The following is a 144,179-nucleotide window of genomic DNA, read 5'->3' on the forward strand; positions in this document are numbered from 1 at the left end:
TGGTTGGGATTCTCTCTCCCTCTCTCTCTCTCAAAATAAACAAACATTTTTTAAAGAAGTGCATGTAAACACTGGTGTGAGCTAAGGTCTGGAGCCTTAGTTAGTAATATTATATGAATGTCAATTTCCTGGTTTTGGTAATATCATGGTTATGCAAGATGTTATCCTGGGGAAACTGGGCAAAGGGTGGATAGGAACTCTCTATACTACTTTTGAAACTTCTTGTGTATCTTAAATTATTTCAAAGTAAAAAAAATAAATAAATAACAATGTGAAAGCCAAACAAAAAAGCAATTCAACTTCGGTCGATTCCAGATGAGATGCTCTAGAAGGGCAGCAATCCAGTCCACCTAATTTGTCATTTGGGACCATGCTTGGCTCACCCAGTTCTACAATGGTCTTCCTGGCTCCACCATTTACTAGCTGTGTGACTTGGGGAAGTCATTATCTGTGCACCAGCTTCCTCATCAGCAGAAGAGAAATTCTAACAGCTCCTGCATCATAAGATGCAGGTTAGGATTAGAGTGAATAATACCAAGTGCTTTGGATACTTTATAGGAGGAGGAGTTGTTTCATGAAGGGACATATGCATTCTGGACTCCCAATATGTGATGTATGCAAAGCAGTCACATGACTGGGCCTCGTGTCTTATGATGGTTAGCCAATATTTAAACAATATCAACTCCTTGCTTGCATAATAATGTCTACAATACCTACATTTTCCTTTTGGAAAACTTTCTCTTTACAAACTATCTCTCTCCCGAGAGATTTGGAATGTATGGAACTGTAACTGTCTGCCCTTTCTTTTAGCGCAATTTTCTTTAAAATTAGAAGGAAGACTTCCACTAAAGGATTTTGTGATATTTTTTCCTTGATTCATATTTCATTTCTAACTCTCCTAATACCCTCTTTGTATTTCTATCATTTCATTTAGATACATTTGATTATAATTTGATTTGATTATAATGTCCATGTCTGTTTCCTTTCTGAGATGTGAGCTTGAGGTCAGGGTCTGCATGCTTTCATTTACTCAACATAGAGTAACTGAGCGCCTACCATGTTCCAGGCATTGTTCTAGATGCTGAGGATACAGCGATGAACAGACAAATGCCCTGGTGTCGACGGTCGTTACTGGCTTGTATAGAATTCTTTGTATTCTTGGCTCTTGGCTTAGTGCCTCACCCATAGTAGGTGCTCACGTGTTTCGTTTCATGGATGGATGAATGGAGTGACAAAATGAATATTTCTGTTGATGGGTACCCTGTGTTTAAACAAAAGGGGCCAAAACCTAGCATGAAATTGTTCTAACTTCTAAAGAGAATGAGACACAATTGTCACAGGACTTTTGGAAACGAGCTACCTGTGTCCCTCTTCTGCCTCCTTCATGGGATTTCTAGTTTGGCATCTTGCTATGGACAAAGCACTAGGTGAGTGAAAACAAGACAATGCCAGAGCAGAACAGAAGCGCCTCCTTTGGAGAGATGAACAACTATCAAAAGGCTCTCAAGAAATCTTTGACCTTTTTCCTCCTGAAGATCTTAATTACGAGTGATTCCTGTATTGAGAAATATAAAAAAGATGGGCCAGAAAATAGCTGCTATGTTCCACCTCTCTGAATTTCTCAGTTTGAAGTCCCTCCCTCTAAATTTTGCATTAATTAAGTTTGTTGGGAGCCACGTCCGGGAAAAGAATCTAAAATCACAGAGGTTGGGGTTGGCGGTGGGCAGAACGAGACCCTGTCTCCCTTTTGCAGGTTTTACAAAAACGCCCCTCACAGAACTATTACTAACATTTTAAGCCTGGTTCATTACCTTGGTCTTCACGGGTGTACATTCCCTGGATGCCTTAGAAATATCCTAAAAGTAGTTTTTATTTATAATTTTTCAAATTCCACACACAATACACACACATGGTGCAAAACTCAAAAGTCTCCAAAGAACAAACCGTGGAAAGAACGTGTCCTTCCTTTCCTCTTCCTGTCCCCTGGATAGCTCGTTCCTTTCCCCAGACGTATCCATTGCCATATTTTTTATATCCTTGTGAGGTACTTTACAAAAAGCTGTTATTTTGGAAATAGTGAGGCTCTGGCATCCAACACGCTTCACATATTCGGCGACTTGAAGTCAAATAGCATAAAAACTGTTTTAGATTTCTAATGCAAGTAACTCTTGGTCAAATCGCTAACTTCATTTTCCACCTGCTTTCAAGAAAAGAAGCCAAAGAAGTATCTCGGAATAGTGGACGAGTACTGGCAGGGACTAAGGTAACTGGGGTCTGCCATGAAGTAGCAGAAATGAGCCTAGCTTCCCACCTGAAAACCGCAAGATTTCTAGACAATGTCCAAGTTTCCTTACAAAGGTAAGGGCCACAAGTCTGCTAAACAAGAGACTGATCACATCTCCTTTTCTCAAATCGAAGTGTAAGATAGGTACCCGATACATCTACAGGACCGTACATCGAAACTGACACTCCCATAGCCCAGGTGCGACCCACAGTCTGAGATTCTATGACATAGTCAGTGCAGTTATGACTCATCAGATCTTACTTTATTTTTTGAAAATTGGCAAACCTTCAATCAAATAGATATAGAAACATAAATCAGAACAACACCACATCCCAAATATTCTTGATTAATCATACCTTATACATTATGCTCAAAGTCATGAAGAACTGGTCAGTTGCATCAAGTAATTGTTCAGCAGTGCAATTAAGCCTTAAGATGTTGCCCATCCTTGCTACGGAGCATATCAGTTCTTGACAGTTACATGTAGTTTTACAGGACGGTTATGGGTTCTAAAGCAAGCCTGCAGAGTTGAGTGGGACGATTTATAGCAAACTCACAATTGCAGATTTCCGAGTTCGCTCCCTGTAAGATTTATCCATCAGATCTGGGGTGAGGATTGAGAAGCACTCTCTCTTCACAAACTCTTAAATCAGTGGCTGCCCAAGCTGACTGACTACACATTGGCATCTCTTGGGGAGCTTTAAAAATGCTGATTCCTGGGTTCCAGGCCCTTAGATTCTGACATCACCGATATGGAGGTTGGCCTGGGCACTGGATTTCCCAGAGCCGCCCTGCTGATTTCGATGTGCCGCCAGGATCAAGAACCACCGCTGTAGATCTTGACCAGGACTGCCTGATTCTGGAAATCTCTTTGGATCATCGGAAATCGTTTACTTCTCTCATTTGGAAATGGTGTCATCTTCTCCCACATCAGCACTACTCTTTGCATGAAAACGAGGCCCAGTTGCAGGCTACCCAGTGTCGATCTAGAGACCAGCAGCATCCACATCACCTAGGTACCTATCCCCTCACCAACTGAAACAGAATCTGCATTTTAACAAGATCCCCAAGTGTTTCATGTGCTCATTAAAGTTTAAGGAGCACAACAAAGTGGCCTCCAAGGATGCATTCTAACAACCTCCTGGGTGCGGTGACAGCCCACAGTGGCAAGGATCTCAAGCACTGAGCCCAAGACTTTTCAGAAAAAAAAAATATGGGAGACACTTGTTCTGTACTTCACGGCAAACCTTTAGAACAGACTGCTCATTCCCAGGTGATTATTTACATGAAAAGTTGATAACCCAGTGAAGCACATCCAACTTTTTCCCAGAGTAGGAGATATTTTCTCCTTGGAAAAGCAGCCAGATCTAATTGTTTAAGAGCTCTTCTGCATTTCACCTAAATTGGCTTAGAGGAAACAGTATTACTCTCTAAAGAAAAATAAATTGTCTCTTCCTTAGCCCTGCAAATAGCTGAAGATAGTCTTTCCCCTACCCAGATGATCTTCGCAGTCAACTTTAGATTTCTCAACAAATGCTCCTGTTTCTGTTTCCTACTCTTCTGGTTATCCCTCCAACCCCGCACTGGAACCTAGTTTAGCACAGCCCTCAAAGTAAGCTAGTTCACACCAGAGAAAACCTCCAAAGTGAGCCACATAATATATAAATCAGATTGTCATCAACTCTGACCAGAACATTATATATATTTTTTAATAATGCAGCTTGGGGTTACTTTTGGGGGTAGGTGGAAAGCTATGTATTATATTAACTCAGTATTAAGCTTCTGTTTAACCCTAACTTCCATGTCCCTTCCCCTTGTATCATCAAAAGATGCTGCCCCCTTCTTACACTTCCACAATTATTCATTGAACTTAAGTATAAGGCTTTCTTTATAAGCCACATACATTTCACCACTGTGATCTCTGTATCCACGGCTTCAGCCTGACAAAATATTTCTGGTTATCAGTCCTGAATAAACCCTTTTGGATTCAGATTCAAGTCTGATCTCTACCACTCTGTTGTAGAGCCTTAAGCAAGTTCCTTAGCCTTTATAAGCCTATTCTTCATCTATAAAATGGGTACAATAATAGTACCTATCTTAAAAGGTGGTTATGAGGTTTCAATGAGATATTGTAAAAGTCACCTTGTAAAGTACAAAGCTGTAAAGGTTAAGAAAATAATGATCTCCAGGCTAGAAGTAACTTACAAACTTAATAACTATAACACTGATTTGTTTTCAAGCCCCACAAAAAATAAGTCGCAGTCTCCAAATCCTCTGAAAAACCCATCTGTCTCCTTCCCTCCCATCACCGACCTATCCTAGTTTGTTTCCCTTTTGAAGAGTTTCTGTCTTCTGTTCACAAAAGAGGAAGGGAAACCTGGCCTGAGAACCATAAAACCAAATACCAGAATTGTTCTCTAGAAACCAGCCACATGGGAGTGGATGAAAGCAGAAGACCCCTTCAATGTCCCTGACATGGGTGTCAAAGTGTCCAGACAGGGCACCCACTTCCAGTTTCTCACCGAAAGAGGAACTCAAAATTGCTGATGTCCTGGCCACTGGAATTCTATAGAGCCAGGGTTCCCAAGCTAAGGAGATATGATAGCACATAATAAAAAAATAATATATATAATATGATGTAATACATCCATCATCATGAGACTTTGCCCTATTGCCAAGAAAGCCCCTTGAAGTTACTCAGGGGCAATGACGTTTCACACAGAAGCCTGTGAACTTGTACAGACCCCCTCCACACCCCCGCCCCCCACGAGTGGTAAAATTCCTAGATGGAAATGAGTAAGAATACACTCCAGGACCTATGTCATCATTTATACCTCTCCACCTCCAAATCCTCTTTTCTTAAAATAGAGACAAAATAGGAGCCTAAGATTTACCCCCAAAAGACTAGGGAATGCTTGGTCATCTCTAACACTTGGTCATCCTTCTCTCTGAAGTTCCAAATACTCTTCCAGACACAAAGCTTTGCGAATCTGCATGATTCACAGGTCAGAAATGCAGAGATTTTTAGAATACACACATTTTTTTCCAAGAGGCTAACCAAAGAGTTGTAATTTGAGCACATGTACAAGGCAAGTAGTAAATACACTCAAACTACTCAAGTAACAAACACCTAATATTTATTAATAAATTAGTACACTTGAAGGCATTTTTTCTGCTATCAGTCCCTCCCCATGACCCACAAACCCCGCCCACACAAAGGGAGTCCACGCCACCTTTGCATTAGAGTCTGGCAACTGAGCGTTATTAGAGAGCATGTTTATAAACGGGAGCAGAGTTGCAAATATATCAGACAAGAGCTCTTACAGCTGCAGCCACTTTTAATTAAAGTGATTGAATGACAAAGGACACCCACCAAGACCAAGGCCTCGAGGGCAGACTGGACCTACCGACTACGTGTGTGTGTATAAAAAAACAAGACATCTTTTAAAGCAAAACTGAGCAAATCCCCTATGGAAAAAGGTGCCACGGGCACTCAGTTGTGACTTTCCAAAGTGCAGCAATACGTTCCAGAATAGCTCAATTCCTAAAAGATGAAGTTCAAGTTCTTTGGTGGCCCAGGTGTCAAGCCACTTAAATAGCAAGGTCTGATGGCTTGAGGATTTCATGTCTCCAGCCCAGAGCATCATTAGCATAAGAGGGGCACAAGTAATCAGGCATTCTACACGGTGCCCAAGTGAAAATCATACAATCAGCAACAGTGTGGTCAAGTTTCAGCCATGAATATGAACTATACAACAAGGCATATTAAAACGATAACTCAAAATCTATTGCATTACAGTAACGCAACGGGGTATTACACTTCTTTAACCCTTAAGAAAATTTGTAAATTACAAATAATAATAAAAAAAAAGTTACAATTAAAAAATAAAAAGCTGATGTGGATGTTGAGACATGAAGACTGCGTATAGAATTCACAAGATGCCATTACACTTTTAAGAAGTTCAGAGCCTCACAATCCAGTGTGCAGGAAAAGCCACACTGCATTTGTGGTACATTAAATGAATTTAAAGTGCACAGAACAATTTTGAAAACACATAAGAAGTCGAAACAGAAAATATGGAACCTAGAAAACTTTAGTGGTGGGTATTTTTCAACAGTTACACCTTGAGTAAGGCTTATAAACTAACTTCCTAGAAGGGTTAAAAAAAGAAAGAAAGAACTCAAACACTGGCCATATACTCTGTTACACACACACACACACGCACGTGTGTGTGCGCATGCACACACACGCAACTAGAAAAACAGAAACAAAACAAACAAAAAACCACCCTGCCACTACATTGAGTAATTTCCAGAGTGCAGTATCCCTCATGGTCTACAATAGATCGGGAAGATGGCTATACACAGAGTCCAAGAGGGTCTGGCTGGCTTCCTGACTCTTGACTCCAATAATCTCAAATAGCCGGTCCAGCTTGTCCTCAGCCTGAGGAATCTCTTCAATCACCCGCAGCTCCTCAGGATTCAGAATGTGGAGCATGTCGTCAAAAATAGGCTGTAAGTCACAGGGGTCCAGGCGTACCTGCCGCAACACCGTGTCCTTCTTTTCTGCAGGGAGGACAGGGAAGGTAAGGGGCAGTCAAGGGACTGGACTGGGGAAACAGAACAGCGCTAGGAGGGGCAGTTCCCCTCTCCCAGGCCGTCCCCACCCCCACCCCAAGGTGTGTGAGTGAACCCCTGGCACATTTTAAACGATACAATAGTTTTTACTTGCATTGCACTTAAGATAATAAGATCTGCCTAACAGAGAGCAGACAAGGAACCACTTGCATGGGTTGTTGACTGTCCTTAGCGTGACTTTTGTCTAGACCTAAAAGACTTCGGGATTCTTCTATAACTCAGCAGAATGCTGAAATACTTAGAGACACTTAAGGAAACAAAACAAAAAAACCACTTTTCCATCTGCAATGTGTTTACTAAACAAAGATCAGTCCGCCCTTTTCCCCTCGAAAATTCCAAGTCCATGTAATCTGCTTATCTGACTTTCAAATTACATTGCCACATTTCAAAACTAAACTACAAGGGCAAAAGCACACAAATAAGAAAATACTGCTTCTTGGATCACACCTTACAATGAGACAAGGGACTGTAACGTATTTATTACTCCTCTAAAAAGCTTTCTCTAAAATATAATATGTAGCATAAAATACAAACTAAAATATAAATCTTTCCTATAAATATAAAATAGATAAATGTAAATAGGTAAGGTATATAAGAGAGAACATATTTTATAAACATAAACTACAACATAACATGAAATATAACCCTTTCTTTAAAATCTAACTGGAATTAGCCAAACGGGGAAATTTCGAACAAAAACCCATTACAGATATAGTGTGCCTGCTAATTCCCTAGACTGCCATGAAATATCCGAAAGTGGGAAATTATTTACCAAAAATACCAATCCTCAATGTTTAAAACCTTGTTCTCTGCAATGATTCTGAAGAGAGTGCATTTTAATTTGAGTCACTGAAACTTACACTTCTGACCCCCAAGATAGGTTAGACTCTAAATCCTTGGATTCTGCAAACCCGGTCTGGTAAATAATTTTCAAAAAAACCTGCCAGACAACATTTTATCGGACCTTCCCCGAAACACCTTCGATAGCATCATGAGGATAAAGGGCGACCAATGCAGGCTCTCGGCCAGATCAAAAGAGCTGTAAAGACTTCCTGGGGGGGTCCCCGCTGTCTGATGCCTCAGTTCCTCTGGGGCCAGCCTCACCTTGGGGTCTGTTATAGGTTTTCCTGGGCAGATCACTCCCATGAGGCAACTACCTGGCTGTGGGGCTGGCCAGGGAAACCCCGGGGGGCTCCTCTGGGGGAGGCTTAAACAATGAATATGCCCTGCTGCCGTTCTGCCAACGTCTGTACCTTTGGTAATAAAGGAGCCCGTCCTGCTCAGAGCCGAGGAGCCGCTGGATGTGGAGTCACAGCGAAGAAGAGGCTCCGACTCATCCACGAAGAAGCCCTTGTTCTTGTCCAGCGGGGAAGGCTCCACCGTCAGCAGGGTGGAATTCTCAAGTTTCGTGTTGGGGCTGGGGATGGGGCTCGGGCTAAGTGGGCTGGGGCTCATCGGGAGGGCCAGTTTGTCAGTTTCCAGCTGTGAGGGGAAACAAACAAATAAAAATGTTTCTTATTATACACTTCAAAAATTGTAGAGGAAAACAATGAAATCAAAACACCCTCTCAGATGCTATTTTTGTTCCATTTACTATTTTATAGATGAATTCTGCCATTCTGACAGTCTGTAACTTACATTATTGCTAGACACACATACACACACACTTTTTAAACCTTAGGCGCTGGCTAAGCGTTAAGCATTAAAAATTAGGAAGCATGTGCACGAAGCTGTTACCTCACAGGAACGGAATTGGACAAGGGAATGAACAGGAAGATCTCCAACTTAGAAAAACATTGATTGAGCCGGTGTAGGTCTTAGATAACATCTAGTACCTTCCCCTCTGTATGAGCTGAATTATGTCCCCCAAAATTCATGTTGAAGTTGTAACTTCCTGTACCTCAGAATATGACTGTATTTGAAGATGGGGCCAACTAAGTAAGTTTAAAAAGAGGTGATTAAGGTATAATTGGGTTCTAATCCAATATGACTGGTATCCTCAGAAGAAGCCTTTAGAAGAGGCACACAGCAGAAAGACCATGTAAGACACAGGGTGATGGTTACCGTCTTCTACAAGTCGAGAAGCCTGAGGACACCTCAAACTTCTAGCCTCCAGAACTGTGACAAGATAAGCGTCTGCTGTTTAAGCTTCCAGTCTGCGATACTTTATTACGGTAGCCCTAGCAAACGAACACATCTTTTTTTTACAAGTAAGGAAACTGAGGTCTAGAGAAATGACATGACTTTCTTAATTATGGGCTCCCAAAGAGTAAGGGGCAGAGCTAAGACTCATTCCCATTTCAAAGCAGCTCAGGAGAACACCAGAGGCCAAAGCAGCTGGAAGAGAGTGAGGACCACCCCACTGGAGCCAGTATAGAGCTCCCAAGGACTTAATGGAGACAGTGAAGCTTGCATTCTGGAGGGGAGGGTCAGAAAGACAAAAACAAGGAAGCAAACAAACAAGATGGTTTCACATGGAGATGGTGAGCTTCATGCCCATTGGCTGGTATGCAGAGAATGGATTTTGGGGGGCGCGGGGGAGGGCGGGCAAGAAACAAGAGAGCCCAGTTAGGATGCTGCTACAGTGGCCGGGTCAGGTAAAAGCATGGTTTGTACCTAGGTGTGCAGTGAGGAAATGATAGGCGATATCACCCCGTTTTACAGATGAAATGACCAAGGTCCAGAGAGGGCACACAGCCCTTGGGAGGAGGCCGGTGCTCAACTCGGGTCTGCTTAATACCTCTACTTAGCTTCTCATTTGACACTCTGCTTTAGAACTCTGGCAGGCATTTGTGGCATCTCTTAGTTCATTGACTTGAATCTTTTTATTGGCTCTTCTGGCATGGATGAAAATCTGGGGGCCAGGTGGCCAGATCGCACAGGGCAGGGTTCAGGGAGTGCTAATCACCACTTATTAGAACCCTCATGACTTCACTCAGACACGACAAGCAAAACATTGTCCAGTTCCTCAATCAGGAAGACACTGACCCTCATTTCAAAGTATTGTGCTCAAGGGCTGTAAAACGCACAAGGCAAACACAGCTGCTTCTTTTACAACCTGTAAGGCCTGAGGAATTCTCGCAACTGACTGGAGATTCCAAAGACCACCGATTACTGCACCTGCCCACTGTTCCAACAGCATTTTTCCTCCGCACGACCACCCACACCCTGCTTCTGCTTCCCAGTACAAGCTGAAGACTTGCATAACGCATTCCCAGCTGCCCCCTTTCTGATCCACAGACAAAATTTTATGTTTCTGCTTTTACACTTTTAATTCAATAGGCCTTGGCATGTGCCCCTCCTCTCTGAAATGCACATGGCCATTCATGCCAATACACATTTTTTATTCACTCAATTAGACAAAGAGCACTTGTCTACACTCTGGTTCTCAGGGACCACATTACACTGGACGACATGGTCAGTCAATATAGTGCACTGTTCTTGCTTAAAAAAAGAAATTCCTGCCCACAAATCACATGCCAACAGACTAAGGAGTCCACCCACCTATTTCCTGAACTTAGCTCAAAACTTTAAATATTTTATTTTTCCCCCACTTTTGCCAAAGGATTCTATCAGTGGAAATTAAGTACGTGATTTCCAACACAATTCAGTGAAACAGAATGCTGCAGTGATGCTCTCTTATAATTAACGATGAGTCCAGCGAATAAGAAAATGTCCCTAAGAGTGGTTTTAGCGTCATCACCGTAGGGCTAACAATCACAGCCAAAGCCAGAGCTCATGTGACAATCATCTTTCTAGAAAATCTATTCAGCTACTAAATATAGGTATCTCTCCCTTTATGCAGGATACACAGCAGCTGGTTGATTTCCAGATTTCTCTAAAATTATCTGCACTTTTCCTATAAGGAAAAAAAAAACCCTGCTCATAGAAAGTTAACTTCTTTCCTCCCTTTATCTTACTATTTACAGTATCCATCAACACTGGGTTACAACACAGCAACTCAAGCATTGTATTACCTACGATACCTATTAGATAGCTCTAAATGGAAATTAAGTCATTGGGGGTCACCTGGGTGGTTTAGTCAGTTAAGCATCTGACTTCAGCTCAGATCATAATCTAGCGGTTCATGAGTTTGAGCCCCACATCAGGCTCTGTGCTGACAGCTCGGAGCCTGGAGCGTGCTTCAGATTCTGTGTCTCCCTCTCTCTCTTCCCCTCCCCTGCTCGTACTCACTCTCTCAAAAATAAATAAAACACTTAAAAATTTTTAAAAAAGAAAATTAAGTCATCGGGGTATGTGGAATAAATTAATTCTTTATTAATTCAGAAAGTTCATGTTCATTGTTGAGTTGATAGCAAATAAAGAATACTTATTAATAAGATTTAGATACTAAAAGACAAACACTCTAAACAAGAAAGCCAGAAAAGGGTCCTCTTGTTAAATCTTTAAGCATACACTTATCCAAATATTCACAAAATAGATTATGAGGGACTTAATTTTTTCCTTATGCATCTTTGGGCCTTCCAACTTTACAGGGACATATCAACTTTTATAACTATAAAAACAATACAAGTTATTTTTAAAAGAAGTTACCACAATGGGGCGCCTGGGTGGCTCAGTTGGTTAAGCAACCGATTTTGGCTCAGGTCATGATCTCACGGTGTGTGGGTTCAAGCCCCACATTGCGCTCTGTGCTAACAGCTCAGAGCCTGGAGTCTGCTTTGGATTCTGCGTCTCCCTCTCTCTCTGCCCCTCCCCCATTTTCTCTCCCTCCCTCTCTCTCTCTCTCTCTCTCTCTCTCAAAAATAAATAAAATACTGGGGTGCCTGGGTGGCTCAGTCGGTCAAGCATCCAACTTAGGCTCAGGTCATGATCTCGCAGTTCATGAGTTCGAGCCCCACATCAGGCTCTGTGCTGACAGCTCGGAGCCTGGAGCCTGCTTCAGATTCTGTGTCTCCCTCTCTCTCTGCCCCTTCCCCGCTCATGCTCTGTCTCTCTCTGTCTCTCAAAAATGAATAAACGTTAAAAAATTTTTTTTCAAATAAATAAAATATTTTTTAAAAATTTTAATAGGGGCGCCTGAGTGGCGCAGTCGGTTGGGCGTCCGACTTCAGCCAGGTCACGATCTCGCGGTCCGTGAGTTCGAGCCCCGCGTCAGGCTCTGGGCTGATGGCTCGGAGCCTGGAGCCTGTTTCCGATTCTGTGTCTCCCTCTCTCTCTGCCCCTCCCCCGTTCATGCTCTGTCTCTCTCTGTCCCAAAAATAAATAAAAACGTTGGGAAAAAAAATTTTTTTTAAAAATTTAATAAATAAAATAGAAGCAGTCACCACTGATAAGTATATTTTCTATTTGCTAACTTGGAAATATTATGGCTACAGTAGCTCTTATTTATTTATATTGGTAGCCGAGGAACAGGATCACCTTGGAAGATCACCTACTTGGCTGAGCACCTCGCTATACTTCCGTTAAGTGTCCACAGGCACAAAAGGGTAACATTACCCTCCAATTCACTGCAGTGAGGTAGACACTCGACTTAAAAGAAAGGCCTCTGGAGAAATCTGGCCAATGAAGGCAATACATCCACCAGATATTTGAAGTCCTTTTGCAGAAACTTTAAAAATACAATTCTTTTTGCCTTACAGCCAGGAGACAAATCATGCTAACTTAGAAGACTTACTTGAGAAATGAGGTAGAGACGGTAAGACACACGGAAGGGGGAGGCAGCAGGGATAATGAGGGGAGAGCTCCCCAAGCAGCCAAAACCAGAACGGTTCTATTGTGCGAACTTCAAGAGCGTGCAATTTACTTTCGCCAAATGAGCCCCAAATGTCCTCCTGATGAGTTTCTATGCAAGTACAATTAGTCCTGCCAGATACTGTATTTATTAGTCCCAAGTGATAGGGGAAGGGAGATAGATAAATGATTCACCTACTCAACAGCTGAGTCACACCTAAAGGTCCACTGCTGACCTGACTGCTTTTCTTTCTGATTAGCAGAACCACTGAGTACAAGGTACCATCCAAATGGATGAGGGAACCAACGTATTGATTGAAATTGGTGGGCTTGACCATCCCAGGGCTGTAGAGGTTTATAGCAGTCCTTGTAAGAACAGTGATTTAACTTGTATTTGGGCTACACCGGGGTGAGCCATTCATTTCCAGCTGTGTCTTTGCGACCCTCCACTCCTACGGCATCCAAATGAGCACCCACTCTGGGTGCTCAGCTCAACTACAACCTGAAACTGAAGCTCAGAAGTAATTCTTCGGTTTTAGCATCAAACCCCAAATCGCTTTCCTTGTTGACTAGCCTTGGGGATGGCGTGGCCAGGGATGGTAAAGGAAAATCCTTCCAAGCCTCAGTCATGGCAAGAGTGGTTTATAAATGAAATAAGGTTCCAAGACTACTCCCAAATATAGTCTGCAAACAGGAATCGGCCAGAGAACGCCAGCCCCAGAGGCTGTCTTTCCAGCATGCATTTCATGTGCCCCACAGTCAACTCCTCAACATCAAAATCATTAACATCCTGGAAATTCCACTGAAAGAGAGGAAAGGAAATCGACTTCCAACTAGCTGTGTGGTCTTGGAGAAATCACTTCCCTCCTTAGACCTATTTCCTCATTTTTGAACAAAAAAGATTAGACTAGGTCACCTCTGTTGAAATTATGTCTTATTTATTGTTTGCCACACTATGGCTATTTCCTTCTCTCCCCTCAACCCACCCACCCCCAACTCCCTTTCTCCTTCCAAGTTACCCCTAACTGGTTCACTCAACGAAAGTTTACCACTGAGTTATTTTCAATTACTACCCAATTATAATCTCCCTGTGGTTGCACAATCTGTTTTCATAAAACGAATTCACAACTTTGATGCATCAATGACCCCCTGAAATGAAGCACTAATTACCCAGCCTAGATGCTCCTTGCCAATCTGCTAAAATGGTTCAACTTAACCCCTTGGCTCCTGGCACTAGCCAGTTGGGATTCCACAAGATTTCATATCCCACCGATATGCCCGACAGCCTCAAGAAGAGAACTCCTTACAATCAAAAGCTACCCTTTCAGCTGAACTTTCCCTCCAGGCCTCCTCCAACACTTAGAAAGATGGGAGAATCCTATGTCACATTTGCGACGTTTTCCATCACTTTAATAATGGTGTTTAAAAGCCCATTTGCTAAATTCAATGAAAACTAATTGCTATTCCATCTGAGTTGACCAGCTTGTCACTCAGATCCAGCAAACAACAGGGACTTTAAGAAATAAACCATTACCGGTACTGTGCTTAAATGATTCAGTGTGAAATACACATATTCCATTTGCTGTGAAGGTAGCTCTTAGGGGCTTCATTTTACAAATGAAAAAACTGAGGCTCTAAGAGGTTTGACTACCCTGCCCAAGGTCACGGAGCCAGGATTCAAGATCAGGTCTGTCCAGTTGCAAAGCGACCCTCTTTGCTAAGCCATGTCACTTCTCTGTCTGGACCCACTACGTTTACAGAAAAATGACAAACCCCGTAACCTCAGTATGAGCAACGGCATGACCACAAGGAGGTGCCCTGGCTGCTGAGCCAGAAGGAAGAAGCAAAAGGCGGGGTCTGCAAGGATCTGTAACTCAGTGGCAGAGCTTAGACTCTGGCTGGATGACGGCCCTGAGATAAAGATGAGAGAGAGATTCTGTAAATATCAGACACCTCAACGGTGGACCAATGACTTGCATTTGTATTTGAAAATACTTCCAGTCTGACAGACCAGGGACTGTTTAAAAAAAAAACAAAACACACACACACGTAATTTCCACTAAAGTTTTATCTCAAAGGAATTACAGTCACAAATAAATACATAACTAAAATTATTTGAGGATTATGATATTATCTCAAGCTTGTTCCCCCTGCTCTCCCAGCTGCTCGTGTAATCAAAATCAAATTAGATTTCATGACGTCCTATAGGTCTGGTAGATATGTAAGCCGGGGCTCTGATAAAAGCAAGTGCTATCTTCCCTGCCCGTATAAGCATCTAGATATCTGAATCTTATGCAGTCCCTTTGTTTAGAGAACAGGAATCCAGATGATAAGGAAACCTTTGTCATCTAAATCTATGTGGTTCCAGGATTTCATATATAAATAAGGTTCAGACAATGATGGTTACCAGCTGTCTCTCAAAAAACTTACCTGAATCTATTCAATTCCTAAGTTCAGATACTGAAGAAAACCTGAGAAATACAACGATTTCTCTCTTTAATAAATGAAATACGGTGGTGATCCCAACAACGGAAAAGAGAAAAAATGGATGGGAGACAATGGCTTTATTCTTCTGAGTGTGAGTTCTTATTAAATTCACTCAGAGTAAAAGGTGTTGGCAGGAATAATCCAAATTTACACCTAGTAAAATTATAAAAATTTTTTTCACAAACAAAAAGAAAAAAAAGGAAATGGGAAGATGCTGATTCCTCAGCCTTTAAAAGAAGCGTTATCAGTTGTTAAGAAATTTGGAGGGAAGTCTTAGAAATGGGAATATGACCCGGAAATATACATTCACGTATATAGATAAAGCAAAGACGTTAAAATGTGAGTTAACTGTTAAATCTAGGTGGTTAAGCTTATGGGTATTTGTTGTACTGTGTTTTCAACTTCTCTGTTTCATAAGCCTTATTTTCTTAATTGGAAAAATAAATTTTAAACAAAGGCTAAGAGCCAAGTAACTATAGGACAAAAATTCCCCAAACTTTTCCTAAGCTTCTGATTCTTTAGTCTGTTGTCATTCCGTCTTTCTTCTCTTGCCCAGCCCCTGTCCCAGGAAAGGGAGACAAGAGGGGGCTTCCGTTGCATAAGCAGGGAAGAAGGCTAACACTTAAATCTAAATCATCAGTTGGCAAGTGGGCATTGCTGGCCTCATGCTGTCTAGATCCCCCTAGGGCCACCGGAGGTCATGGGATGGAAGCAGGAACAGGAGTGCGATGCCAAGAAGCCCTGCTCGTCTTCCCTGGGAAGCCCGATGTCAGCCCACAGCAGTAGCAGAGCTCAGTGGACGCAGAGGTGTGCACTGTCCCCGAGAGCTGGGGACTAATAGCAGGACCTACAGTACTCATCCTCGGGAGGCTCATAGGATTAACTTGGCCCAAGAATGGCAAAGCCACCGGGAAATTCTTTTAAAAGACACCTCACACCCACCCTAGATCTGTCCAAGCATAGCATCATGAAAGTATTTTGTATCGACTGCAACCTCAGTTAAGGCTATATTGAAGCTGCATCCCAGGTTAGCTGGCCATAGTGTGTTTCTCCCTTAACTACGCCAAGCCCAAGTCAAGGCAGTTGCTACAGTCTTGTGTGTATGTGTCATTTCTAAGAGTTAATTTCAAAAGGGAATCCCAAAGGCTACAAATCCACCCACATTTAAGTGAAGGTGGCTAATCCCTGCCCTAAGCAAGAGAACTGTTCCTTTGCTGAATGCAGAGGGGAAAAGCCACAGGAAGCCACAAGTAGTGCTGTATGAAGCTGCCAGAGCTGGGAAGAACCAGCTGGCTCTGGAAGGAGAAGGAAGGGAGGGTGAGCCCCGCCCAGCTGCTGGCGCTGTGTCTGCAAGCTGTCCAGCCTGCTGACATCAACGGTAACATTGCAGCCCTGAGCTGACTCACTGACTAGCTTTCTCGAAAAAGGAAGCGACGAACAGAGAGAGTAAGTGGGTTCTCTTGGTTCCAAGCTGGAGCCCACTCATATCCAAACATACTGCTGAGCCTTACAAGAGCTCGGCCCCGTGGACACATGAGGAGGTCACGCTGCCGGGAATGACGTGGGTTTCCCTACATTTCACTCACTGAGAACCCATGAGGAAGCCTTTCCCACAAAAAAGTCTTTGACCAATTCTAACCATGAGAAGGAGGTGCATGAATCTGACAAAGCTTGCCTTAAGGCATTGTGGAAGACAGAAAGTAATTTCACAGGAAACTCATGATCTTGAGCTAAGAAGGCTCAAGCTCATCTCAGTGATTCAACTGTTTTGAACTTGCTAAGTTTGATTAAATTAGTATTATTTAATAAAATCATTAGTTGGATGCATGCCATTAGAATTGGAATATACCTGGTACATAATTCCAAAAGGAGCTACTGTGAAAAATACTTCTCCCTTATTAATCTCTGACTCACAGTTCTCATCTACTCGGTTCCCCTGCGGGTGGTGATTCTTACCCATTCCTCGCGTGTTCTTCCTCCCAGTCGATACTTACACCAATAAAGAGGTATTATATAGTCTCTACCCTTCCCCACCTCTTCTTTAGTTGTTACTAGTTTTCTTATTTTACTTTTTTTTTTTAACACAATACTCGCTCCTTTCGACAAATGCATGCTGTTCCACTGTCCGGGCGTTCCACAACTTCTACAACCAGTTCTCTGTTGAAGGTCATTTATGCTGCCTCCACTCCTTTATTACAGATGACGTTACAAGGAATACTTTACTTGGGACATTCTACACACATGGCAGAGGCACGTAGGACTATTCGTAGGACATAGTCCTGGAGGTACCAGGTCAATCATCAACTCCCATATACTTTGGTAGATAATACCAGATGGCTCTCCATAAGGGTTGGGCTCACGTACACACACATTGGCAACAGACAATATCCCTTTTTCTCTATACTCTCACAACACAAAAAATGGCGTCACACCTTCTCCTCCTTACCAATCTAAGAAGTTAAAATTGCATCTCTGTGCAGGTTTTCATTTTAATTTTTCTTGTTCCGAGCAAGGCTAAAAAACCTGTATACCTTTAGGAACCCTCACGATTTCCTTTTCTGTGAACTGTCTTGTTCACAGACTGCCCAATTTTCTTTTGGGTCCTTGGTCTCTTCATTAATTTGTAAAAGCTCTTGATTTTTTTTAAGGTTGTTAACCCTACGTTGCAAACAACTTCTCCCAGCTATTATTCTTTTGATTTACCTATGATGTTTTCTGGCTTACCCATTTATTGTTAAGTAGTTGAATCTTACTTGTGTGACTTCAGTGTTTTCTATCCTTCTCAAAAGAGACTGACCTACTGTTGGGATAATAAGAACAAAGAAAAATTTCCCCATGTTTTTTTCTAGTACTTTTTTGGTGACAAGTCATGTTCATGGTTGTTCACTGCAGACTGTCCCCTGACAAAGTCCAACTGTGGGTAAATCAAAAGTTTCTCTGTGTAAAAAAAAAAAAAAAATTAATGGGAAAGTCAGGAGTGAAAGCTACCTCTCCCAAAGAATATGAAGAATTAAGCATTGAAAGTGTTGAACTGAAATTAACTGGTATACAATAAAACCTACTGCTGGCCATGATGCAATTCCTCACCAGCACGTGTACCTGTGATTGGTACATGTGTTATAACAGAACAAGAGATAGTCTCATAAACATAAAATGGAGAAACTGGGCCCGAATTGGAAGCTACTAAGCTTTATCAAGATATGAGTTTTGGCCTTAAAAATAAATTAAAAATATGATATCCAGCACTGGTAATTGATGGAGAAAATAAGCTTCTTTTCACTATATTGATTCTGATTTCATTTCAGTGGATTCTTTGAGAAAGCCAGTGAAGGTGTGGATTAAGCAACGGAAAATGTCATCAACTAATAGACTGCCTTTTCTGAACATGGAGACACCGTGTCTCAGGAAACAAATAAAAGCCCACTTCAAGTCTACAGAATATCCTTTAACGTGGGGCTCAAATACCTACCCCTCCTGTAAAACTGTCAGCAACTTGAGGGAGGATTCCCAGGTTTCGTGTTTTATGTGTGTCTTATACGTAAATGTTTCCATCTAGTATCTCCAGTGTTGGACACAGGGCTCAAAACATAATGGGCATTCCATTAATGTTTACTAAATAAGTTGTTTAGGTTAATCCATCTAACCTCAAAAGCAATTTTAAAAAGGAAAAGAAAAAGCATGTGCAAATACATGCATTGGGAGAGAAAATGTATCAATCTCAAGATCCCCAAGAAACTCCTTATAAACTATACACCTCAAGCTCAACTACCATATTGGATTAATCCTACGATATGTATTTTTTCACATTTTAACATCTCTCAAATAGGGATAAATCTTACAACTATAATTGGCAGTGTTTTATTTTATTTTTTTTTTGAATTTTTTTTTTCAACGTTTATTTATTTATTTTTGGGACAGAGAGAGACAGAGCATGAACAGGGGAGGGGCAGAGAGAGAGGGAGACACAGAATCTGAAACAGGCTCCAGGCTCTGAGCCATCAGCCCAGAGCCCGACGCGGGGCTCGAACTCACGGACCGCGAGATCGTGACCTGGCTGAAGTCGGACGCTTAACCGACTGCGCCACCCAGGCGCCCCTAATTGGCAGTGTTTTAATTGCTACCTTGGTAGTATATACAATAATGGTGCATCTTACAATGGACACGGCCTTGAACTAAATACAAAATGATGTCTTAATTCTCATACCTACCTATACCCTGCAGAACGATGAAGCTTGCTAGATAATCACAGATGTAAAGCACCCACACAGCATTTGGGACACAACAGATACTCAGCAAATGCTGGCTCCCTTTCTCCTAATGTGCATTTATTGAAAGTAGAGTGGTATCATTCACTCTTGAGTTAAAAACGGAAGAAGGCAGAATTTAATTTCAACGTAGAGGATAGTAGCAAAACTGTATTGAGCCCCCACTCAATGGAAAGTGCAGGACTGGGTATTTACACTCCTGATCTCTAGTATACACACTCTGGTTCCAATCTTCCCCAGATCCTTAGAAGACAGCCATGAATTCACGAAGCTGAAAGTCAATTTGTTGGATCCGCCAATTAGTTCTATTAGTTCCTAAAGATGCAAAGTTCGAACTTCAGCACTTCCATGAAGTGGGGCATTGGAAACTTATTTATGTACCTTTAATATTGTGCAACAGTGAAAGCTTTCTGAACAGCTTGCAACAGAGCAAAACAAAACAAGGTTCTCAGTAAAACAAGTGTCCTTTGCAGAGTCAAAAGCTTGAGAAGCCCTAAGTGTGATTAGGTAGGGCTTCCTCAGCAGAAACCAGACAGAAAATCTCGGGGAAGAGGACCAAAATCCAGTCTTGAAAGAAACTACAGTCTGTTTTTTTAAGAGTGCCTTTTTTGGGGGGCACCTGGGTGGCTCAGTCAGTTAAGCGTCCGACTCTTGATTTCAGCTCAGGTCATGATCTTGCAGTTGGTGGGTTCGAGCCCCATGTCAAGCTCTGTGCTGACTTCGCAGAGCCTGTTTGGGATTCTGTCTCCCTCTCTCTCTGCCCCTCCCCTGCTCATTCTGTCTCTCAAAATAAATAAACATTAAAAAAAAAAAAGAGTACCTTTTTTTCCTTATTTATTTTGAGAGAGAAAGAGACAGTGTGAGTGGGGGAGGGGCAGAAAGAGAGAGAAAGGGAATCCCAAGCAGGTTTCACACTGTCAGTGCGGGGCCCAACGTGGGGCTCAAACCCACGAACGATGAGATCATGACCTGAGCCAAAATCAAGAGTCAGATGCTTAACTGACGAAGCCACCCAGGCGCCCCTAAAAATGACTTTCTCAAATGGACAAATATACGTCTGCTATTGTTTTCTGTATTTTGGGGTAGGTCAGTACCCCTGCCTTCTGCTACAACCTTATAATTTCCTGTGTACCCTTCTGTTATAACATTTGCTTATCACACTGAATTGCACATTATTTGCACAAGAGTCTCCCTCTCGGTGACCGAGCTGCTGAAAGGCCTAGAGACCACCTTTCTTCTTTACAGAGTACCAGACACACAGCTGGTGCTCCACAAAAGGTTGTTGACCAACTGAATGAAACCCTGGAATGTGATAATAAGTAGAATGGCCTGAAATGCCATTAAAAACCTAAAAGCTTATTCACAGAGCTTGCTTCTTTATACATGATGGCCACCCTAAACACAAGCACCACGAAATGTACCTAAGCCTATCGTGTGGCAACAATCCTTTTATAAAGTCCCCTTGTCACCACACAGGGGAGTTCCCCAGAGCCCACAGTCACACCCTGCAAATTAAGTGACTTGACCTTAAATGACCCTCTATGCTGTGGTAACACGGCCGGCCGAGGGCAGGCGCGAGATACAGGCTGAGTTCAGCTAGCGTCTTAGGGCCTTGGGATAATAATCCCTATCTTCTCAGAGATGACCAACTGGTAAATTAAAGACGAAGACAAATCTGAATGGCCAAAAAGCCAACAGTTGAACATACAGCTGGTATTCGCCTTGACTCGCCCTCACTATGTTAAGTGTCTGAAAAGAGCTGGTCTCAGTCAGACCTTAGGTAAGGACAGCTGCACCCTGCAGCTGGTTAACAACAACAAAAAAATCAGCAACTGTAGTTCCCTCCACCACAGAAACAGTGGCAAAATCAGAATGCCCAGTGCTGTCCCCAATGCAGAGACTGTCCCAGTTGATTATACAAAGCAAAGCCATCCAGTGTCCAAACAGCGTCGACTATAGTTGGGGGCTGGTGGGGGGAGGACTCTGCCTCTGGGACGTAGGTCTCCTGCATGGTTTCTGGAAGGGATAGAGAATGTCTAACAAAGAGTCATTCTATTACCCAGCCGTCCACAACAACAGCATGGGTTCAAGTCCACTAGTTACAGCATAGTTTTGATCGGTCTTATCTAATGGAAGGCGGGCAGGAGGGGTAAGGTACCCAACTCCCTTGCTGGATTAGCACCAGTTCTTTACATCTGAGGATCGCTGGTCAAAGCAGACAGCTGAAGTAACACTTTATATTATTTTCAATTGTTGCAGGTCTTCTTAATATTATCATTCTGTAAAAGGTGCATAAAATCCCTTTTTCTATCCTTTATCAAACTGAGACGATAAAGGAATACTGAAATTCCAATCACAATTACTGTCGAACCCAGCCAGTAAGCATTGCTTTACTATGCCATTTTCTTACATCCCGCAGTTTAAATAATCAGTAACTCATTCAATTTTGATAACCACTCGATCTTCCATTTTAAGTAGAAAAATCTGGGCCCTTGGGTGGCTCAGTCTGTTAAGCATCCGACTTCGGCTCAGGTCACGATCTCATGGTTCATGGGTTTGAGCCCCGTGTCGGGCTCTGTGCTAACAACTCAGAGCCTGGAGCCTGCTTTGGATTCTGTGTGTGTGTGCGTGTGTGTGTGTGTGCGCGCGCGCGCGTGCGCGTGCGCACGCTCAAGTGCACGCACCCCTCCCCCACTCATGCTCTGTCTCTTAAAAGCAAATAAAAGTTAAAAAAGAAAAAAGAAAAATCTGAGAGGGGATGACAGAGAGAGAAGTTGAAGGGAGGGGAGGGGTGAGGAGGGGTGAGAGTAAATCTAGAGATTCAGTTGCTCAATTTTGTTTCCCTTTTTCTGACAGCCACTGAGAAAGCAGACCGTTATCTTCACACATACCATCACCTTTGTTTCTTCGCTAGAGAAAACATCCCCAGCCTAGGAACATTCACTCAGGCAGCAAGGAATAAATATTTACCATTAGTGGAATTTCCAGTTCTTGGGCACTGAACCCAGATGGCAACCTGATGCTCAACCGCCCACTTTAACCAGTGTTGGAATGGGAAGTACCTCCCCACCCGACACTAAGTGGATGGATTTAAAGGATCCATTATGTGTATGAGTTGGAGCTACTTAGGAACACTTTTTCCATCTCTCTTGCCTCTAGAGCCCGGGGAATAATGGCAGCCATGCACAGTAAACATTCACCAAGTGCTTACTGTGGGGGCACACTCACCTAGCTCCCACAACACCTCATAGGACAGGCACTAATGGCGCTCCCATTTCCTCAGGAACAAACTGAGGCAGAGAGGCCACGGTTCCCCGCGACATGCTGCCAGGGCAGGAACTTCACCTGGCACACATCTCCACACTGAGGCTCCGATCTGGAGCCTTACCGGCTGATTAGCTGTATATCCAGCAACCCCTCCTCCCACCCTTGTGGATTTATTCCCTCACACTCCCTAAGTATATAGAAGTTTCTCCCATTCAACCGTAAGCTTCCTTGACCGCACTGACTCTGTCTTAGACCGGTCTTTGCATTTGCCCCAAATGTCCGGTATAATACTGCACATCTAGTCTGTTAGGTAATAGAGATTTGAACACAAAATCACATCATCTCCTTTGCTCTTTAGCAGAGGAAACTTACATACAGACATGATAGCACTGGAAAGAAACAACGGTCCCACTAAATTCTCTTTTCCAGCTATCCTTCAAAACCAAAGGGCAACTAATGCAATTTATTTATTGAGTTGGCATTTTCCAGACACAGAAAAACAGAATTTATTGCCGGAAACCTACCCCAAGTATTCTTGGGGCCAAAGAAAAATGATCTCAGGTAGAAGCAGAAGCTGCAGAAAGGAACAAGGAACAACAGAAAAGATCAAGATGCAGGTGTTATCCATGGGAATCCTGACGTGAAAAATCGTAATAATTGTGCCTTTTGGGGGCTAAGAAATGTGTGGTGTTAAAATTCAAGACAATAAAAAAACATAATGCAAGAGAAGGATAAACAGAATTAAGGTCTCCTAAGGCCGTTGTGCTGTTTAGAAATAGTAAGAAGTACGCACTTACGAAACATCTCTCATAATTTAAGTTGTGATCTCTACGGCAACCATTAAAAGTACAGTAAAACATGTGTAACTAACAAGCTAAAAAAGGAAGAGAAGTCGAATCATAAAAAATACTTGATTAATCCCAAAGAAGGCAAGAAAGAGGGGGAGAAAAAGAGACAAGACAAATACAAAACAATCAGATGGTTAGATTTAAACCCAAATAGATGAGTAATTACATTAGAAATGTAACCACACTAGAATTCTCTAATTAAATGACAAAAAGCTGTCGGACTAAATTTTTTGAAACCTTAAATATATGCTACTTACATAAGACTTTCTTTAAATAATGCCACAGGGGGGGGAAAAATCAAAGTAAAAGGTTGGGAAAAAAGAGATAACATACAATTTGGAATGCTGTATTGGGGTTTTTAAATAGCTTTGGCAAAGTCCCAATAACTTCCAACTACGGCCCCACTGCTGTTTCTACCAAACGCTGATGCCCTGGAAGGGAAAAATAGATCTGATTCTAGAAGGCTTTAGATGTTGAACTCCAAGAAGAGAGTACTGAAAAACAACTCACACCTTAGATAAAGAAAGAGTCAGGTAGCTGAATGGATTAATAAACTGGTACAACTAAACACTGGAGTATTATTCCGGGCTAAAAACAAATGAGCTATCGAGTCATGGAAAGACACGATGGAATCTTAACTGTATATTACTAAGTCAAAGAAGCCAATCTGAGAAGGCTACATACTGCATGATTCCAACTATATAACATTCTAGAAAAGGAAAAACCATGGAGACAGTAAAAAAAAAAAAAAAAAAGTGGTTGCCAGGGTGGGTGGGGTAGGAGAGAGAGATAAACAGGCACAGCATAGAGGATTTTAGGGGCAGTCTAAATCCTCCACATGATGGTATTGTATCATTATACACTTGTCCAAACCTGTAGAATAGACACTTAGTGAACCCTAAGGTAAACTATGGACTTTGGCTGATTATTGTATGTCAATGTAGGTTCCTCCTTGGTAAAAAATGTGCCATTCTGGTGAGTGATATTGACAACGGGAGAGGCTATGTATATGTCGGAGGAGAAGGTATGTGAGAAATCTCTGTACCTCCCTCTTGATTTTCTTTTAAACCTACAACTGCTCTTAAACACTTAAGTCTTAAAAAAAAAAAAAAAAAAAGAACACGCCAAAAAGTGAATTTTATTATGTAATTTTTTTAGTACAAAAAAAAAAATTTTTTTACGTCAGACTCTGGATGTGTTTAACTAAAACATGGCTTAATAGGCCACCATGGTTAATAATGGCCCAGCTGTCCTTGCCAGAGGTAACTAAAAGGTACACCAGGCTAATCCTTTGAGTGGAAGCTAATGTGGGTGCTCTCGGGTTCATGAATAGGAAAAACTATTAACCGTTTTTCAACATACGCACGCATAGTCATTTTTACACATTAAGCTTCCATTAACTCCTAGGGCAAAGTCTCAAGTCCCCAGCAGTTACCACAATACAGCGAGAATACAAATCCATCATAAAGCGGGAAGAATAAGTCTCAATTATGCCCCCTGCACTCTGTGTCTTGTTTGACTCAACTAATCTCAGAGATAAGCTGCAGACAATTACATACTGTGTGATTAATAAAAGCTGGCAGCCAGAAATCCATGCTCATTGGCTCTTAAAATGAGAGTCAGAGCTGGGTCCACAGGGTTGCTAGACAATGATGGCCATTATGAAAACACGGAACAAGAAGCTTCATATTGGCTTCTCAGGCTCCATCATCACACATAGGCTACCCCAGAACTACAGAGAAAGCGACGATGCGTGATGCCACTGTTCCTTAAAAAATAAATAACAAAATAGATATTAGAATCTTGTTGGATATAGAGGAGACAGAAGAAAAGCGCTCAAGGGTACAAGAGTCTGGCACTTTGGGACTCAGTATTTTGTTTTGTTTTCGGATTCACTGACTCAGTGATTTTTGTTACGAATCACTCTCCTTGGTACGCAAACACGGTCGCCTCCACAGAAACTTTGGGGCCTACCTCTCCCAACACCTGTGACAGTGCCTGGAATAAAGTAGGTGCTCAAGAAACATTTATGGACCTCAACGGAATCATCAGAGAAACATCCAAAGGTCATTTTTTATAGTCAACACCCTACCACCATCACCGGCACCCCCCAAAAGAGAATTACCCTGAAGATTAGGACTGAGTTTTCTAAGTGATTGCTGAGTATGCACAGAGAAATGAGACAGACTTGCAGAAATCAAAAAGCGAAATAAGTCTCGGCGATTTTTTTGGCAAACCTGACCCAACATCACAAACCTCAAGTCAGTCCTTGTAAACATTTACAAGGAAGACTGTCACACAGATATGGTCACACTGTCTACTCTCCCTAAACTGAAACAGGATGGGCCTCCCTCTCTCAATTCAGCAGTCAAACAAAGCCCTACCTACCCTATTGCTTGTGCCCTTTCAGCTCCGTCATTTAAAAAATATTTTAATGGGGAACCTGAGACCAGAGAGGTTTAGTAATTTGTCCCAGATCACACAGTGGGTAAATTGAGGATCCAGAATTTGGACTCTACACAGACTGATTCCAGAACATACTTTCTTCAAATCTATACCCGCGACACATCTTTCAATTGTATGATTGGGGGTGAAGAGTGGGTATCACTTGATTTATGAAATCAGTATGTGAGGGTAACTTGAATATAAATAAGTCACATTTGGGGTGCCTGGGTGGCTCAGTAGGTTGAGCGTTCAACTTCGGCTCAGGTCATGATCTCACACTCGTGAGTTCAAGCCCCGCGTCAGGTTCTGTACTGACAGCTCGGAGCCTGGAGCTGCTTCAGACTCTGTGTCTCCCTCTCTCTCTGCCTCTCCCCCACTTGCACTCTCTCTCTCTCTCTCTCTCTCTCTCTCTCAAAATAAGTAAATATAATTTTAAAAACTTAAATAAGTCACATTCTATTTGCCATTTAAATAAATAAACTTTAAATCACAAAAGTAATGTGTTTTCATTACAGAAAAAAATAAACAAGAAAATTCACTTCTCGCTGTACCACCTGGATTGAATGACATAACATTAATGCTTTCTCATTTCCCTATGTTTATATTTTCCTACGCTTGCATTTTTTTTTCTAATAAGACACCTTCTTTTCCCTTAAAAATTCATCATGATCATCTTTCTACTTTACCAAAGATTCCACTCCACCAAATGCTAACATTGCATCGATCACAATTTACGTTTCTTGTAGGGATGATCGAAAAAACCTAGCGGCTTATTCTCCAACATCTAAATCCTCAAGTCGCCTGCCTGCCCTGCCAGCTCTTTCCCTGAGTCAATATTCCAAGGAAGCCCATTCATGTTTGCCTCTCAACTCCCTTACTCGAACGGCAGTCATTTCGTCCAACTAGAGATTAAACATCTTCCTTTCCTTTCCCCCAGATCCAGCTAACTCGAAGCCAGCTTTAGTTGTGAGCCATACTTTTGGCATCATTCTCAGGAAGTCACAAGACACTACTGCGTGCCTTTGAATGTTTACCACTGCATCTGTTCATAATATTTTTTCTGGGGGCACCTGGCTGGCTCAGTCAGTTAAGCATCTGACTTGATTTCAGCTCAGGTCATGATCTCATGGTCGGTTCATGGCTTCGAGTCCTGTACTGCCTCTGTGTGACAGCACAGAGCCTGCTTCGGATATTCCCTCTCTCTCCCTCTCTCTCCCCCTCCTCTGCTCACTCGCACTCTCTCTCTCAAAATAAACAAATAAATGACAATAAATAAATATATACTTTTCCTGAAATTCCACATTTCAAAGAAGCCAAAAATATACCAGGAGTTTTAAAGACCACCTTCAGTACCAATTAGCACCTATAAATTTTATCCACTCGCTTAGATAAAAGAGCTACCTCTTGACTGCTTACTTCAATAGTGAAGAAAGACTACACTGTTAGTACAAAAAAATAAAAGCACTTGGACCTCTTGGATATATAAAATTGAGTCCCTTGATACACAAAATTTGGTACAGAACAGTAGTGAGTTAGAGTTGATGGGGGAAAAAACTCTCTCCGGCTCTTTAGGTAATGAGTTTGGAGCACTGGAAAGTAACATCGACAGAATGGCCTTTTAAATTTTAAGTGGGTTTTATCAGGTCTCGGTGGCAACATTTTCTTTACTTTGGGAATACATTCAGAAACTTTAATCGAAGTTTGTGAGAAACAGAAGTCAATACTCAAGTTTGTACTTAATTCACGGCCTTTCAGGGAAGCGTATTATGATTAAGGGAAAGGCTGAGTAAAATCAGGTATGTTATCATCATAACTACCATTTGTAGAACATCTTCAACATACCAGGACTTCCATATACTTTATTTCTAATCTCAATTAGCCCTATAAGGCCGGCTTACAAATGAGAAAATGGAAGTAGAGAAAGGGGAAGTAACTTGCCCTTGGTCACCCAGATAATAAGTGTCACAGCCAGGATTCAAATCCAGCGCTGCCTGGCTCCAAAGCCAGAACTCAGTGACCAGTGACTATAAATAAGTCACACTCCTGGGTCCCCTCTGTTCCCGTCTGATGTACAGATTGAACAAGCACAAGAAGAAGGCTTGATCAATCTTGTTACCTACTGCTGTCAGCATCACGTGCAACCTCAGAAGGTAAGATTGAGTCCTCCTAAACTACATCACAAAAAATATCCTGGGGGAGGGTTGGGAAAGGGGAGAATAGGGGGAGAAAAAAAAAAAAAGTCCTCCTTCTTGGATTTGTTCAGGTGTGTTATGCAAAATGAGACCGTACATGGGATAACGAGATCTGGCTGCATAGTCTGAAGACAGAACATACTCCAAACACGATGATTCTCAACTCTGCACCCCCAAATTAACACCATTTGGAGAGCTTTTTAAAATACTGATTTCTGGGGCGCCTGGGTAGCTCAGTCGGTTAAGCATCCAACTTCAGCTCAGGTCATGATCTCATGGCTTGTGAGTTTAAGCCCTGCGTCAGCTCTGTGCTGATGGCTCAGAGCCCGGAGCCTGCTTCGGATTCTGTCTCCCTCTCTCTCTGCCCCTCCGCCACTCACGCACTCTCTCTCTCTCTCTCTCTCAAAAAAAAAAAAAAAAAAAAAAAAAAAAAAAAAAAAAAAAAAAATTAAAAAACAAATTTTTTTTTAAATACTGATCTGTGGTGCTCCACCTACAGATTCTGATCTGACTGGTCTACAGTGCAATCCAAGTACCAGAAATTTTTTTAAAGTTCTCTAGATGATCATAACGGACAACCACCGAGAACCACACTGTCCCAGAAGGGGAGTGTGTGTGATCCAAACACCCAATATCTGTATTTTTCCTTATTATATACACCTGGTAAAATCTGAACACAGGGACCCACAGGTTAGTTGGAAAGACCAACAACCCAGGGACATTACCTGGGCCGTATCTTCCATCAGTCCCCGAATCTTCTCCACGACATCGTTGCGCCGGTGCTGGCGCAGGGCACTGATGAGCTGGGCGAGGCTGGCCTCAGGCCCCCGGATGGTCCAGTGCTGCAGAGCTGCGTAGGCCCGCTCGTGGTCGGCCGTGTACCCGTTCGAGAAAGCGGCCACCTCCCGCTCACTGGCATTGCACAGAAACTGATAGATATCCTTCCACTGGCTTCCCACTTGGGCTGCTACGAGCTTCAGGATGTCAATCCCTAAACCAGAGAGAAAATAAAATGAAAAAACAGACACAGGCACACGAGGAAAGGTCTTTCTTTATATATGGCGACTGTTTTAATGACCTAAAAGAAGCATGCTCTCCCCTTGTAATAACATCCAAGGGAGTGGACTACCTTCTATAAGCACTTAACATACACAACCCCTCCTGGGGACTAGTCAGGTACGCTCCTATAAATTTCACTTCCTGAATATGGAACCAGAAGAAGGCACAATCCTGGAAGTACAATAAATAGCCCCCAAAACGATGTTTTGAAAGCCAAATCCAAACAAAAGAACCAGGGACTCCTTTGTTACTGCTAAAAACAAGTGCATCCACAGCTCCTGAGTGGCTCAGCTGCTTACGCGTCTGACTCTTGATTTCAGCTCAGGTCATCACGATCTTGCATGGGTTTTTGGGTTTGAGCCCCACATCAGGCTCCGTATTGAGAGTGCCAAGCCTGCCTGAGATTCTCTCTCTCCCCCTCCACCGCACACCCTTTCTCTCTCTCTCAAAATAAATAAATAAAACTTAAAAAAAAAAAAAAAAAAAAAAGTGTAACCAGAGGCCCCCGGACTAAAAAAGTGGTGAAATTAAGAAATTAAGAAATTCATGAGATTAAGAAAAAAGTAAGCCATGGATTAAAAGCGCAGTGGGCTTTATCCAGCACCATCTGGGTAGAGTGTTCAGATTCTGGAAATAATGTCCTTTATGTCAACTGACGGTATGCCCAGCCATTCCAGCCCAATGGAGGCACTCCTTAAGAACCTCTGGCTCCTTGTGCTCTAATCCTATGCTCAGCAAGCAATTTTTTCATCTATTATTCAGTCTCCAAAGCTGACTTGCACAGTTAAAAGGGAGACAACAACCAAAGTGAGACTATAATAACAATAGCTATTATCTCCCCGGTTTTATGTCTCAGACACTAGCTCTTGGAACATCTTTATAAAGCGTTAACATTCCAACCACACGGATAAGACCACAGTACCTAGAAAAGTTAGACAATCTGCCCAACAGCACAAAGGCAGCTGGGTCGGAACTGAACCTGACTCACTGGATCACATATTATACGGTCACTCTGGCGGATCGGTCACTTGTAAACTCCGTCAGTGTGGGTCTACGGGACCCAGATCTGATGAACGCAGGGTGAAATGCTGAGTCAAATCCCAGCAGCTGCAAGCTCGAGGTGAGTGCCTGACATTGACCCTCTGTGAGGTGTGGCTCTCCCTTAGCAATACGCTTTGGTGTCTTCCTGTACACAGCACCTTCTCTCGGCATTTACACGTTGGCTTTGCCCAAATTGGTACACGGCATTACAGAGAACCTCACAGTTGGGGACCTGGCAGACAGTTTACCACAACAGGGGGTGAGCCCTCTCAGCCAGTACCATGTCTTCGAATGAGGCCGTGCTCCCATGCCCAGATACCGGAGGTATTATGTTAACTGTTATGTCTTTAAAACACTAACTACTCAAAAAAAAAAAAAAAAAAAAAAGGAGTCAAGCTCCCACGTGAAGCTTAGGGGAAAAAGAAGAAAAGAAGAGAAGAGAGGGAAGATTCCTGGGATCGAGAACTGAATTTTTTAATTAACTAGAGGTTAACTAAGGGGAAAAAGTCTTTTTTTTTTTTTTTTTGCTTCAGTCAGTTCTTGGGGAAAGTAATTATAAAACTAGCTCTCAATGTTTGCCTAAGAAAAGAGCAACACTAATTCCAGAAGTTTCTTTGAAAAATGGAGAGCTTTGTGTTTCCTCGATGTCAATCCTTACTCTGCCATGCAAACCTATAGAGGCAGATTTATCTGCAAGATTGCATACATATCCTGAACCAACCACCCGCAACTGGCTTTTAAAAATAAGTTCCTGGTAGAAGGCTGCTTTCTTGTCAACTCTAAGAGTAGAATGCCACAAATTGAGGCATTACTGTACTTTCCACACGATTTTCCCTGGGCAGTGTGAGATACACTTGAACTAGTTGCTTTTCAATTTTCATGGCAATGTTTAGCCAGATACAGAGCTTTTGATTTCAAGCAACAGACACCTAAAAAAAAAAAAAAAGTCTATGTCCTATTTAAAACCCTTCAGGTAACTTTAAGGAGACAGCCAGCTCTTTGTGATTGATGCGGTAGGTTCTTCCAAATACCAAGAGGCTTGTTCATCCCTGAATCTTAATTTAGGTTAATTTGACTAAGGCCCACAGTGTCTTACACGAAAACATGACTGCATTTTCTTGTACATGGGACTTTTGCCTAAATCTTCATAATGCCCGTGACAGTGTGGCTTTGGGCAAACCACTAACTGTCATGTCCATTTCCTCATTTGTACAATGGAGATACTCACTAGAGTCCCTGGGGATGGGCTGATTAACATTTTCTATAGAGTTGATTTATTTTTGGAAGCACCCCGTCATTATAAATGCTCCATATACTAAACACTAAAACTTAAAACTAAATGCATTTCTGATGCAAATACACAGCCTTTATAGAGTAATTACAGAGTTTAAAAGGCTCAAACCTAACAACAGTTCCCTCTCCCCAAACCCAGTATTTATACTTTGTTTCAGTCACAAAATAAAGAAAAAGGAGGAAAAAAAGAAAAACACAAAGAATGGATACACTGAAACTTTCCTTCAACTAACTGATTGGAAGCTAAATTTAAGGCCCACAGATCAGGTCTCATTTTATTTCTTTCTTTATTATTTTTTTAATGTTTGTTTATTTTTGAAAGAGAGAGAGAGAGCGTGAATAAGGGGAGAGAGAGAGGGAGACACAGAATCCGAAGCAGGCTCCAGGCTCCAAGATGTCAGCACAGAGCCCAACACAGGGCTCAAACTCACAGGCGGTGAGATCATGACCTGAGCCAAGTCGGACGCCTAGCGGACTGAGCCACGCAGGCGCCCCTCATTTTTTTTTTTTTTTAATGGCAGAGAGAGCTACTGGAGAGAGCAGCCTTTCCACACCACAGGGGATCACAACACAGCAGGAGACGGGCCAGTCTGAACTGGCCCAAGAGCCTACGGCCCCTGGTCCCCACCCCCACAAAGGGGAAAGAAAGACCTGTGGAGTATTTCAAGAATATTTGCTGAGCGGCCACTGCGGCTTACTGCGTTTGCTGGACTGATGACCCCTACAGAATTTTAATGCAGAAAGAATGATATCGCCAAGAAAGTGAAGTAATGCCAATGAAATGGAAAGTGTGATGGGCTCTGGGAGTGCTCTTTACTTAGAAAGAAGTTTTAGGCAAAACTAAGCCATACAACTATAGAGAAAAGCAGTAGGATAACAAAACCACATTGAGATAGTTACGTGGGGGCTGCGGGAGCGAGGCGGAGGTTACCGGGTAACGAAACAGAAGGGACTTGAGAGGTAGTCACAAGGTTCTCTTTGTCAAACTGGATGCCGGGGAAATGGGTCCTCTTTTTATCTTGTTACTTTATTATTGGTTCGAGATCAGCTAGCCAGTTAGTAGTACCTCTACTGCAGTTAATAGGGAACGTGGTGTAGGACAGGAGCCTTATTATATGCTGAAATTATGAATGCACTTGGGGTCGGATACAGTGTGTATGCTTCTTCCTGGCCTGTTATTACTGACCAAGCAGATGCTGGGAAAGTTTTCTGTGGGGCTAGTAAATTTATTTCTTTTCTTTAAAAATTATGGTGCCCTTGGGGCTCCTGGGTGGCTCAGTCGGTTGAGCGTCCAACTTTAGCTCAGGTCACGATCTCGCGGTCCGTGAGTTCGAGCCCCGCGTCAGGCTCTGGGCTGACAGCTCGGAGCCTGGAGCTTGCTTCCGATTCTGTGTCTCCCTCTCTCTCTGCTCCTCCCCCGTTCATGCTCTGTCTCTCTCTGTCTCAAAAATAAATAAATGTTAAAAAAAAAAAAATTTACAAAAAAAAATTATGGTGCCCTTAGGGGGGAAGTAAAGGGAGGTCAGCACAGGTTTTCCGTAAAGGGCAACAGTAAATATATTAGGTTTTGAGTACCGCCATGATCTCTGGCCGAGGTCTCTTCCTCGACTCTGTTGTGATGTGAAAACAGCCATAGATGATACACATGAGTGTGCCTATAAGAACCTTTATTTACAAAAACTGGGGGTGGCCTATGTATGGCCCACACACTGTACTTTGCCACCCCCTGAAGCAGATGCACTTAAAAGGGACCATAGCTTGGGGGCGCCTGGGTGGCTCAATCGGTTAAGCGTCGGACTTCAGCTCCAGTCATGATCTCACAGTTCATGAGTTTGAGCCCCACATCGGGCTCTCTGCTGTCATGATTGAGCCTGCTTCGGATCCTTTGTAACCCCCCGCCCCTCCCCGACTTTCTCTCTCTCTCTCCCTCTCTTTCTCAAGAATAAACAAACATTTAAAAAAATAAAAAATAAAGGGAACATAGCTAGATTATCAAATGGCACAAAGATTTAGAAAAACATCTTGTTAAAAGAAACACCCTGCCGACACACACACAAGACAATGAGAGTTCTCGCCCCAATCATTAATGTGAAATGGGGGTAACTGAAAGAGAGACCAACCCTGGTCCTGGTCAACTGTCCTATCCAAGTCCCAGGTTTTTATCTATCCCGGAGACAGAGGAGCTGAATAGATGGGACTCATTTAGCTGAAAGGGATGCCACATCTCATTCCTTAGGTTGAAAAATAACACATCCCTCCACCCACGGAAGTGCTGACAAGGGTGTGAAGCTTAACTTTGCTCTTCCTGTGATGTCAGGTCCCGGAGCTCTGAGAATGAAGCTTCTAAAGAAATCAGCAAAGGAGTCAAACAAGCCCTTATCTGCCAGATAGTTGCTAGGGGCTGTGTGTGAGAAGGTGGCCCTGGCCCCAGGACACGGCTTTTGAATTTTGAGGAGCAAGTAGCGGAAAGATCATGAACTTAGTCATCACAAGATACGGTTTCAAATGCCATGACTTGTTAGTTGTGTGACCTTGGGCAAATGACCACCCCTAAGATTTCAGGGTCCACATCAGTAAAATGACAATGCCACCTCTGATCTCATAGGGTAGGTAAGGAGATTTATGGGATCGGGTAGTAAAACCGTCAAGCCGAGAGCCTGAGTGCACATCGGTTTCGCTTCCTCTGTCCCCTCCACCTCTGCAAAGACAGGTCGTCGAGACAAAGGACCTGAAAGATGGCAGGGGTTTTGCAGAGACCTAGGGATTATAGCTACTTGACAATGAAGGCCAGCACCAGCATCCTGGCTTCCTGTGCTTTTTGGAACCTCACTGGCACATACCAGAAGGGGCACCGCCACACAGAAGGGCACCATCCACAGAAAGGCAGATGTGAAAGAAAAATGTTTCTGCCCCTGCAACATGCAGGGCATCCTATCAGTACTCACTGCTGACCTTGCCCAGATTGGCCACCAGGGAACTCAAGAACAGAGGCATGAAGGAGGTCATTGACTGAGCTATTGTGGACGCAATGGCATTTTTCTAGTGCATCCTAAAATCCTGAATTAGATATCATCTGGGTGGCGACATTAATTTGAGGCTCATTTTGTTAAGCCCAATGTCAGCTCCAATATGCAAAAAAAAAAAAAAAAAAAAAAAAAAAAAAAGAGTTCCACCTCTTTTCATAAAAACCTGAACTGCCCTTTATAATCAGAGAAGGTATTAAAGCTCTTTCCTTTTAGAGATAAATATCTGAAATGAGTGCCATCATTAAGAACCCACATTAAAGCCTCCCCGGACGAGGTATGAAGGACAGTGATGATGGAAACAAAGGCCATCTGTAACCCACAACACAGCACCTGGTTTCATGCCGTGCACCCGGCTTCAACAGAACGGGTGCGTGGAAAAGATGAGTAGGTTATAAGCCTTGTGATGGTACCAAATTCTCATCATTTAAAAGATTCGAGCATTCCCACTGCATCTCCCATACTTGTGAAATGTAATGTCTGTTCTCATTATTCTTCTTAGAAAGAGAGGTAGAGCGACGAATAATGAGAAAATTCCCATAGAGGCAATTAATACACAACTTCCTCCTCCCTGGACAGATAACTCCATAATTATCTCTATGCTGGTTTCTCTACACGCAACAGTCTCCTGCGATGTAGACACACGAAAGAAAGAAGGAAAGAAAGAAAGAAAGAAAGAAAGAAAGAAAGAAAGAAAAAGAAAGAACAGCAGGATAAATGAGCTCGAAAGAAAGAAAGAAAGAAAGAAAGAAAGAAAGAAAGAAAGAAAAAGAAAGAACAGCAGGATAAATGAGCTCGAAAGAAAGAAAGAAAGAAAGAAAGAAAGAAAGAAAGAAAGAAAGAAAAAGAAAGAACAGCAGGATAAATGAGCTCGAAAGAAAGAAAGAAAGAAAGAAAGAAAGAAAGAAAGAAAGAAAAAGAAAGAACGAGCAGGATAAATGAGCTCAAGATTATCTCCCTTCTACCATCATCCTAATTCCTACCCCCCCCCCCGACATTACTCTTTACCAACACGTGCTGTGTCCTCAATGTACAGCAAGTTGGAAATCTCAGTAAAAGCCTGGCTTTAGCATTCCTAGAATTGATGTTCTTCCCTATCCAATGGTCATGTCCTCATTGGTGCCTTTTCTGACCTCCTTCTTCTGCCTGAGCCCCACGTAGGCTGTGACTACCAATATCCCCAGCACCTGCCAGAGCCTAGCACATAACGGGAATTACAACGAACATCTTGAATGAATGAATGAATGGGAGCCTTTTTTTCTCAGCTTTCCCCTCTTGCCTGAACACCCCCCCCCACCACCTTTTATCATCTCATTAATCTCTATAACTGCAGCCATCGAGAACCTGAGGGGCCACATGCTGACACACCCTCGTCATGTAACCGTGCCAGATCTCATGTGGTCAACAATGGGTGGAACCTGGGCTTCCTGGCACAGGGACCCAGTTCTTGTGCAAGAGCCTCTCCCTCTGGCAGTGCCCTCTTCCCAGTGAGGGTGGTCCACCACAACCATATCAGGCACCGGAGGAAAAAGTCTCCTAGACTGTGTGCCCCTGCAGCCAAATCCTCCTGCGGAGAGAAGCTGTCTAGACCAAGGTCTGTCTGGCCCAATTACACAGTAAGTGCTTCTAAAAGCAACATACCCGGGGCGCCCGGGTCACTCAGTAGGTTAAGCGTCCGACTGCAGTTCAGGTCATGATCTCGTGGTTCGCGACCTCGAGCCCTGAGTCGGGCTCTGTGCTGACAGCTCGGAGCCCGGAGCCTGCTTCGGATTCTGTGTCTCCCTCTCTCTCTCTGTCCCTGCCCCACTCGTACTCTGTCTCTCTCTCTCAAAAATAAAACTAAAACAAAAAATTAAAATAAAATATAATAAAATAAATAAATAAATAAATAAATAAAAGCCACACACCAAAACCATGCACCTGTGTTTGGTAGTAACTAGTATGGTTACGGGATGGTTTTAAAAATGGGATTATCAACAGGAATCACTCTCAACGCATCACACAGGAAACTACTTTATCAGCACTTGGGAGCTCAGTACGCCAAGTTAAAAATACTCCTTTCCTCTAGTTGGAAGTACAAAAGTTGAAAGAACTGCTTAAACTTCATTTTAACTCGAAAAGTGACTTCCGAAGCAGAATTAATCACTATCTTGTTGAAGGCTCAATGGACAATCACTATAAGCTCAGATGAATCTCAAAAGCTACTAAAAAAAAAAAACCACTGTGCAAAGGTCTCATAAAGCTAATGATGGGCTGTCTACCAAAGACAAGTTCTATCAAAACAGTAGACAATTTTCCAGATGGAAGAAATAGATACCACTGATGCTGTGGGGAAAACTAATAACCTTGTATTTCACTCCGTGGAGGAAAACAAAAAGCACAAGGCCCAAGATGCCTCCTTTCTCCTGGTCTTAGTCTGTGTTTGAAGCTGTTCATTTATTCATTCGACAAAAACATATCGAGCCCTTATTCTGCACCTGCCACTGTCGTAGGCACTGGGGACACTGTGGTGTACAGGGCATAACAAAAGCCTTTCCTGCATTCCACTGGGAGATATGGAAACTAGTAAGATATTTAGCGTGATAGACAGTGAGGCATGCTGGGGAGAAAAATGTAACAAAAAGTCACTGGAGACGTTTGAACCAAGGAATGGCACCATCTGACTTCCATTTGAGCAGGGTCATTTTGGCTGCCGTCAAGAATACATGGAAGGGATACAGGTAGAATAGAAGCCACCGGTCAGAGGTCACAGCGATCTCCCCAGGGAAGGGACAGTCATTTGGGTCTGAGGGGCAAAATGATAGTAAAGGGTCAACCTCTGAATGTATTTTGAAGGGAAGGCTGATGAGATTTGCTACTGGGTTTGCTGAATATGGGGGGAGATAGAAGGAGTCACTCTAACATTTTGGCCTGAGCACCTGGAAGGCTGGAGGGGCCTCTTTCTGCAATGGGTGACTGATGTGGAGGCGTGGCTTGGGATTCAGTTTAAACGTTTTAGGTGTCGAACGTCTAGACATCTGGGTCTATCGGGCAAGGGAGAGGATATTTGTATATTACATTCAGGTTCAAGAACCAAGATGCACTTGGGAATCACCAGCAGATAGACGGTATTTAAAGACCTTAGCCACCAAGGAAGGGAGAGTGTACAGGTAGGGAAGAGGTGCAAGTCCTGAGTTCTGGGGCTGTCCACTGTTTATAGGTCAAGTTAAAGAGGAGGAACTAGCCAAGGAGATGGAGAAGGAATAACTAGAGAGGTGCGAGAAGAACCAGGAGAGAACAGTGTCCTAGAGGCCAAGGTAAAGAAATGTTTCAAGGAGAAGGGGATCAAGAATGTTAAATGCTACCAATAGGCCATGCAGATTCAGAGGAAACTGAACTGAACAGACAAAATCATGTTGTCAGACTCTACAGAAAAGACGCAAGATTGTAGCTAAAATACTGCCATATTTCACTGATTCTAAGACATCTGAATGCATATTTCAGTCAATGCCTTTTCATATCTTGGTTACAGTGGATTTTCTTCCTTAGTGGTATTATATTTTTAATGTTTAATTTTGAGAGAGAGAGAGACAGACAGACAGACAGAATCTGAAGCAGGCTCCAGGCTCCGAGCTGTCAGCACAGAGCCTGACGTGGGGCTTGAACTCACAAACCACGAGATCATGACCTGGGCCAAAGTCGGCCGTTTAATCAACTGGGCCACCCAGGCGCCCCCCTTAGTGGTATTTTAAAAAATGTTATGTCACCATCAGTGGTGTCTTAGATTTGATAAAATATAAAGAGTCATTATCTTTTTAACTTATAAACTTGAACCCACCTATTTTTTAAAATACGTCACAGCATCCACACTTAATATGTCAAAATCTGTGCATACCCTGCAATGTTAAAAACCAATTACTCAAGAAGAACAACCAACAGAAATCTAGAAATTCCTCCTCCTCTGCAAAATCTGCTTACATAACACCTGACCAGGTTGATTCAAGGGCACTGATTTTTAAGGATTTTTTTTGTTGTTTTTTGTTTGTTTGGTTGGTTTTTATTTGTATTTTAGCCCTCTGTGGGGGAAAACACTAATTTGTTTTCCAAAGAGCTTAAATGCAAAAGCTGTTAGTTAGATAAATTACAAAATAAAATATACACTTAAAACTAAATACCATCCCCTTAAAGCCCAGAGGAAGCATCATCAGCGGGTGGGCCTGGGGAGGACTGCAGCCTGCGATTCCCAAGGGCAAAAGCCCATCCCTGGCCACTTTGTGCACGAGATAATGCTTTTTAGGCTCCAGTGATAAGAGGCTTTTCTCCTGCAACAGTTCTTTCTGCTGCATAATCCTCAGACATCCTCAGAGGTTAAACAGATAGGTGCTGTCGGCGGGAAATGGCATTAGTGGAGGCAGAGGTGGAAAAGGCAGCGGGGGTAAAGGGGGAGGTGGAAAAAAAGTCTCTTCCTGCCACTGTAAAATAGCTGTGGTGGGGCAGCCCCGGGGACGGAGCAAAGGACACAGCGGCCTCTTAAAATGGAACAATCTGCTCCCTTCAGCCCAGCTTCCCGGTGTTTACATTTCAAGTCTACTTCCCATAGGAAATTTGGGCTGACAGAGAGGTGACCGTCTGGAATTTTTAGTCAAGGAGGCTTGAGGCAAAGAAGGAAGGTTTCTTTGGTTGCAGCTGTCTGCTGTCTGGGGCTGAGAACACCACCAAGTTCAACAGATGTGACTTCAGATTAGCAGGACTCCATCACCTCTGACTTATCTGTAACGGCCTTTATTTATTTATTTTTTTACGAGAGCCCTCCAAGCCTAAGCTTAAGAGAAAAGTGAAAAGTAGGAAATCGGTGTAACTTCTATAGAGGAGAACTCATTATTGATGACAATTTTGTAGTTGTTTTATTTCAGACAAGTTGGGTTTTGCTAAGGGAAATAAAATTTTCTTAATAGAGCATGATAAAAAAAAAATCAAGCATAGAAATTTAGAAGTTTCTAGCCTCAGGTGATTCACGGGAAATTTCAAAAAAATCTCTCAAAAAATAAAAATCAAATACAAAATTCGTAGAACAGGATATGCCACTCAGTAAGCGTGAGGTAAGTCTTTGTTGAAGCAAAGTAAACAATGGAAACTTAATGGTAACAGAAGCCTTTCTTATAAGGCTAGAAAAATATATTTACTAGTCACAGTTGTACCCCAGAATTACTTTCATGATCTTGCCTATGTCAGCACTAACAAACATCCCGTAACATCACTTTAGGGGCAAAAAAAAAATGAGTCGAGTACTTATTATCAAATTCCTAACACACTTCACTTGTTCATCATTTCTGAATGCTGCATATGGTAGTTTCCATAATTCGATTGCAATGTTTTAAGTGCTCCCTGAAACCTGACTGAAGAAGTCTATTGATATTGTTCAAAAAATATCCAGGGCACAGCTTCCGGTTACTCAACCTCTGTCCCCTACCAACCACTGCAACCTGGGGGAAAGATTTATGCCAGAAACACAGTCCCAACTGGACCGCATCTGGCTGCTTTCCCTGGAAAGAGGATGAAGGCTATGAGAGCTGGGAATCCAAGAGACAGGTTTCCTTCACAACCCCCGTAAGGACCCATTCTCCCATACCTGACCCATCCTGAAGGAGGAACCACAATTTGGAAAGAAAGGAAACACATTTCCTAAGCCTACTGCTGGGATTCATAAGGACCTAGAACCAAGGATGATGCTCGTAAGTAACACTTAAAGAAGAGATAGGTTTTGCTTATTTGCTGGGTAGTGCTTTGCTTGAGCAGCGGGGTAAGGATAGAGAACAGGATGGAAGAAACAAAACACGTATTACCAGAAACTCAACCCCTAAAATATAGCTTCGTTCAAGGACAGTGTCTGAACTTTTTAAATAAGTGCACTGGCAAATTACGTCCGGGTTCTCAGGCAGCACTGTTTTCCCAAAGAACAGTCTTTACAGACAGACTGGGATATCAATCTTAGACAAATAAAGTTATGCAATCAAGTTATGCAAATAAGAGGTTTAACGACCAAGCCAGCTGAGCTGTATTTGAACTTGAACTTCGTCTTCAGGTTTCAAGCCTGAGACACGGAAGCAGTTTGGTGTTTGGTCGTGGGTCGTTCTTAACTTCACTGGTCAGTTTTTGCAGCGCCGAAGGGCAGGATTTTGGAATGGAAGATGTTGGAGATACTTGAAGCCAAGACCTTCATCCTACCAGTGAGCAAAACCGGGGTCCACAAGGTCACAAGGTCCTTCCCTCTGCATAGCCTCCCTCCAAGCCAATGCTGTCCTACTGCACATGTCCCCTGAGCATGGTGGGTTCCTCCCCCCTCCCCCTTGCCCCAGGCTGCACTGTCGAGGCGACCACGGGAGCAGGCTGGGTGAACAAAATTCCTTCCTCTCGCCCTCGAGAATGCTGAGAGTCACAGACTATGTGCCACACTGTCAGTTTCTTTCCAGCTCTTTTTGTTCTGGTCAGTCGGGCTTTGAGGCACGTTATGACCACCGTTCTTAGTGTAGATTTTTTTTTTTCCCTGCAGCCATTTCTCCTGACCCACAGGACTCATTAAATCTCACCCTCGATGGAGTTCTACTTGTCTTGAACATCAGATACAACTGTCCCTCCACCCTGGCCTCAGCTCTCCACGAATGCTTAGTACAGCTCAACTTCCTGACCTTCCTGTGAGGAAAGAGAGAAAGAGAAGCAAACCGAGCTGGCAGCTTTATCAATATTTACATATGATCTCATAATTTAGTCTTCATCAACAACCCCATGAGATAGGAGCTATGTCCACATTACAGATGAGAAAACTGAGGAGAGGTTCGGTAGCTTGGCATAGTTGCACAGTCAGGACGGAGAGTCAAAACCGCAGGTGAATCCACCCATCAGCCCACATCTCTCACTGCACCATGATGCCTCCCGGGACCAAGCAAAGTGTTACCCACCCTGTCCTTCTTGAGTCTTGGTTGCTTCCCTGAACATAAGTCTTTTGAATATGTCTCCCGCCAACCCTGACTCCCCTTCATGGGGTCACAGGAAAGGAGACAAGTGGAAATAAAGGAGAAATCGGTTACAATGATAGATTTACAATAGCCCAGGTTTCAACCTTCTGCCCACTCTTCCTCCTCCAAACAATGGAGAGATGTGGGAGAGGCAGCAGCACATGCTAGTGACCAGCTCAGAATCCAAGGCCAGCTGTGTGAATGCCAGTCCTGGCTCACCACTGGCTTGACGTGTGGACCTTTGTCAAGTCATGTAATCCTTCTGTGCCTCCGTTCTTAATATGCTGTAGAATGGGCACGGTCCTGCCATTATAAGGTTGTTCTGAGAATTAAATGAGAAAGTACAGGGGCGCCTGGGTGGCGCAGTCGGTTAAGCGTCCGACTTCAGCCAGGTCACGATCTCGCGGTCCGTGAGTTCGAGCCCCGCGTCAGGCTCTGGGCTGATGGCTCAGAGCCTGGAGCCTGCTTCCGATTCTGTGTCTCCCTCTCTCTCTGCCCCTCCCCCGTTCATGCTCTGTCTCTCTCTGTCCCAAAAATAAATAAATAAACGTTGAAAAAAAAATTTTTTTTTTAAAAAAATGAGAAAGTACATATAAATCCCACAGAACAGTACCTGGCACACAGTAAGCATCCGATAACCCTGGTGTATTCTCTCTCCCTTCCTCCAAACCAGTGTGTCAATGCCAAGGCCTTACATAGGCTCCCTTAGAGCAATTTGCTTATAGAATAATCTTAGGCAAGGACATTTCTGAGTAAAACCGAGTTAAAGTCAGAGGATGTCAAGAGCAGCCAGAAAGGTGCTTGAGTGCCTGAGAAGCAGGCCATGAGGGTGTAAGGAAAGGATAAATGAAAGGAGAATGCCTCTGCCTCTTCAAGGTCAAGGTGGGAAAGTTCCGTGTATATTGCAAGAGCTTTAAGAACTTCTTTACTTTCACCTGCTGCCAAGATCCAATTCGTCTCCAGCTCCCAGCTTCTTCACCTCCCGCAGTCGGAAATCATCCAATTAAGAGGCTCAGCAAAGGTAGCGGAACACTGCCACCACCTGCAGCCCCCCCAAATGAATGACCACCTAGGGACCATCACCATCCCCATGAAGGCAATCCAGGGAGACGTCCCCTTCTGAAACATACCTTCGTCTCTCCCTCCCCATCCACTTCTGAGTCCCTGTGGCCAAAGGGCTAAGTTCTTTTGCTCCCCCAGCCTCAGCCTTCGGTATCCTCACAGGCAAACAGCCTCTCCATGCTGTCATTTAAGAAATAGGAGTAATTGCTTTCAAACCCCGATAGCCTCTGAACTGAGCAGGACCTTGCAGTCCTTTGACCAGAGAAGCAACACCTGAAATATAAAGAGCACTGTCCCAGGAGCCAAGAGACTCAGCCTTAGTTTCTTCTCTAAGCCTACTGGCCACATGACGTTGGGCAAGTCACTGTTCTCGTCTGGCACTCAGTTTCAGCTTCTGTAAAATGGTAGATTAGACAAATATACACACACACACACACACACACACACACACACACACACGATCTCCAACTTGAAGCTCTCCCCAAATAAAACTAAACCAAATACCTTCTACGTTACTAAAGCCTAGTCCTTGGACTGTACCTTAACCTTGGTGTTCACACACACATAATTAAATGAAAAAATAACAGAAGTCAAGCGTTTAAAACGAGTCACGTTTGAAATTTCCTCTTTTTTTTTTTTTTTTTTTTGCCTTGGGATTCCTTAAAGGTAACCCTGGTTACAAACAGGAAGAGTTGACTTCAGACACTATAGTCCCCTACTTCAGCCAAAGTGCAGCTAATTCAGAATCAGGCAGATTGACCATTGAGTTCCTTTTCAGGAAAACAAGTCAACATCTGGATGACAACTCTGACACAGGAGATAATACGGCAAAAGACTCAACAAAGAGGGAGAAATATGTAACTAAGATGGAGACTAGCTCCTCTCCAATCTAATGTCTCTCATAGCACTTTCCCCTGAAGAAATAAGAAATTCCTGTCGAGGCAAAAGGCAAAACCTGTGGACAAGAGCTCTGCCTGGGCCTCTGAAGTACCCGGCAGGGCGCCTCACCTATTCCCTGCAGGTGAAACCAGACTTGGACATTGCCTTTCTGGAAGCAAGATAAATTCTTTCTATAACCCCAGCCTTCCACTGATCTATGAGTGACATTTTTTTCCTCATCCTCAAGGATTATTTTTGGATTATCCTGGAACATTTTAAGCATAGTCCCAACAAATTACAAAGCTGCACGGATCTGTGCTAAATGTGTAATTTAAGAACCCCTTGACAGGGAGAGTAATCCTCCCTGAGAACTAATAAGAACTCGTAAAAATATATATGAAAGTTAAAGAGAGTTTCAGCAGAAGTCTGAACTTATTCATTGATCCTCAGCTAGACTGCGAGGGGGTACTGCCCCAACATGTGTATCCTGGAAGCTGCCTTGACAGGTGGATATGACAGGTGGATATGAGCTGCTGGCCGCCCTCCAGCCAGGACGAGAGTCGACTAACTTTTCCAAGGCAGGAAAGCACTTACCAGGTATGCTCTCTGTGTCACCAGGGTAAAGCTGTTCTCAGGAGTTCTGTTGGGAATGGAGTCCCTCGCCCACATGAGGAGACCAAGGCCTTCCTCAGCATAATAATTCAGAAATGGATGAGAGCCTTGGACACAGCTTCACCTTAGGCAATCAAGGTGACACATCTGAAGGGACTGAAAGACTCAAAAGTAGCTCCCCCCCCCCCCCCCCCCGCCAGTCCCAACCACGCTACAAAAATGTCTCACATTCTCGCCAAAAGCATGCACGGTTATCGCACGTTCCCCTGGTCCTCCCCAGCCACGTGTCCTGACTTAGGTGGAAATTTCCGCTGCCCTGACCTTACTCTAGGGTAAGCGCAAGGGAAAGCTTTACTGCGTGGCAGTGAGCACGCGGTCCTTCTTTGGCATCAGTTTGGGGTTAAGCCTGGCCTCTTATCTCGGCCCGGAAGCCCCTGTACTACACTCTACAGCCCGCTGCAGGATCCATGAGGGCAGATCACACTGGGACAGACAACAGTGTGACGGCAGTGTCCTCGGTTACAGTAAAATGATCATGCAGACCAAAATCTGATGACCCTGCTGTGTTGGGTTCAAGTTTCCTCATTCTTCAAAGTTGAGATTCAAAGAGAGCAAGTCTTCCTCCCAGGATCAAGCAGCCTTTTAGTAGAAGACCCAGATCTGGACCTCGGGTGTCACAGTCCAGTGTCATTTCTGCTGCCGTGGCGCCTTCTGGGCACCGCGATCCAGCCTGTGAAGAACAAGCCCGTGGCTCCACTCAACCAGCTCATGCTTGTTGAAGGGACTGCATTTCAGATATTCTTACTCTGTGCAGCAATCTGGCATGCCTCCCTTCCAGCTCTCCTCAACACCACTATTTGGACACTGAACGAAGAAAATATTCTATGCAGCCGTGCACGCTCTCAGCTTCTGAGGAAAGAAGGGGCGCGCTGCAGCGTATAGTTGGTTGTGCATGTCCACTGCCTCGCTCGGACCCTCTCTCCACGCAAAGCACATCGGTCCCCTGAGCGAACGACGAAAGGTAGGCGACCAGACTGCACCCCAAACCACTGCCTCCTCCCTCTATGGCTCTGGTTTGCCTAAGAGGCAAGATATAGCAGGTGCATGGCAGGTGCCCCCCGTGAGGTGGACCCACGAGGTGAGACTAAGGTCTCTTGGCAAAAACTGGTATCTATCAGGAGGAGGTGGAGAAACCCTGGAGTAATTTTTCAGCAAAATACAGGGTAACTGCCACCTTTTCCTCCCCCCCCCGCCCCCCATATCCGATGGTCCTGTTTTATAACTCAGCCCTTCAGCAGTCAGACTGGGAAATAGTTGCTGCTAAATATAAGGTAGAACACGGAGGCTAGAATTCAAGCAGCTGTCCAAGAAGAACCAGACTGCTTCTCCAAGCCGTACAAGGCACCGGGAGGCAAGATACAAAAAGAAGTGCTAAGAAGGGCGCCTGGGTGGCTCAGTCGGTTGAGCATCTGACTTTGGCTAAGGTCATGATCTCCCGGTCTGTGAGTTTGAGTCCCTCGTGGGGCTCTGTGCTGACAGCTCAGAGCCTGGAGCCTGCTTCAGCTTCTGTGTCTCCCTCTCTCTCTGCTCCTCCCGCCCCTTCTCACGCTCTGCCTCTCTCTCTCAAAAATAAATGAACATTTGGGACTCCTGAGTGGCTCAGGGGTTAAGCGTCTGACTTCGGCTCAGGTCATGATCTCATGGTTTGTGAGTTTGAGCCCCGCGTCGGGCTCTGTGCTGTCACCTCAGAGCCTGGAGCCTGCTTCGGATTCAGTGTCTCCTTCTCTCTCTGCCCCTCCCCCACTTGTGCTCTGTCTCTCTCTGTCTCTCAAAAATAAATAATAAATAAAAGTAAATAAATAAACAAACATTTAAAAAAATTTATTTTAAAAAAGCTGCTAAAAGACAACGCTATGGTATATATCAGGGGCTGGCCAACTAGAACGTGCAAGACAAGCCCCCTATTCCTACAAATAAGGTTTTCCTGGAACACAGCCACGTCCATCATTTACATGTTGCCTATAAGGCTGTTTTCATCCCATAAAAGCAGAGCCGAGTATAGCAACATAGACCGTATAACCTTCGAATGCTGAAATACGTCCTAGCTTGCCGACCCCGGTAGAACGTAGAGAAAATATTACCATGGAAAGGATAAGTCCATATCTAAATATAAAGCCAATAAGGAGTCTTGTTTGACTGTCTATGAGGCTTTCTGCCATTTCAGAGAGCACTGCCTCCAGCAGCAGATTAAGTAAACCAAGAAGGAACCATACCCTGCATGCAGGGAAAACCACATTTCCAGCAAGCTCTTTTAAGGTAGCAGTTTTGACGCTATGTAAGCACAGCTGCACGCACTATAAAGGAGACTTGTGGTCATCATTTCTGTGACTGAATCAGGAAACAAACCGAGAGACTACCAGAGAGGACAGAAGTGACGATGACGAGTCACTTCTCTACCATCTCTCCTTACAAACCACGGACCACATGGCCAGCAACGTACTGAGCGCTGGGCACACACTCCCTTCACTCCCACAACAAACGATCCGTTAGTATGATTCCGATTCTATACACATGGAAAACGAGGCACCGAGGGGCTAAATAACTGGACCTTGATCTTGATCACATAGCCACTAAGTGGAACCAGACTCCAGAGAACTTGCTCTGAAGTGCATATGAGAACAACTTCTTTCTAACCTTCTAAACAGAGGCCCAGAGAAGTGAAAGGTCTTCACTGAAATGGACAGGGAATGGCAATTCTAGAATTTTAGAACCCAGCTTTATTGCTGTCATTTCCAGGGTGTAGTGTAGTGTTGCTCTCCTCCCCAAACCCCTGGCCTCCACTGCCTCTGCTGCTCTCACCTCCGACCCAACCAAGGGCCGCCTCCCACTGGCTTCCTTGCTTGAGGGCACCCACAAGACTAAGCCATTTGCATTCTGCTTAAACGCAAGCACCGAAGCATTCACGAATTAATTCCCTCTCTTCACGTCACCCAGCTCTCCAGTGTCCAAGAGCCCAAGTGTTCCACATTGGAGAAGCATATCAGATGGAGGAATATCAGCAAATTTGGTAGCTGGTTTTTGCATATTTTAAAGCACTACTGTCACGAAAGCTTCCTCTGGCTCCGAATAATAACCCTTGGTATCTACGGCAATTTCGTGTAAAGAACCCACCTTAAGATCTTTATGTGAAATCCCTCACACCAAATATGATTATAAGCCAAAGGAAAAAAATCCAATATTTGAATGGAAAACAATGCAACCTGGAAAGGGATTAGGTAGATTAATTAGTTCATGGTTGCTCTAGACCAGTGTTATCCAATAGAACTTTCTATGATGGAAATGTTTCAGAGCTGTCCTGTCCAATCTGGCAATTACTAGCTACATGTGGCTACTGAGCCCCTGAACGGTGGCTGGCACAACTGAGGTACTGATTTTTTTTTTTTTTAATTTTAGTTACTTTTACCTTTACGTGAAATAGCTCGGGTGGCTACCACACGGGCCAGCTGGACTCCGGACCACCCCTCTGAGGGCCCTGGGCTATTGCCCAGGCCTGGGGACACACAATAAAACCCAGTGTCTGCTCTCTAAGAACTTAGAAACAATGTGGGGAGACAAACCACATAGACACAAACAGTTAAACAGTGCCAGACAATAAGAGCAAAAGGAGTTAAGAAATAGCATCTTAGAATCTAGTTCTACAGAATGAGTCCTTTCCCCTTTTGCTGCAAAAGAGTTGCTTGAGAAAGAGTGCACCAGCCGCCGCGTGTACTATTGTTTTTGCAGTCAATTTCTAGGAGGTGCCGCTGTCCTTATATGTCATGTGCTTGAAGTAGCCACACCAGAACGGCTCACTGTCCCTGGCCAGTGCTTACTGTCTCCCCGAGACACAGAACTCAGAAGGTGCTAGTCAGGAGCCAAGTTCAGTTTAAACGAGATAAATCCACTTCCTTGGTCTCTCACTCTTTTTTCCTCATTTTTCTCCATATCCTGAAGTCTGAGAGAGAAAGGAAATACGATCGAGGAGAAATACTGTCCATTTTTTGTTCCCTTTATCACCTTGCAGAGGCTCCTGTCTGTATTCTCCTCTCTTATCCATAGAAGCATTTTTCAGGGTGACTTCCACTCCTCGCCCTGCCTTTCAAACTTCCCCTTCCAAATCCCTCGGACAACAGGTTGCCCGGGATCGCAACTTCACACTTTTTGCAAATAGCTAAAGAGAAGGGGGGATAAAGGAAGGAAGAAGAGAGAGAAGTGGGAATGGAGAGAGAAGGGGAAGAAAGGAAGGAAAGGTAACTAGAAATGGCCCACAAAGGAACAGCCATGAGAGAGCGGCGACAGATTCCCGTCGTCGGCCATACCCTCACCTACAGTTCTCTCTCTTCCACGGTTACCAGGAAGGGAATAGAGAGACTATTTTGAGACCATTTGAGCCTCTCGCGTTGCAATGTATGGCCAGTTGTGCACAGGCTAAATTTCACTATCTTTGCGTTTGTGCTTTTTGTGACAAAGCAGATCAAACAAAAACTACTGTTTCCCATGTGACCTCCCAATGAATGTGAACCCACACTTCTCTTCATTTTAAATTAAATGGAACATCTTGGTCCCACCATTGACCCATTATGTTGGGGTTATACTACAGAAAGAAGGAACGTTTTTAAAAGTGACAAAATGATGACAAATGGACCATTAACAACAGACATACATCTTGAGGACACTCATGACGCAGTAATAAAGAGTGACATAGATTTTTATGTATAAAACTTCTGGGGCGTCTGGGTGGTTCAGTCCGTTAAGCAGCCTACTCTTGATTTCAACTTGGGTCACGATCTCATGGCTCGTGAGACTGTGCCCCACATCAGGCTCTGCACTGATGGTGAACTGCTGTTTGGGATTCTCTCTCTCTCCCTCTCTCTCTGCCCCTCTCCCGCTCCCGCTCCCACGTGCGTGTTCTCTCTCTCTCTCTCAAAATAAATAAATACATTTTTTAAAATTCTGAAGGGACTTCTAATTCTGTTGCTGCAATAGATGCATTACAGGAAACCACAGTCCAGACCCAATCAACCAGACATAAAATTGCTACGACTTCAAAAAGGAAGTATACAAGTACCACAGCACCTTCGGTCTTCGATCCTCTTGGCCATATAACGTCTCATCTGGTGTTTCCAACACTAGGATTCCATGAAAGCAGGATTGCAGTTTGCAGGAATTCAACTTTAAAACCCCTAAGCTAAGTCTATAGTAGGTAAAGAGGGTTGAGTGGGGCCAAATAAAGGAGAGGCTCTTGTTGGGAAAACGGATGGGAACCAATGGCCCCGCGTCAGAGTGCTGAAGGTCTATAAGGCACTCAGGATCACAGCCAGGGTTGCTAAGGTAGGGAGAGATAAGTCACGTCCTACATGTACATGATCTCTTATAGAGCACGCCCCAGGGCTAGGTGATTTTATCCCCTCTCATCCTCATGAACAACTCAGTGTGAAATGGGTGAGGATCACAAAAAGATCTTATTATACAGGATTATCTGCTGCCCAGAACTCACTGCAATCAGATCAACAAGGTATTGTTTCTAGAGGCCTCTCTGAGCCCCTGGGACGGTTATTAAACAGAACCTCGCTTTGTAATGGGATTTTACCTGGTTGCACCTTTGAGAATAGCAATTTGGAAAGAAGAGACCTTCCTTAGGTCTTCACACTTTTTGCAATATAAACATTGCAATGCAAAAACCTGGGGGAAAAGTTTAAATACGGGAAGAGATCATTGTACCCGAATGAGACTACTGTGATTTAGCTGGAAAAGCATAATCCCGAGGTACTGATTTGAATGCAGGAGTTATGGTTTTATTTGACTTGGCACTTCCATCCTTTTTACGAGACAGGAGATTGTTTCAAGGGCACAGGCATGGGACACAAGGGCACGGGACACAAGGTGGTCCTAAGAATGCCTAAAGGTCACTGAATTAAGCTGCTTTCTACCGCCGAACCAGTTTTACTTCTTCAACTCGCAGTGTTCTCAAGAATTCTGACAGCTATGACCGAGATCTAATCGGTAAGTGCGACTACTACAGGAATGGAGTCACTTTTTTTTTTTTTAATTTTTTTTAACGTTTACTTATTTTTGAGACAGAGAGAGACAGAGCATGAACGGGGGAGGGTCAGAGAGAGGGAGACAGAGAATCGGAAACAGGCTCCAGGCTCCGAGCTGTCAGCACAGAGCCCGACGCGGGGCTCGAACTCACGGACCGCGAGATTGTGACCTGAGCCGAAGTCGGCCGCTCGACTGACTGAGCCACCCAGGCGCCCCGGAGTCACTTTTTTAATAAAGTAGGAGGAGGGTTCCGGACATTTACGGAATCCAGCAAGATGTTCTTTGCTCATGTTCTCCTAATTAGATATATCAGAACAAGTGTCCTGACTGGCCATTTAAAGGGCAATTCAGTGAAATAGCTGATCCTAGACCGATCCTGGACCAGAGGAAAAAGGTACGCTATCCATCGAGGGCTTTACTGGGTCAACTGACAACACTGGAATATGGGCAGTGAATTAAAATACTGTAGCCAAAAATAAATAAATAAATAAACCCAGGAGCTCTTGATAACGTTAAAAAAATAAATAAATAAAATAAAATAAAATAAAATAAAATAAAATAAAATAAAAATACTGTATCCATGTTAAATTTATTAAGTTTGAAAATGACTACGTTTTTTAAAGAGAGTATCCTTGGGGCGCCTGGGTGGCTCAGTCAGTTAAGCGTCCAACTTCAGCTCAGGTCACGATCTCACCCTTTGTGGGTTCGAGCCCCACGTCGGGCTCTGTGCTGACAGCTCGGAGCCTGGAGACCGCTTCCGATTCTGTGTCTCCCTCTCTCTGCCCCTCCCCTGCTTGCACTCTGTCTCTGTCTCTCAAAAATAAACATTTAAAAACTTAATTTAAAAAATTTAAAAAAATATAGAGACTATCCTTACTGTTAAGAAATGTATACTAACGTACCTAGGCTTAAAGGGCCATGAAATGACTCAGAAAAATTATTGTATGCATGTACATATGTATATAGGTCTTCCTTAACTGGTGATGGGGTAACATCCTGATAAACCCATCGCAGGTTGAAAGTATCATTTAATACAGTAAGTTGAAAATGCATGTAATACACCTAACTCATTATTCTCAACTAAGAAAAAAATACACCTCACCTATCAAACATCACAGCTAAGCCTAGCCTACCTTAGACATACTCGGAACACTTACATTAGCATACAGTTGGGCAAAATCATCTCACACAAAGCCTAGTTTATAATAAAGTGTTGAGTACCTCGTGTAATTTACTGCATACTGTACTGAAAGTGAAAACCAGAATGGTTATTTGGGTACATCAGGGCTATAAGTGTATTGGTTGTTCACCCCCGTGACCGCGTGGCTGACTGAGAGATGCCTGTCACCCAGCATCATGACAGAGTATCATTCTGCACATCACTGGCCCAGAAAGACCAGAATTCACAATCTGAAGTACAATTTGGAGTGAATGTATGTATATATCACTTTGGCAACGTCGTAATGTCAAAACACCTGAAGTTGAACCATCATTAAGTCAGGGACATTCTGCATAAATACACTACGTATTATGTAACACTATTTTATATATATTATATAACATTATGCTATATGTAACAAACTCGTCTGTGTTACTACGCATGTCACAACACAAAGTCTGTATGTAATTTTATATAAAAAGAGCAAATAAGCAAAGGGACAAAAGTTAACCACCGGTCGATCTGGGCACAGGTATATGGGTATTCTTTGTACTATGGCCAATATTTCCATAAGTCTGAAATTATGTCCAAATAAAACTACGTTTTATGAAAAAGGAGGGGAGAATTAATTGAAGCCTTCCTTCCCCAGCTGGGTTGCCTGCAAAGAGACATCTTATTCAAATCTATGCAGGCTCTATCCCAAACAGGATGTTCCCCCCGGTCTGATTTTCACTCAGACTAGCAAAAGGAAGCAAAATGAGTTTTGGGTTTTTTTTTTTAACTTTCCCTAAATTTCTGATTATAAAAATTGCATGAGCTTATTATAGAAAATTTGGGGAGAAGAACAGAAAACTAATAAAGAAGGGGAAAACAGCACTCAAAAATTCCACTATACCCCACCAAACTGAAAGAAACATTATTTTTATTCTGGCGTATTTCTTTTCAGTCTTTTCCCAACATTTTAAGAGAACCAGGATTTTATTGTGTAAAGTGCGTAGCCTGGGTTGGCTTTGTTGTTTTTATTTTAAGCTAGTGTAAACATTTCCCTATGTCGCGGGTAAAAAGAACAAAACCTCATTAAATCGTCAATGTCAACACCGTATTCCACTACATGGATATGCCATAATTTACTTATTCATTTCCCTAAAACTAGGCCTTCGATTGATTATTTTTAATTTTTATTTATTACACAACATGCTGAGTTAAAAGTTTAAGGTCTTTGGGCTCATATCTTTTTTTTAGTATTTCCACGTTATGCCTTGATGAGAGATTCACAAAAACTGAATTACTGGGGCAAAGGGCATAAACATTTTTAAGACTCAACACAGGGGTGCCCGGGTGGCTCAGTCGGTTGAGCGTCTGACTCTTGATTTTGGCTCAGGTTGTGATCCCACTGGATTGAGCCCCCGAGGATTCAAAGAAAGGGAAGTTACTACCACAAGTTAAAAACTGCACTCGTCACATCAAACTTAGCTGCTGGGACACGTCCTGTTGGCTGTTTTTAGCCTTCGAGAAAAGGAAAAACTGAAATATTCTAGCCTGTATCAGCACACACTGACCACTCAGTAGAAGACACAGGGTCCAGCTTCGGATGATAACCAGTAGAGTAAGCTTTGGGTGTCTATAATCTAAAAGACTTTCCTAGCCTCCTGATAGAAATGGGATCCTCAAAACACGAGGGGAAAAGCACTTGTGAGAAAGTGACAGGAATCTAAAAGCAAGGTTCAGATTCAAAAAGGCAAACTTAATGAAGACAAGATGGGTTTTTCGCCCTCTATTTTTCCAGCAGCCTCGTATTGTAGAAGCAAGGGACCTAACAGTCAGGAGATACGGAGTCAGCCCCATCTGGGCTGAACAAACAACCAGCCTGGGTCAAGGACACCGCCAAACTTCCCTGAACTCTATCTCCCCGCTTGTTAAATGACACGGTTGAACAAAGTCCCTAAGGGTCATTCTCAGGTCTCTGATTTGTCAACATTCTCCTTTAAATGTGCCGGGGAGAAAAGGGCAGAGTGGTTATTGTCTGTGAATGTATTACGTCAAATGCGGACCACCTCATTTTTCATAGCACAACTAGATCCAACAGCACACGGTATACAGCAGCTTCCAGAAACTTTGCATTTCCCACTCCTTCAGGCAGCAAGGACTAAGAAAGGACAGGCATGGGGATCTGTGAGCAAGGAGAAAAGAAGGCTCACCATGGCCATTGCAGTAGTAGATCCACTTCTCCCGGTTCTGGGTTGGGGTCATGGATTTCTTCAGCCCTGCCTTTTCCACAATGGCGCTCGGATCCTGCCGGGGCCCCTTTTTCAGAGTCCTTGAGCTTTTCCGGATACTGCATACCACTATCACCACAAGCACCAGCAGCAGGAAAAGCACAATCATCCAGGGCAAATGTTCATTGATGTCAAAATGCTTGTGTAAATTCTGCCTGGGGTGACCCCTCTTGAGGCCTTTGATGGGCGTGCTGGACTTCTCCCCCCCAGTGGCCTCCATGGATGGCAGCAGCTTCAGGATGTGTCTGTGGTGGGGGCCTTGCTGGTGGTTGACTACCTGGAGGTTTGGGAAGGTCTGGTTCACGCCTTCCTCACCCCTCGCTGAGCTTGTGTTGTTGGGGACTGTCCCTTCCTGGATGCCACTCGGTACCTTTGGTCTAACAGAGGCAGAAGAGCTGGATTCTGTTGAGTTCATGCCTAGAAAAAAGGAGGGGGGGAGAGCTTTTCTATATTTGGGGATCTGTATATTCCTCCTCTTCCTGTTCATCTTCAAACCAGGCCAGATAACGCAAGATGTGAACTGTTGGAGCTTAAGAGTAATTTATACTGCACGTTTTCGTAAGGACTCTAACGGCACTTTTACGTGGAAGGTAAAAACTAAACCTAACAGCTAAACTCACTTCCTCATGGCAAAACCAACAGCATCCTCAGGGACCCAACATCTGAGCTTCAGGGCAGCTTCTCCTATGCTTCACGTTCAGAGCAGACCCATGAATGTTCAGGGTTCTAGTCAACTCTTAATTGTGCTGATTATTCACAAAACTAATCTTATTCCTTTACTCTTCCTCCTTTTGACCATTTCAGGATACAATGGGAAAATTGAGACTATAACTAAGGTAGGGAAAAAGAGCTCAAACTCAGTTCCAAATCCAACCAGGGAAAGCTTTGGTGAGAAAAGTCAGTGAATAAAACAAAGCAGGACTTAGCATTGGCTATTAATAGATTAGTAAATTTGGGGCAGCTTAGTGGACTTCTTTCAGAGAAGCTTGCACATACTCCTGGTGTGAGAGCCAGGGATTTCGAGTCCCAAGAGACAGGACCTAGACTGCATCCTTCACTGAGAAAACCTGGACAGTTCATTTGAGCTCTTTGAGCCCATTTCTTCATTTCAAAATGGCGGTTGTGAGAAGGCCCTCCTTACAGAGTTATCATGAAGGTCCAGTGTAATCACACACAAAGAGTATGCTAGAAAGCACAACTCAAGTTGGCTATCATCTCATGAAAATTAATCAAAAAGGACTTGGAAATAAATAATAAATTTTATATTCTGCCTGACGTCCAAATCCTAACAACTAAGATACTTGATGAAGGGCATAAAGTTAAAATAATTGGAAAAATTAAACTTATAGGCGCACCTGGGTGGCTCAGTCGGTTGAGCGTCTGACTTTGGCTCAGGTCATGACCTCACAGTTTGTGGGCTGAAGCCCCATGTTGGGCTTTGTGCTGATGGTGTGGAGCCTGCTTCAGATTCTCTGTCTCCCTCTCTCTTTGCCCCTCCCCCAGTGGCTCTCTCTCAAAAATAAACATTAAAAAACTTTTTTTAAAGAAAAAAATTAAACTTATTATTTTCCAAATGTGAATGCCAGTTATGTTCAACATGCTACAAATTTGCTTGTTTCCTGAAACTTCTTTCTTTCTCCTTTTATGCCCCAACTTGTTTCTAATATTCATCCTTCCCTTCCAGGCATCATGGTATTTTCTGCCCTTATCCCTCCTTCTTTCCTTCTGGCTGTGTCTATCCAGGATTGATTCCATATTGGAAAACTTTGAGTCTGGACGGAACCTTGAACATCATGTATTTAACAAGTTTGAAACCAAGGCCTGAAGAAGTGACTTACATAAGGCCACACGCTACCTTTATTTCTCTCGTTCTTATTTTTAAACTTGATGTGACCTAGTTTTTAGATATTTGATCCCCCCCCAACAGAAAACCTGAGTCTAAATGTTTCTAATACATGCAAAGAAGCCAGATTAAATTAGCCACGAAATGGAGGCCCCTTCCTCAAAGGGTGACTTTGGAATATACAAAATGGAGAAAACATCCTCTGTACAAGCCCATTTTCGGTAGTTCCACTGGGCTCAAAGCCTTTTTCAAATAAGTAACTCATGAGGTTAAGTTACCTTTGGGAATATAGGTGGAGGAAGGGACTTCATGGGATTCCATGTGCTCCGGGTATGAAAAGATGGCTGTGCCAGGGGAAGGTGAGGTCGTGCTGGAGGACGAAAGTGTGCCACAGACGTTGTCTGCTTCCTTGGTCCCCGGCTTGATCACCACCAGGTTCTGACTCAGACAGTCTGTGTATGCTTTGCATTTCATCACACTAGAAGGCACATCAGAGAAGGTACCCCGAGCACACTGCTTACACCGCACGTCCTCGGTCTCTGTCCCTTTCTTCCGCACGCCCCAACCCACAGGACACACCGTATGGGGGGTGCAGGTACCATTAAACTGGAACATGCCAGGTGGGCAAGTGCATTCTCGGTCAGTCAAGGCAGCACAGGGTAATTTCTCAACCATCGGCCATGGGCATGGCTGACTACAGTCATGGCATTTCTCTATGCCATTCTCATGCCTGGTAAAGGTCCCCACAGGGCAGCTACTACAGACACGCAGGCTTGTGTTGGTACAGTGCTCGGACACATACGTTCCTGCCGGACATTTGTCACAGGTTAGCACCTGGCCAGTGGCACGGTCCACATGGTGGTATTTGCCAATGAGATTTGGGGCCTTCTGTTCTGGCTGAGCTGTGGTGGTGCTAAGGAATCCAAGCTGAAAGAAATAAAAGGGGAGGGAGAAGGGATAAAAACCAAGAAGGTGTTAGATGGGAACAGAGGAGAAGAAAGAAAAGAACACCACAACCACCATCGCTCCCATTAGAGATCCAACCGGTCCCATAGCCTCTCAACACAGTAGGAAGAGACCCAAGACTCTGATTCCATCCTGAGGCCTGATTTGGTTTTGTTGCGTGACCTGTGCCTCAACTTCCTTCTTTTTCTGCCTGTAGTGACATGAAGTTGATGATACCGCTCAAATCGATTACAAAAAAATCAACTGAGAATATGAACATGAAAACACTCTGTAGTTCATATTCAAAATGCTATACGGGGGCGCTTGGCTGGCTCAGTTGGTGGAGCTTGCAACCCTTCACCTCAAGGTCGTGAGTTCAACCCCCATGGTGGGCATGGAGCTTACTTAATTTTTTTTTTTTTCAAATTAAAAAAAAAAATTGTTTTTAAATGCTGTGTAGAAGTGAAAAGTCCTAATGCAAGGAGAAACTGACTTCCTGAATAGTTGTCTTCCTTCCCGTGGCCCAAATGTTCAGTTGCCATTGCTTGGTACCAGGACAAAGCAACTGAGAACTATGACGACGTCTATTTAATTATGGCACCAGATTGCTCACATGGGGTTAACTGATAATGCATGATTTTTTCAAAGCTTTTCTCTATGCAACGCCAAACATTTTTTGGTTTTGTTTTATTTGCAAAACAGAGGCAGGCCCTTGGCATTCTTAATTTGCTTTCAACAATAGAGTCGATGCTTTTAGATGTACATCCTGTTCTGCTCAGCCTCTGAAGACCATGGTTGCGGGAGCATGGACCTACAGACACCTAGGGGGTCCAAACACAAAGCTGGGTCCAGCAGAGACTCAACATACGTAAATTTAATTCATAGGACGGAAACTTCACCCAGCTAGATTTTACGCTAGCTTCCAAACTGAAAACTTCAGAGAAAGTAAATTATATTTGTGGTACTAAATCTTGAGGTCCTTCCGAGAGGGGAGAAAAATATTTAAGAATGAATATTAAGAGAGAGCTTTTCTGCATGAATGAAGGTTGAGAGGGTCCAACAAGCAAGTTCCCACTGCCCTCCTCAAAATGGAGAAAGGTCAAGCATCAAGAAAATAATGGCTGCCTCAAACTACCAGATACCCATCAGGGCAATTTCCTTCTAAATTAGAACCAAAAACTAGGAGAATAAAAGCAGAATTTTTTCAAAAATTGATCAGAGCTCCTGTCTCCTTAGCACCCTGCAACTTAACCCAAGATTCAATTCCCCTCCACCGCAAAATTTAATTAAATCAAAAGTATCATCCCTTACTCTCTCCCAGGGCCGCCTCCAGTTAAACAACAATGCTAAAAACAAATTTTTAGCTTGTGAGAATCTAGTCATCGTTTCTTTAATCTGAGACACACACAAAAAAGCTAGTGGTTGATTTTTCTTGGTAAGAAACTTAACTGCAGGTTGGACTGTGAAGAAAAAGAATCTCCTGCTTAATAATGATAAATTCTCTATCATCCCCTTTTTGCTTCTGGCTTTCTTTCCTTTTCTTGGTCTTTCTGTTTGCAAAATCAGCCCAGCCACACTCTTCTGAGCATTGCAGACGTATTAGATTGAGGGAAGAAAGCCCATCACCATCGTGTGGAGCCCAAGTTCCATTTGTCAAGCACATGAGGACAAATCTTGTCCCCATCTCCTTGACACTAAGGACCGACCCAAGAGGCCGCAAAAGTGGCCCTGCTCTGTGTTGCTCCAAGTTCCTTTATATGTAGCTTCTAAGTGCAAAAGCGCTTCTAGATGGACACAATGTTCTGGAAGTTTGAAAGATGTATAAACAACCCAAATGGCAGGTTATTACACTTTTGTAAAGGAGATAAGTCAGAGAACATACAGGAGATCTGGCCAGAGAGTGGTGGTCAGGACAACCACCACCTTGCTGTGCAACGTATGGGCTCTGAGTCTGGCCCCTACCTGTGCAAGGCTAGACAGTCAGCCAGGCATCTACTCCAGGGTGGCTCTGCAGAACAAGCATAGTGGTGAATAGCAGTGTATGTGTGTGTGTGTGTGTGTGTGTGTGTGTGTGTCCAGGCATGGGGTTGAAGCTTGTCTTCTATAGCTTCACTTCACTCCCCAGGGTGCACACTTCTCAGGGATGCATCAGCCCCTGACTACCGAATTACCAGAGGTCCCCCTCTCTGCCCCGCAGCAGCACACAAAACCCACTTCCAGATACCACTGCACCCCCGCTCTTCGCCACTCATTAAGTAGATGTTTCAGTTCTCTGTTTCTTTAGAATAATTTGTCAGATTTCTAACTGAAGCAAAGCTCGGGGCTCTTTAACTGCATCATACTAAGTAACCCACTTTATAGACAATGGGGCTCTAAAAATGGACCTTTCAATTACCTCATGTTACAGGAGGCAATTCTGGCTCCTACACACGGAGTTAACAATGATGCCTCAGCATCTCACCCGGACTGAACGCTAGAAATGAGATTTGTGCAGAACTAGGCATCTGGAACACACTGGACAAACGTGTAGTGAAGACCTACTATGTGTATACGAGGCACCATGCCACCGGCTGACAACGGAGCCCTGTGAACTCCATCCCAGCCCCATGCAGTGCACCTTCTAAAGCAAGGTGGACAGAAACAACGAATTACATCAGGTATTACTTAATTCCAATTGAGATTACTGCTAAGGAGAAACACAGAGTCCCGTGAGGGGGAGGTTAGCACATGCTTCCTAGCTCAGGGATGTTATGGAAGTGTTTGGAGTCGTTCCGAAGGACAGAGAAGCAGAATTTAATTCTGCGCAGGGGGAAGGGAGGGCGGATTAGGCAGAGGGAGCCCCACAGCAAAATTCTGAAGCAGAGGGGCACCTGGGTGGCCCCGTCGGTTAAGCATCTGACTCTTGGTTTCGGCTCAGGTCATGATCTCACGGTTTGTGGGATCGAGCCCTACATCGGGCTCTGTGCTGACAGTGCAGAGCCTCCTTGGGATTCTCTCTCCCTCCCTCTCCGCCCTTCCCCTGCTTGCATGCTTTCTCTCTCTCTCTCAAAATAAATAAATAAACTTAAAAAAAAAAAAAACTTGGAGCAGAATAAAGCTTAGCTCAAGAACGAAAAAAGTTTACGTGGCTCTACCTCAAATGCAACACAGTGGCCATAGTTAAATTTGGAGAGGCTCTGAATTTTGATCGTAATCCAAAACGCAATGAGAAGTCACTCTGCATTTATATGAGGGGGGGGGACATATAATCACATTTGTGAATAAAAAAGTAACTGGCAGCAGAGTAGAGGGGGAAAGTGGCTGGGGGGAGAATGGATGAAAAAAGGTGAAAGCCAAAGTGAAAGTCAGGGGTGGCTGGGATTAAGGGGGTGGCCATGGAAAGAGAAGAAAGCAATGGATTCGAGAGGTCAGAGCAGCTAGATTTGGTGAACAATTACCTATGGAAGGAGAGAGAAAAAAATCAATCATCTTCATATCAGACTTGAGAGCACCGTTCTCGAGGCTGCCCCTGAAGCCAGGAGCGTGCACCTGTGGGCCATGACAAGGTCAGGAGGTAGGGCTCCGAGCTCCCCATTTCTGCCCCAAACACAGCAGCTCTGATTTACCAATTTGCTAAGGGGGCTGGGGCTCCGAGTAAGAACTCATTTGAAGGAAGGATTACTCCTAAAACAAGTTTGCAAATCACTGCACTTGGGGGACCTCTAATATCTCCTCCAATTCCAAAGTCAATGGCAAAAACCCATCTGAGCTACAAAGCTGGAGGACAGTCTGTTGAGTGTCCGACTCCTGATTTTGGCGGGGATCATGATCTCAGGGTCGTGAGATCGAGCCCGGAGCCAGGCTCCGTGCAGGTGTGGAACCTGCTTGAGATTCTCTTTCCCTCTCTGTCTCTCCCCTGCCCCTCCCCCCACTCACATTCCCTATTAAAATGAATCTACTATATAAGTATTGTCAGCCTGTGGGAAGACCAGACATGAATAAGAAAGGATATGTGCACTAAGATTTAGAAAACAGAAGACGTGTTTTTGTCCAGGTTATGCCTTAAGATCAGTTGCACCTTGCCTCACGTGTGTGTCAAATTAGGTACGTTGTACTAGATCCTATTCAACTCTAACCTTCAAGATCATATTCAACTCTGTCTGCGGCTATAGGTCAAGTTCCACCTCCTCCACGAAGGCTTTACAATTACTCCTATGTCTAGGATTCCAAGCAGATGAGTAAGCTCTTCATCACATTTCCTGTTTCTAGTCTTCATTTCGGTGACTAATTACATCTTGCTGGTAATGTTTGTTGATGGCCTCATAAGTGTATATAGTTATCTTCCCATAATGATTATAAGCAGCTCAAGGCCAGGGACAACCACATGGATTGCATTTCCTTCCTTGCTGAACCACTTCAATAATGACGACCATGGAAATCATAAACAAAGCAACCTCTGAGCCAGGGGTCAGCGAACTAAATCGCACATGCTACTTATTCTTGTAAATAAGTTTTACTGCAATGCAGCCATTCATTTAGGTATTGCCTATAGCAGCTTTCAACTACAACAGCAGAGCCGGATAATTCCAAAAGAGACCAGATGGCCCACAAACTTAAAAATATTTACTATCTGGCCTTTTACAGGAAAAAAAGCCAACTAATACCTGGTCTGGGAAGTCAAAGGAAATGTCAAAAAACGCAGGGACCAGGAGCCCACTCATAGGAATCCCTAGACCTTCTCTCAGACTAACAATCAGTATTGAGTTCTTGGCTTCCTTTGTTGACACACACCAAATCTGATCCATTTATCCCCTGCTTAAAACAATAGTTTCGAGGGACGCCTGGTAGCTCAGTCAGTTAAGCAGCCAACTCTTGGTTTTGGCTCAGGTCACGATCTCACAGTTCGTGAGATCGAGTCCCACATCAGGCTCTGCGATGACAGTGCAGAGCCTGCTTGGGATTCTGTCTCCCTCTCTCTCTCTCTCTGCCCCTCCCCTGCTCATGCTCTCTCTCTCAGATATATATAAACTTAAAAAAACAAAACAAAACAAAACCTCAGTGGCTTCACATACGACTTAGGATGAAATGCAAAATCTTTCACAGAGATCGGACTTCCTCTGCAATATCATCCCTGCCCTTCTCTTCCTAACTTAAATCAGGTTTCACGTTGTCCCCTCCCCTTTTTTCCTATGAAACCCATAATTTTGCAGTGGTACATCTGTCAAGGTTAGGTGTGCCTTCCCACCTGGACAAGCTCCATGAGGACAAGGATAGAGTCTGTTTCACATACCGATGCTAACGCAAGCCCTCAAGCCCTGTACCCGATTCATGACATACCTGACGAGTGTTTATTGACTCAATGAGTGGATGTGCAGACCACAAACAATTAGAAGCAACAAATTACAGTGTGATGGTACAGAAGCGGCTGCTGGAGCACAGGTGTGGGAGCCAATGTGAGAAAACCAAAAGGCCTCCACAATGTAGCCATCAGAATCCAAGTCTGGCAGCCTTCGGTGGGCGGGCACACAGTCTGTTTCACCTCCAAAGACACTAAGGACACATCACCGTTTTAAGAGAACCATGCCTGATGTACAAGAATTATGTTGGGCGGGGCGCTTGCGATGACAACCAGATGTCATGAAGAATTTAAAACATCCCTCTTCCTTTTATTTAAAAAAAAAAAAAATCACACTAATGTGAGACTTGGATTTGTGAGAGGTATAATGAGATTATTCTTCAGAAACTATTTTATGTTCCACCCTAGTCGAAACTTCAGTTCTTGGGAGATTTTCATTTATCCGGGATGCTGATTTCACCGGCCATAATGGCTAAATAACCAAATGTCAGTGTACCAACCCTCACCGTACAGGATGTGGGAGTGCTATAAATGCTTAATGAGTAGCCAAAAGGCAAACCCCAGGATAAACCAAATTGCAAAAGAGGAAAGAGGCAGCTCCAAAATGACCAGCTGTAAAGGCCCCCAAGGCTGCCACACTCACCTTGGTGGCCCACATCACACCGGTCCTGTTGTCACTTCTCCTCTAGGGCACTGGGATGAGACCGAGGACCAGAAGCACCCAGATGTGCAAACATAGGTCAGATTGCTGATGTTTATAAATCTTGAACAAGTCTTATCCCATGACCTCATCCTTCAAACAAACGGGAAAGAAAATCCCCTGCGGTTTACCTGTACAACGTGTTTATGCCATTCTTGCTCTGGATCAAATTCCAGTAATTTTTCATGGAAAATGAGTAAGCTCAAGGCAGTGACAGACTTCTGCCTATTCACAACGGGCAAGCAGGAAGACTGCTTTTGAGTTTGCTAGAGAAAATGTTTAATGGCACGTCAAACTATTATTTTAAGAGGGATCTCGGTTACTGTGATATTCGAACAAAGACAAGGCAAGTAAGTTATTGCTGAGATGGTGACCATAAAGCCTGCCAACTGATGCTCAAAAGGCAAAAGCCAGGCAGAGCTAGGCACCCCCAGAATTTCTGACCATTTTATTATGAGAGTCACATCAAATTTATTAAAGAAGCAGACATTGCTGGGAATTCTCCAAATTTGAAGGGGAAAAAGAACGGTATGAAGAGGAAAGCTGCAAGGACAAAGCCTCCACAAAACACAGATCTGTTCCCAGGTATGTTATATAAATTTGGTCAGCTTCTTGCATTCCCTATTATCTACGCTGCCTTAAAAAGGTCTTCTGTTGCTAGGGCAAAAGCAGGGACTGCTGTTAACGTCGGCGAATATAAAGAAACACCGAGGCTAGAATGTGCTGACTCCAGGGCTGGAAGGAGGCGAGCTCAGGGCATACTGGGAAAAGGAAAAACACAGGCACAACTTAACCCAGATGCTGTCTGGCCTGGAACCTGCAATGCAGAGGAGTGCCCGCACCCAGCACTGAGTCCTTGGACCACAGATTTCAGCTCCTTCCATCTAGGCCAGTGGCTAATTCCGTGGGCCAGGACCCCCGCCTACATGGGGAAGCCACATTATAAACAAGACAGTGGTCAAGGTTTAGGGGAAACACTTTTCTGCGCTCCCTGAGCATTTATAGAATCCTCATATAAACCAAGGCAACACTAACAACACCAGCCAGGGCAACGGTCCCGGCAGGAGAGCATAAACAAGACCTATTTTAGCCTGGCGTGTGCCCTGCAGGCTGGCTCCACCAGGTCCCGGCTGTAGGATCTTGGCGAGTGACCCAACCTGTGTCTCCGTGTCCCCATCGGTATAATGGCGAGAACTACTCTCCCAAGACTGTTTTCAGGATTCATCGTTAATACAGATAAAGCGGGTGTAACACGAGAGACACAAGTCAGCCCCCCGGATATTGTAGTTATTTTAATCATCACTCCTTCTGCTTATCACATTACTATATGGTAGCTTCATTGCCTTGGGATTAGGCAGTCTCCTAAAACACCCCAATTAAAATGCAAATGTCCAGTTCCTGAGAAGTGCATCAAAGACACCAGATTTTAGAGGCGCCTGGGTGGCTCAGTCGGTTAAGCGTCCGACTCTTGATTTCGGCTCAAGTCAAGATCTCAAGGTTCGGGAGTTTGCATCCCACATTGGGCTCCACACTGACGGCATGAAGCCTCCTTGGGATTCTCTCTCTCCCTCTCTCTGCCCCTGCCCTGCTCATGCTCTCTCTCTCTCTCTCTCTCTCTCTCTCTCAAAATAAATAAAACGTAACAAAAAAATTTTTTTTTAATTTTAAAAAGATACCAGACTTTAGAAAGCTGTAATCCTAAAACATTCCCTACTAGCCTTGGATCATGCTACAAAAACCAAAAAACAGAAAACAAAATACAGAGTGCACGGTGAGGAGTTAAGAGACAAACAAGGGCCAACTGACACTTCAAAAAAGGTTTAACATGTAAACAACACATAGCAAACGAGAAAACATAAGAGAGGAGAAAGGATTTACTTTCAATAAAGTGTACTTCAGACAAACGGAGCAGCAGAATTTCAGCAAGCATGTTCCAGAATGAGTTTCCCTGACCTGGTCCAACAGGATGCTCATGCTCTTGGGTCTGAAACACGGGGGAAGAAACTCCCGCCAGTCCCCTGCTTTTTTATAACCCAGTCCCCTGCTTTTTTATAGCCCACGAGCTAAGAATGATTTTTACTTTTTAAATAGTTGCAGGCGTAGGGGGGTGGGGGTGGGTGGCTGGGGTGAGAATCAAAAGACGAATAAAATTTTGTGACACATGGAAATTTGAAATTCAAATTTCAGTGTCCACAAATCCAGGTTTATTGGAACACAGCCACGCCCATTCTTTTAGGTATTGCCCAGAGCTGCTTTCAAAGCACAAAAGCAGAGTTGAGCGGTTTCCACAGAGACCACATGCCCCTCAAAGCCAAAAAAACACTATCTAGCTCTTTACAGATAAAGTGTACCAACCCCTGGCCTAAAAGTTTAGGAAATACTCCTGATGGCAGCCCTCCCAGAGGCACAATTCATATTAGCCTGTTGTGGCTCCAGGAGGCTCTGCAGGAGGCTGCAGACAATAGTGACTTCGCTGAATCCAGCATTTCCCAAACTTTTTTGGGAACTGGCCATACAATCCTTTACTCACGCAAGATGGATGAACACCCCGCAGAACACGTTGACGCAGTTTCCACCACCAACGTGCTGCTCGAGACCAGAAAAGTCAGCTAACCTGACGTTAAAAAGATCAAGCATAAAATTCAAAGCTGTCAGAATAGTCGGTTGAGCCCGACTGTAAAGAGATCCATTTCTGATTATTAAAACAAAACCAATGACAACCAAAGACACTCTCAGACACAAAAAAGAGGGGGTTTAAGAATTTACTCACCTCAATTTTTGTTATTAAATATAATGTTAAAAGTAGAACATAAAAATGTGTGCCACACACAGCTAACAAAAGCTTATAACCAAAAATGTAACGAATGAATGCAAATGAGGTTAACATAAATTCCACCCAACAGCTGAGACAGAGGACAACATGAGTAATTAATTACAAAGGTAATTATCACATGGATAAACTTATGACACCCTAGCAATCACCGAAATGTAAACGTGGGCAACCAAGGACCCTTACATATCTATATTAAAGCCGCATAAATAAATTAAAATGATAAACTCCAATGTTGGCAGCCTTGTGGGCTAGAAGGCACATTTATAGTTCCTGGTAGCACTTTAAATTAATTCAGTCTTTCTAAAGACAATCTGGCAGTATGCAGCTAGAGCCATAAAATGGTTCATTCATTTCCCGTGACCCAGCAATCCACTTTGGGGAATACACCCCAAATATACCTCACTTTTGGGAACAACCCAAAAGGAAAAAGAGCGGTTGGTCTGTACAGAGACAACTTCATCAGTGCTGCTCGCTTGCAGAGCAATGCCAATAACCCAAGCGTCCACCAACGGCAGGGTGGCTCAACACATGGCCAACCGGAGGAGAGACGGCTATTTAAAAATGGCAGGCGGGAAGGCTTGAACTGCATGAACCACAGGCACCTCAAACTGACCAACACACATCCAAACTTTGGGTTCCTGAGCCCACCCACCCGTCCCCCAGCTTTCCCCTTCAAAGTTGTCAGACCACCAAAGACTCCACTCAGGAACCAGGGAGTCCGGCTTGATGACCGAGTGAAAGCTGTCATGCTTTCCTTCAGCTCCTGCCCCCTCACATCTCATGGTCAGTAAACCCTCTCCAAAATCTTTCAAATCTAGCTAGTAATCCCCATCTTCCCTGCCACAACCCCAGAACCATAGTCTTTCCCCTGAACTAACTGCAAAAGAATCCAACTGGCCCTCCTGTATCTCCAGGTCCTCTTTCTTTCTTTCTTTCTTTCTTTCTTTCTTTCTTTCTTTCATGTTTATTTATTTTTGAGAGAGAGAGAGACACACACACAGAGCATGAGCAGGGGAGGGGCAGAGAGAGAGGGAGACACAGAATCCAAAGCAGGCTCCAGGCTCCAGGCTCCGAGCTGTCAGCACAGAGCCCGACACAGGGCTTGAACCCACGAGCTGTGAGATCATGACCTGAGCCGAAGTCAGACACCCAACCAACTGAGCCACCCACGCGCCCCTACAGGTCCCCTCTCTAAGCCTTACTCCACAGAACCGCCAGAGTGATCTTTTTTTTTTTTTTTTTTTAATTTTTTTTCAACGTTTATTTATTTTTGGGACAGAGAGAGACAGAGCATGAACGGGGGAGGGGCAGAGAGAGAGGGAGACACAGAATCGGAAACAGGCTCCAGGCTCCGAGCCATCAGCCCAGAGCCTGACGTGGGGCTCGAACTCACGGACCGCGAGATCGTGACCTGGCTGAAGTCGGACGCTTAACCGACTGCGCCACCCAGGCGCCCCCAGAGTGATCTTTAAAAGAAATCTCATTAAGGGGCGCCTGGGTGGCTCAGTAGGTTTAGCAATTGACTTCAGCTCAGGTCATGATCTCATGGCTCGTGAGTTCAAGCCTCTCATCGGGCTCTGCGCTGACAGCACAGAGCCTGGAGCCTGCTTCAGATTCTGTGTCTCCCTCTCTCTCTGCCCCTCCTCCACTTATTCTCTCTCTCTCTCTCTCAAAAATAAACATTAAAAAACTTTTTAAGAAATCTCATTAAAATCATATTACAAGGTTGCTTACAACTGTATGCCCAGCGACATCCTGACACCTTCACATCTTTAGAGGGCTTGTCCAACCTGACCCCTGCCTGCCTCTTCAACCTCAGCCCACACTCCCTTTGCCCCTACTCGCTGAGCACCAACTGCAGTGGCGTTCTGCCTACACTCTGAACATGTAGACTCCTTCCTACCTCTGGACCCTTCTACGTGCTGTTCCCTCTCACTGGCAACCTCTTCCTTGTGCTCTTTCAGAACATCGCCCTTCCTGTCTTCCCTAATAAACTATGAACTCCAAAAGGGAAGGAGTAAAAGGCCACGAGAGGCCTTTTACTATCCCACCCAAAGTCTAGCCATGCCTGACATTTCGCAGTGCAATTTAGCAAGGCGCCGTAAATATTTATCAAATGAAGGAAAATGTCTCTGTCAGGTAAGATAGATGCATAAAGGAAAGCAGAATACAAGCAAGTATGTATACATGAGTTTTAACTACTCGTAAATGTGTGTATATCAAAGAATAAAAATGAATTGGGAAGAGAAATGCATACCCACTAGGTTCCTCAAGTCTGCCGATTCGCCTAAGTTTAAAATGTCCTTTGTTAATAACTCAAACACCCTCCAGTTGTAGCTCAAAGTGTTGAGACGCAGCTCCAGACCCAACTACCCTCCAGCCTGTCTAGAATGAATGGTTAGTTTAGAGCGAGATCCTGGACTCCTAGAAGTAAAGGAAGAGCAAAAAGTGAATGATAACCAGTTAAATTATTCTGGAAACCTGTTACCATTTGCCTTTGAATCTTTTCCTCCCTCCCCGGCCCATTTCTCTTAATCCTGGTGAAGCCAACTTGGCCGTACCTAGGATGAAATCAAATAATGGTCTTGTCTCAAGAGTTCTTTGAGAAACCAGAATCCCAACCTCTTTCCCAGAACCAATGGTTAAACTTCTCCTCATCCTTGGCCTTTCTTTAGTCTACTCAGCATCTACAATCTAGGAAGAGATATGTTTAAAAGCCCGCTTAAGAGAATGCTAAAAGTGAGTGTCAGAAACCACACACAAACACATGACTTACGGGACCGTGCAGATCATGGAGTTCAACCAGTTTCTAAGAGACCTGCAAAGTTACTGAAGTAAATACTACTAACAGATGAGGCAAACCCATGCACTAATCCTACACAAATAACCAGGCTGGCAGCGAAGAAAACCCTACCAGGTCCTCAAGTTCTCCGGAAAAGTGAGTTAAAACTACTTGCTAAGCAGAACCCCTGTCACACCGTTACTCACTAAGCAAATATTTGTCAAAATGACCCAAGGCGTAGGAAAGCAAAGCATCCATTCCCTAGTTATAACATTTCAATTTGCAAGAATATCTTTCCATCCTAACCATGGCACCATCGTCCGTCCACTTTCAGTCCACACACACACACACACACACACACACACACACACAGGTTGCTCTTACTTTATAATCAGCTGTTCTGGCTAAACTTCCTAGTGCCATCACAGGGCAGAATGCCTTGCCAGGGAGAAAGGGAAATGTTCGACTCTCAGGTAAAATCATTCCCTTAACGAGAAACGAAATTCCAATAACTGAAGGTTACTTGTTCCCTACCCACAACTTGGCTGAGAAAGCATTGTGTACAAAGCCACAATGGCCTAGATGGGAATCCTCTCTCTGCCACTTGCCAACTGCTTGACCATAACTTCTCTCACACCTCAATCCCTTACTTATAATATGGGGCTAATGCTACTACATCATGGACTTATAAGGTATACTGAGATCATTTGTAGAAGGTATTCAACACGATGTCAGTGGTAATGTCAATAAACAGGAGCTTAGTAATATCCACATCAGTGATTAATATGAACAGCCATTAATATTCCTCCTCTCTGGGCTCTCAGTGCAGAAGCCTTCTTGAATCCACAGCTACTCTCATTTGATTCCGGGACTCACGGACGCAAGCCTCTCCTGCCTCCTAAATCCATTAAACTCAGGTTCCTTCTCCCAAAACAGATCTGCATAAAGCTCCAAGCGGATGACCCACCAAGCAGTTCTGGTGGTGAAAAGGCAAATGGAAAATGATATAAGATCGGGGAAAGGGCCCCTGCTATGACGTAGCTTACAAAGCCCCCTTACTTCTCTGTTGTTTTCCTTTTGTTCTTTACTTTGCAACAAAGCCTTAGACAGAATTTCCAAATCTCCTAAATTTTGTTTAATGTTTATTTATTTTTGAGAGAGAGAGAAAGGGAATGAATGGGGGTGGGACAGAGGGAGAAGGAGATACAGAATCCAAAGAAGGCTTCAGGCTCTGAGCTGTCAGCACAGAGCCCGACGTGGGGCCCAAACTCACAAACCACGTGAGATCGTGAACTAAGCCGAAGCTGGATGCTTAACTGACTGAGCCACGGAGGCGCCCCCATAATTTCCAAATCTTCTAAAGAGGAGATGGGGCTATAGAGGTCAGTGTCCTGACTACCCACCTATACCCGGCCCACTCTCACCCTGCTAGAGCTCCCTTGGAGCAAACTTTTCCTCCACTGCAAGCATCGGTCTCTACAAGGCCGGGATGCTGATCGGGGCGGGGAAACAGCCAGAATCCAGGGAGAATGGACCATTCCAGGAGGACTCTCCACCCCTCAGGAAGAGTGAGGTCAAAATCGTAAATATCCGTGAAACCACAGCTTTGAATCAAAAGCCTGAATATCAGTGAGCCTCACCTGTCTGAAGCCCCAAGGTTAGGACACACTCACTGACACCTGCCAAGCTCCTCCCTGGTTATACCTCTGCCCGGGCTCCTCTCCCCTGGACTCAGGCCAGGAAACGGGAGGTGGTAGGAAAGCCAGGTGGCAGCAGAGAAGCCAATTTCAGACTCTTGTTTATTTTTTGGTACTTGACAAATACAAACACTGAGACAAAGACAGTACTTATTCGTGATCTAGCACCCCTCCCCAGTTCCTAAAGAATCAAAGCTCAGCAGCTGCTACCCCGGCAGCAACAAAGCCCAGTGTCCTGCTAATGCTAAACACGGATCCAATTTGGGGGAACAAGTTGACTCCTATTAAGGCTTCTGTTTTCATTCCATCAAACACACATATCCGTGCCTGATGGCCCGGACTGAACCTGCTTCAAATGGTCATCGGGCACATGCCCAAAGGCGATGACATACCCTAGGCTCCTCCAGTCACAGAGCAGAAGCATCTGAGTTTTCCAGGAAGTTGCCAGTGACTTAGCCTCAGCAGAATTTGCCAGGCCTGTTTGGGGGGGAAGAGGGTCAACAGCGTTTAGTGCTTACTGGAAAATAGACGTTGCCATTTATGCAGTGATAAGTCACTCAATTCATACTGGCTCCTAAATAGTCTGGCGATCTGACTATTTCCTGGTATCAATCAATCGATCGATCGATCGATCAGGTTTACCCAAGCCAATTATGCGTTACAAAGAGCAGGTGGAGTACAAAACCAACTTGCAGCTTGTCAATGGAGTCACCAAAGACTCACTTTCACCCCTCACTTTTACAGATGGACTCAAAGGCAGAGTTGAAGTGGGATGTCTCCACATTCTGATCTACAGTGCAGAAAGTACACAGACCACCTGTTAGAGAGCCCCTTAAGCCACACCTACTTGCCTCTATCCAATAAGGCATACCTGGAGAAAGTCACCTTCTTCAACCTGTCCTGGAAAAGAGGGCATTAACTGTTTGGACCACATCCAGCTTGGTAGCCTTTGTGCAAATTTAGCCACACTAAAACACGTATAATTTCGCCAGTTGGTGATCTGTGTCTATTTAGTCTCAGGTTTTTTTCCTTTAACTTAAGGTAGTGTACTTTCCACAAGGAACTTTTTTCTTGCTGATCTGGTTTGCCCGTGTATTTTATTTTACAGTAGATTTTTGTCTGTTTGTTTTAGACTGAACCTGAGGCAGATTCAGCCATATGCCTTTGGAAACAGTGCAGATTGAGAAAGCTTGATCCTATTCTACACATTTTGACAAGGGGGATGGGAGATTCACGGGGTAAGTCAGAAATCCTGCGTTCCAGTCCAAGTCGGCCTTCCCTGTTCTTCCGATTATAAGTCACTTCCCCTACCAGTGCTAATGTAGGTTATTCTGAGACCTGGGAAGGTTTTTCTTCTGCTGGCTTTCAAACTAAACAAGCCAAAGTCACTTAAAGTAGTCTAAAGATTTTAACATCAACCACACGTTGTGTATTACTTTGAGTACATTCATCCACAGACTCCATATCAGCCTTACTGATAGCCATGTGCATTTTACATACCACAGAAACCGTGCCTGAGGAGCAAGATCCAAATCCCAACTCATCCCTGGGTTCCCACTGCCTAGTACAGCGCCTCTCTCAGAGCAGGTGCTCAGAGTAGGTTTGCTAACATGGAAAGGAAATCAATTCCCCTAATCTAGGCTCTTGTCTTCCCTCCAGCTTTCCCTTGCCACTTACCCACTCTATGATTTGAGAGTTATATTAAAGAAAGGAGAAAATCTTTTGGATATAATACCAGCTCTGATTCAGAGTTCTACTTGAACTTGCCATCAAGTGCTTCAGGACTTCAGGCCCCACCAGACCACTCCAGGCATGCCTAGCCCAATAGCCAAAGTCAAGTGCCAAGAAGCTAGATGATTAACTTCAATAAGCGAAGGGCAGGAGGTGACACGAAGCTAGACATCCAGTCTCAGTGACCGTGGCATTACTTGGTACTTTCTAGGCCGGCACACGGCTGAACAGGCTCCTAGAACGAACGCCCCTCTATCTGGAATTCGTAATACGTGCAGAATAGCAGTTTCCAAAACTTCAGACCTCATTTCCTTATCCATTACGGTTCCCTTCTCTTCTGACTGCCTCCCTGCCAACATTCTATCTTTCCGGTCAAAGCAAGCTCCCTGAGAGCAGGAGACCCCTGTGAGTGTGTCCTACCTACTGGGCATGCCCTTGTAGGGCATTCCTTAACAACGGCACAAACTTCAAAGCCTCACTTCTCTCCAGACTTTCGGCCTGGAACACATAACATTCCATCTCTCAGTTTCTGGTTTACGTTCCTCATTAATACTCTGCAACAAACCAAACCACCAGTCTCAACTTTCCTCCGGTGAGCCTTCGGTTGCTACACTTCATCGTCTAGCAATTTGGAGTCGTGAAATGGGTAAAGTGGCACAGGAGTGAGCAAGAGTACGAGCCGAGGAGTCAGGCGCTGCTGGGTCCCGGCCCGAGTGCCATCACTAGCGAGCTGTGTGGCCCAGCACAAACCAATGAAGTTTTTGCAGCCCTAGGTTTCCTCATCTGTAAAATGGGCATAACACCACCTGCTTTGCAGAGATGTTGGGAGTAAATGAGATACGGTATATAAAGCACCTGACACAGTGATTTATATATATATGTGATATTGTATGTTATGTAGGTATCATGAGTTTTTTCTAAAGCTTATTAAAGAGATATGAGATTTTCATACAGTTGGCCTGTCATCCCGAAAAAACAGTGTCAAAAATGATGACAATAATGGGGTGCCTGGGTGGCTCAGTCATTTGGGCCGCTGACTTCAGCTCAGGTCATGATCTCACAGCTCGTGAGTTCGAGCCCCGCGTCGGGCTCTGTGCTGACAGCTCAGAGCCTGGAGCCTGCTTCAGAATTCTGTCTCCCTCTCTCTCTACCCCTCCCACACTTACGCTCTGTCTCTCTCTCAAAAACAAACATTACAAAAAAAAATTTTTTTTTTAATTTTTTTTTAATGTTTTATTTATTTTTGAGACAGAGCATGAACGGGGGAGGGGCAGAGAGAGAGGGAGACACAGAATCGGAAACAGGCTCCAGGCTCTGAGCCATCAGCCCAGAGCCCGACGCGGGGCTCGAACTCACGGACCGCGAGATCGTGACCTGAGCTGAAGTCGGCCGCTTAACCGACTGAGCCACCCAGGCGCCCAGAAAAAATTTTTTTAAATGATGACAATAACAATCATAGTCATAAAAAGAAGATATTTGAAAAACTAGAGTAACTGAAAGCCATAATAAAAAGAATATTTTATTGAGTGCACTCTTTTTTAATCTAACTGCAATATGTGGGTAGAACACTAACTTCCCCACTTCCCCCACGAGTGTTCTGAGCACCTGCCATGGTTCGCTGGGCTCCAGTGCCTGTTGTCTGCCATTTTCACATGGCTAAGAACTCCAAAGGGATAAATAATCCTATACCAATATCATGAGATCATCATTTTACACATTAGCAATGTCTATCCTGAGGACTGGGCTTGCAGAGTGGGGATGGGAAAAAAATAAAAGACATCACCTCGTTGGGTGTTAGAGCAAAATCCCTGGTGACCCCTGGCACACCCTCTCGGTCACCCTCAGGACAACTGGGTCAACCCCAAGCCATTTCATGGACTGAATTAGTTGCCAGGAGAATAAGGACTCTCACTTGAGTTAACAGCCTGAGGTAGCCTCTAAGCCCCCCTATAAATCTCATTTTTAAAAAAGACAGCTACACTTAAATTCTCAGGTCTTTCGTTGCAAATCCAGGGCACGATTTTTGGATAAACTGAGTTTAACGATTTCAGGAAAGGAGCATGGTTCTTTCTCTGATGGTCAAAGCAGTGGAGACACTTTCATTATGTGGAGACCTTCCTTTAAACACCTATCTCATGCTCAAATGTAAAATGAATGAAATATCACACGGACTCAGGATTTAACCGAGGCAAGGACTGTGTGCGGCATGTAATAATCAGATATGTCAGAGGGACCAACAGGCATGTGGTGGGTAGAGGAGCATGGAGAAATTCAAGGACTGATGTAACTCCACTGATGTTAGGGTCAGTGTTCCCATGGGCCGAGATGGTTTCTCTCCACACCAACACTGTCAACCCAGGTCCACTGCTTGAAGAGACGCCCATCCCCACCCCCTTATGCTCAGCATCCCTCCCACTTGTTTCAAGGATACAGATCTTGACTTTGCCATTACTATTAATGGGCAGAAAAGACGCTGAAAGGAGACTGGGACTTGCCTCATTATAAATGCTAACAGCACCAAACTTTTCTTTAGCCTCTCTTTTCCCCTTAAGACCTACACTCACACAGGGAACCAGAGCGTCTGTAGGATGAATTCCCAGGCCATAGCAACTGCAATGCCCTGGGATCTAAGAGATCTTGGCTAACCAGCCATTAAGCCCTTTTCGGGAAGGAGACAGCGAGCCTGCCTTTCCCTTACACAGCCCAGCCATGAAAATAGGCTCTTGTCTTTTGTTTTTGTTTGGGTTTCAGCTAAGAATCTCTGTCCTCCCTCCAGAGACAAAAAGACAGGCATGGGAAGCTTATGGTGGCTCAAGGGCTTGATCTCAATTTTTCTTCCACCTGACTCGCCCCCTCCCTTCCAACATTTGGAAAGGGGAAGGGATCTGGGGAAGTTGAGGATAAGTTTTAGGTCAAGGGGTGGTTTCAGGCTTTGACCAGGTAAGCGAAGGAGGACTAGGTCCAGGGCACGCCCTGGAGGCTGAATGCGGCTCGGGTGAAGAACGAACCTGCTCCCCTTTGCAGGGTCACCTGCCTGGCCGCAGGTAAGCGAGCGATAGGAAAGGCTGGAGCAATTCATCTTCCTTTATGTGGGTCTCTCCCCCTCCCCCCACTCAAGTGGCAGCGCGCTGGCTGGCTGGGAGCCGGCGCTTCGGAGGCGCCCGACAGCGGGTCTAAGGGTCCTTTTTTTGGCACGCAGAAACTGCGACCCACCCGAGGCGCGGAGGAGAGGTGGGGGAGGGGCGGCCGGCGCGCCGCTCGGGAAGGCACCGCGCGGACGCACCTAGGTCTCCGGCGGCCGGGGCGCACCGGAACCGCTCTCCCACTGCGGTAGCATCCCGACACGACACTGCAGCTGCAGCACAGCGGCGGCCGCCGCCCCCGGCGCCCCGCCCCACGCCACGCGGAGGGCGCAGCGGCCCGTGCCAGTGCCGGTGTGTGGAGGGGGTAGGGGGCGCCGGGGGCCCGAGGTGCGGGAAAAGCCCCGAAATGCGCAGGAAGCCGGGCGGCCACCTCTAGCGCCTCCTCCAGCGCAGCCAGACCGCGAGGAAAACAGTTCGCCTTCATTCCAGAGTCCCGGCTGAGCCCGGTGGCTCCCCCAGACGACCCGGGTACCTTCCCCTCGGCCTGCACGCTCTGCCACCCTCACCGCCACCCCCACCCCCACCCAGCCGGGCGGACCCCGCGCCCCCCGCAGCCCCGGCCCGGGGACCCGCCCCGCTCCCGGAGCGCGGCGCCTTGGGCTCCCGCGCGCCCGCCGCCCCCGGTCCCCCCCGCGCGCTCACCAGGAGAAAGGAGCCCGCGATCATCGTAGCTCTAGCGACGCGGCTGCAGGAGGCGAGGGCGGTGCTGCTGTTCGCGGAGGTCCCCATGGCTGAGCCCGGGGCTCGCAGAGGCGCCCGGGGCGCGTGGCCCCTTGGCAGCTGGAGTCGGCGGCTGCTTCTGCCCAGCGCCGCATCCACCGCCGCCTCCCGGCCGGGAGCCCATCTACCTCCAACACCCCATGTGCACTGCGGCAGCCGGGCAGCCGGGCAGAGGAGGGAGGCGGCGAGGGAGGCTCCGGGGGCGCTCAGCACCTGCCCAGCCGCGCGGCCGCCCGGGCGGGGAGAGGCAGCGGTGGCTGCAGCCCGCGCCTCCCCGTGCTCTCCTCCGACAGCGGCTGCGGAGAACCAGGGAGGAGGGCTGGGCGCGAGAGAGCAAAGGAACAACTTCCCATAGCGAAGCCTCCAGCCACTGCCAACCACCCTCCACCGCTGCCTAGACCGGCCGGTGAGGGACTGAGTCGGGTGGCCGCCGGGCGCGGGGACACACGTGGTGGCGCCGAAGGGGCGGGGGATCGGCCCTTTGTGATGTCACCCGGGAGGAGGCCGGGCTCTTTGTGCGATCAGCACCGGGAAGGCGTTCCAGGTCGAGCGGGGAGGGAGAGGGTGCCCCTTGGCGTTGGCTGAAGGAACTGCAGCTGCTTTTTGACCCGGGGAAACCGCGGCGAAGGTATGCCCACCCCTGGCCCAAATTTACTTGTTTTTTCTAAGACGATTCTAAGTAAATTATTTCTGCGACAGGCGCCCATCTGTGGTTTTTGACGCAGTGATTAAAAACAGCCAAGCACCCTAGAACACGTAGATGAACTGCGTGCCAAAAATATACCAGTGAGTTGGTTCTCAAACCTGGCTGCGTTTTCGAATCACCTGAAGAGTTGAAAACACATGTATGCATGCCTGATCCCACCCCAGAGATTCTGATTTAATCGAAAATAGGGTGTGGCCCGAGCATTGGGATTTTTATAGGTTCGCCAGGTCATTTTACTCTGGAGCAAACTCCGAAAACCTCTGGGCTGATGAGCACAGTTAAGGAAACCCAGACTAAGAGTTCCAGACTCAGAGTCTGTGGAGTTGGGTCCGTGGGTGGTCTTTGTGAGGCCTTGGAAATCCTTGAGATGTGTGGGCAGGTGCATCTTTCTAATTAAAGGATCCAGTGTTTTGAATCAGATTATCACCGAGATGAAAAACATTTCTTCCCCCCCCCCCCCAAAAAAAAGTGTTAACATTTTGTAGTTGAGTTTCAAATGCCGTTGTGGGCGGGTAGAAAGGAAGTTAGTTAGCACAGTGCTTCAGAAGTAGGAACAGCCAGAACGTTATCTTGGATAGTTAACATCTACATTTCTGAATGTGAGATATGACCCAGCATCCCTTTCTTTGGAGGGAGTCCATCCCCTGACTGTGACCGCCTTGTCTGGTACCATGGTGTCCATCGTCTAGATACTGACTGCTCATAGAATACTGTATTGAACCTGCCACTTTCACTCTGTCGTCCTCATTTGTGAGCCCTGTGGTGCTGGGCTTGTTCCAGCTTTCCTTGACCCCTTCTAGTTCAAGGTACACACTTTCTCAGTCACCTGCTTCAAGACTCCCAGTACCCCTGAAGATAACCTATTAAAACAGAGGTGTGAACTATTCATTTTTTGATTGACATATTTGTGCTTTGCCCATTGTTCTGTGCTTGCTTGGAAGATGATAAAAAGATAGATAGATAGATAGATAGATAGATAGATAATAGATTCATTCCAATCTCTTATTTCAGACATCTATCAGTAAAGAAAAGGATTATCCATAAATATTAAAGGGGGGGACCATAATGTCTAACCTCTGGTTAAATTAAAAGAATGGGTAGAAAATATTACCACTCAATATGTAGTTTGGGGAGAGGGTAATGTTTGGATTTGAATGTCTCTAGCTATTTCCAGAAAGTTCAAGAGAGTGAGGGTTATTTATTGTGTCTCCATATATAATGGTTTCAACTATTTCTTTAAAAACTCAAAGGACTGGTCAATATCATCATGTTTTTTTAAAAAGTTACATGGGTGTAAAAAAATGGGGGTGGATGGGTGAGAGTGACAGCCCTTGTTTGTTAGCTAGTTCATTTAACTCCTCACAACTAAACCTACCTTGCTCAAAGCCGGAGCTGATTGATTTGCTTCATGAACTTGGGCAAATTTCGGGTTTAGGTTTTGGGTTACTATGCAGGTGTAAGGAGTCCTGTCTTAACTGTCTCTCTTCTTAAAAGAAGTTTGAATTGTGATTTCACCACTCACAAGTTTCACCATTTCCCCCGGTGTGGTATTGATCACATCAAGTTGAAATTAAATATCCATTTTGAGGGATGAAAACTTCACTCAATCCTGTTTTCTACTAACATTTAAGTAAATGTCCCTCTATAGGAGTCATAAGTGGGTTATGGATAATTTGAATCTAAGTGGGGTGTGAAACTGTTACTTTGAATTCAAATATATGAATGATCTTATTTCACTCCGTAAAAATTCTTCAACTATTGATTAACTCGTTGCCACATTTTCAGTGTGGTCACTCAGATATGTTTATTTTCTGGGAAAGGATGGAAATCCAGTAACCCATAAGGATTAGCTTTGTCGTATTTCTGCCACATCACCCTCCAACTCCCATCTCCTTATACACCTCCCAGCTTTGGGCTTTTTTTTCACATTTCTGCCATTGCTACACATTTCTTCTAGGCTTCCAGTTTCAAAATCATTGTTGCTTCTTTTCCCTCTGTTAGCACATTTCCAGTCAATCTGCTTCTTCTATCCTCCCATATATTTTTTTTTCCATTTTCTTTGTCTTGCTAGCTAAATCCGGATTACATATTTGGACGCTGGAGAAATCACCAAAACTACCATCTTGCCTCGAGTTTTGCCTTAAACTGTTATTTATCCTGCACACTTGGGGCGGTTCTAATAAAATTCCAGTTTTCAAAAAGGTGAGCATGCCCAAAAATGCGAGCACCCAGTTTTTATCATGAAAATAGAAGTGGGCTGCATCCTGTGTAGTGTATGGCCAATATCCTGAGCTGATCCTCGGTGAAGGAAAGGCAGGAATTGACAGGAATAGGTGTGAGCACGTGGAAGGTACAAGAATCCAAGGAAGCCAGGCTCAGAGAAAGAGCAGGAAACTTGTCTAAGCAACAGCAAGATTGTTTCATTGCAACATGTATCAAGTATCTGTTCTGTGTCAGGCACTGTTGGGTACTGCAAAAAACAATACTAAGTGATCCTGTCCGAGGCGTTCACAGTCTCCAGGAGAAATAATAGTATAGCAGGTGTGGGTGGTAAAGATTGCTTTGTACCCCCATTACAGATGCACACCTACTGCAGGGGTCACGCGGCTGCCCACAGTAAGAGTCGACCTTTCCCAGCCTACAGCGCTCCTAAGCGTGCACGTGTCTCACATTTCAGCGAAGCAGAATTGTCCCGTGCATCTTCTGAAAAACATTCCCATTGGCTAGAACTTATTCATCACCCCTCCCCTTCAAACTTCACTAAAACCTGCTAATCCTATCTCAGTCAAGCCTGATCTGGTTCCACATCGAAAATTTCCCCCTTGCTCCTCCTCTGTAAACCTTCTGCCTCTTGCCTAGGGGGTTATGCAAACCTCCTGATTGCCTCTCTGCCTCTAGTTTTGCCTGGACCCCCTCGGTTCTGCAATAAATCTCTTCTTCACACCCTAAGGAAAAGGAGCTTGGTAGAACCCAAATCTGATCATGCCCTTCCCTTGCCGAAAGCCCAACAAAGAACCCTCATTAGGCTCAATTTGAAGTTCAGAGTCCTAATAAAACCATTCACATTCTGAACTCTGCTTCTGATTCAACTGTCACCACTGCTACAAGAGTGAGTAAACAGGCACAAATATGGCACACAGAGCTTTTACGTCCTATATCCAGCTCAGATTTCCATCCCCGATGCTACCAGTCCCTACGAATCCCAAGGTCTACATACTAATCCCATTAGATCATTGTGTTTCCTGACTACCTTGTCCCTGTGATTCTTCCAGACCTTTGTTAGGTGGTGTTTTCATTTCCCCTCCTCCGCTTTTGAATTCCTGTGAATCCACTCTTTAAGACCAACCTCAAACGGTACTTCATCTAAGAAGCCTTCTGTAATGTCCTCTTTTCACCTTCTCTACCTTCATTTGAAAGATTTAGTTATTCCTTCCTTTCATTTTTTTTTTCCCCAGGCAGCTTTGTTATAGCATGTATGACATTATATAGTTAGCTTACTTCTCTGTGTCCCCAGCCAGATATTGAGCTCTTTGGGGCCAAAGTTGATATCTTAATCATCTTCATATCTCCATAGTCAAGGTTCAAGATATTTACCTGCCTCAGTAAATATGTGTTGAGCGAAACAAACTTGGAAAAATTTGACAAGCAGCAGAGGAGTTAACATACCAGATTGTACGTTTCCTTTTTCCAAGCCTTAATTTAAACATCTTGAGTTGTGTTATTCAACAACAGGCTTAATCTTGTATATTACTAAAGGGCCGCGTCCCACACTTGGGTTAAACATATTGTCCGCAGACTCTGTTTCCTTCAAAAATTCATTTTCGAACTTGCTGTGCTTTGGCCTAAGAAGGAATATCAGCCATTCAGCAACAGATTGCAAGATTAAGTGCATGAGCATGAGTTTGATCAAGTCTCCATGGTGACATTCTACAAAGAAGACACTCTTGGATAAGATCAAATGGGAATAGAATTGCAAAGCAGGCACAGTTCCAGAAGCTTCCTTGTCTCTTGGAGGACAAGAGAAGGATGATTTGGAAAATAAAATAGACAGCCCTCTGAAGGGACGACACCTTTGTCTCACTCCGAAGAGCAGGGAGGTGACTAAATTAGTTCCCTTCCCCGAAGGAGAGAATCTGTAGAGCTGGGAATAGTGGGGCTCACCTTGAAATGCCCATCATCCATGAACTTTAGGGTTCCCCACCGGTAATGTTTTCATTTTGCCATAAGCTTTTTCACTCAGGGCCCTAAATAATTTTTCCCTTCATGTGAGAGTTGATGAGAAAGTTTAATAATTTTATATATAATACTTAATTTTTTAATTTATGTATTTATAAATATATCATTATGTAATTTTATATAATAATTTCATGTATGATATATTTATATTTTTATATATAACATTTAATAGTTTAATTGAAAGACAGTGGGTTTGAGGAGTGACCAGATAATGGGATCAAATCTCTGTTACACCACTTACTAACTGGGTGGGTATGAGAAAGTCCCTTAACCTGTGTGAGCTGCTCCATGTGTAAGACGTGAGAACTATCTCACAGTGGTGATATGAGGAATAAATGGAATAAAATATGTAAAATTCCCAGCACAGTGCCTGTCCTTTCGTTTGTACTCAATAAATCCACTCCTCTTCTCCAGTTCCCTTTTGAGAGGACAGTATTTTATAAACTACTCTAACTACAGAAAGGCTGGAAAGTGTAATATTTCTTCCTAGACACGTTAGAATTTGGGGTTGGGACAAATAGGAAAATTGCTTACTCTTTTAGGATGCAAAGTGGTGTCAAGAAAGGTGCAACGGGGGACGCCTGGGTGACTCAGTCGGTTGAGTGTCCAATTTTGGCTCAGGTCATGATCTCGCGGTCCGTGAGTTCAAGCCCCGCATCGGGCTCTGTGCGGACAGCTCAGAGCCTGGAGCCTGTTTTGGATTCTGTGTCTCCCTCTCTCTCTGCCCCTCCCCTGTTCATGCTCTGTCTCTCTCTGTCTCAAAAATAAATAAAACGTTAAAAAAAATTAAAAAAAAAATAAAGGTGCAACGGGACTTCTGGTTTCTGGTCTTGGCTCTGGCAGTAGCCAGCTGTGTGAATTTGGACAATTCACTGCATTCCTCTGCATCTGTTTGGGTTTGTTTAAGCTTCCTGGTGTGCAAACTGGTAAATATGAACTAAGTAATCATTTATGATTCTTTCTACTACTAGGGTCCTAATTGGCTCCCGTAGCATACTTTCTCCTGGCCAAGAGGGGTTCAAGTTCTTTAAAATCAGAAGAGAAGATTGACGAAGAGAGGATTGGGGGAGGAGGAAGTCGAAGCAGATGCAGGGAGGGGTGCGAGAAGCATGGAGCCCAACTAGCTTCTGTTCAGGGTTCACGTTCAACATGCTCGTCCAAGTTGGCAATTTTCAAGTCATTGGCTTCTCCCCTTTCCTCACTTGCTCCCTCTGATGGACCTTTCATCCGCTCAGTGACTCAGTAGTTACGGTGGACATTCTCTGGCTTGGTCCTCACCACTCGGTGGCAATCAGCCTTTTTTCTTTTACTCCTGTTTCCCTCCAATCTTCTCTTTCCCACCTGGGCCCCTTGGCCCTCATCGGATCACCTTGATGTAATGTGAGCTTCCTCTGCTCCCTTCTTCCCAAGCCTGAATCATTCTCTACCCTCCCCTCCTTTTCTTTCTTTACTTCCATTTCAGTGCTTGAAGCACCTGTCCTTGGCTAGGCTGACACTTCCTTTTAGGATCTTGACTTCACCGCTTCTGCCTCTAAAATCACAACTCCTTCTCGCCCTGCCTCTAGAAAATCTCTCTTTTCTGGTTTTCCCATCCCTATAATATCCAGAGACCTTCATCCTTAAATATGTAAACCAGTAAGTAAATGAACACATAAACAAATAAAGAAAACCCGTACACTTCTCCATTTCTTTCCTAAATCAACCAACACCTCTTTTTTGCAAGGACTTGGCGGGGGGGCTGTTTTTTGTTGGTTTGTTTTGTTTTAGTGGCACCACATTTTTCTCATCCACAGCTCTGGATTCCCAAACCATCCCTGAGTCTTCCTTTTCTTTGCCTTCTCTCTCCCACCTCCCAACCCTTGCGTCTACTTTGCTGCTAAGACCTGTGCTTTAGCAAAGTCTCGCGTGTCTTTGTATGTCTTTCCATTTCTCTCTATAATCAATCTCATTGAAGTTGTTAACATCTCTGCTTAGCTGAATTCATTAGTTTGATGACTGGGCTCCTGGTCTTTAGCTCATCTCCCCTAACACTGACACACCAAGGCCAAATTTGCTTCCTAAATCACAGGTTTGATCATTCCTGCCGAAGAACACTCAATGGTTCCCCATTGGTTGAAAAGTGAAGCATGAAAATTTCGTTTTGGACTTCAAAGTCTCTACAGTATGGCTTCATCCTCCCTTTTCTGTATCATCTTCTTCCACTCTCTTAGCTATAGAGAATAAAAACTTTTCATCATTCCTAGCACACACCGTGCATTTTCCTAAGTGATTTTGTGTCGTCCGTTTTCTCTGCATGCGGTCTCTACCAGTTGAAATCTCAGTCAAGACTCACCTTGATATTTCACCTCTCTTATTTAGTTCCATTCAATTCAGCAAACATTTACTGAGGACTGTGTTCAATGCGCTAGGCTAGGCAATGTAAGTCATACAATGGTGAATGAAGGTGACTTCTGCCTTTAGGGGCTGGCAATATTATTGAGAGACATGATGTTGGAAACATACAAATGGCATTCAGATTTTCACACTCTGCCTTAAATGCCTAGCTAGGGCCTGGCACCCAGATGATGTGATGCATGTTTGCTGAATGACTAAACGATTAAGCGTTCTGTGAGATGCAAACATAGTGCAGTAGTAGAGTATAGGAAGCAAAGATTCATTTCCACTGGGAGCACATCTGAGAAGACCTCAAGAGTGAGATTGCCAGGAGAGGGAGGCCCTGCAGTGTAGTGGTTAAGATCATCGGCACCACACAAAGTTGGATTCGATGCTGTTGTTCTGAAGTCTGCTTGCTTGTCAAAGGGAGCCAAGGGAGTCAGAAGGAGGCCAGCAGCCTTCTCTGTCCTGAAGATTCCCACCTTGCTTCTGGGCCGGCCCTCTCTACAGAGTCCTTTCCAGCATCTTTTCTCAGCTTCCCTGCCCTTCCCCAAACCTTTCTAAGGTCTCTCCCAAGAGAACCCCACGTTATTTTGCATGGAAAAACCTACACATCGTAGGGAAGAAATATTTTGCTTTTCACATCCAGCCCTTTGGCTTTCTGTGTCTTGACACGGAGAACCTTGCCTTGCAATTAGGCATTTTGCAAAGCAAACAGCAGCTTTCCCCTTTTGCCAACTTCAAATGAAGAAACCTGATTCCATTTATGATGAGAGCAAGGAGAGGGTTTGGGGCACTGTAATCAGAGTAACACTAACCGTCAGCAGCATGTATTGAACATTTACCATATACCAGGCACCATATAAGCCATTCACGTATATTATTTTGTTTGATCCATACAACGGGGTACGTATTATTAGAATCATCATCTCCCTTGCACAGGTGGGCAAACGGAGTCTTCCCGAGGTTTTGTAATTTGCCTGTGGTCACACACCCAGTCATTGGCGAAGATAGGATTTGAACCCAAGTCTTGTGGCTTCCTAGCTCACCTGCTCAGCCAATATACAGATTCTCTCACAACGGTAGGTTGTTGGTTGTAGACGATCCCTTGGGAAAGGAGCACCTCTCTTAAGCCATTCTCTCAGCTTTTGTAAATGGTAAAGGCAGCATTAAAAGCCTCTGACAAATGGACAATTTCATCAGCAAGAGAAAACTGGATCCAGAGTCATTTAAGCAATGGAAATTTAGGTAATATGATCTCATATTCCAATTCACCACCTCACACACCCTGCCTCACCCCTTCAAAGGCCTTTGGGGTTTTCTGGATGATTGGTCTTTGCTGCCCTGCATGCAGCAACTGATCTCAGGGAAAGGGATTTTTTTTTTTTTCTTGAGAGGAAACTTCCCCTTCTGATTAAATTTTTTTTGCTTTTATTCCTCACAGCACTTACTAGGTAGAGGGTTCTTACAGAGAGTGCCCCCCACAGGTCTTAGTGCAGTTTCAAACTTCAACGCTTGCAGAAGTCTATGTTGCAAACTTAACCAAAAAAACATTCCGAAGTTTCATTTTTAAACTTTGTACTGTGACTACATTTTTTAGTCTTTGGAATAATACACATTTAATTTGATTTTTGGACCTAACTGAAAATGGCAAACATTGACCAGAACACACACAAAAAAATTAAAATAAAGCAGTGATTATTCAGAATTCACCAAATTGCATAAAGGTAAAATCATTGAAATAACACTTTCAACCAATTCGTTATTGTTTGTAACACATACGTTTTTCCAGCAATTAAATCTTAAAACCACAGTAAGGTATGGGGACATCCTATACATATTATGCCTTAGGCTCAGTTGAAGTCATTTGCTTGAATCCGAAATCATTTCCCAAGCAACGTGGACAACCAGAATGTGCTTGGAAAAATAATCATTTCACTGAAATATCTAAAGTACTTAAAGAGCTTAGGTTAACCAAAAATGTTGTCACTGCACAGTTTTCAGCCATCCATCTGCACAGCACTAAAACTAATGCTACATAAAGAATTCATAATGATGAGCACAAGGGACATTTGTATTGTAAAGTAGTTTATTTCTAGAAATGATTTATGAACAGTGTTACTTGAAAACCCATCCTCCTTACACGTCCACGAATCAGTTAAACTCTGTCTTTAACACAGAGCTGTTTACTATTTTAAAAAGTAAAGGGTTGTAGGGGCGCCTGGGTGGCTCAGTTGGTTGAGCGTCGGACTTTGGCTCAGGTCATGATCTCATGCTTTGTGGATTCCAGCCCCGAGTCGGGCTCTGTGCTGACAGCTCCAGAGCCTGGAGCCTGCTTCGGATTCTGTGTCTCCCTCCCTCTCTCTCTGTCTGCCCCTTCCCCGCTCATGCTCTCTCTCTTTCTCTCTCTGTCTCTCTCAAAAATAAACAAAAAAAAGGGGGGGTTGCAAATGACTGTATTGGTTGCTAAGTTGCTGTCTTACACAATTTTTCTCTTTGAAGTGATTGTAAAAATGAGTTTCATGTTAAGGCATTAAATTATTGTTTCCGTAAAAAAAAATAATTTATCTGTTTACGAGCCATGAAAAAAATAACCACACCCTCATTTCTCTTGCTTCTTTTTCAAATTCTTCTGTCAGTGAGCTGTGACGGAAGGATATGGAAGGCAGAGGACGGAACTGAAGGATGGAGAGGCAGGGTTCAGGGATAGAGTGTTATCTCTGTAGAGCTCTGAGAAGGTTATAACTTGAAATGTCATGGGTCAGCAACTTTAGCTTGAGGGAATACTATATGCCAGATATTTTCACAGATATCATCTCATATGAATCCTATGAGGTAAAAATCCTTAACCATATTTTACAGATGAAGAAACAAATTACCAGAGAGACAAGCAACTGGTCCAAGCTCACATAGCCAAGTGATGACGCTACAGTCCTTCCCAGCCCTTTGGGACAGGGACAAAGACACAGTTTGAGAAATGCAGTGCTATCCAGCTAAGGATCAGCTGAGATCAGAGAAGAATCTGAGCTCTGTCTCTCCCTGACTGGTTGACCCCTTGCTGAAGACAGGTCTCCAAATTCACAATGTACATTGCCCCCAGCCATTATATATCCAAAGTATTCAGATTTTTACTTTCTCGTCAATACCTTTACTATCTATTCATTTCAAACATTGGTTAATCGTCCACTATGGGCCAGCCATTTTTCTAAGTTCTGGGTAACCGACAGCAAACAAAACAGACACTTACCCCTGCCTTCTTGGAACTTACCAAGAAGCAGATAAAAATAAATACTTAAGTTATTTTTAGGGGCTGAATTGTGTCCCTCCCACCCTCCCCCCAACTTATATGTTAAAGTCCTAATCCCCAGTATCTCAGAACATGACTATATTTGGAGATGGGGTATTTTAAGAGGCATGTAAGGTAAAATGAAAGCATTGGAGTGAGCCCTACTCCCACATGACTAACGTCTTTAAAAGAAAAGGAGAGGGGCGCCTGGGTGGCGCAGTCGGTTAAGCGTCCGACTTCAGCCAGGTCACGATCTCGCAGTCTGTGAGTTCAAGCCCCGCCTCAGGCTCTGGGCTGATGGCTCAGAGCCTGGAGCCTGTTTCCGATTCTGTGTCTCCCTCTCTCTGTGCCCCTCCCCCGTTCATGCTCTGTCTCTCTCTGTCCCAAAAATAAATAAATGTTGAAAAAAAAATTGAGGACACGACACGTACAGAGGGAAGACTGTGTGTAAACGCAGGGAGACGGCCGCCGTTTAAAGCCAAAGAGAGAGAGAGCTCAGAATCGACCGGCCCCGTGGACACCCTGACCTCTTATTTCCGGCCTCCAGAACTGAGAAAATAAATTTCTGTTGTTAAGCCACCCAGTCTGTGGTACTTTGTTACAGCAGCTCCAACATACTGATATAGTTACACGGTATGATAGTGACAAGGCAGAGCAGAGAAAGATTGCAATCTCTAAAGGAGGTGATCAAGGAAGACCATACTTGCATAAAGATCTGACTCAAAGGGAGGGAGTGGGGGAGGGAGCCAAGCAGGTGTCTGGGAGAAGCAACACCCGCGGTAGCCCTGGCAGGAATGTCCCCATTGTTCTGGAGGAATCCCGAGAAAGCCAAGTGTTGCAGAGCTGCTAGAGAGAGCTCAGAGAGAAAAGAGGGACAGGACTGTGATAAAACATTGGCTTTTTCCCGGTGAATCCAGAAGCCATGAGCAGAGTTTCATGATCTGATGTGTGTTTGTCCAAATCGGCCTGGCTGTTGTGCTGAGGACAGACCGTGGGGGAGCTGGGATACCAGTTAGGAGGTTACTGAAATAACCAGACTAGAAAGGGCAGTAGCTTGGACCCGGGCTGGCATCAAAAGTGCCAACTGTGTCCCACATCCTCATATCTTCTGTAGCTATAAAAACCTCAAGCACAGGGAGAAAGGACAGTTAGGTGATTTGGTTCTAACTCAGTCTCTTTTTATGCATGGATGTCTGCACTGCATTATGGCCATTGTATTTCCGTAAGATTATATGTGAATGTAGCTAGAGTGCAAACCACTTGGAAGTAGAGACTTTCCTTGCTCATCTTCGTATCATCTCATGGCACCTGGAACAATGCTTTCTGTACAGAAGCTTGAAAAACTTTTGCTTATTTAACCAACTCAAGATTAGCAGTATATCTAATCTTTTTTCTGGACTACATTACTTGACTTGATATAAAAATATGTTTGCAGGGGCGCCTGGGTGGCGCAGTCTGTTAAGCGTCCGACTTCAGCCAGGTCACGATCTCGCGGTCCGTGAGTTCGAACCCCGCGTCGGGCTCTGGGCTGATGGCTCGGAGCCTGGAGCCTGTTTCCGATTCTGTGTCTCCCTCTCTCTGTGCCCCTCCCCCGTTCATGCTCTGTCTCTCTCTGTCCCAAAAATAAATAAACGTTGAAAAAAAAAATATGTTTGCAAAACTTGCCCTTCAGGAATTTATATTCTGAAAGGGGGAGAGGGGAGGAGAGAGAAAGAAAGTGGTGGGGAAGGAAAGAGGAAAAATTATGTAGGCTTTTCCTGCCTTGTTTTCTTCCTTCCTTTCTTTTTTTTCTTCCTTCCTTTTCTTCTTCTCCTCCTCCCTCTCCTTGTTATTGCTTTGAGTTTGGTATGACACCCATTATAAACGCTGACACGTTTCCTTAGAAAAATGTCAGCATTTTTATTAAATTCTTTTGGTATGTTTGTACTTTCTAAGTATCTTTGGAATGTCATACAGCTCCTTAAAGAATCAGAAAGAAAAGGTGGAGAGAGGAAGGGAGGAAGGAAAGTTAAAAAGAACTGAGAATGGGCCTTACCTACACGTTAGGCAACTTGCTAGACATAGCTGTTAGTTAATCCATGCATTTGTAAGCCACATATTCTTATCCACATTTACACAAGAAAAACTCCTGTAGGAAGAAATGTAACTATGTACCTAAAGTTATACAGTTGTTAAGTTCCAGAATTAAGACTTGAACCCAGGCCTGCAAACCTACTCTTTGAACTCTTTTTAGAAATATATCAGAGTCCAGGTGCCTGAATGGCTCAGTCGGTTAAGCGTCCGACTTCGGCTCAGATCATCATCTCTCCGTTCAGAGTTCAAGCCCTGCATTAGGCTCTGTGCTAACAGCTCAGAGCCTGAAGCCTGTTTCAGATTCTGTGTCTCCCTCTCTCTCTGCCCCTCCCCTGCTCACACTTTGTCTCTCTCTCTCTCTTTCAAAAAGAAACTTAAAAATATATATGTAACAGAGTCATGAGATCTGTCAAAAACAAAAAAGTTACATTTTGTTTTTGTTATAATTGTTATTATGAATATTTGGTTTCACCTTTTCAGTCCTCAATTTTGACCAGTGTAATTTTAAATTACAATTTTAAAACCTGGGGCACAAATATATACAGACATCTATTGCATTTCTGTAACAAACTATCAGAGAGAAATTAAAGGAAAAAATTCCATTTGTAATGGTATCAAAAAGAATAAAATACTTAGAAATACTGGAAGCTGTAAGACATTGATGAAAGAAACCGAAGACAGAAATAAATAGGAAGATATTCATGCTCATGGATTAGAAGAATTAATATTGTTAAAATGTCTACACTACTGAAAGCAATCTACAGATTCAATGCAATTGCTCTCAAAATTCCAACAACATTATCACAAAAATAGAACAATCCTAAAGTTTGTATGGAATCACGAAAGACCCTGAATAGCCAAAGCAAGACTTTGAAGACAGGAACAAAGCTGGAAGCATTACACTCCCTGATTGCAAACACTATTACAAAACTCTAGTGATTGAAACAAAAACAGATACATAGATCAATGGAAGAGAATAGAGGGTCAGAAATATGCCCATGCATGTATGGTCAACTAATTCACGATAGAGAAGGTAAGAACGTACAATGGGGAAAGGACAGGCTCTTCAGTAAATGGGTTTCCGGAAACTGAATCGCCACAGGCAAAAGAATGAAATTGGACCCCTACCTTACCCATACGCAAAAATTAGCTCCATAAAAGTGGATCGAAGACTCGAATGCAAGACGTGAAACCAGAAAACATCTTGAACCAAACAGGCACGAAGCTCCTTGATGTTGCTTTTGGCGATGACTTTTTGGATGTGACACCAACACAAAGGCAACCTACCAAATGGAAAATATTTGCAAATGATATATCTGATAAGGGGCTAACATTCAAAAATACATAAAGAACTCCTACAACTCACTAACAAAAACAAAAAATAATCCAATTAGAAGATGGGCAGAGAAGGGCTCCTGGGTGGCTCAGTTGGTTAACTGTCCAACTTCCACTCAGGTCATGATCTCATGGTTTGTGGGTTCGAGCCCCACTTCAGGCTCTGTGCTGACAGCCTGGAGCCTGGAGCCTGCTTTGGATTCTGTGTCTCCCTCTATCCCTGCCCCTCCCTCACTCACACAGCCTTTCTCTCTCTCTCTCTCTCTTTCTCTCTCTCTCTCTCTCTCAAAAATAAATAAACATTAAAAAATTATATATAAAAAAAAAAAAAGACAAGAGGGAACAAGTGTTGGTCAGGATGTGGAAAAAAGGGAACCATCATGCACTGTTGGTGGGAATGTAACTTGATGCAGCCGCTGTGGAAAAGCCAATACAGTGCTCCTCAAAATATTGAAAATAGACTTATGTCACAAGGCACCAAAGGTGCTAAGAAAACATAAGGGACAAGGTCATGGTGTCTAACTCTTTGCTCCCATATCATTTGCAGATTGTTTTAACATTGGAAGAGATTTGAGATTAGATCAAGGATTTAAAATGAATGTTCCTTTGGCTGTTCTCCTTTTTTTAATTTCTTACAGCAACACTGTTCAGAATGTCTGTCTTTACGTAGCTATGGTCCTAGTTCCTACGATAACCTATGGAACGACATAAAATCAATAAAACCTTGATGATTCTTCAAGCAAACAAGCGAAAAGCAAAAGCCTAACGCCCATTTTCCCTCCTCCACATCCTCAAAGGTGAGCTCCCCAGCCTTCGGACATTTCAGCTGCAGGACGCAGACAGGACTGTGCCACCGCTGGTGGGGACAGTCAAGGACATCCACTCTAGCCCCTGGATTGGGAAGAAAGCATTAGCAGCAATGGTGTGGAAGTCGATTTCTTAGGGGGGATCAGACTTCTCTCCCTGGCTCTATTTTGTTTCTTTACCCTTGCTTCAGTATGCTCTCAACTTGTCCTTCTAAGCTCCCACCTCCTCTCTGACCTCCCCCTGGCACCTTCTACGCTTTCGGGACCCTCTTCACCCCGTAGGCCAAACGTGCAAATCACGTAACAAAGGAAATCATAGGAGAGGTCAACAAAACTAGACAATGGAGGAGAAAGCAACATTTCTTTTCAAATAGAGCAGAAAGAAGAAAATCCTCTAAAAAATCTTGACATGTGGTGGTGACTCATATATTGGAGTTTGGGAAGAGATGTGTCACTTCGGCTCTCACAGAAAGGTAGAGCTGGTCCAATGCAGAGGCGGAGATCTTGAGAAGCAGTGACTTGCCCGAGGGGAGGTACGCAAGAGTCAAGGGCGAATACCGGAGGCTGTGATCGGGTATGCCTCCAGGGCATCCAAGAGGACTTCCCAGGAGAAGTGACAGACAACAGGGCTCTGCTGAAGGCAGCACAGCTCTTCAGTTGAGAGGAGGAGAGGGGCACCTGTCTCCCTGACCAGAGGAGAGGCTGAAGACATAAAATCCTCCGAGAAGACCCTCCCTGGAGACCGTCCCAGCTTCATCCACCACTCCTGTCCATGCCACACTCACTTTCGTGCTGTTCCTCAAACTCACCAAGCAAATCCTGCCTCAGGGGTTTTACACTTGCTGTTCTCCTTGCCTGCCCATCTCTTTGTGAACTCCCTGGCTGCATCCTGGGCTCACAGGCCACCTCCTCAGAGAAGTTCTAATTCCTCTTTCTGAAATAGCAATCCCTTGGAGTGCCCGGGTAGCTCAGTCTGTTGAGCATCTGACTTTTCACTTGGGCTCATGTCATGACCCCAGGGTCTTGGGATCAAGCCCCACGTGGTACTCTGTGCTGAGTGCAGAGCTGGCTTGGGATTCTCTCTCTCCCTCTGCTCCTCTCCTGCTCGTGCTGTCTCTCTCTCTCTCTCTCTCTCTCTCTCTCTCTCAAATAATAATTTTAAAAAGAACTTAAAATAGCAAGCCCTGTTATTCCCCATCCTCTTCCCTGTTTTATTTTTATCGGCATTTTGCTCCAACTGGCATTATTTTTTTATCTTTATGTGTATCTTTATTTGTATCCTTATCTCTATCTCATTTCCTGTCTCCCCCATAAGAATGTAAGCCCTGTACTTACATGACCTTTTCCCCAAGCTTCTTAGCAGACCTGGAAAGATTCCCTTCTTTTGAGTTAGCCACACAACTTTCCCTCTGCGGTAGAATTTCATCACCGAGAGGGCGTCACATAAAAACTCTTCACTGTCAGGGCAAATGTTCCTCACAATTCACTTTTTAATCCAGTTGCATTGTCTTATCTCTATTTAACATCATCTACCTTTTTTCCCCTCTCCTTTACTAATTATCTCAAACTGAATCATTCTACCTCTCCCTCTACCCCAGTCTGTGCCCCGGGATATGTCAAGAGCTCTGCCATAATGCTGAGGGCCCACTTCAGATTTGGGGTAAAAAATATTAGGCAGGACCTGCTGGCAAAATTGCATTTTTCTCCAGACTCATTTTGCTGCTTGGAGAAGTTGAGTTAACCAGGGATGAGGCTTACGACAGAGATGAGAGCAAGGGTGTTGAGAGAGTATACAATGGAGCCTCACAGACCGTCCAGGAATCTACACTGGGGAAGTGGGGAGATGGGGACAGATGACGGAAGGTTGTGGTGGGCCGAATAATCTCCCCCTCCCCCCCACCAAAATATCCACATCCTAAGTCCCAGGACCTGTGACTATTGCCTTATATTGCAAAAGAGACTGTGCAGACAGAAGTGAGGCATCTTTAGATGGGGATATTATCCTGGGTTATCCAGTGGGTCATAAATGTAATCACTAGCATTCTTATAAGAGGAAAGCAAGAGGTCAAAGAAACAAGAAGGCAATGTGATGACAGAAGCAGAGATTGGAGTGATGCGCTCGGAAGATGGAGCAAGGCCACGAGCCCAGGAACGAAGATTGCTTCTAGAAGCTGAAAAGGCCAGGGGAACAGATTGTCCCTGCCCCACCACAGCCTCCACGAGGAACCAGTCCTGTTGACATTTGATTTCAACATTCTGACTTCAGAAGTGTAAGAGAATAAATGTGCGTTGTTTGAACCCCACCTCCGGAAAGGAAGAAAGGAAGAAAGAAAGAAAGAAAGAAAGAAAGAAAGAAAGAAAGAAAGAAAAAAGAAAAAGAAAGAGAATTCTGCCTTAGGGCTGCTTGAGCACTGATAACTCCCAGGGTGTCCCCTGAGTTCAGTCAGGAAGCCAGTCTTCTTGAATCTCCATCACCATCCATATAATTAGCGTCTTTGGGCTCAACATTGCTACCCCCCATGGCAACGTGCTCAGGTTTACTGAGCAACTGACCTTATACCAGGTTCTTCGATAACTATTTTACATGCATTATCTAATGCCATATTTATGATAGCCCTATATGGAAGGTACCTTAATCACCCTTAATTTTATTTGGGCTTCGTTGGAGGCTGTGACTGTTGCAGTTTGGATTTCTGCTGAGCTGGGAACTTAATAAATAGAACCCTGACCTTGAACCTGGATCACAGCTACCCCAACCTTGGGATGGTTTTGTCGGCTGTTTAGCCGAGCAAACTAAGGTATTTCATTCTGAGACATTCAGTTTCCAGAGATGAAGACAGGCACGTGTTTGGGGGCCATTATTCAACCACCACATCAGGAAATGCAGATCAACCCAACCTCAGACCGATAGCCCGAGTCCCTCCCTTCAAACCTGGCTTTAGATTCCACATCTTGTCTCACTATCCACCCTGTACCACCGCTGCAATTGGCCAAATTCACGAGAAATTCAACAATAACTAGTTACGCAATGCCCTAACACGAGCCGGTCACCGCGTTAAGCTCCAGGAATTCCAGATCACATGTGGTACACCCAGAACCTGCTCTCCCGTCATGGATGGGAAGCAGAGGAAAAAAACAAGTAACAGTAACAGAGCAATAAGTAAAAAAAAAAAAAAAAAAAAAAAAAAATTGCAAATTTTAGCAAGTTCTAAAAAGTAGCAACATTTTGTGACATGGTCAGGTAAGAAATCTCTGAGGAACGTTTAAAACTGAATCCTAAAGGAAAAGAAAGAGCTAGGTCATGGAAAGAGTGTGGAGAAGGGGCACCGGGATGGCTCAGTCAGTTAAGCATCTGACTCTTGATTTCAGCTCAGGTTATGATCTCACAGGTTCGTGGGTTGAGCCCTGAGTTGGACTCTGCCCTCTCAGAGCCTGGAATATTTGGGATTCTCTCTCTCTCCCTCTCTCTGCCTCTCCCCTGCATGTTTTCTTACCACCCCCTCTCCGTCTCAAAAAGAGTGTGGAGAGGAATATCCTAGACATAGGGAAAAGGCATAATTAAGACTTTTTAGAGAGTCTGGCATGGTTGAGCCACAGAAGGACGTTAAGCAAGGGAAGAGCGTCACAAGATGGCTGCAAAAGCAGTCTGGGGACAGATGGTGTGGATAGCGTAGGCCCTGGATACCATTCTAAGAGTAGTCAGAAGTCCATCGTGGGGCACCTGGGTGGTTCAGTCGGTTAAGCATCCGACTTCGGCTCAGGTCATGATCTTGCAGTTCATGGGTTCAAGCCCCGTGTTGGGCTCTGTGCTGACCCCTCAGAGCCTGGAGCCTGCTTTGGATTCTGTGTCTCCCTCTCTCTCTGCCCCTCCCCTACTCAAGCTCTCTCTCTCTCTCTCTCAAAAATAAATGAAAGATTAAAAAATATTTAAGAGAAAGAAGTCCGTTGAAAGGAGAATACGGTTCAAGCAGAGAATGAGAAGTGGCCGATGATATTAAAGGACCAACCTGTCCTCCTAACTCTGGTTACACATTTCTCCAAAAAAAAGATGGACAAAATGGAAGTCAGCCCTCAAGTGGGCTCCCTTCCCATGAGAGAGGAAACTGAATGTGGACTCATCAAGTTTACCCCATACTTGGGAAGAGGGTCCCACATCTTCTTTACCACTCCGTCTCAAAGAGAACTTCTTTCTTTGCTGGAAACATCATCATGCTTTTTGGCTCACTATTTCTAGATCTGGGGATCTACCTTAGGGAATAATAATTAATGCAAATAAGGATTTACGTAAAAGAATATTTACATCATCATTGCCATAGCGAAAACTGGAAAACAACTTAAACATCCACCAGGAGGGAAACATTTAATGTATACGCTATACTGAAGTGGTGGAATATTATGTAGTTTATTAGGATAACATCTTTTGAGAATAATATCTTTCTACATGTTCAGTTACATAAAAATTCTTATAAAGTGAAGTTAAGACAAATAGAATATTAATACATATGTATGCATATACACACATATTCTCGATTTTATTTGAAACATGAATGAAATAAATGTAAAAATAAAAATACTCACAGTGGATATCTCCATGGGGGCTCCTTACTCAGTTCTGTGCACTAATTGGCATTTCTTAAATACTACCCACTCCGTAGTAGGCATTAGGTTAATACTGTGGGTTCACAACTCTCCAGGAATACAAGTGAACTCATTCCAGGTCTGTGAAAGATAGTGTACCTCTGCCTTGCAGGAGAGTGCGATGGGTAATAGAATGTTCAAGAATTCTTTAAATTAGAAACATTTTCCCTTCACCTTGTATTGCATGAGCTTCTTCTGGAGCATAAGAAGTGGTTACATGTGCCAGTCTCAACATCCCTAATCTGGGTTGTGCCCAGAAAATGTATTAACTTCTTAATCTTCATCTGTGAAATAAAGGTGGTGGTGACAGAGGAGATGATGGATGTAGAAGAGGCTGGAAGCTCTACTTACCGGCATACAAAATACGTCGCGGTTTATATGGTAATTGGAGCGCCCTGGAAAATTTGCTTCCTCCCAGATTCTTCTTTCCTTCTTGAGCAGTCTAAAATGCCACATTAGAGGGTAATTTGCTCAGCTTAAGGCATTGTTAAAATGTAAATACCCAGGGAAGTAGACTAAGCCACTCTTAGTTATAATTACTTGATCGGGTCCTTTTCAATAATTCCAGGCTCTGAGCGTGGGCCTTGCTCTGTGGGAGAGCGAATGCACCAGGAGGCCATGCACAGCATGAGAAGGTGAGGGGCAGGCAGGTGGTAAGGAAGAAATACACGAACCATTGGGAACCCAGGCGAGCGTGGCAATAGAAAGGGCGCTGAACTAGGAGTCTGAACCTGGATTTAAGCCCTATCTTAGTCACTAATATTTATGGAGAGTCCACTTGGAGAGGAGGTTGGTTGAACACGGCCACCTGCACAATCCTGTCTTACGAAAGAAAACTCCTGCCATCCTGGCCACAAGGGAAAGACCCACGGACAGCTGATCCACAGGCCAGGTGGCAGTCTCCAAGAAGGGCTGCCACAAGAATTTTGTCCACAAGGAATAACTAGACTAAATGAACCAGTCAGTGCCTCTCAGGGAGACTGAAGGCTAGACAGAAGGAGAGAGAGTTAGCAACAGACAAGCTGAAGCTTCCACAGAGGGAACCAACAAGCAGAAACCACAATCAGGAGACGCCAAGAGTCAGCATAAGCCCTAAAGAAGACAGATGAGGTTTTTTTCAAGTTATTAACATGAGGTGATAGAAGCAGCTGGAATAGTCAAAGCAGAGATCAGGAGGAATGGGGATATGGCAAGGCATACCCTTAAGTAGGAACTTAGAGTTCCTGATGCTGAGGGCATGGCCAGCTGGCCTGGATTCGGTGCTGATTCAACTTCTGCAGAGCCTAAAGAATGTTCCAGCAGCCATAAGCCTGCCTGTATGGCTGTTGGGATTGCGTGTTACCTTTTCCACTTTCCCACATAACCCCCGGGCTTCCTACCCCACACTCCTCTACAACACACACACACACACACACACACACACTTCCACAAACACACACACACACTCCCACAAACACACTCGTACACACTCACACTCTCTCACACTCACTCACACACACAGACGCTCACACATATCCCCCACTGATTAAGGAACCAGAAAGTGCTCATGTTGTTTTCAACTGCAGAGCCTTGTTAACTTTAGATAAATTTCTCTGAGACTTTTTTTTTTTTCTAAAATGAAGGAGGTGGATTTCATTACACAGCCTCTAAGATCCTGTCCAGATCCTTACAATTTCATGAATCTAATAAAGATGTGAGGAGATTAGGATCAGACCATGTTTTTATTATAGTACCTTCCCCTACATTAAGGGAGATAGGGTCTAAGAATTTACCCCTTCCTTGTTATGGCAATCCAATGAATATTATGGCTTGCCCTAACAAGAATCAAGACCAGACAACAGGAAAGAGACCCACTTATACGAAGCGTGTGTGTGTGTGTGTGTGTGTGTGTGTGTGGTAGGGGAAGGGGCTGAGGGGTGTGGAGATAGGGAGGGAGAAATTCCCTAGGGAGACAGGCTGAGAAGCAGAGTGAGCTGAGCCGATCAGGACTGAATTAGGAAGGTCTGAGTTTCGCTGCTCTCAAACTAGTCTTAATCATGTTATATGAGTGTGTGTAATGGGTCTGGTGCCTTTTCTCCAAATGATGTTGACACATGTCTGCTCAAATAAATTAATGCTCCCATCTCCACTGACTCATTTGGTGGGACTGACAAGCACACATGCTGACTGGAATAGAGAGGAAGAGAGGGCACAGCAGTGGGGAAAAAGGAAGGCAGAGACATTACACAATTAATCAAACCTTGCCCTCTCCACAGAATAATACCCAAGCTCCCAGCTATGTGCCTGACTGGCCCCGCCTCATTTCCCTCCATCTTTGCCATCCAACCGAGCATCCTATGAGCCAACCATATTAAGCATTTTGAGTGCTTTAATTATATTTCTTGCTATTTCTTGCCTTTGTGCCTTTGTATGTCCTATTCTCTCTACTGGAAAAGTCTTGACTCCCTTACCTGCACAGTGGACTCCTATCCTTCCTGCAAGATATGAATCAAAAGTCATATTCCCCTACTGGAATATAAACCTTGGTAGGGCACTGCTCTTGCTGTCTTATTCATGACTGTATGTCCAATGGCTAGAATAGTGTCTGGCACATAGATGATTCTCAGTCCATGTTGGATGGATGGATGGATGGATGGATGGATGGATGGATGAGTGGGTGGATGGGTAGATAGATAGATGAGTGGGTGGGTGTATGGATGAGTGGGTGGATGGGTGGATGGATGGATGGATGGATGGATGAGTGGGTGGATGGATGGATGAGTGGGTGGATGGGTAGATAGATAGATGAGTGGGTGGGTGTATGGATGAGTGGGTGGATGGGTGTATGGGTGGATGGATGGATGGATGCATGGATGGATGGATGAGTGGGTGGATGGATGGATGAGTGGGTGGATGGGTGGATGGATGGATGGATGGATGAGTGGGTGGATGGGTAGATAGATAGATGAGTGGGTGGGTGTATGGATGAGTGGGTGGATGGGTGTATGGGTGGATGGATGGATGGATGGATGGATGGATGAGTGGGTGGATGGATGGATGAGTGGGTGGATGGGTAGATGGATGGATGGATGGATGGATGAGTGGGTGGATGGATGGGTGGATGGATGGATGGATGACTACTTATACAGCTTTCCCTTAATCCCCACGTCGGGCTCTGAGCTGACAGTGCAGAGCCTGCTTGGGATTCTCTCTCTCCCTCTCTTCTCTCTTTCTCTCAAAATAAATAAATAAGCTTAAAAAAAAAACACCTTACAATGCACAGGAAAGAATTATCCAGCTCAAAACATCAGTAGTGCCCCGGTGGGACAGCTGTAGACTGTGTGTGTCCCCTACGAGCAGGTGCTAGGAACCACTTGTGTTTGTATCCTCCACAATAGTCCTTCTCAACACGCTGCCTTTCACAACCACTTGGGAAGCTGCCTAAATCACCCCGAAAAGTCTGACTACCTGGGTCTGGGTGGCCTGGGCATCCATACTTTTTTTCAAAGCTCCTGACATGATGGAAACGTTCCAAAATAGGATTGTCACAATGTTCACACAACTCTGCAAATGTACTACAAGCCATTGAACCGTACGCTCAAAATGGGTAACGTTTAGGAGTATGTGAATTAAACCTCCACAAAACTGTTTTGAAACAAGGAAAAGAAAAGCTCGCCAGGTCTTCTTCTATTCCCTCCGTGAGTGAGAACTGCTATCCATGTGCATTTACCTAATGCTTTGTTCATGGTACCCACTCAGCAAACTTGAATGTTGTTAATTGAAATGTAACTGGACTGATGTAAATGTATGGGATAAATGGCTTGTATATTAAAGCCAAAATAGAATTACTTTAAGTTCCTTTGAGGGTTCGAAGCGCTTCATAGAAATCTGTACTGCGTGAGGAGGAGAAAAGACCTTTGATTGGAGAGCCTGGGTAATTGGACAGCCTGGAGCTGACCGAGTGATTGGCTTCCTGGGAACCGCTGTAACACGGAAACCGAAAAGGCAGCCCGTGCACATTCCCACCAGCCAGGGCACCTGGCTTTCTGCACCCAGGAAAATGGGGAGCATCTCTTTTCCCGGTGAATCTCGAGGAAATGCGTCGATTATATAGCCATGAAAGCATCCATAAAGCTTAAAGATTTTATAAGAAATTTAGCTATCAGTCCCTTCCCTTACCAGTTAAACTGTATTTTTTTCTGATTGGGAGCAGTAGGGATGACAGTGACCTATTTTTGTGCTTTGGTATATCATAGGCCCATGGGAAATTATGAGTTTAAATGAACTAGGAAAAGAGAAGCCTTTTGACTGTGAGTACTGCCGCCTTATCTGGAGAAAAGAATGATTATCTACTTTAAATTTATCATAGAAAAAATAAAGTGTCCACCTTCCTTTGTGGCTGCAGATAAGGAGAAATTGAGTCACCACTATGTGTGTGGAGGCGAAAGAAAGATGCAATTTTTTTTATTTTAGAGAGAGAAAGAAAGCACACAAGTGGGACAGGGGAAGAGAGAAAGAGAATGTCAAGCAGGCTCCACGCTCAGTGAGGAGACTGACAGGGGGCTCGATCCCACGACCCTGGGATCATGACCTGAGCTGAAATCAAGAGTCAGATGCTCAACCAACTGAGCCACCTGGTGCCCCCGCCCCTCTCTCTCTTCTTTTTTCCCCTACCACTGATCACCAGTGGGGTATGTTAAGTCAAATGCAAAGCCCCCTCAGTTTGTATCTATTCATGATAATAACATGCAGCCAGGTTCCTATTCTAACGGGTTCACTCCCTAGCAGTTTGCACAGGCTGGATTGTACACAGTCCTCCTCTATCCCTCTTCCTTCTAGCAAGGTGGGTTTTTCTTTTTCTTTTTTAATGTGTATTTATTTTTGTGATAGAGAGACACAGACAGAGTGTGAGTGGGGGAGGGGCAGAGAGAAAGGAAGACCCAGCATCCAAAGCAGCCTCCAGACTCCTGAGCTGTCAGCCCAGAGCCCGACGTGGGGCTTGAACCCTCGAACTGCAGGATCATGATCTGAGCCGAAGTCAGACGCTTGACTGACTGAGCCACCCAGGCGCCCCTGATAAGATACGTCTCTCTTTAATGCCTGTTGCAGTTTTGTGATCTGGCCTTCACGGGCTGGCAGTATCCAGTTCACCTGATTAGGAAGCTTCCTGAGACGTGCTCTTACGGAAATGCTCATCTCCCCCCACCCCGCCCCCCTAAGATTCCCTGGGGTCCCCTCTGACCATGTGAGGCCATGTGGGGCCAGGCCCTGGAGAAGTGTCCTTGCCAGCCAATCCCTGGCCCCACCAAATCCGGTTTCGAGGATTGGATGGAGAATGAGATTCCATTTTACCCATTTAGAAGTCTGAGGGAAGGAAGCTTCTAAGGGAAGCATTCCCATGCATTAAGACTCACGAGATGAGATAAGATTTTCTCTTCCTTATTTAACTGTGAGTGGTGGTGGAGCAATGGATTAGATTAGGCAGTAGAGATAGACCTTATGCAAGTTATGCAAGCTCTCTGTGCCTCAGTTTCCTCGATTGTAAAATAGAGGTAATAACAGTTCATATCTCATGGGCTTACGCATAAATGGTCCGTAAGTGGGAGGTCATTTTATTACAAGACAATATAGAAATGGAGGCTTTGCCAGCAGAGTGAGGCGACAAAATTGTCCCCTGAGCAGCATTTTACCCTGACAAAAGAAAGGTTTGTTTATGGCTCTGAAGTACCCCCTTCTGAAGAATCCGAAGGACGCAAAGCCTCTTTCAGCCACACCCAGGGAACGTCTACAGATACTCTGAATGGAGCCACTAATGATTCCCAGGGCACAGAGACCCAGAAAGTGCTTCTCTGGGAGTCCAGCAGAGCACAAAGCAAGGAAAGGTTGGGAGGGATCGTCAGGGAGGAGAAAAGAGGAACCAGTTGGAAAAGGCCTCTGGTTGCCCGAGGTTGGCATTATAAGGACTAACTGTGGGCACACACAGAAGTACTTGGCACCACCCACTGCGTGGAGATCGTGTGCCCAACAGTGACATTTTGCTTCACTTTCTGATAATAAACTTTCCCTTCACGCCTGTCCAGACATGTTGCCCCTGACTGAGATGTTTTCCTGGAGGCCTCTGGGAAAGCTGGAGGCATCCTCGTCATCATGCCCGCAAGGGTTTACTAAGTGCCAGGTCTGCTAGGCACAGGAGGCGGGAAACAGGGAGAAGAGGCAGGGGACAAAGTGAGAAGAAGGAAAAGACCGTCATGCCAAGCTCTTCCTGGTGAGATGAGACTTACACCATGAAATGAGATTACCATCAAGACAGGAGGTTATTGAGTTGCACCTACATGTGTTGGGGAAACTCCGAGAAGGGAGAGGTGGACGGGGACAAGAGTAGTCAAGGCCTGTGAAGGGCCTGTGTAAGTATTGATTTGAGCATCCGTTTTGATTCTTTCATTGCCACAACTTGAAAGTTAGGTATTCCCCACACCCCCGCCATTTTACTCGGGAAATTGCAGCACCGTGAAATTTAAAACTATGCCCAAGTTCACGCAGCCAATAAGAAGTTGAATCTAGATTTGAACCCAAGTTTGTCTGTATCCAATGCCCTTGCTCGTTCCGCTCTCTCTTGGACTTGAGATGAAATTCGAAGAGTGATTATGAATTGGATGGGTGGTGTTGATCAAGCAGGGGCACTCCTGGATTTAGTTCAGTAGAAGTAAGTTTAGTTTGGACCAGTGTTTTATGAAGGAAAATGCTCGTTTTCTCTACTTTGGGAATTACTGTGCAGAAACAAGACAAGAAGAGTGAAAGTTTCCTAGTGGCCTTCTCCCCTTAGAAATGCTCCTGATGATCTGGTGCCACAGAATTTTGTGGAGACAGTTCAACCCAGTGCTGGAAAGTTCCAACAGCTTCTCCATGATTTTATGAGCAGATGGCACCCTTTGGACCAAGACTTAACAGATTTTGTCCAGGAATTTGTTTCATTTTCTGTGTATAATTCATAGGCACCTTGACAGCTTGCCTTACTGAAATATTTTCTTTTTTTAAACTCTACCCTCCCAGGGACACTTGGGTGGCTCAGTCGGTTGAGCGTCCGACTTTGGCTCAGATCATGACCTCACGGTTCATGAGTTCAAGACCCACATCAGGCTCGCTGCTGTCAGCCTGTCAGCACAGAGCCAACTTCATATCCTCTGTCCCCATCTCTCTGCCCCTCCCCCACTTGCGCTCTCCCCAAAATAAATACATATTTAAAAAATAAAAATAAAAAAGATAAACTCTGCCCTCCCAGTTGCTCTCTACCTGACTAAGCCACAGGCCATTTAAAACGAATCACTGGTAATTTTTATAATAGTAATTCATGTCTAATTTTTACAAAGGTAATTCAAACTATAGTTTTCGTGGGAATCTTCACGAATGTTTCTCGAATGTTTATCCAATCACTTATACATACATTATCTCATTTTATCATCATCAAAAATATTATGGGACTCGTGGGCACACAATTGCATAGGACCAACTAATAGGACCAATCAGGGGCTCCTGGGTGGCTCAGTTAAGCAACTGACTCTTGATTTCAGCTCAGGTCATTGTCTCAGAGTCATGAGGTCAAGCCCCACATCAGGCTCCACCCTGAGTGTGGAGCCTGCTTAAGATCCTCTCTCCCTCTCGCTCTCTGCCCCTCCCCCACAAAAATAAAAAAAAAATAAAATTAAGAAAAAATAGGGCCAAGCATACTCCTTAGTTTGGAGCATATTATTTGGAGCACTACCAGCAGTCTTTTTTTTTTATTCCTCTGTGCCTTTGCCTAATCCATTTTTAATTTAATTTTAATGAGTTTATTTATTTATTTATTTTTTTTGTCATCTTCCCTTTCCCTTACCCACTGCCATTCACCATCTGATCTCCACCACACATAGCCTCATGGATATTATTTCACCATCCATATCTTTATTCACAAATCTGTGTAACAATGAACAACATAAAGTATCTTTTTATGTTCTATGTCAATTATATGATGCCAAACATTTCATTTTGCTTTTCAGTTTTCATACTCAATATCACATCTGTAAACCATCTTTACTGATATATCTACTTCCTTCTCTTTCGTTGATACACTTATTTGATAACATGCATATACCACATGGGTTGATCCATTCTCTGTTGATGCACTTTTGGCAGATTTCAAATCTTCACTCTAACACATATTAATAACAACGCTGCCATGAATCACCTTCCTCGAGCTTCTTTGTGAAGATTTTCCAACGTATTTACCAGGCATGAAATTTCCTGGGTTATAAGCTAAATGCATAATTGTTTGTATTAGATACCACCAAATTGCTCTCCAAAAGCTTAATCTCACCAAGAGTCTGTGAGGCTTCTGTTCCCCATTTTTCATCAGTATTTGACAGAAAATAACTTAATTTTCCCTATTATTTGGATTAAAGTAAATATTTTAACTGCATTTTTAGGACTGTGAATGAGGCTAAGTCTCTCGTTCTGAACTTATTAGCTGTAAGAGTTTCCTCCATCTCTGAACCACTTATTCTCATCCATTGCCCATTTTTCTATGAGGTTCCACATCATTTTCTAGCAGATTTACAGGAATTCCTACGTGTTCTGTATATTCCATTAAAAATACACCATATTTTGGGGCGCCTGGGTGGCGCAGTCGGTTAAGCGTCCGACTTCAGCCAGGTCACGATCTCGCGGTCCGTGAGTTCGAGCCCCGCGTCGGGCTCTGGGCTGATGGCTCGGAGCCTGGAGCCTGTTTCCGATTCTGTGTCTGTCTCCCTCTCTCTCTGCCCCTCCCCCATTCATGCTCTGTCTCTCTCTGTCCCAAAAATAAATAAAAAACGTTGAAAAAAAAAATTTAAAAATACACCATATTTTATTATTCATGTCTTCTGAAATTTTTTCTATCATAATCTGCTATCTGGTAGTCACCAGTTAACTACTTAAATGCCATCCATTCTTGAACAAAAACCTTTCATTCTAATAGAGTAAACACCAGTGAATTCCCCCCTTTATGGTTTTAGTTTTGTTTTAAAAAGAATCGTTACTACTTCCAGTTCCAGAATGGCAGCATGAGGAGCTCTGTGGAAGAGACTCAACAGGAAATAACTAGAATTTGGTGAAAAATATGTAAAAATGGCCATTTCGAGTTTCTGAAAATTGTCCTAATGGCATACAACAAATGAAGAAGCATTTATTCAAGAAAATCTACTAAGTAATCTCAGTAGTAACACCAAGGATCTGTGGCACTTGAACCAACACGGCTCCTTTCTACCCTCAGCTGTAGCTCTGTGCAAAGACAGAGGCTTCAGTCCGGATGGGTGTGGCCAAGAAAACAAAGCTCCCTTTCCTCCCCACTTCCCATCAAGGAATACAGTACCTTACCAGAAGGAGCAAAACATCATCATTTCTCATTTCCCTCCAGCTACAAGTTGCTGAACTTAAATTCTTGGTGAGTGTGACCAAAAGATAGGGGAGTCCCTTCCTCCATCCATCTCACACTTACAAGGGCACAGACTTGGTCCAAGATGTGTCAGGTGGACAATATTGAGGCCCTGACCACCCTTGCCCCACCTCACTCATAGAGCAGAGATTCCATGCTGGGAGAAGCAAATGGAGAAGACCAGAAGCTATTACCTCCATCCAGTGCCTTGCTTGTTAGGGAGCAATATCGTTACAAGACACATGAGCCACTGTTTCCATATCAAAAGCAGGAGCTCAGAGATTTTGAACAGGGGGAGAGGCAGTTCCTAAGAACAGAAAGTTCCAAGGCTACTCCCAGAGGAACCGATTTTATTTAAAACAGATTATGGGGAAGGTTAGGCTTACAGTCACTCTTCAAAACATTGGAGATTTGGGGGGTAGCAGTTAAGAGAGAAGTTGGTAATTCCATTGGAGTAACATCTTAAACCACAGATCAGCTAGTTCATCAAAGAGAACCAGGAAAGCATAGAGCTAAGGAGAGCCCTCCAGGGGTCAAAACAAACCTTGAAGAATTGCCTCAAAAACTATCTCTGTGAAGGATTCAAATTTAGCTGGCTCTGAAAGACAGCAAGTTAACAACCAGGGTGTCTAAGCAATAGAGCAATCAACCAGCAATGAGAGGAGTGGGAAATCTGGGTGTGAACCCCCCAGAGGCAGACAGCTTAACAGGGAGATCAGGGGGAGGGTTCAAAGTGAGTCCCAATGAAATCACTATCATCCCAGGTGTGACAATTTCATTTACAATAGTATCAATAAAATAAAGTTCTTAGGAAAATGTTTAACCAACTTTTTGTGTACAGTGAAAGGTACAAAACATTACAGAATTAAATTAAAGAAGCCCTAAATAAATCTTCATGGATTGGAAGACTTGCTATTGTTAAGACAGCAATATTGACCAATAGTCTGATCTGTAGATCAATGCAAGCCCTACAATTTCAGCTGCCTTTTTTGCAGAAATGGACAAGTTGATCTTAAAATTCACATGGACAAGTTGATCTTAAAATTCACCTGGTTGGCTCAGTTAGAAGAGCATGCAACTCTTGATCTTGGGGTCGTGAGTTTGAGCCCCACGTTGTGTGTAGAGATTACTTTAAAAAAATGGAAAAATAAAACCAAAAACCTCACATGGAAATGCAAAGGACCCAGAACAGCTAAAATAATCTTGAAAAGGAGACTACGGGGCGCCTGGGTGGCTCAGTCAGTTAAGTGTCCGACTTTGGCTCAGGTCATGATCTCATTCATGGTTTGTGAGTTCCAGCCCCACATTGGGCTCTGTGCTGAGAACTCGGCCTGAAGTCTGCTTCAGATTCTGTGTCTCCTTCTCCCTTTGCCCCTCCCCCACTCACACTCTGTCTCCCTCTCTCTCTCAAAAATAAATAAACATTAAAAAAAATTTTTTTAAAGAAAAGGAAACTACCGAAAAAGTGCAAAGGCACAGAGAAAATATTTTCAAATCATTGGATCTGATAAAAGTCTATATCCAGAATAATAAAGAACACTTATAATTTAACAACAAAAAGACAAACAACACAATTTAAACATGGGCAAACAATTTGAATAGACATTTCTCCAAAGATATACAAATGGCCAAGAGGCACTGTGCCTCTCTGTCTCTCAAAAATAAACATTAAACAATTTTTTAATATATGAACGCAGATGTAATTTTAAATTTCTTAACAGTAACATTAAAAAAGGTAAAAAGAAAGTGTAATAAGCCAGTCAGAGAAAGACAGACATCATGATTTCACTCATATGTGGAACTTAAGAAAGAAAGCAGATGAACATAGGGGAAGGGAAGGAAAAATAAGATAAAAACAGAGAGGGAGGCAAACCATAAGAGTTTCTTAAATACAGAGAACAAACTGAGGGTTGCTGGCGGGGGGGGGGGGGGTGTTGGGTGGGGGCATGGGTGATGGGCATTAAGGAGGGCACTTGTTGGGATGAGCTCTGGGTGTGTAAGGGATGAATCACTAAATTCTATTCCTGAAACCATTATTACACTATGTTAACTAGCTTGGATTTAAATTGAAACAATAACAATAATAAATACAGTAAAATAGATAAAAAGAAACTATTTGAGGTTCTTTAATAATATATTTCATTTAAGTCCATATGTCCAAAATATTAATATTTTGACATGTAATTAATATAATAAAGTTATTTATGAGTTAGCTTACTGTTTTTTTGTTTTTTGTTTTTCTACTAAGTCTTCAAAATTGGGTGTGGGTTAGGGGCGCCTGGGTGGCTCAGTCGGTTAAGCGGCCGACTTTGGCTCAGGTCATGATCTCGCGGTCCGTGAGTTCGAGCCCCGCGTCAGGCTCTGTACTGACTGCTCAGAGCCTGAAGCCTGTTTCAGATTCTGTGTCTCCCCCTCTCTCTGACCCTCCCCCGTTCATTCTCTCTCTCTCTGTCTCAAAAATAAATAAACGTTAAAAAAAATTTTTTTTTTAAATTGGGTGTGGGTTATATTCATAGCACATCTCAGTTTGGATAACCACAATTCAAATACTCACTAGCCACATGCGGCTAGTGGCTGCTACATGAGACCACGTATTTCTAGAGCAACCCACGCTCACCCTCCTCATAACACCTATCACGCAGGATTGTTATTCTGCTCTCCTAGCCTATCCCCTCTTGGGCTATAGCCCTCTGAAGGCAGAGACCATCTCAGGGCTGTTATATCCTTGGCGTTTGGTACAGAGCCTATGTGTTTGTTGAGTGTATTTGGCTAGAAAGTAAGTGTGCTTCCTAAGCATAAGTAAGTAATGCACTGACAACTCAGAGCCTGGAGCCTGCTTCAGATTCCGTGTCTCCCTCTCTAGAGGGAGCTTCTGTGTCTCTCTCTCTTTCAGAAGTAAACTTTAAAAAAAAAGAAAAAAACTTAAAGAAAAAGAACTGAGCAAGGAACTAGGGAATCAAGGATGGAGGGTGTGGACGGTGATAAGGAAAAGCAAGTCTCATTCTACTTGAGATTTTCACCTGTGTGGTCTTCACTGCCTCAGGGTACTCAGAAAACCGGGACTGGGGAGTCCTTCCCTGGAAGAAATGCCATTAGCACCTTCTCTGGCTAACATTAATATTAATCATCACTACTCTCAGCCACTTTCAGTTTTTCATTATGTTATGTGACACAAAGTCCCTGTGACATGGATAGAATGTGTTGATGCTCCCTCCCCTAAAGGTGAAGAAACTGAGGCTCAAAGATATCAAGTTCCCCGATCAATACCCAGTGTTGTGCTGACACATTATTTAGCAACAAACTTTCTGGGGAGAGAAGTAGATGAGAAAACCCTGACTAAGAGCATTTGCCAGTTTCCATGGTGTAAATAATCCCATCGCAGCAAATTCCAAGCCACCAACAGTGTGTCCCTTCAACATAAAGGGGAAGCGACGCATGCAACTCACCCGAGCTCCAATGTGAGTCAACTCCCAACACATCACTATATGAGACAGAGGATTTGTGGGAAGGATGTGGCAGCTGATGTTTTTTTAGTACCTGCTAAATACTGGGCCATCTCCAAGGTGCTTCACCAACATTATCTTGCTTAATTGTCGCAATAAACATTTGAGTCCTATACTCATTATCCCCCCACGTCAAAGCTGTGGAAAATAAGACTTTGGTGAAGTAACATGCCCAAGGTTGCTTGCTAATGTATGGGATGGTATCTTAGCTAAGCCAATGGCGAAACCCCCTCCTTCTCCTTTACTTCTCAACTCTCTCCATACATATTTTGGGTTCTCCATTCCTGGCCTTTGTAAGAGTCTTATTTTTACGTGGACTTCACTTCTATGCCAGCTGCCCAAGACCAGCTTGTCTCGCAGAAGATTCTGATAGCAGCAGCAGTCTTGCTCCAAGGAACTTTAGATGTTCTTCTAAAATATTCTAGGGATTCCACTGAACAGAAGGCTCAGGGAAGCTGAGGTGAGAAGCTCTCAAGGCCGGCAAGTAAAAGTACCTGCGTGGTCATTCTGGTTCTAGAACATCCTTCCGTAGGCTTGCGTCCATAATCAATGCCCATGTGAGCAGGAGACGTGTGGAATAAGACAACATCACCAATGTGCATGGCATGAGAAGAGAAACCCCTCAGGAGGACACAAGCTCACATTTCATTTTTAATGCATTTCCAGTAAGCTCAACTGTAACCAAGGGTGAGTCGACACGAAAGATGTTTCAGGAGAAAAGCAAAACCAAATGAAACCGATAGGCAAGGGACTATTTTTGAAGCAAAATTTCATCTTCGAAATCTATTTCCCAGTTTAACTGGTGGATAATAGTTTCTCCCAGCACGTAAGAGAAAAAATTGGCAACTTTCTTCCACCTGAACGTACAACAGGACTTATCACACTTAACCTGCTTTCTCCCCAGAGTGTCAGAAACAGTATCAGCTAGTAATTACTGAGCGGTACGACAGAGTTTTGGTTTACATACAGGTTTCCAATTCTAGTTCTAGACTGTTTGTATGGCGATCCCTATTTTAGTCTTGGAAATAAGGCTCGATCATTTAAGTAACTTACAGAAAGACCCTCATCTGGGATTTCAATCTGAGCCTGCCTAACCTCCAAACATGTGATGGCTCGATCACACCATCCTGAAACACAGGACCCAGACCAAAGCTCTGCTACTCAGCAGGCTCTCTTGGGCTCCTTTCCTGCTTTTTTGTTTCCCCGGTTCCATGCTTCGTTGCTTAGCTGGGCCATTTGATGCCAATCTCAGTTTGAACACTGGGCGACTGGCACCTGGCATGTGAGCAGACAGCTAATTAAAAAACACTTTCCACCTCTCCTATGTTCTCTTTGGTTAGGCAAACAGCAGCTTAATGAAGCTGACGTCAAAGTTATAGTCCTTTGGGAAGGTGTGGCGTTCACACACCCATTTCATAGATTGGGCAAACAGAGGACTAGAGAAAGAACCAGACGCACTCAAAACAAATAGGTGGGAAAAAGCCTAGTGGTTTTTCCCATTGCCTCATCATTAGCACCTGTTCGCATAGATTATCTTTGAGATAATGTCAGCACTCTAAAACGTGACATCTAGAGGTACATTTCACAACTTTCCAGAGAGACAAATTATCTAGGCTACATGAATGTTTTCTGCCCGGATTGTCTAAGACCTAGCTAATGTGATTCAGCACTCCCTTTCTTTCTTTTTTTTTTTTCTTTTTCAAAGTTTATTTTTATTTATTTTGAGAGAAAGATAGAGAGCAAGAGGGGAGGAACCCCAAGCAGACTCCACGCTGTCAGCACAGAGCCCCATGCGGGGCTCAAACTCATGAACCGTGAGGTCATGACCTGAGCTGAAATCAAGAGTTGGACGCTCAACCCACTGAGCCACCCAGGCACCCCTGGGACGTGTAGATTATTATCTTTTATGGCAAAATATGTGATTAAGTTAAGGGCCTTAAGAGGGGAGCTTATCTTGCATTTTCCAAGTGCACCCTGAATGCAGTCACATGCATACCTCATAAGAGGGAAACACAGAGCAGGAGACATCCAGGAGAGCAGGAGGCAACAAGTGACAAGAAATGCCAACAGCCTACTCAAAACTGGAAGAGGCAAAGAAGGAATTCTCTCCTGGAAACACTGGAGGCAGTGTGGCCTTGCTGAGATCTTGATTTGGGGTTTTTGCCTATAGAACTGTAGGAAAATAAATTTCTGTAGTTAAGCCACCTCACTTGTGGTGATTTATTACAGCAGCTGTAGGAAGGCCTGGGTGGCTCAGCTGGTTGAGCCTCTGACTGCGGCTCAGGTCATGATTTCATGGCTTATGAGTTCGAGCCCTGTGTTGGGCTCTGTGCTGACAGCTCAGAGCCTGGAGCCTGCTTCTGATTCTGTGTCTCCCTCTCTCTCTGACCCTCCCCTGCTCACACCCTGTCCCTCTCTCTCTCTCTCTCTCTCAAAATATAAACAAACATTGACAATTTTTTCTTAATTTAAAAATAAATAAAAATAAGAGGTAATTGAGTTGCCATCAATTTTCCTAAGGGCCTTTCCTCATCCTTTGGCATTCTGATCCATTTCTTGACAGTTTAATCCTGTCATTAATGTTGATCTTTTTTTCTTCCATTGTAAACCAGTGGCGCCCTGCCAGATCCTGTTTACCAAGGGCTTTCGCTTATGATGTAAGCACTTTCCTATCAGTGAGGTGGGTGATTAGGTGGAGATTAATTTTATATAACGATATTTATATAATGATCCACTCTTTAGTAAATACTGCCAAGTTATGACCACTTTTGTTCTCCTGGCCCAACTCATAAATGGAGACTCGGAATGGAGGACTTATCTTGTAAGGGAAGATCAATGTGGGCTCCATAGAATAATCAGAAACGTCCACAAAGAAATACTTGGCCTGTGTCCTAAATGATGGGCCAGGGGTTGGATTAGGGAGAGAGGGAATTGAAAAAGGGCATTCTAGGCCGTAAGTTGTTTAAGATCTGAGCCACTTCCCTTGCCAACTTTACTTGGTAGGTTGCCATGAAATGCCTTAATCAAGCTATGGCTAAGGGTAGGAGGCTCACTTGGGCTTTGGTGATGCAGACAGAATCAAAAGCCGAAGAAGCAGGTCTGGGAGGAGCTTCCAGCCCACATTTTCACTCTGTTTACCCATCTCGTTCTGAGCACCTGGAGGGTGGCAGATGGGCGCCACTTAATTGCCTTCCCAGAAAGGAAGTGACAAGGGCAAACCCAGTTTTGATCTGCAGGCAGGCTAAATGGCATGTTCTGTTCCCTCCACCTACTGAACTCAGCTGTGCTCTGCCACCGGAAGCAGGCACCAGGGTCCCGACCCAACATAACAAATTGATAGCATAGCCCTTTCATCTATTTTGTAGGTGCCTTCCTAAGATAGCCTGTCAATTAAGTGGATATAAATTGAACCTGATTTCCCCACATTTGAACACAGCATTGGATGCCAGAGTCAAAAATCTAGGTCAAGTCCTGGTCAATTTCATTTTCTAGATACGTGACTTGTAACTTTCTCGAGTCTTGGTTTTTCATGTCTAAAATGGTTACTCTCGCTCTCCCACTTAGATCAGGCCGATCGCCATTACATCTTGGAAACTGTGCTGTACATCCTCATGGGTCCCTGGGTGTTTTGTGGATGTATATTCTTTTTCCCCAGGAAGGGATTTTCTCATCTGCCTTTATAGGTTTTCCAAAGCCACTGTCATACTTCAGGTTTTTTTTGCAAAAAATACATATCTGAAGTCCCCTTCATGAGTAAGTAAGCCATTCCCTGCCATGAAAGGGGGCACCAGGGGTGCCTGAGTAGCTCAGTCCATTGAGTGCCTGACTCTTGTTTTTGGCTCAGGTCATGATCTCACAGTTCGTGGGTTCGAGCCCCACATTGGGCTCCATGCTGACATCGAGGATCCTCCTTGGGATTCTCTCTCTCTCTCTCTCTCTCTCTCTCATTCTCTGCCCCTCCCCCACTTGCTCTCTCTCAAAATAAATACATAAACAAAAAAATCTATAGGTTCTAGGGATTAAGACATAGAAACATATCTTGGGGTCCACCATTCAACCTCTTGCAGTGATCATGTTACAAAACTTGATGACACAGCAAAGAATACGTTTATTGTTCTAGCACAAAATCTTGTGAGGAAAGAATTTCAAAAGCAACATTTGAAGAGTTCATCCTTGTTTTTAGTTGATGATTGGTACTCATACCTAAGTTTACTAAATATAGGATAAAATACATCAGTGACTCTAAGAATGTGGTGATAGGACTCTGATTTATTCTGCTGATAACAGAAGTGTGAAAAAAAGGCATATGCATAAGAAATACTACCGGTATTGCTTTCCAGAGTATCCTCCTGCCCCCTCCCCCAATGGCAATACTCCTTCTTTCATTTGGTGATTCATTCAAAACATCTGTTGAACCCCAACTGTATACTAGACACTATCCTAGGTCCTGAATACAGGTGAGCAAGAGAGCAAGATCTCTACCCTCATGGACTTATAGTCTATAGTCTAATAACCAGTAATTAGACTATGATAACCAGTAACCATTGTTTTTCCTAGTACAGCATAAATAATAAACAAATCAGGGAGTCCACCCTCCCATCATCTGCTCTAAATCCCCTTACAAAATTCTCTTAGTCTTGCCCATGTTCAACGGTCTATGGTTGCAAAGTTTACATAATGAATTGGCTGAGTCATGTTTAGAGCCCTTCAACACCTAGCTTACCTCTCCGCAGCCAAATTTCTAACTAGTTCTTTAAGCCATGACAAACAAATTGGTTGAACGGAAATAATAAAGGCGGATCAAAGCTATTTATTAATTATCCAAAGGAAATTCAGGAAATAAAACAAAAATAGAAGGCAAAGCTCTTGTCCCTGCAGAAAGACATAATTTAAATCACAAAGAAAACATGCAGGAGGAACACATGAATGAGCATCAATTTAGAATTCTAGGACTATATGCCATTCTGTTCTAGGCATGAAGGATAAAGCAACGAAGTAGGTAATGTCCCTGCCCTGGTGGGTCTTCCATTTCAGTGGGAGACAAGAGCAAGAAATAAATGATCAAATAATTATGTAATACGATGTCAGAGGTTAAGATGAAAAATTAAGTAAGGTCAAAAAACACTATTGGTTGGGGGATGCTATTTTATAAAAATAACTGAAAAGGATACGCGGTGTACAAAGCACGAAGCATGAAAAAATATCTGGGAGAAGACAGACTCAAGGGGTGACACAGACCATAAACCATGGCTGACATTTCAAGAACCAGAACAAAGACACTGAGGACAGAGGGGAATGCGTGGAGGGCCGAAGCCAGATTTTGTAGAGTTTTTTAGGTCATGGTAGGGATTCCATCTGAAGACCTCTGTCCACCAGGAGCTGCATCATCCAGGTGTCGGGTCCTCTTGTATTCCTTTGCCAATTCTTTCAAAAGGTATTGTTTTGATCTTCAATCTGAGAGCAGGAGAACAGATGTTAAAAACATAGGTCATAGTCTACCATTAATGGAGTCAATTATAGGAGCGCCACTGGAGAGTTTGATTTTGAGGTATGGATTATTATCCTCTCCCACTTTGTTATCTCCAAATGCCTGCACTGGTAGTTCATGGAACAGAGAGAGACATCAGCCTTGATGAGCTGTACTTCTGTTCAGAGGGTTCCTACTTCTCAGGTCCTCATTAGTTTTTAGGTACGTTCTAAAAACTATTTGCGGATAATTTGATTAGTCAGATTCATTAATCAGATTAATCTTCAGACAACAATCACTTGATGTGTGACATTTCTCTTTGAAAGATAATAAAATTAAGTTTCAGGGAGGGCTCGTTACCATTCCAGTGTCACCCAACAGGACTGTGGAAGAGGTCTCAATACAGAGAGCTCTGCTTCCCACACCAGGAGCTCTAGATGGTTTCAAAGTATGAGCAGCATGAGTGGTTGGGTCCAAGTACACATCACTCAGGGAGAGGCTGACAGTTGTAATTACTTTAGGAAATGACAATAAAATACTACCAGCTGGAAAATGCACTTAAAAGATTTGAGAAAAACACCTTAGGGGAATTTTTTTTTTCTGTAAGTGATTTTGTACCTTATCGGACCCCATAGACCCCTTTTATAATCAATATTTCGTAATGTCCCTTTTGCTACTCCGAAATAAAATTTACAGATGATATAACCTCTTGGTGGTTTGTAAAATGGAGATAAGTTCTAGCCCCAGATAATGATAAACAGGTTTTTCACCTACATCAATGTCCTAGGGGACATATGCAAGTTGGGTAGGATTTTGCAAAGTTGTATATAGAACATGGGTCAGCCCTTTTTCATTCAAGAGTTTCCCACACAGGGCAAAGTGATGAGTGTCCCAAACCCTCGCCCACTGTACCAGTAGTGTCCCCAGTCGTCCTAATTCCCAATTTCCTAAACTCCCCCCTATGTGACATTACATTCCACGTCAAAGTTCTTTCCCTTTGACAATTAGTCTATTTGCCCTATATGAGAAAGCTGGAACATTTACGGTTAACCATTTGTAAGGGGTTAATGGTGGCTCCCAAAAAGGTACGTGAATGTTCTACCTTCTGGAACCTGTGAATGTGAGCTTATTTGGAAAAAGGATCTTGACAGATGTAATTTAAGAATTTGAGCCGAGACCATTCTGGATCATAAAAGTGGGGCCCTAAATCCAATGACGAATGCCCTTATAGGAGAAGAGAAGACACAAATAAGAAGAGAAGGCCATGTAACAACAGGCAGAGATTGGAGCTCTGCTCCCAATAAGCCAAGGAATGAGAAGAGCCATCAGAAGCTTCAACCTTAGAGCTTTGAGAGGAAACAAAGCCTTGCTGACACCTTGATGTTGGACTTCTGGTCTCCAGCACCATGAAGGCCCACAAAGAGCCCTGAGCTCTCAGCAGTCTTTGAGACTAGCCTTCTGCTGAAAAGAGCTACCTTGGGGCGCCTGGGTGGCTCAGTCAGTTAAGTGTCCGACTCTCGATTTCGGCTCAGGTCATGAGTCCCACGTTGGCTCAATACTATGAGCAATAGTACTGTGCTGAGCATGGAGCCTGCTTAGGAGTCTCTGTCTCCCTCCTTCCTTCCCTCTCTCTCGCTCTTTCTAAAAAATAAAATAAAATAAAATTTGAAAAGAGCTGCCATAACCCAGCTCGTGTCCCTTCTACACCAGAGCACAGATTGGCATAGGAGACAGAGTCTGGCTCCCTTGCTCCAGCTTGGGACCACTGGGAAGAGCTATCTCAGTTGCAGAGCCCCCTGTGAAGTTGGCTCAGGCCTTTCTTGAATCTGAATCACATCTGCTAACTTCTCCCTCTGCTTAATCCTACTTTCTTCCTTTCCCTCTACAACCGATCCCAAAAGAACTCCCTAATTTAAACACACACACACACACACACACACACACACACACACTATGCAGCGTCTTCCTCAGATCTGCGTTTCAGAGAATGTAAGCTGCAACACAGACTCACAGGACTCTTCATAACAAAGATTAGTGGGTAGAACCACAATTGAAAGAATATTGAATGAACTGATTTCTTGGGTTCTTTTTTTTTCTTTTTTTCTTTTTTTTTTTTTTGCTGTAAAAGTAATGGATTTTTGACTGAAATCCCCCTACTGCCACTAATGAAACAATCAAAATGCTGAGCAAATAAACTTAGGTTTGCCGGACACACATTTACAATATATTTGACACTATAGTGCTTTTCAGTCAAAGGTTGTACCATCCTTATGAGGAGCTTTGGGAATTGGTAACAGCATTTTTTAATATAATTTTTTAAAAATTATTTTGAGAGAGAGACTCAGAGCGTGAGCTGGGAAGGGGCAGAGATAGAGGGAGAGAGAGAATCTCAAGCAGGCCCTATGCTGTTAGTGCAGAGCCCAATGTGGGTTCCCAGTCCATGAACTGTGAGATTCTGACCTGAGCCAAAATCAAGAGTTGGACACTTAACTGACGGAGCCACCGAGGCACCCCTGTAACAGCATTTTTGTGGTCACCATGACTAATAGTAATTAGTATTTGGTGTTGAGGTTCAGAGATGTTACACATCCAGGACTAATCAAAAGAGTCCCAAAAGCGGAGGGATCTTCTTTGCTGAAGAGAACATAAAGAGATATAAGATACAGTCTTCTCTATCTGCCCTTATGGAGTTTATTTTTTAATCCTGGAAAAAGGGAAAGTACTAAATATGATAAGTGTACCAACAGGACATATATTATGTGATGATTAATTTTATGGTCAATTTGATTGGATCACAGGGAGGCCAGGAGTATTTGGCTAAACATCATTTCTGGGTATGTCTGTGAGGGTATTTCCCGATCAAATCAGTATCTGAATCAGTGGATTCAGTAAGTGGGCCCCTTCCTCAACGTGGGAGGGCATCACCCAATCTGCTGAGAACCTGGATAGAACAAAAAGGCCAAGGAAGGAAGAATCTGGAAGAATCTGGCTTCTCCCGCCCCATTGCTTGAACTGCCATATTAATCTCATTCTGCCATTGGTACCCCGTGGTACTCAGACCGAATGTCACCACTGGCTTTCCTGGGTCTCTCGCTTGCAGATTGTGGATTGTGGGACTTCTCAGCCAATTTCCTTATAATAAATCTCTTCCTATATAAACCTGGTTGGTTCTGTCCTTAGCAAATCCTCACTAATTTATATTAATAACCAAATGGTTTGCATAGATGGTAAATACAAAAATGATTTAGAGGTTGAAAATATTATTACAATAGATTGGGGTGTGCAGGAAGAGCTACAAGATTTTAGAAATAGGCAAAAAAAAAAAAAACCCTGAATTTTTAGGGATCTAACTCATTGAGAACTTTGTGTCTCAAAATTCGGGTCTCATAATTTTGTGACAAGTTATATATGACTCTGCTAGTAATTGAGGAAGCCTAGATTTAAGCTCAGGGCTGTCTGATTCCAAAGCCTATTCATGCCCTCTCTGCTCTGCTGCTTTTATTTATGATATTTTAGTCTTCAAAACTCCCACATTCGCTTAACAGTGAACCTGTCCCCTCTCCAAATTGAAAAGTAATTGTTCTTCAGAGGAGACGTAACTCACTTCTGTTGGTCACTACAGACGATGCTAGAGGCCAGCTCTCCCTAGAAAGCACTGGCAGGAAGTGTCCAGCTGTCAGTGTGGATGCTCCCGGATCCTGCCCCCATGATCTCTGCAGATATCTTCTGTGCCCATAGATACCATGGTGCTGGAGAAATGGCCACGTGGGCATGTTCTTCCTCACAGCTAGAAATCAAAGTCACCATGGTGATTCCAGATGCCAGCTTCCTGCACTGCTATCCACCTGAATTGAAGAAAAAGAAGTTGCCAGGATAACAGGAAGAGCAAAGATGTCCGAGAGTGGGAGTATAACATACCATTATGCCATATTTTTAGGTTGTTAACTTAATGCCAGAAAGGTTATTTCCTCTTGAGCTGTGTTGCCTACTGAAGGTCTCCAGACACCAGGAAAACAGTCATGGGTTTGGTTAAGCTCCTGGAGAAACAGGAATCCTTTGCCATGGACGTGGTCTGCTTGAGTTGGAAATTTTGGTGTAAATAAAATAAAAACAGAACTACATATAAAAATAGCTAACTCCACCAAGTATTACTAAACTATACTAAGTCTGTCAACAAAGGATTAAGAATAGAAACAAATATTTTGTCTTTTCTTCACTCACTCTTACTAAATTCTTATGGTTCTAAATCATTTTGCATTGGTCCACTTTCCTCCTTATGTTCCAAGAAACAGTTAACCCGTTGTTCTCACTCATTGGACGCGATTCTCAGAATTTTCCCAGTGGAATCACTGAGTGGAATCACTGAAGTCTGTGGAATTTTGGGGAGTAAAGACCCAAATTCTCCAGAGCCTTCACAACGAGCCAGCCCTCGGTCTCTCTCTCCCTTACTGGAAGTAGATTGGCCGGGATAAAGATATTGCCCTTTCTCCTGTGCCTGTTTCTTAGCCCTTTCTTAGTTTTCCTTACAAGACAGAAGCTAGAAAGCTTCTGGTGCCCTCCAACACAGAGGCACAGAAGATATTAGGTTATCTTCCCTTTTCACAGGTTTCCAGACAGCCTGTCACTTTGGAAAGAATCAAGTGACTTCTCTTGTCTTAGCTTTCTAGATGCCATTAAGAGTTTGCTTAAACAAAGTCATGTAAATACCGCATTTTTCTCCGCTGACAAGATTAAGCCTGGCAACGTGTTTTCACATATTAACAGCTACCGTTACTTTTTGAGGCAGCTTGACCCTAGGAACAAATTCGAGCAAACACCAGGACAAGATTGTTGAAGTAAAGTTTAACAAAGTGTCTTTTTTTTTTTTTAACAGATGTCTGGGGTTTCGCATCCTTTGCTATCTGTTAACTGACTTGGATGTAAGTAAATAAATTACATCAACAAATAATAAAAAGAAAAAAAAAGGAGTAAACATATTCGGGAAAAAAAATACAAAACAAATCCTAAATCTGCATCCCTATGCAAGGACTACCTAATCATTCTGCAGATTCCCTGAGTTAATTCTCTCCACGAGCATCCACCCATATGTGTTGCCAGGTTACAGAATGTCTGGTCCTTTGGAAGTTCCACACAAGTGTCATTCACACCCGAGCATTTTGTGCCTCAGGAACTACAGACAAGGCCGCATCATGAACGGGCTGGCTTCTTCGTGCATAGGCCATTCCTTAATACCCCCACCACCGTTTTCCCTGCTTCTCTGCCTTGGAGTGATGGGCACACTCTCCCCCTGTTATCAGCAGAATAGTTCTTTATTCGGATCCTGGAGGCTCATCTCCTTTTCGGGTGTGGCTTTAAATAAGCATCTTCCCAACCATGGCGCGTCTCAGTCGATAAGGAAACCTGTACCTGCTGCTATAAAAGTAAAGATCCTCCAACTCACTGTAAAAAAGTCGAGAGGGTTCCATGATAGGAGTGTCTGGGTATCCCCGTGTGAAGTTGAGCCACGTGATTCCGTTGTATAAGACTGGATTACCCAGGGGCACCCGGGTGGTTCAGTCAGTTAAGAGTCTGACTCGTGATATGGGCTTAGGTCCTGATCACACGGTGTGTGAGACAGAGCTCCGTGTCAGGCTCTGGGCTGACAGTGCAGAGCCTGCTTGGGATTCTCTCACTCCCTCTCTCTCTCTCTCTGCCCCTCCCCCACTTGAGCTCACTCTCTCTCAAAATAAATAAATAAAGATTATTATTATTTTTTTTTAAAGACTGGATTATACAAATGGAAGGTGTGTCCTCTTTGGGGCTGTAAAACATTTCTTCCACCAGTCTGTCACAGCATCTGTAACTCCCAACTTTGTTTATATATATATATTATTATATATGTTAGTATATATTATACTATGTATAATAGTATGTATTATACTATGTATAATATTATATATGTTAGTATATATTATACTATGTATAACAGTATGCATTATACTATGTATAATATATAGTATACATAGTTATATATATGTTATATATATGTTATATATACATATATACATATATGTTATATATGTTATATATACATATATACATATATGTTATATATAGTTATATGTGTTATCTATACATATACATATATGTTATATATGTTACATGTGTGTTATATATAGTTATATATAGGTTATATATAGTTATATATATAGTATATATATATACTATGTATAATATATAGTGCATATATATGTTAATATATGTTAGTACATATTTTATATATGTTAATATATTATATATGTTAATATATATTAAAATACACACACACACATACAATGGCACCTGGATGGCTCAGTCATTGGAGCGTCCAACTCTTTATTTCGGCTCAGGCCATGATCCCAAGGTTGTGGGATTAAGCCCCATGGTGGGCTTCTCACTGAACTTGAAGCCTGCTTAAGATTCTCTCTCTCTCTCCCTCTGCCTCTCCCCCCTGATTCATGCTCTCTCTCTGTCTCAAATAAAAAATAAATAAAATTAAAAAATATATAATGTGGAAATACATATAATAAATATATAAATATATAAAATAAATATGTATTATGTAAAAGTATGTCTTTTTAATATATTTATTTTATATATATTTGTGTGTCCATCTATTACATATGTATATTATACATATGTATTTAAATACGTTATCGGAAAAGACCAAGCTCTGAAATATTGGTGTGGGTGATTCTGGCTATCCCTTTGGAAAGAGGGGAGAAGGGCATGAGAAAAGGCACCAGTAGAGACCAGGTCCACGTGGAGGGACTGAAAGAGAGAAACAGAGAACTCTGTGAAGATTGGACTCTTCACACAAAGGCCAGGCAATGGTGGAGCATCTCAGTAAGGGATAGCTCTATTGGCCAGGGCTCTTTAGGTCGCAAAAGAGGAGAACTAAAAAGGGAAAGGTGTTGGCTCACTTACCTGGGAAGGATACTCGGGCTATTCACATGCCTGAAGAGTGAGCTGCAGAAACCAGGCCTCCGAGAGAATTCCCTAACACCAGGATTCACTCTCTCTTCCTCCCACACCCAACACCCATCCTGCTTGTTTCTCCACACAGCCTCCCTCCACCTCACACAGGAAGATGGCTTCCGGGAGCCGTAGCCTCAGATCCACCCACAAAGAAGACTTGTTTCCCACCTCCCTTAGGTGAAGTTCAGATACGGCCCTGATTGGTCCTGCTTGGGTCACGGGACTGTGGGGGTGAGGGGGTGGGAATCCTCCTCACCAGTGGGGGAGGGGACCCTCACCAGGATCACCAGGAAAAGAGGGAACGAATACCAAACAGGAAGAGTGCTGTAACCTGAAGAAGGAGGATGAGAAGGTATGATAAGCAGACAAAACATCCACCAGCTATCACCAACCCCCCCAAGAGTTGAGATTAGGCCCGAGAGCAGGAGGCAGCCAGGAAGAAGGTGTGCTGAAAGAGGGTGGTGCGAGAAGCAATGCTCCAAAATCTTTGAAGAAGCCACACCTCTCCTTGACCAGATGTATGCAGATGTCAGGAAATCTGAAGATGTGGCTTAGCGTCTTTTGTGTTGCCCAAGCAGACGCGTGCCCGGAGGAGTAGTTAACCGACAAGGTCCTGAAGAGTTGAAACTGGAGTGGAAATTTCACAGTGGGAAACAAATGCTGAATAGCAAGCAGCTGGAGACTCCGTCTGGAAACCACTATTTTCCAGTCCAGCAGATGGGGAACTTTCACAACTCCCTCTACTCTTGTGCAGCCAGGAACAGCTCTGAGATCAGAGGCGGAGAGAGCATGCCTGACATGATGATGTTGTGCCTCCTTCATTTTATATTCACATACACGTGTGCATCCCTGAACCAGATGGTCATAAATGAACTGAAGGTATTGGGGCCCCTGGGTGGCCCAGTGGGCTAAGCATCCGACTCTCGGTTTCAGCTCAGGTCATGATCTCACACTTTCATGGGTTTGAGCCCCGAGTTGGACTCCGCTCAGGCAGCGTGGAGCCTGCTTGTCCCCCATACGCCTTGTCTCTCTCTCTCAAAATAAATAAAAAAACTTAAAAAAGAAAACTGAATTGAAGGTATTGTCCTGCCACTTGCTATGTCTGTTCAGCACTCTGCTTTTGAGATCTACCCAAGATGATGTAAATAGCTCCATCCCATTTCTTTTAATGACTCTCTAGTATTCCATCACACAAATATACCAGCGCTTATTACCCATTCCCTTATTGATGGTCACTTTGGTTAGTTGCAATTTTTTTTTTTTTACTGTTTCACTATTTTTACTACTGTAGTTTTAGGGAGGGCTAGAATGAGCATCTCTGAATGTTTTTCTCCTTTTGCAGACAAGTGTACGAGTTCCTCTTGAAGCATATTTAATTGCTGCACCAGGAAATGAACACATTTTGGGAGTTTTACCAGAAACTCCCAAATGGTTTCCAAAATGCTTGTACTTCATGCTCTTATACTTAGTCCCTGAGCACTTGGGAGAAAACTGTAAAACATTTACATTAGACTTTCTAAAGAGACTCTTGTTCGGGTAGCACTAGGTTGCAAACCCCCAGCCTCTTTGAAGGTAGAAAATGAGGCTCAGATTTGCAACAACGGGGATGGAACTAGAGTGTGTTATGCTCAGTGAAATTAGCCAGTCAGAGAAAGACAAATATCATATGACTTCACTCATATGTAGAATTTAAGATGCAAAACAGATGAACATAAGGGAAGGGAAGCAAAAATAATATATAAACAGGGAGGGGGACAATACAGAAGAGACTCTTAAATATAGACAACAAACAAGAAACTCTCAAATACAGAGAACAAACAGAGGGTTGCTGGAGGGGGTGTGGGTGGGGGGATGGGCTAAATGGGTAAGGGGCATTAAGGAAGACACTTGTTGGGATGAGCGCTGGGTATTATATACAGGGGATGAATTACTGGATTCTACTCCTGAAATCATTGCGCTATATCCCAACTTGGATGTAAATTTTTTAAAAAGAAGAAAAGAAAAGAAAATGAGGCTTAGGTTAGCCCAAGAAGCTTCTAGGCTTGCCATGTGTGGCTGGGAATAGAATGCAGCTATTAAAATTGGATCTTCAAACACTATTGAAAGCATAGAACACGGTAATAATATAATGTTTAGTAAAAAAAAAAAAAATAAAAGCCGCAAAATAGTCTTACATTATATCCTGATTTTGTGAATGCATATGTATCTGAAAAATGGCAGAAGAACTAATAACAGCGATAACAGTGATAGTCTCTCTTTCTGGGTGAGTTTTTTGTTTTTGGGGTTTTTTTCTTCGTAATTCAACCTCCCCTGGGCACATGTGCCTCAGGCGACTCAAAAGTTTTCACCCACCCCCCCAACCTATGCCTGTCTGCAAATGACCACAAAAGCCCTGTGAATAATGACTTGGGGGTTACAAAGAAATTTCAGCAAATAAGCAAATTTGCAAATACAGAATCCATGAATAATGAAGAGGAACTATATATACTTATGCAAACCAGTGACACAAATTATAAATGGTAGCAATATCTAAACAAGACCCTATTATTAAAACCCAATAAGTTGGGGGTATTCATTCAAGCGACAGACATCAACTGCCCCCAGTCCTGCTGAGACGACTTCTTGTGGCATTTAGCTGACCATGTCACTTGAAGAGCCCATCCACTTAGCAGGTAGACATTTTGCACCCATGTCTGGAACACCCCAAGCCTCATGGGTCTCCCTTTTTTTTAATGTTTATTTATTTTTTGAGAGAGACAGAGACAGAGCACAAGCAGGGAAGGGGCAGAGAGAGAGGGAGACACAGAATCCGAAGCAGCCTCCAGGCTCTGAGCTGTCAGCATAAAGCCCAACGCAGGGCTCGAACTCACTGACTGTAAGATCATGATCTGAGCCGAAACCGAGTTGGGCGCTCAACCGCCTTAGCCACCCAGCTGCCCCTATTTATTCTATTAAAAAAATTCTTGTTTTACATTTATTTATTTTTGATAGGAAGGGGCAGAGCACAAGTGGGGGAGGGGCAGAGAGAGGAGACACAGAATCCGAAGCAGGCCCCAGGCCTTATGTGGGGCTCGAACTCACAAACTGCGAGATTATGACCTGAACCAAAGTCGAATGCTTAACCGACTGAGCCACCCAGGCGCCCCTCATGGGTCTCCCTTTAGTCTTTCAACATAAAATACAATCAGGATATTTTGTTTTCAGGAATCTTTTCCTATTTAGAGAAGTCGGGGCTGTATATATTGGTCTTTGCATTGGTTATTAAAATTCCACTCTACTTATTTTTTGTTGTAAGCAATCTCTGAATTTTCAAGTCTATAAAGGATCCCATGTGTACACTTTTAATTGGTTTAATTTCTCCCTGTATAAGGGAGAATAAATTTTAAGAGAAGCATTTTTAAAATGAGATACTGAAGAAAGGAGTTAGCATACCAAAATGCAACCCACCATTTTGAAAGATTTCAGACCTCATATCTATTTTTTCGGGGCCTCTCGGTGGCTCAGTTGGTGAAGCGTCTGACTTCAGCTCAGGTCATGATCTCGAGGTTCATGAGTTTGAGTCCTGCTCGGGCTCTGTGCTGACAGTGAGGAGCCTAAAGCCTGATTCAGATTCTGTGTCTCCCCTGCTCTCTGCCCCTTGTCTGCTAATGCTCTGTCTCTCTCTTTCTCAAAAATAAATAAACATTAAAAAATGTTTTAAAAAGACCTCATATCTACCATTTTCAGGTATAGCCCTCAAAGATGGATTACCCCAACAACTCTGCCAGGAATATGAACTAAGAAATGTTATTTGGAAACAAACAGTCATTGTCTCACAGCTGACCTCTGTATGCCTGCCAAACTAATAACAAAACTTCAAACACAAGGGGCACTTGGGTGGCTCAGTAGGTTAAGCAACCGATTTCAGCCCGGGTCACAATTTCACAGTTCATGAGATCAAGCCCAGGTCACAATTTCACGGTTCATGAGATCAAGCCCAGGTCACAATTTCACGGTTCATGAGATCAAGCCCTGCCTCTGGGTTCTTACTGAGTATGGAGCCTGCTTGATATTCTCTCCCTCTCCCTCTCTGTGCTCTTGCCCCTGCCCTCCCCTTCTGCCCCTCCCCTGCTTGCACTCTCTCTCTCTCAAAACAAAACAAAACAATTTCAAACACTATATTTTCTGATTTTTTTTTTTTTAGCAGCAGGCAAAAGTTTATTAGAGTATAAACTCAGAAAATAAGAATAGTGTGAAAGCTCTCTTTGCAGAGAGGGGACATTCGAAAGTCTGAAATTTTTTAAGATTATATGCTTGATGAAAATTATCTTTTAAAGTCAGTCTAATTTTTAATGATTTTAATCATATCGTAGATGGGTAGCTTTTCTTTTTTCTTTGTTATGACTATTCTCAAGTCCTAAAGCATTCCAAGATAAAATTGCAGGAAAATGCACTGGTTCCAAGAGCTCTGTGGAAAGTCCCCTAAAACTCATTGATATGGGAAGGATGAATATTGAACGCGGTGAAAGCAATCACTTTGGTGGAGTCCCAGAAGATTCAAATGCATAAACATAAGCCTTGTGATGTTTGGGAACTACAGTAGCCAATATGAATAAATCATCTGTAAAACGGTAACATGAAAAAAAAAATACAAGAAGAGATAGAAAAATGAAAGAAATTACTTTTACCAATATGTTTCTCAAATAATGGGAGGAAGGATGAGGAAATAAATCAGGGACTGTGGTGTTTTTAAAAAAGGCTTAGTAACAATTGAAGTACACTGTCTTAAATTTCTGAAATTTACAGATCTTTCCACAGAAAGTCAGAGTTTGTACAACCCATGTTGATGATTTGCCTGACATTTGAATTAACACACACACACACGTGCATTTTTCAAGCCAGGTCTTTTAAAAATCTCCCCTTAAGAAGACTTAATAAATGGAAAATGGCGTGAATTGTTGAGTTACTTTACCCAAGCAATGAAAACCATGCAAATGCTTAACTTTTCGGTGCAGACATATTTCTGGTGTCAGGCCCTCATGTTTAGATTCAATGGCATCAATGCAGTTCTATCTGCAAATCTGAAATGCAACCCAGGCAATAGAATTAAAGGAACAGACTGACTGCCTTGGACAGCAACATCAGAAACCAAAACACAGAGGTGCCTGGGTGGCTTAGTCGGTTAAGTGTTCAACTTCAGCTCAGGTCATGATCTCGCACTTTGTGAGTGTGAGCCCCGCTTTGGGCTCTGTGCTGACAACTCAGAGCCTGGAGCCTGCTCTGGATTCTGTGTCTCCCTCTCTCTTTGCTCCTGCCCCATTCACACGCTGTCTGTCTGTCTCTCTCTTCCTCTCTCTCTCTCAAAAATAAAAATATATATATTAAAAAAAAAAAAAGAAACTGAACAACACATGACAATTTAGTTTTTAAATACATACAATATCCCTGAAGGCAAGTCGACACTATATGTTAACTCGAGAATAAAAAAAGTAAAATAATACATACATACATACATACATAAAACATCTATGATTTCAAAGTGAGACCATCGCCATGATTTTCAATTTAGGAGAGAAGTAGTAAGGTAGGGACCTGAATGTAGGAGAATGAATACCCAAAGAAGCAAAGACCACACTGACTTTGATTCTAAAGGAGTACAGGGGCGCCTGGGTGGCGCAGTCGGTTAGGCGTCTGACTTCAGCCAGGTCACGATCTCGCGGTCCGGGAGTTCGAGCCCCGCGTCAGGCTCTGGGCTGATGGCTCGGAGCCTGGAGCCTGTTTCCGATTCTGTGTCTCCCTCTCTCTCTGCCCCTCCCCCGTTCATGCTCTGTCTCTCTCTGTCCCAGAAATAAATAAACGTTGAAAAAAAAAATTAAAAAAAAAAAAAAAAGAAATGCTCATTTAGGAAGGGAATAAAGGTCTCAAATCTAAGCGTGTACCTTAAGAAACCAGCTAACCTTGGGGCGCCTGGGTGGCGCAGTTGGTTAAGCGTCCGACTTCAGCCAGGTCAGGATCTCGCGGTCCGGGAGTTCGAGCCCCGCGTCGGGCTCTAGGCTGATGGCTCGGAGCCTGGAGCCTGTTTCCGATTCTGCTTCTGGTTCTGTGTCTCCCTCTCTCTCTGCCCCTCCCCTGTTCATGCTCTGTCTCTCTCTGTCCCAAAAATAAATAAACATTGAAAAAAAAAAAACTGCCTAAAGGAGTACAAGTCAAATGAGGACCAAAAATCATAATGTTGAATCGAAGGATCAGAACTAGTTTGTGAAAGATGTAATCCTAAAGAATCAGGGCAGAAGAACCAGAAACTGAAGAGTCAGAGGGTTAGACAATGTCTGGGGTGCTCCACGGTCAAATTGCTCTCCTCTCCCTGTGATTCCTTTAGCTCTGAAAGTTGGTTTGATTAACCCAGTTTCAGTCCAATTACCTTTTTAATTCTTCAAATTTACTCTTGGCTAAGGTACCCAAAAGCTTTAATTTCTTTCTAAAATTACCTCATTTTTTTTAAAAAGTGTCTTTAAAAGCTCAATGCCTCTAAAAGATCTGTGTGAGCAACAAAACATCTTTTTCTTTTGCAAGTCTACTCACAGTGAGTCTTGGGAAATAACCCTAAGTTTACCGTCAACATGAGCAGCATAAGCAAAACACGAGTGCTTGGCCAAGTGCTCCTAATGACACCAAAGGCCACAGGAGCGTAGGTCAGCACGTACCTTGAAATGATGATCATCCTTTGCATTTGCACAGTATGGTTAATATCTTTAGGGTCTGCTTTTATTGACTGGATGTTAAATTACAATGTATGTTCATTTTAACAAATAAAAACCTACAGAAGCATGCTATAAAAGGATAGCAAAGTTACTAATCCCTCCTCTCATCACTTCCATTTCCGCCCCCTCAACCAGCACACCCCCTCTCCCACTTCCACACCACTTTGAATGGCAGTCAAGTCAAGGGCTCTTGACCACCCGCAAGTGTCATTTAGTGCAGGGTGGAACTCGGGTATAAGGGCCCCTTCTTCTCTTCTGGGGATAGACAAACTTGGGTTGGGTACAACTAGACACAGCATGGGGCTGTGCTCCAGAAGAGGGACCCCACCTCTCTCTGACCCTTCCTTTTTATGGGGCAAGTATTGAGATGTGCTCACAAATAGGGGGAAATAGCCTTGAGCTTGGGGACCAAAAGGATGAGCGTGGGTACCAGCTCCTTTACAAGATTCTAGGACCATTATTGCTGGCAGCTGGGAGTCTCATGAGAAATTGAGTTGGTGTGCCAATTCACCACCCCATCCCTGGGGGAGGAGAAATCCCTGTCCTGGCCAGCTTATTGCCAGTAACAAAAAGAGATACTCAGGGGTCAAAGATCCAAGCATTCTGTGCAAAGCTTGCTTTGTGTTTATCCGTGTATGCATATTTATATCTTCATATATATCTAGACATATATGTGTGGATCTGGGTGCGTGTATACATCCTCCCTATATCTATACAGTTTACGTATGTGACACAACACAAATAGAAAGGGTTTGCTTTTTATATTACTGAAACAAAGGAGGAAATAGGATCATACATTATTCGGCAACATGTCTTTTCACTAAATGTATCATGACTTTCCTGATTAAAGCCGAGGAAATCGGGGACCAGAGAGGTAAAATGAGTATTCCGTAACTGGAGATCATTCAATGACCGAGCAGAATTGAAATCCTTATGCCTCGGTCCGCTACACTGCCTGGCCTGGACTCTCTCCCCTCAGTAGCACGGACCCTGCCTGAGATGGGGTTCGGTAGATGTGAGACCTTTGTGGGTGCAAAGCTGTACAACTTCTGCTCCTCTGCAAAAGCGCGATTTCGTTCCAGATCCCGCAGAGCTGAAGCATCTGACAAGACAAGTCCACTCTTTTTGTTCTGTTTAGCCAAAGGAAGACAAGTCCCAGGGAAGGTCCTTAGGGCTGAAAGGGTCAGGCGCCTCAGAGGCCGAAGAAGTAAGTGGTACCAAGGAATCGACTCTAAAAACTCCATCTTCTCTCATCCTTGTCTCAAAGAATGCATACATCTATTTGTTATAGCGGAAGATGGCAGCTTTGTTTCACGAACCTCAGAGACGACAGTCCGAAAAATTTGTCTGTTCTCAGCACAGTACTATTTCTCAGTTTAGGGGAGCGTTTTCTCGGTGTCTCTATCTTGTTATTCTGTGTAATTTAGATTAAAAAAAAATCAGGGGGCAATTGTCCGGTGGCACACTGTATTTCTCAGGATTGTTTAGGAACAGAGAATGTGTATGCCCATAAACAACGGTGCCCATGATGAAATGAATCAATGATATTAACACGTACACAAGACCTTCTCAATGAACTGTGACATATCATATCACAACCCTTGAGAAACAACAGTCTATTAGTAAATTGGTCTACCTGCTCTTCTCACACATCCTTTCAGTACATTCTCAACATAGTAACCAGAGTGATGCTGTTAAAACAGAAGCCGAACCCGCCCGCTGAGTCCCAACTGTGCTACAGTGGAGGCAATGCTGAGTGCTTTGAAGAAAAATAAAACAGGATAAGGGACTAGAGAGGGAGAGGCACTCCTTCAGATAAAGTAGTCAGAGACGGCCTCACTGAAGAGGCAGCCCTGGGGCAGAGTCTGAACCCAGTGAGGGAGTGAGACACGGATATAATAGGGGCTGAAGGAAAGACAAGATGTGAGTCCGTAGCAGACAAACAGCAATCTCAGTGCCTTACTTACAGAAATGTACTTCTCTGTAAATGGGCACTAGTTATTTTCCTTCCCTACACAGTTACCCACGCCATTGTATCTTCATATCTGCTCCCCAAAACGGTATTAAATGAAAAGTTCCCATATAACCGATGCCATGGACTCTAATCTCCCCTGGAGTAAATGCCAAAGTTCTTTCAATGGCCTCAAAGTCCTCCCACTCTGACCTGCCTCCACCCCCCCACCCCCTTGCCCAATTCCCTCTCTGGCCCTCATTCCCCCTACCCTCCCCCTCCTCACTCAACTCCACCTCTCTGGCCTCCTTAGTGTTCTTGGAACATTCCAGCTTCAGGATCTTTGTACTGTGTTGTCATTTGTCTGGAATGCCCTTCACCTACCTGGTTTTTATGACTCGCTCCCTCACCTCTTTCTGGTCTTGACTCGAATGTTGCCTTCTTAGGAATTCTTTCCTGGCTAACCTTTATAAAACCACAGCCCCACCCCACTCCCCTCCACACACACACGCACACACACACACACATACACAGGCACTCTCTCTCTCTCTCTCTCTCTCTCTCTCTCTCAACTCCTTATCTCTCTCCCTTTCTCCCCTGCCTTATTTTTCTCCTTATGGCTTCACATTATCCAGCATACTATAGTCTATGATCTTATCTAATTTTCTTATCTCTCCGTGAAGTCAGGGATTTCTCATTCTGAAGGGGGTTTGGTATGTGTTTGGTTTTTTGTTGTTGTTGTTTTGTTTTGTTTTGTTTTTTCTCCCTCACTGCTTTATCACCAGCACCTAGGACAGTACCGAGCAACGCGTTAGGCACTCAAGAAATACTGGTTTGTCGAATGAATGAGTGACAACTGTAGTCAACAAAATGATCAGCTTTTTTTTTTTTTAATGTTTATTTATTTTTGAGAGAGAGAGAGAGATTGTGAGTGGGGGATGGCCGGAGAGAGAGGGAGACACAGAATCTGATGCAGGCTCCAGGCTCTGAGCTGTCAGCACAGAACCCGATGGGGGGCTTGAACTCTCAAACAGTGAGATCAGACCTGAGCTGAAGTCGGATGGTTAACTGACTGAGCCACCCAGGCCCCCCTAAAACGATCAGCTTTTTGACGCTAATTAGCATTTCAGTGAGTGACACCAGAGCCATGGACACCTTCTGAAGCCAGTTTTTCCAACCAAAAGCACCCCAGGTGTCGTAAGAGTTAACCAGGGTTTAGTTTACAACAGGTCAAATGCACCACGCGTTTCTTATATTAGGGTTTGCCAGGGTCCAGGATGGTTATAACATTTGGATGTTAAGCCAGCCAAATATTCCAAGGGGAGCCAAAGCATGAATGGACAAAGCCCTTGTACAGGGTACTTCCAGCTGGAGGGCTGTGTCACTCTCTAGGGAGAAAGGCCTCTAGCTGCTCGGAAAAGACTTCGTGGAGAGTGGGCTGGACACTGTTAGGTTGGCTCCCAATAGAGCTGCTCCTCAAGGCTCCCATCCAAGAACCCTCATTGTAGTGGGTTTACGTCTGCCCCTTTTCCTCCTCCTCCTCCGTGCTCTACAACCAGAGTCCTCTCAACTCTGCTCCCCTTCAGGAACTTGTTGCTACCCTCCAATGGAAGGGTAGATAAGACCTATTTGTCTTTATTGCACTGTGAGCAAGGCAGACCCTGGTAACTCTGTGGCCTCCCTACAACCAGAAGGAAAATTGACCCCACCCAGTCACTAGAAGAATCTTCTGAAAATCTTCACCCCTTTGTTATCATCCTATGGCATATCTAACACTCTTTGGTTTCCATAAATGCTGGTTCATGAATTAATGATCTATTACTAATGTCTCCGGTCAATATAGAGCATTTATTTATTCCAGAGTTCTCTGCAAGACTGTGCGCATTATACCTTGTCGGTAATTAGATTATGCCCTAGGGATCTGTGGGTAAACCTAAGCCTGTCTCAAATGTCATGTTTCAGAATCCGAAGTATAAAAATCCATAATTGGCTGCCTTCTTAAGAACAAAGAGAATGATAGCTTGTCTGCTCCAAGAAGGATACGCGAAAGGAACACAAACAAAGAATTGTACAGGGAAATGAGATTTTAAAATGACCCGAGAAAAGCTGATGGTCTGGTGCACGCGAGTGAACCCTGCTAGTATGAAAACCAAGCTAGGAACATGGCTAATCAATGCATATGCAAATGCTCTCAGGAAAGCCCTCTGAAACTAGTGTGCGCTCTCTCTGGATGCTGGAGAATTGTGAAGATAATCACCTGTGACACTCAGCCTTTCCTTGAGACACAATTTTGAACAACTGACCTTATTTCTGAGCTGAGTGGATGCCAAAATTGAATTTCTGCTCAGCTGGAACCAAATTCACTCCCAGCCATCTCTCAAGTGAGTTGGCAACACTTGCTTTGAATTCTTTGTCCCACTTATGCAGAATTAATTTGGAGTCATTTTGGAGTCTTTCCCCTTTGGACCAGGCAGTGCCGAGGAAGAAGTGTGGTGTCCATTGGGTCTCATATTGACCTCTTTGTCTATGTGTCTGCTTGGCTTTCTATTAACTTTGGAGGCTTGTTCACTTAACATGGTGAACAAGGCTCCTCTAGGGTTCACCTGAATTCCACAAGTATTTGTGGAGTAATCACCCCAGGTCGGGTACTCTGAAACACGCTGGGGTAGCAGGGCTGGGGTTTACAGACAGTGTCACGCAGGAAAGGATCTAAGCTCTGGAGTCAGACTCTGGCTTCTGATCCTGGCTCCACCGCAGACCCGCGGCCGGGGGTAGGTAATGAACAAGTTACATACGCACCACGAGCCTTTGATCCCTAGCTGTGCAATCGGGGTGACGATCCCAAATTGGAAGACATTGTGAACAAATTCAAAACAGCGTAAGACAGAATAGCGAAGAGCCCTAAATGCAACACGTAATAAAATGAGCTGTGACGTTATCTTCAGTGCATTGTTAATCCCTAATCTCTAGAAACTGACACACTCAAGCAGAAGGGAGCAGAGGCCAAATGATGACATTCATATTAGCCAGGACGGGAAGGAGCAGAAGGAAGGGAAGCCCATGTGAAAACGTACACTAAAGGACGTTAAGTGCTGTGAGCACCGGGAAAGCGCGTCCCAGTCCCCACCTGGAGGCCTCCTTCCCAACATTCACCCTCCAAGCCTCTCGCCGCATAATTAGAAAATGTCTTCTCCTCTCTGTGGTGAGCATGCCTCATTTAAATTCCATTGCATTCCAGTCCAGTCACATGAGATCAACATATAAATTAAAAGCAGTTTGAATCTCTGAGATGAGATGTAATTTTTGACTTTTCTACTTGAGGGAACAGAACAGCATCATTGTTACTCTACTGAATAAAAAAGATTTTAAAAAAATGTAAAAATTAAAAAAAATTAAAAAAAAAAAAAGCTTCGAGCCCCCCTCCACGCTCCCATGGATGGTAAGGGGAAAGGACAGAGAAAATCATGCCTAAAGTTTGACTGAGGAGTAGTCTGCTTTATTAATAAAATTTCTCCCCATTGGTATAATTTTATAATGCACGACCATGAGTCTTACTCGAGAGAGAGAGAGAGAGAGAGAGACAGAGAGAGAGTATATATATATATGAAGTATATATATATATATAAAGTATATATATATATATATATATATGATAGTAAGGGCGCCTAGGGGTTTCATTTGGTCAAGCATCCGACTCTTGGTTTTGCTCAGGTCACAATCTCATGGTAGGTGGGTTCCAGCCCTGCAACTGGGCTCCATGCTGACGCTGTGGAACCTGCTTGGGATTCTGTCTCCCTCTCTCCCGGTTCCTCCCCTACTTGCTCTCTACCTCTCTCTCTCAAGAATAATAAACATTAAAAACAAAATCATTTAGGAGCGCCTGGGGGGCTCAGTTGGTTAAGCGTCCGACTTCAGCTCAGGTCATGATCTCACAGTCCAGGAGTTCGAGCCCCGCGTCAGGCTCTGTGCTGACCGCTCAGAGCCTGGAGCCTGTTTCCGATTCTGTGTCTCCCTCTCTCTCTGCCCCTCCCGTGTTCATGCTCTGTCTCTCTCTGTCCCAAAAATAAATAAACGTTAAAATAAATAAATAAATAAATAAATAAATAAAACAAAAGCCTTTAAAAACTAGTAATATATATCTATATATGTGATACTGTATATGTGCATGCATGTATATGTGATCGTATAATAACATAGCCAACTATTGTCAATGGACAACCTCTACAGTGTAACCTTTGGCCCACGTGAAGTCCCTTAAGGTCAGTGACCCTCTAAACGTAAAAACAGTACATGTGAAACCCCACTTATGGTTTGTTCAGAGCTCCAGGAAAACAGGTGACCTGTGAGTGAAACAGGTATTTAAGGCATCGGCTATCCTCCACAAGTGAGCATTTCTGGTTTTCTGACTTGAAGATGTAGATATTTTCCACCTTTTGATTCCAAACTGCCTTATTCTTGTCTCCCACGGCGAGGCACACACCCTGCGAACCGGGCCCCTCACCCAAGAAAAACAGCCTCTACAGGCCGCCTCCTCTTTATCTCACCTGGCGCAAACCAGCTTGTGCATCTTTCCCTGACATCGGCACGTTGACATGCACATAAATGGCCACGTCACTGAAGCTCCCAAAATGTCTATTAAAAACTAATTCTCCCTTAATTTAATAACACCAGTCTCTCTTTTAAGACCAGTTTCTGGCCAATAAAATGCTTGGGTCAAATGATTGTGTAATCAAATTCTTTCCCTGTCCTGCTAACACAGCTTGATGATTTTAATCAGTGGTCGCTTTTAACTCCTTCATGCATTTTTTTTCTTTCCCCTAAAGCATTTGTGATGCCAAGATTTCAAATAGAAATTTCCCCTTCCGGGCAGCTTTGGCAGACCATACCTTCCCCCCACCCCCACCCCTTCCAAGGTGAGCTTAGGTTGACTGCGATTTCATAATATCACTGATACAGTGTTCCCTTTTTAAGGAGGTGGATTAATTGAAGGTGTGGGGAAAGCGTAGATGTGTAGAGGAGGAAGCGTTCTCTTTTTACACAGTTATTGAGTAACTTGGAAGGCACTGCAGAAACTATTTACATCTCCTCTATAAAATGAGGGGGCTGAATTGAATTTCCTTTGTGTCTCCCCCAGCTTTGGCAGACTGTGAGTCCACCAGGCCCTTGACTTTGAACTCCTGGGGAGCAGTCCACAAGAATTAATCATCCCTGCACTTCCAAAGCCTCTCCCGAGGTCTGGCACCCAGTCCCGCCTTCGATGTTAATAAATGAATTAATCACCTTGCCTTTTTACAGGCTCCACTCCAATTCATTCTGACTAGAGCAAGAATCATAGGTTGCCATTAATGGCTCACAATTCCGTTCCAAAGATCACAGAATCTTGAGTGTAAAATTTTCCTCTGTTTTGCGTTTCATTCTGTTGCTGGAGGGCGCAGGCACGTTTCCTACGTATGGACGTAGTGCTGACGCTTTCTCTCGAGATGGACCCGTTCGTTAGTCCACACAACAAATATTCGCAAACATCTGCGAGGCAATAGTATTACAATGCTGAACTACACACGGCTCTTTCTATCAAGGAACTTACAGTGCGATGAAGAAGTCAGACAAGTTAACATAAAACAAGTTCTATGAAGGCTAAGCACGGGTGCCGTGGGGACAAGAGAAGCTGACTGGGTCTGAGGACTTCAGGGAAGGTCTCCCAAAGGAAATCATAAACAAACTCAGAACTTTCAGCTCAATAGGAGTTAGCAGAGTGCATGTGGTGGGGAGGGTGGATGGCATTGAAGGCAGTGAGCGTGACAGGTTGCTGAATTGGTCTTTATTTACAGGCAGCAAAGGACCCTGGAAGAAAGTTCAAGCAGGGACTTGACATGATCTAAACTGTATCTTGGAAAGATGTTTCTAGCTGAAGTTAGAAAATTGGAAAGGGACGAGACCAGGGGCCAACGGCATAAGAAGGCTTTTAGGGGGGCACTGAAGATAAAGTGGGTAGCCGTGGACATGAAGAGAATTCAGTGGATTCTGGCTATGTTGAGAAAGGTGGATGTACATGTGTGCGTGTTGGAGGGCGAGGAGAAAAAGACAAGTCAAGCCTGGAGAAACCGGGTGGATGGGGCGTCATGCACTGAGATCAGAAACATCTTCTAAAGCAACAGTACTTTGGGAGGCAAGAGAAGTGATGATGAATTCCATAGGGCGGCCAAGGGATAGTCAAGATGAGATGCCCAGCAGTCAGTGGGTTAGATGGGTCTAGATCTCAGGAGAGAGTTTGGGGGTGAAATATATACAACTGATAGCCATCGACATGTCGACAGAAACTGAAGCTATTAGAATGAATGTCTTGAGGAGGAGAAGAGTGGCTGCGGAACCTTAAGAAATACTTTAAAGTCATTCAAATACTTTGCTCACTGATTATTGTCACCTGCTTGGTCCCTATTGCAAAGACACCGTTTGACTCTAAGTCTTAAAAAATCTGGCCAGTCACTTTCCATTGTGGTCCCAACTTGGAGCTCTGTGGAGGACGGTGCCAAGCTCTAGGCACTTCAGGCGTCTCCCATAAATTATCAATTGCTCACCCAAAAGAATTCGCAAATATTGCTTGGTCATATGAGTGTGAAGAACAGGAAATATTACTATGAAACATGTGGGAGCTAAAACATGTTCCTGAGTTTAATGCAAGAATGTTTTTATTGATTATATCGAACACTAGAGACAGAAGATACAGTATGAAAACAATCCATCTAGGGCAGAGATTCCTTGTGTCTGTCACTAAGCTGTTCCTGGGTGGGGGGGGGGGGGGGTTGCGGGTAGGGCAGAGGCGGCACAATTCTCTGCTTTTACCATCTTCCCAAATCACAGACACAGTTTAAGCAAGGAAGAGGAGAAGACGGCGGCTGTGATGTAATAGCCAAAGTGATGTCCACAAACAGCCACAACCAAAAACAGCACATATACCCCTGGTAACAAACTGAAATCAAAAGCTTTTGTCATAATCCTTGAGTCACATATGTATGATGTCTCAGTGGTCGTAAATGTGGGTCTCGGAGGCATTTTAGTAAACAGGGTTAGGCAGAAATTCATAGCCAAGCAAATAATAATTCCTTTCACAATTTTATGAAACCCTGGGAAGATTGAAGTTACTTTTTATTTTAGTTTGTTTTGTTTCACGTAATCTGAAGTATTCCAGAGCCATTTAAGATCCCATCTGTTGAGAATTTGAAAGGTTTTGTCAACTTTACAACAAATATTTTGATGTTCTAAGGAGCTTAAATCAGATAAGAGATTCCGGGGAATACAGGACCATCCAAAAATTGTTATCCCAAAATATTTAGTTATTTTCTTAATCATACATCTGCTACAAACTCATATTTTATTTTTTTTAAATTTTTTTTCAACCTTTTTTTATTTATTTTTGGGACAGAGAGAGACAGAGCATGAACACGGGAGGGGCAGAGAGAGAGGGAGACACAGAATCGGAAACAGGCTCCAGGCTCTGAGCCATCAGCCCGGAGCCTGACGCAGGGCTCGAGCTCACGGACCTCGAGATCGTGACCTGGCTGAAGTCGGACGCTTAACCGACTGCGCCACCCAGGCGCCCCAAAACTCATATTTTAAAGAGCTAACTTTTTGTGGGCAATCCAGTTCTGAGGATATAATGAATCCCTAAGATTAGACATCTTGGTAAAAACAGACATGTGGATTAGTGGCAAATAATAGGGTGCCAAAAATGGAATCATATATCCTGCTGAAAAACTTCTCCAAGTGTTGAACTCTTTGAACTTTAACAGGAATTTGGGCATTGCACATTGGTCCAATGATTTTGTAAATAAAAATCCATCACTCTTAATTTTCTTTGTAGAGGGATGTTCTAAGTAAAATGAATCTCTACTTTTTTTTTTTTTTTTTGGTCTAATACTGGACGTTTCTTATATTTCAAACACTTAACATTTATCAACCCATCCAATCCTCATAGCCATACAAAGTAGGCACTATTATCAGTCCCATTTTCCAGATGAGTAAACTGAGAGACAGAAATGCCCATCAATTTCCCCAAAGTTGCATAGGTAATAACTAGTAGTATTTAGATTCTGGCTTCAAAGTCCTCATGCTGAGTCACTGGCATCCTAGAGGCAACAGTTCCCCCTGCATTGTCCCCCACAGGACACACACATCAGGGTCACCTGGGGAGCTTGTTTAAAACTCCCAGCCCCTGGGGGGGGGGGAGGGTCCCACCTTCCCTTTTCCTTCTGAAGCCTGTGGATATCATATGCCAACATGTCTCAGATTTGGGGCTCATTAGAATCACCTTTAGAGTTTGTTAAAAATGCAGGTTCCAGATATTAACTTTTTCAAGTTATTTCTTCCCTTTAAGTAATCTCTACATCCGACGTGGGGCTCGAACTCATGACCCTGAGATCAAGAGTCACATGCTCTTCCGACTGAGCCAGCCAGGCGCTGCTAGATAATTTTTTTTTAAACCTTTATGGTTATAATGATGGAAAGCTTCCGGTTTTCCTGTTTCTTCAAGAAATGTACATTTTCTCCTATTCTGTGTTTAATCCTGTGGCTGTAGGGCACACACACACACACACACACACATATACTAAGTGTATATGCAGTGCTGACACTTTTGCTTGAGGGGAACTCATTCATGTGTCCATGCAACAAATATTTGCAGAGCACATGCTAGGCAGTGGTACTACGAGGCTCAACTACATCCAGCTCTTTCTTTCAAGGACCTTAGAGAGTAATAAAGCCATCAGACAAGGAGAGAGGTTTATTGGATCTTTCCACGGTTTACACCATCGCAAGAGTCCAGGTACGGAGGTTGGGATGGAGCCGGGAAGCTGGCTAAGCGCAGTAACATAGAAGTTTATCTTCACAGTGAAGGGAATTTCGTCTCTGAAGATGTTTTTCCTGCAGCTGTGGGATGAGGTAAAACAGAACAAACGCCAAGAGGTCTGATTTCTCCGTAGGGGAGATATGCTCAGGTGCACCCCTGCTGAAGGCAGATCTACTGACCCCTGCAACATCGTGGCCGAAGTCTAAGGAGGCAGGAGGTCCGTGGAGCCGCTGCAGATGTCTGCTTGATGAATTAACAACCACTCTCTCGTTTCACGGTAATTTCATCTTATCTCCACTATCGGCTTATTAGTTACCTTGTTTTTAAAATTCTGTTAGTGGTTGCTGCATGTATCTTTTGGCATCACAGTCTACCTTCAGATAATATATTACCACTTCAGGCACAGTGTGAGAACCTTACAGAACATTCCTTCCAATTCCTCTTCCCTGTCATTTGTGCTATATTTCCCCACATTCCACTCGGACATGTATTATAAACTCCATTATACATCGTTGGCACGTTCACTTTCGACAATCTACTATCTTTAAAGTCATTAAAACTCTCACTCCTCTCAAAATAAAGACACTTAAAAAAAATAGGCATTCTATGTTTCAAGGGGAAATAGACTTTTCTTTTTATCTCCGTTTTTGCCATCTCTGGTGTTCTTTCTTCTTTTCGTCAGGTCTCCGTCTGAAATTTCTGTCTGGATTCCTTCTGCCTGAAGACCTCCTTCGATATTTCTGTAGCCCGAGTCAGCTGGCAGTTAATTCCCTCAGCTTTGGTTTGTCTGAAAATACTTGACTGCGCTTCCAGTTTTGAAAGGTGTTTTTATCCCGTGTATCACTTCAAGTTGACAGTTTTTCTCCCAGTATGCCAGAGATATTATTCTGTTGTCTTCCCGTTTGCTCACTTTGTTGAGTTGTTGGGTTTTATCCTTGCTCTCTGGGATGAATCTCCTCACGGTCTTCATTATCTTTTGTTCTCCGTGATTCAACTATGTGTCATCCAGATGTGGGCTTTGTTGGTTTGTTCATCTTTTACTTTTTAGCTGTTTTGGGTTTAAAAAAAAATTTTTTTTTATGAAGTCAATTCTACCCCCAACAGGGGGCTTGAACTCTCGACCCCAAGATCAAGAGTGGCATGGCTCTACCTGAGCCAGCCAGCCAGGTGCCCCTATCTGTTCTTTTGTTTGTTTGTTTGATTTATTCAGTTTGGAGCTATCTGAGCTTCTTGGTTCTGGAGTTTGACATCTTTTACTGTTTTTGTAAAGTTTTGGCATTATCTTCCAAATATTGCTTCTGCCGTTCTCTCTCTCAACTCCTCTTTCCCCTCTTCTCCTCTCCTTTCTTCTGGGATTCTAACTATACATATATTAGACCATTTAACATTGTCCCACATGTCTTGGGACCTCTTTCCAGCTTTTTTTTTTTTTTTTTTTGCTTTTGCTTTTTTTCTCTTTGTATTTCAGTTTGGGTCATGTCTACTGAGCTATCTTCAAAGTTGCTGATTCTTTCTTCAACTCTATCATGTCCACTGGTAAACCTGTCAAAGGAATTCCTTATCTCGGACATCACATTTGTTTTTATTTCTAACATTTCCGTGTGACTCTGTCTTACAGGTTTCTGATCTTAAATCATTCCATTGTTGTGGCAGATGGTTGTTTTTGCCTGCCCCAAATCCATTCCTTCTTTTTATTTCTTGTTTATAACGCTGTGATTTTTGGTTGGTTTCTGTTTGTTTGTTCAGTTGTGCAGGTAGAGAGCAGAAATGTATGGGTATAAATTAGTGGAGGCCTATACACATTAAAATTCTACTCTAAGCTACTCACATTTTATTATTTATTATTTATTTATTTTTTTTTGGTGAAGACTTTTGAAAAAGCTCTTTGCTAATATCTTCTTAACATTTGATGAGTTATTTTTGGCTTTCCTAGAACTTTTTTTTTTTTTTACTTTTTTTTTTTTTAACATTTATTTTGAGACAGAGAGAGACAGAGCGTGAATAGGGGAGTGTCAGAGAGAGAGGGAGACACAGAATCCGAAACAGGCTCCAGGCTCTGAGCGGTCAGCACAGAGCCCGACGCGGGGCTCGAACTCACGGACCGCGAGATCGTGACCTGAGCTGAAGTCGGACGCCCAACCGACTGAGCCACCCAGGCGCCCCTGGTTTTCCTAGAACTTTAAGGAAACACTTTAATCACTAAATACATCGAGTCTAAAATTCCTGGCCTGACATTTTTCTTGCCAGTGTTATATTGGTAGTATCTGGCAGACCTTAAGAGATTCATATGCTTGTGTTATTCTGTACTCAATCGGGGTGATCGTTTTTCAATTATGAGATTGAATTTATATTTATTGAATTAATTTCACTTTTCCAATCACTGATGAGAAGAATTCCTGCCTGGTCTGAAATCATGACATGTTTTTCAAGATTTCTTGGAAGACCTTGGCTGTGTGACGTCCAGCATTTTAAATGTTCTCATTTCAGAGAGTAGTTCTCAGAACGTAGTAGGTGAGGGGATGGGTCGAGGGGTCTGGTGATTACTTGTCTCATCTGTTTTGTCTGGGCTTCCGGGAAGGCAAGAGTCAGGACTGCTGAAAGTGAAGAGGAGATATTTGTGTACAGAAAGCTTGGGTAAGGGTGTGGGGAAAACTAGGAGAGAAGAAGGTAGCATGTCACCTGTCCCTCTGGGTGACGCCTCATGTACAACCTCTTTGATTGTATCTTTCTCCAGACTGTGAGCCCCTGTCTCCTAGCACTTTCTACAATTACATTTGTGTGTGTGTGTTTGATTAATTTTTGAGTTCTCCAGATACAAGCTCTGTGGTTTTGTTCACTGTTTATTCTTAACCTCTGAAGTTGCGCCTGGCACATAGTAAACACTTTGCAGTTACTTGTTAGATCGATGGATGGATGGATGGATGAGCCCCTAACTTATTCCTGCTAGAATCTGATACCAAAGAGAAATGCTTAAAACCGCAAATAGTGGAATATTGATAATGAAGAAGGCTATACATGTGTGGGGGCTGGGGGCACATGAGAAATCTCTCGACCTTCCACTCCATTTCGCTGTGAACCTGAAACTGTTCTAAAAACTAAAGTCTATTCTAAAAATTGCAAATAATTATATGATTTTCATTGTTTTCTCACTAGATGATCGAGATTAATAATCTTCAGCTACTATTACAAACAGTGTGGCTTTCTAACATGAATACAGCTTTCAGTAGTAGAAAAATTTTGCTGTCATGAGTCTCTGCTCTAAATGTGCCATGATATTCTGGGGCACCTGGCTCAGTAGAGCATGTGACTCTTGGTCTCAGGGTCGTGAGTTCAAGCTGCACATTGGACGTGGAGCCTACGTAAACAAAAAGAAAAGACAGAAACTGTAAATATGCCATGATATTCTGCATTGACTAAGATTATAACCTATATTTCATGAAACAGAGATTAAGCTGCAGCCCTGGGGTATATCACAACCCCACCAAGCCCCATTTGCGTGGGTTACAAGTGAATGTTATCCCCTGGAGCTGTGCAGTAAGGTCATCCTGGTTAAGGTCCGAGGTAAAACAACTGAGCTGATGATGCACTTTGGAGACTTTGGGGTTGGGATTGAAAATGAGGAGTCACTTCAAATAAGGGCAAAACTTCTTTGGGAGCTGATGGAAACGTGCTAAAATTATTGCTCTAAAATTATTGTTGGGATGCCTGCCTGGCTCAGTCAGTAGAGCACGTGACTCTCGATCTCGGGGTCATGAGCTTGACCCCCACATTTGGCGCAGAGATTACTTTAAACAATTAGATTGTTGTGATGGTTGCGTAACTTTGCAAATCTACTAAAAGTCATTACATTGTACACTTAAAATGATTGAATTTTATGTTGTGTAAATTATACTTCAATTAAGCTGGTCTTAAAAAATGAGCAAACAAGGGGCACCTGGGTGGCTCAGTCGGTTGAATGCCCGGCTCTTGATTTTGACTCAGGTCATGATCCCAGAGTCGTGGGATCGAGCCTGGCATTGAACTCTGCACTGAACATGGAGCCTGTTTAATATTCTCCCTCTCTCTCTCTCTCTGTCTCCCTCTGCCCCTTTCCCCTGCTTGCTCTCTCTCTCTCAATCTCTGTAAAAAATTAAAAAACAAACAAAACCAAGCAAATAAAAACTACTGGGAATTCTCTTCTATTCCTGCCTTCAACCCTGTTCTCTCCCACCCCCTACAGGAAATTATGTTTATTATTTCTTGGTATATACTACTAGTTTTCCTTTGACAAATGCCAGCAAATACCTATTTATTAATATTTTAAGTGAGTTTTAAATGTTGCCTTCAATACCGGTGACTGAGAAAAAGTGGATTTAATTGAGAGGTGAGGAGAAACACCGTTTAAACTTTATGAAGATTCTGAAAGAAGAGAAATTCTGGGGAACACAAAAAGGTTTTAATTTATAACGTTGGTTTCCATTAACTTGAGCGAGGGAGTTACGAATCAAGAAAAAAAAGAAGGACCAGGAAGGAAATAACAAAACGGGCTTGTGGGAGAGCAGAAAGAAACAATTAGCAACAGTTGGGAGGGAAAATTATAAGAGGAGTTGAGTGGTGTGGGTGGGACTTGCTGGGCTGTGAACCGTGGAGAGCGAAAAGAAAATCTGGTATATTGCAAATTCACCATGACTGAGGGAGAAAGAAGGCAAGTTGGCACCTGACAGTTCCCCGTATTGGCCACGAGGTGGCGGCATCCACCCAAGACGGTCCTCTCCGGAGACTGGAAAGAGGCTGTGCGGGTAAGTACACAATACTTCTACATACAGCACACTTCTTTTTTTTTTTTTTTTTGGTCGTGGGGAGGCTTAAACAACAGACATTTCTTTCGCATGATTCTAGAAGCTGCGAAGTCCAAATCAAGGTGCGAGCAGACTGCGTGACCGGTGAGGACCCGCTTCCTGGTTCACAGTCAACCCTCTTCTCCGATGTGTCCTCCCTAGGAGGAGGGAGCTCTCTGGTGTCTCTTTTATGAGGGCACTGATTCCATTCATGAGGGCTCCTCCCTCTTGTCCTAGTCACCTCCCCAAAGCCCCACCTCCCGATACCATCGCACTGGGGATGAGGTTTCTGTATATGAACGGGGGTGGGGGGGGCACAAATGTTCAGTCTGTAGCATTACCATTACTTACTTTGATTGCCCCAGATTTGGCCAGTGGAAACCCCTTCAAGATGGCACCCGTCCCTTTGGACATGCTCCTGCGATTCTTAGAATACTTCCCTACTTTGTGCAGTCAGGAGAAATCTTAGGATCAACTTGTACTTTCCCTGCCCCAGTCCTTGAACCAGTCATTTCTCCAAGAAGAGTTGCTTCCTTTGGGCGGAGAACGGATTTAGAAAGCAAGACCTTGCTGCCAGGTAGGCACATTTCCCCTGGTGTATCATTGCTTCTAGGCTATCTTAGCAGACATGGTAGAAAAGATCGGAATATACATAACACACACACATACATGTACATATTTCTGTTATTGTTTCTATACAGCCTGTCAATCAAAGACGATGGGTGGCTCAGTTAAGCCTCCGACTTCCGGCTCAGGTCATGATCTCACAGTTCATGAGTTCAAGCCCCCCCCACTCCCGGACTGTCTCTGTGCTGACAGCTCAGAGCCTGGAGGCGGCTTCAGATTCGGTGTCTCCCTCTCTCTCTGCGCCTCCCCTACTTGCAGCACTTTTTTTTTTTTTTCTTAACACACTTTATTTTTAGAGCAGTTTTAGGTTTACAGCAATGTTGAGCAGAAGGTACACAGATTTCCCATATACCCTGTGCCCCCCACAGGCATACCTTTCCCGCTATTAACACCCCCCCTACCAGAGTGGTGCATCTGTTATCATTGGTGAACCTGTATGAACACATCATTATTCCCCAAAGTCCTCCTTTCACATTACGGTTCACTCGGTGTTGTATGTTCTATGGGTTTGGACAAACATGTAATAAACGGGATGCATGTATCATTAGAGCACGTACTGATACTCACTGCCTAAAAATCCTGTTTTCTGCCTATTCATCCTTCCCTCCCCTAACCTTACGCAACCCTGATATTTTTACTGTCTCCATAATTTTGCTTTTTCCAGATGTTAGACAATTAGAGTTATACAGCACGTAGCCTTTCAGATTTCTTTCACTTAGTAACATGCATTTACAAGGCATTTACATGTCTTGTCACGGTTTAAGTACTCATACGATATGTACAAACTTAAGAACAGAAAGCCAGACGGGTAAATGAAAAGCAAAATCCCTTCCATGGTTCACATTCACTTTTCCTCTCACTAAATCTTCCAGTTGAGGGATTTCCTGACATGAAAATGGTCATGGTCCCCCAAGTGAGAAATGGGAAGTCATTTTCTCTTCAAGACAACAGAACCTATTTAAACTGTCATCTTGCTGCCAGCACTTAAGAAAGGAAGCATCACATTTTTACGTTTCCGTGGGGAAGGTGTTGA

At 43.8% G+C, this 144,179-nt stretch overlaps 1 protein-coding gene across 1 annotated transcript; it reads right to left on the reverse strand.

The window, feature by feature from the left end:
- Positions 1–5,404: 5,404 nt before the first annotated feature.
- Positions 5,405–75,765, reverse strand: TNFRSF21 (TNF receptor superfamily member 21). Its single transcript, XM_047859190.1, has 6 exons — positions 75,249–75,765; positions 55,719–56,367; positions 53,520–54,014; positions 28,846–29,111; positions 8,176–8,404; positions 5,405–6,850 (listed from the first exon to the last, which is right to left on the reverse strand). The coding sequence occupies exons 1-6, from the start codon at positions 75,333–75,335 to the stop codon at positions 6,621–6,623; spliced, it is 1,956 nt and encodes a 651-aa protein (XP_047715146.1). The 5' UTR covers positions 75,336–75,765; the 3' UTR covers positions 5,405–6,620.
- Positions 75,766–144,179: the final 68,414 nt, after the last annotated feature.

The sequence above is a fragment of the Prionailurus viverrinus genome, chromosome B2 (genome assembly GCF_022837055.1).
Source record: "Prionailurus viverrinus isolate Anna chromosome B2, UM_Priviv_1.0, whole genome shotgun sequence".
Taxonomy (NCBI): Eukaryota; Metazoa; Chordata; class Mammalia; order Carnivora; family Felidae; genus Prionailurus; species Prionailurus viverrinus.

What these genes read in the sequence shown, in the direction of transcription:
- TNFRSF21 (XM_047859190.1), bottom strand. Translation starts at nt 75,335, where the DNA reads ATGGGGACCTCCGCGAACAGCAGCACCGCCCTCGCCTCCTGCAGCCGC. An exon ending in TCGCGGGCTCCTTTCTCCTG is followed by an intron (nt 56,368 to 75,248) that starts GTGAGCGCGCGG and finishes TATTTCTTTCAG; the next exon opens with CTTGGATTCCTTAGCACCAC. An exon ending in CTCCACCTATATTCCCAAAG is followed by an intron (nt 54,015 to 55,718) that starts GTAACTTAACCT and finishes CCTTTTTTCTAG; the next exon opens with GCATGAACTCAACAGAATCC.